The 144,179-nt window shown below is 43.6% G+C and overlaps 3 protein-coding genes across 5 annotated transcripts in view; 2 read left to right on the top strand and 1 right to left on the bottom strand.

Annotated features, from left to right (window-relative positions):
• The first annotated feature begins 52,871 nt into the window (after window positions 1-52,871).
• LOC114764923 (rho GTPase-activating protein 8-like) lies at window positions 52,872-63,221 on the top strand. The gene is made up of 13 exons (XM_028954902.1): window positions 52,872-53,007; window positions 53,302-53,373; window positions 54,777-54,905; window positions 55,532-55,619; window positions 56,006-56,137; window positions 56,394-56,480; window positions 56,553-56,651; window positions 58,876-58,986; window positions 59,868-59,941; window positions 60,047-60,124; window positions 60,570-60,698; window positions 61,237-61,340; window positions 62,303-63,221. The coding sequence occupies exons 2-13, from the start codon at window positions 53,337-53,339 to the stop codon at window positions 62,498-62,500; spliced, it is 1,266 nt and encodes a 421-aa protein (XP_028810735.1). The 5' UTR covers window positions 52,872-53,007; window positions 53,302-53,336; the 3' UTR covers window positions 62,501-63,221.
• A 2,353-nt stretch (window positions 63,222-65,574) lies between these two features.
• phf21b (PHD finger protein 21B) lies at window positions 65,575-129,304 on the bottom strand. Of its 3 annotated transcripts, none has more exons than XM_028955306.1 (14): window positions 128,814-129,304; window positions 127,976-128,044; window positions 83,319-83,576; window positions 73,970-74,062; window positions 71,931-72,293; window positions 70,414-70,551; window positions 70,211-70,262; window positions 69,857-69,933; window positions 69,505-69,559; window positions 68,664-68,686; window positions 67,415-67,573; window positions 67,206-67,272; window positions 67,019-67,122; window positions 65,575-66,819 (listed from the first exon to the last, which is right to left on the bottom strand). In XM_028955306.1, exons 1-14 carry the CDS (start codon window positions 128,865-128,867, stop codon window positions 66,550-66,552), a joined length of 1,782 nt encoding a protein of 593 aa, XP_028811139.1. In that variant the 5' UTR covers window positions 128,868-129,304; the 3' UTR covers window positions 65,575-66,549. The 3 variants fall into 3 exon arrangements, with proteins under 3 accessions (XP_028811139.1, XP_028811140.1, XP_028811141.1); XM_028955307.1 differs by lacking the exon at window positions 128,814-129,304 and adding an exon at window positions 128,296-128,371; XM_028955308.1 differs by lacking the exon at window positions 127,976-128,044.
• Window positions 129,305-137,588: 8,284 nt separating this feature from the next.
• Window positions 137,589-144,179, top strand: part of nup50 (nucleoporin 50) — a 6,652-nt gene continuing 61 nt past the window's right edge. Inside the window, 9 exon segments of the mRNA XM_028954594.1 lie at window positions 137,589-137,663; window positions 138,364-138,446; window positions 138,584-138,667; window positions 138,755-138,962; window positions 140,067-140,748; window positions 140,750-140,802; window positions 141,644-141,731; window positions 141,828-141,946; window positions 142,971-144,179. The exon segment at window positions 142,971-144,179 is cut by the window's right edge and continues 61 nt beyond it. Of these exon segments, the coding sequence (XP_028810427.1) occupies window positions 138,378-138,446; window positions 138,584-138,667; window positions 138,755-138,962; window positions 140,067-140,748; window positions 140,750-140,802; window positions 141,644-141,731; window positions 141,828-141,946; window positions 142,971-143,170 (1,503 nt within the window). The 5' untranslated portion in view covers window positions 137,589-137,663; window positions 138,364-138,377 and the 3' untranslated portion in view covers window positions 143,171-144,179.

Raw genomic sequence — 144,179 nt, 5'->3', positions numbered from 1 at the left:
GTGTGTGTTTGCTCAGCACATTGTGGATTTTTAAATAATCGAGCAGATTGCTTTGACCTGCATACTTCCATTAGCACACAACTGCAAAATTCAGCTTCTGCAAACCTACTCTCTATTTCCACTACCCCAGCACTGCCTCATAGCAGCGTTCACCCCATCAATAATCACATGCTCTCAAGCCCTTATGTAGAAATGCTCATAATTATATATTAGGCACTGTATTCATTATGACACTGTCTGCTCCATTGCAATATATCTCGTTCTGCGCTATTACCATTCTCTACTTATTCATGAGGGTAATTTTAAAAAGAAAATAAATGGTATAATAGCACAAGCCTTCTGTTACAGTGGTCCTTGATGATCGAGGAACTCCACTTGTTAAAATAGAATTGAATGAATTCTTTATTTCTTTCAATTTACACTTCCCGTTTCTGACAGATGACTTGTTCTGAGCAACGCACTGTCCCCACACACTGCTCCCCGGGCGCCTGTCATGGCTGCCCACTGCTCACCAAGGGTGATGGTTAAAAGCAGAGGACGCATTTCGTTGTGTCACCGTGTGATGTGCTGCAGTGTTTCACAATGACAATCACTTCACTTTCTTTTTCACTTTACCGTATACTGCAGGGTCAAATGTGATGTAAAGAGTTACACTTCTCAGAAGTAGGGGAGACAGTAATACATTCTTTTTTGGAATTATATTCCAATAAAAAAAGGGATTTTTTCAGTGCTTAATCATCACTAAAGTATTTTAGTGCTTTAGTAAAGTGAAGTAAAAGTGTTTGTTTTTGTAATTGTGATCCACAATACAGCACATGGTGCACACAACAAAATGCTCTCTGCACCCATGACCCTTAGTGAGCAGTGGGCAGCCATGAAAGGCACCCGGGGAGCAGTGTGTGGGGACAGTACCCTTGATCAAGGGGACACCAGTGACGCCTTGGTGGTTCAGGATTTGAACCCGGCAACAGTTTGGATACGAGTCTGCTTCCTTAGCCACAAGGCCATCACTGTTGTGTGCTAAAGTACTATACATTTTTAACATTACTGGTATTGTTATTAATAATATTATATTATTATATTATAATATGTTTGTTGTTATATGGTAATTTTAACAGAAACGCTGATTATTCCTGACTAGCTTGTATGGTGTGTTGTACTGTGTGTGAATGTGATAGCAAAGGACTGTTATCGCATTAAAAAGGGTATGGAGGCCCGCAGAGTTTAGGTCAGAACTAAAGAAAACAACGGCCACCAATGACCTGAAAAGTGACAGACAGTCCAAGAGAGAGAGAAAGCAAGAGAAAGGCAGAGTTAGTGAATTAATGACTCCCATGTGGTCAGGACACCAAATCTGTGTGTTTGTGTTCTTTAAAAACACACACTTTTCATCATTATTTCATCACATTGAGTAATCATCGTTTAATTGTAACTTAATCCTGAAAAGGCCCTGTGGGGCTGTTGTGAGAAAGTGCGGCTGGAGCCTGCCATGACTGATGGAGCTGCCTGGATTCTGCATCGCCTCAGCCACTTTATACACAAACAGCGTCCTGAAAAGCCCACTTGTATTTTTAGTGTCTGACTGCCTTTACATAATAACAGTGTAATTATAGCCTCATTGATCATGACTGCAGCATGACCAGAGAGTCTGGGAGAGCTGGGATCATGAGAATTAAAGGGGTGTGCTGCACTGGCCCAGCGAGGCCTGCCATGTGAGATAAATATCAGCATTTACTGCGTGCTATGAATGCCACTCATGCAGCCATTGGTAGAAGGCCTGCCGTTCTAAATGTACAGAGTTAGCCTGTTCCTGGACAGCTTTTCCTTTCAGGCTAATAGCTTAACATTCAGCTTTGCTCTTGCATCACCATTAGACAACTGGTTGTTTGATTTCAAAGGCAGTATTGATGATCAACAGCAGCTGCTAATATTCGCAACACATATGGTACTAGTCTGTAGCATGGAGAATACTACAGCAATAATGTTGCACAAATAGTCCTCCTCATTTGTTAAAATGCAAAAGAACAGCAATGTCATCCGTATTGAAAGTGCCAGGTTGTTTGGTAACTGCTGGCTGTCACCTTTGCCACCCATCGTAGCGCATCATTCGGGGAAGTGATTAGCGCTCACCTCACTGAGCACACTAGTGATGGACAGCATTGCAATGCCAGGCCATTTGGCCAGGCCAGTGGAAATTGGTGAGTCCAAGGTGCCATTTTTGCCAGCCAGGCGGTGTTGGTTGTAAATCAGGTTCGTTGAAGGATACCTCGAAGGGTGAAAGCCAAAGAGGTGTTCGGGTTGCAGGAGATTTCGGCCAGGAAGAGGTGCTTGGCCCAGGTGGATGGGCGGGCTAAGCAATAGCAATGCAGGTACTTCTCCACCTCTTGATTAATGCCTTCAGTCTGTCCATAGGTTTCTGGGGGGTCGCTGGAGGTCAAACTGACACAGACCCCTAGCTGTCACCAGAACTGCCGCCAGAACCAGACTATGAACCGTGCCACAGTCTGACAAAAGGTCCACTGGAGTGGTGCACTTTTCTCCTACTTTGCTCCTGACTTTGCTCCTGACTTTGCTTCCCAGTAAGAAGGCGGCGCAACGGTAGCTTGCATGGCCTCTACGGTTCCACAATGGTGTTTTTTGTATTCTTTTGTTTTTAAGCGCACCAAAAAAGAGGAGAGGCCTGATGCTGGTGCCTGAGGGAAATGCTGCCGCACACCGGAAGCGCAGGAAATGACCCTCACCCACTTGTACAATAAGGACACATACGCACGAATGCTGTTCATAGACTTCAGTTCAGCATTCAATACCATCAGCACCTGGTCAAGAAGCTGAGCTGGAGTACATTTACATTTACAGTTAAGCCATTTGGCAGACGCCCTTATCCAGAGCGACTTACAACGTGCTTCCATGTTACCATCGATGAAGTGATCAGTTCTGGTTCACTAGGACCCCCAACTATGAATACAATCTTTTTATTCACTCTGTTGTAATTTCTATACATAAGTCAGACAATATGAAGGTTACAAGTTAATCTAAATATTCTCTAAAGAGGAGGGTCTTAAGCTGCCGTTTGAAAATACTCAGTGACTGTTCTGACCTCAAGGGGAAGTTCATTCCACCATCGAGATCTGGATCTTGGACTTCCTGACTGAGAGCCCTCTGTCCAGATCAGGAACAGCATCTCCAGCACCACCACACTGAGCACTGGAGCTCCTCACGGCTGTGTGCTCAGTCCAATGCTGCTCAACCTGCTGGCACGAATGTGCAGTGATGCACAGCTCCAACCACATCATCAAGTTCGCTAATGACAGGACCGTGGTGGGTCCCATCAGCAAGAATGATGAGTCAGTGTACAGAGAGGAGGTGCAATGACTGACGGACTGGTGTAAGGTCAACAATCTATTTCTGAATGTGGACAACACAGAGGAGATGATTTTTGGTTTCAGAAGACAACGGAAGGACCACTCTCCACTGAACATCGACAGTTCTTGTGTGGAGATCATGAAGAACACAAAGTTCCTCTGGTGAGCACCAGGAAAGGATGAGCCGCAACCTCCAGCCAATGATGCCACTCCTCCAAAGCCAGTTTAACTGCCATCAGTTCTCTGTTACCAACGTCATAGTTCTGATTGGCAGAGGTGAGGAATCAGGAGAAAAAAGCACAGGTATGGAGCTTTTTGTCAGATGAGGTAAGTTGTGAAAACACATCACCTACTCCCCGGTCGGAGGCATTGACCTCCACTATGAACGGCTGTTGGGGTTGGGGTGAATGAGAATGGGGGCTGTGGTGAAGCACCGCTTGAGCTTGTTGAATGCCTGTTGGCCCTGGGAGCTCCAGGTGAGCCAAGAAGGTTTTCCCTTGAAGAGTTACATGAGCAGCTACGCCATCTGGCTGTAGCCCCTAATGAATCATTTGTAACTGGCGAATCCCCGAAACTGCTGCAATTGACAGATAAGGAAGGTGGTGACGGCTTGCCTGTCAGTGTCCGGGACTCAGACATGGTCTCAGTGTTTAAATCCAATCTGAAAACCTATCTGTTTTCTCTGGCTTTTTGTTAAAGTCCTAGACACTAATTTCACTTCACTTTGACGCAGTGTCAATTATAAAGTCCAGTTTGTCACAGAGTCCCCCTGTTAGACACAGACAAAGTTAAATTCACCCTAGTTAGGCTGTCCTAGTTAGGGTACCGGGCCACTCTAGCACCAATATACCACTATAACCACATTTCAGTATCGGTCGTACAGTGCAACCGTCTGCCGCTGCTTCTGTTTGTTTTCTCCGAGACACGGAATCAAGCGCCCAGACAACTGGCAGACCCCAGTGAAGAGACCAGCAAATAAATCCTGGTTCCTGACAACTGCTAAACAAGGACATACCATGAAACAAACCAGAGGGTCACCACAGCCACCACCACTGTTACAACTACTGCTTCAGGGATCTTCAAGTGGACCAGTAACATCATTATGGACACGTAATCTAGACCATGACACTGGACTACATTCTGGGCTTCTCCAACCCTACAACTGTAGGACTTATTATATCATCCCCAACCCTGCACTGACACCATTTGCAGGCTCACTCTACCCTGGAAGGGTTCTGTGTGGCTGGCTGTGTTTTTGTGAAGCCTACCAGCTCCACCTACCATCTGCCTATTGGTCTTCTCCACCTATATAAAGTGACTTCAGCCGCTGTTCGGGAGGTCCCCAGGGTCCATGGAGATCTGCAAGGAGCTGAGGATCTTATTAATGTTTGTTGTTGCTGTGGGTGATAGACCCCTTGTTGTTAGCCGGTTAGCTTTGCATTTGTTTATGTGCTCTTTTTTTTTTTAACTTTTGTGCGTGTTTGAGTTATCCCATCTGGAGACCTTTAGAGACCTTTTGGCTGTACTGATGTTGGTTAGGTGTTCTTAGTCTGCTGAGTCCGAGGTAATCCCGCAACATGTCATTTCCCATGGCTTGGAACGTGGCTTGACTATTGGAGAGACCAAAGGGAATCACTTTGTATTCATAATGTCTGTAAGTGTGATAAAGCCTGTCTTACTGATGAAGCCGTGGACATGGACGTTAAAAGTAAAATTGGATTGAAAAAAAAAAAGTCCCCCTCATACACACCAGGGCTTTTGGTTTCTTTCTAAATCCATCCCGAACAGTGCAGGGCTTATAAAACCATGCTGTGAAACTCACATGGTGCTTTATCGCTCTTTCTTCTCCTGACCATCATGAAATGAATTCTGCTTCCCCTTGGGAATTTCCTCATGTATGCTCCTCGCTGTAGCGGTAACCTTGGCAACTCCAGATTTGTGCTCTTTCTCAAGACATGGAGAGTAGATTGACCTGTCAGAGTTTATCTGCAAAGTAATGCATTCACGCACCGCGCTCAAGCATAAAATATATAATAACGTCCTTTCTACCAATTAGGATCGGGCTAACCTAGAATGATGAGCCTGGAGTCAAGGTGTTGTTGTGGCTGTGAGTACAGGCATTAGCAGTGGGGTGATGTAGAGGTTTGGATTTGTTTAGAGTAAAGGTCTTTAACTGAAAATGATGCCTGGCGTCAGGGTGGCACGATTTAAGCCATATCAAAACCACACAATCAATACCTGCCTCACCTGGAGTGGAAACGGCAGTTTAAGTTTAGCTTGCCCTTTTTTGAAAATCAGTAAAGTCATCGAGTTGAATTTGGGTCTTTGTTCAAAATGACTCTTAATGAAGCTAGCCACTTTTGTATATTTCATGTGGTCTGATTCCAGGGTCTTCATACACACAGGATAAATCTTTGAATAATTTGTCTAGGTCTTATGTTTGGAACTCTTTCCTGGAGTTCTGATATTTGTGCTTTCTGCTGTACATTGAATCACCAAAACGGGGCCCTTGTGGTCTTTCATCAGCTTTCATTGTTTGCTATTATTAATAACAACTGAGAACTCCCTTCTCATACTTTATGGCAGTTCAATGTTCAATATTTGTATTGTATGCTTTAGTATGAGGTCAGTGTTTGAAGTGGAACACCGACAAAAATATTTGAAAATAGAAAAATGTGCAGAATGTGCAGAGGTAAAAAATATATCGATTACAGCATGAAGCACAGAGGTGGGTCAAGAGTTGAGAGAGACATGGCAAAATACACCAGCAGACAATTTTTTTTTTTTTTCAATTTGTTGAACCCAGAAATCGAACTTTATAACAAAATATGGACAACTACAATAAACAAAATGGCTTCACGCTCTGGGTTTGTTCGATCATGCATACAAAACAAACTTTTTGCTTTTCTTCTTAAACCTGCTTCTCAAGCCTGCTAGAGCGCCGTTAACTACTTCCTGCCGCAAAAAAACAACGCTGTTTAAACATACTTTACATTACACTCTACAATAAACTCTCCATAAACTAATCTCTCATGTGACTACATTTACATTTACATTTAAGGCCTTTGGCAGACGCCCTTATCCAGAGTGATTTACCATAGATGAAGTGATCAGTTCTGGTATTAGGACTACAAAGCTGCTATTAATCTGGTATGCATAACAATGAACAACTAAACAGCTATAAAGTTACAACAATTCTGCTATTTCGGCATCAAAAAATCCATCAAGGTTCAATGAGGTGTGTGTGTGTGGGGGTCACGATTCATTCAAATGGAACTCCACCCCCCTTTAAATTGGGACGCGTTAATTCCTTTGCTCAAGCAATGATTATAGAGGAGGAGATGGACACTCACTAATGGACACACATTGTGCTGCAATGCTTCTTGGTCTTTAGCAATGTTACTTTTATGTGTACTCATGTATTAGCGGAAATTAATAAACTTAATGTCAATAATGAAGACATGGCTGCATTCACTGAAAATATTGATTACTTACACAAATGACATAATGAATCTGAATTTAACCTTGTTGAAATTATTACACCCCCCATCCCATATAAAAACAAAGAGGAAGATTAATGTATGCATGATTTCATGCATGAGAAATCTTTCATCCATGCATGTAATTTACCATGAGTTATGAAGATTTTGCAGACCGCAGGCAGGTATATCTTTAATGCATGATTGACACAATAATTAATACAATAGTTAAGCTCCCTGCACTTATCAGTTATCTTGAGTCAGTTGCATCACATTAACTGAGTTCATCTATTCTGTGGTGGGCCACACCAGCAGTGGGTGCCAAATTAGAATTTGCTAATTGTAATAGAGCAAAACGTCATTTATTAATGTTTGCATTAAACAAATATATGACTAGCTATTCGTAAGCAGAAAACAACATTATTATTATTAATAAATAGTAATACAGCACTGATCAGCTATAACCATTATTACCACAAACAGTTGAAGTGAATGACATTATTTATCTGGGCAATGGATCCTGTTAGTGGGTGGGATTTATTAGATAGCAAGTGAACATTTTGTTCTTGAATTTGATTAAATTGGTGAGCATAAGGATTTTTGAAAGGTCCAAACTATGACATCCAGACAATGATTCATAATTCAGACTTTATCATTAAAATTAAGATAATTCTTATTGATGAGCTTTACATGTTAACATGTATTTATTAAATTAATAACTTATATTATTTTATAATCCACCAAAAATGATTAAGCTTTATTTCATCATTGTTCATGCATTTATAATTTGATAATTTGTGCTTCTTAATGAATACTGAATATTGCCTCAAATGGTGTTCACTGGTAATCTGGTGTAAAACGGAGGAGACCTCACATCTCAGCACTCTGGCTGTGCAATAAAACAGATCTTAGCCATTTGACTGTTCCTGCTCTGAGACATCTGTGCAATTACAGGATTAATTAGCCTTGGCATGTGTAGTCCTGCTGGGGAATGAATACCAATACCAAGCCCTATTCAGCCCTATTATCACTGGATTTTAAGGTGGTACTAGCCTAGTGGGTAACACACTCGCCTATGAACCAGAAAACCCAGGTTCAAATCCCACTTACTACCATTGTGTCCCTGAGCAAGACACTTAACCCTAAGTTGCTCCAGGGAGACTGTCCCTGTAAATACTGATTGTAAGTCGCTCTGGATAAGGGCGTCTGATAAATTCCATAAATGTAAAAAATGTAAAGTAAATACAAGGTCATGATCCAAGGTTCGGCTTGTGGCTTGAATGACTGAACTTTGTGTGACACTTTCCTGGACAGGTTCCACTGCAAACGCACAGATCGCGGCTCCCCTAGGGACTCAAACCTTACTCAGCAACTCGTTCCTGGGAAACTACATCCATTTGAGATAAAAGATGTGTAGTAAACCCAAAATAGTCCAACCCACCATAAGCTTGGGTATAGGTCACAAATAGAGTATGTATAGAGAGTTTTCTGGGAAAAAGCTGAACAGTTACAGGGATGTCCTCCGTAAACAGATTCCTCAGAGAGGAGAATTATTAATTATTTTTATTATTTTATGTTAAAATGACCACCAATTTCCAAGATCCTCTTGAAATAAATGCAATACTCCAGGGTTGTGTGCAATTGCAGGAGACATCTGTGAATTGTTCAGGTAGATAGCACAGTATATATTTGTGAATACCCTTACTTTTTTCAAATTGTAGCAGATAAAATGTCTCCAAAGTTTATAGCCAATCACATCAACTGATGTTTGAGAGTTTGGTTTAATATTGACAATGTTGCACTACTTTTGCACATTGTTGTGATCACTTGGAAGGAATTGCAAAAACACAAGTTTCATAAAATGAATCGAGACAAAAGTCATAAATATAAGGCAAATCTTCCAGTGTTTTGTTGTAGTAGTAACTGTGTTTTGGCTGAATTTTAATGAAAGTTTCCCTGCTTGCTCATGTCAAGTAGTGTCCATCAGTCACATATCAACACAGACAGCCTGGGGTCTGGAGGTACCCTGGATAGAAGAATACCATCTGAAGATCTCTGGATGGGTCAACATCAAAATCTTTACGACCCAATGAAAAGGGAAGCTCAATGCAGCTCTCTGCTATAAATGTCCAGTACCATATATTGCAAGATTAACACACAAGTTAACACAGGCATGTCCCAATATACCATAACCAGCAGGAAAATGTTCAGCAGGAATCGCCCACATCATGCTGACTTGCTTGATTCCTGTTCGGCGGAGCGTCCTGAGTCCTGCTGGATTTTAGACCCTGTCTCATATATAAAATAGTTTCAATTGTATGTATAGATTTTCTTTTATTAGTTGTGAGCATGTTTGCACAAAACTAAAGTGGAATTTTCTAAAACATTTAGCAAAATGTTTGTTGTCATTCAGATATGTTATGCAATAAAAAATGTTTAATCACCTCTTGCAAGTTATTTTAGAGTTTCATATGAAACATTGAGAAATATTTTTAATACCACCATCTGCAATCAATTGGGAAGTCTCAAGGAGGCATGGCTCATAAAAAGAAGATTTAACAAATGTGACAGGGTACGGGGACTCTGAAACAGTGAAAACACGGACGTTTGATGAATCTAAATAGTTTTCACAAACAACGTATCATGTACTGCAAGGTCATTTGTGTTCCTGTGCCCTTGTTATAATTTCCTTGACTTTCATATTACATAATCTATAAGATCCAAAGCGAAATATAAAAGTCTTCCTGATCAAAAGGTCTTTAGAGCAGGCAGCCTTAACACTGGGCAATTTGCTAAAAATATTTCTTTTAGAGTTTTTGGGTTTAAATGTCAAGGGCCATAACTAAACCCAATGTAGGAAATAAGTATTGCTCATGTCTTCCAGTCTCTCACACCCCAAGGTGTGGAGTGGGAGAAAGGATGTGCAAGAGCAATTACAGTAATTACCCACAGTAATTGGAAAGGCAATTATGTAGAATTGTGATGCAGCACTGTGCTCCAGCCTTTGCAGTAAGGCCCTGTACTGTGCAAAGAAAGTGTGCCTGGCAGACTACATTAAATGTTTGCATTTTGTAATGGTGTCTGTGTCAGATTAGGCAGTTACTGACCCACCAGCACAACATGTTTGAACGGTCATCGTTTACTGACTTTCGAGGTTGAGGGAGCTAAGGAACAACATTGCGGGAGTCTTATGAAGCTATAATTTCAAGAGGCACTGAAACACCACATTGCTGTTCTTCGATTATGCTACAGGTCTTCATTCGTGACATTAATTTTATGGAAAAACCATGAAAACTTTTAATTTGGTCAGAAGTTATTTGCCAAGAGGTCATCAGAGACATTAGCTAATGCATAGTTTCTCAAATGTCTTCTGTCATGACTATTACCCCAAAAATCAAACACCCTCAAACCCAGTAATAATAATTTGCTGACATAAACTCACACTGTAAAAATATGCATTTAGAAAAGAAAAACTGCATACGGTCTTTAAATGCAATAAGAATGCAATATAATAAGATAATAAGAGCTAAATTATGTTTACTGGAATAGCTATTATTTTACAATTATTTTTACAAATAATTCAAATATAATTTTTTTTTTTATTAAAATCTGTATTAATGTGGAATAACATGGAATAACTTATTGATGATGAGACAGAAAATCATTTTGCAGATCTGATGCATGTTGTTATGTAGCTGTTTGTCCTCGGCTGAGCTTTATTTAGAGCTTCTCTTTGACCTTTGCCATTTTGGTGTCTCCCCCTGAAGGAACGTGCCGAGGCTTTCCTTGGTGTGGAGGGTATCCCCAGCTGCTTCCTATGTCTGAGTCTAAGATATCAGCGACAGGACACTGTGACGCCTGCCAGCTGAGTGTCAACTTTCCCTGATCTCGTTTGGGCCTTTTTTCATCACCTCAAAAGGTTCTGAGCATTTTGGTGAGTTCATGTAAGAAGAAGTCCTGAAATTTCAGATGATTTCACATATAGAACATGTCACTGTTCCTTAGGTAATCAATTGGCTGTGATGACACAGATAATGCTGGTAATTAAAGCGCTCCCCGCTGCACTCATAGCCGATTATTAGCTGGCTCGAGTTGTGAGAGCTTTCCCTCTGCATTCCAAACATTTCCATCTCAGTTTGCCAGAAGAGCAATCTCCACACAACGCTGAGCTGCCCATGATTGATGATGATAGAATTCTTTCTTGTTTTTTTGTTTTACTGTTTTTTTTTTCTGGTCTTTTGCCGCCAGGGGCTTTATGGGCTTATTTATTTTATTTTTTTTGTCTATTTTTTCCACAGCGTGCTGTATCCCCCTGAAAGTAATGTCATAAGTGAGTGGGGTTATTTCTCCGTGGCAGAACTATCAGCACCATTTTGGAACCTATCTGGTTTGGCCCAGCACTCCATCAGCCTGAGCACCGCATCATTTGGGAGTGATTTAGTCCAGAAGGGGGGCTGTTTCCTTACCTGTGAGAACCTTTGATTTAAGACAAGGTTCAGTTCTTAAACATTGATCCCATTGTACGGGGCAGGCCAGGCCGCTGCCAATCAATAACGATCCAAGAGCCCAGGGCTCGCTTGTACACTTCTCACTCCTATTGGCTGGTCCACAAAGACTCTTTTGTAAATGAGGGAAATGAAATGGTGATCATTTACTTGGCCGATGGGGAATCAATTCTGTGTGCTTAAGCCTTCGGCACAATTCAGCAGTGTTTACAAAGCGGCTCATTGTTTTACAGGCGCATCTTCACACAGAGGCTTTGTTCTTTGTCTCACATTCACAGATCATAGAAATGGCATTGATTATGATAAAAAAGGAAAGTGGAATCTAATTTAGCACGGCCAGATAGGGAATGTGACAATAACCATGGTGCCTTCATGCCTACGGGGCTGTGTGGGACTTTCAGCCAAGGACAATTCACAACACACAAACGTTTGCTGGCTTGTCCAAAAATAATTGTCCTTCTTGATTACAGGATATTGACTTGGCCAGTAACGGCCCCGGAGATAAGATATTGAATGGTCTCTTCTGCATCAAGTGTCTTGGCTGCATACAGGTGCACCGCAGGGGAAGCTCTCCTCTGACCTGCCGTTTGTTCCCTCAATCACCTTAGACCCGTCCTTACTGCAGGATGCTTCTTCTTCCACACATAGATGAAAAAGGGTAAATTTAGATGAAGTTCAACTGGAATATTGAATACGGTTTCTGTGGGAAATTTTGCAACATTTTTATTCAGGTCGGGTTAATTCATGTAATGAGCTTCATCAGCTGATCAGTCTGATAATGGATACCAATTAGACCAGCTGCTGTCCTCCATGGGCTGTCCACTGTCCACATGGTATATATTTTCCACCGTGTGATATGGTGTGGCCTGGTATGGTAACTTCAGCGCTGTCAACTGTACTGGATCTTATTTATACTGCAAAAAAAAATAGAAATCACTGCAAAATCAACTGCTGATTGCTCCCTGATGACTGCTCATTGCCTACATAGTGAATTTTACCGTATAATGAATCAGCCAAAATGCAACCTAACTATGGATGGTTCAATATGCTCTACAGTGAAAGAGTGACAAAGCATGGGAGTGTACTGCTACTATTCATATTTCATGATATATGGATACAGGCCTCCAAACCCTGCTCTATGGCTAGGCAGCTACAATGTGGAGCTGAAACTTTCATCTGCCCATATAAAGATTCCTGCATGATGTCTACTGAGCTGACCCATGTGACAATAGTGAGCCGAGAAGAAGAAGAAAGAGAAAAGCAAAACATGCTTCCATTCATATGACTAGGTCCAGTGATCTCAGATAGATCTGCCTCTTCTCTGCTGCTACAAAACAAAATGCTGCGACAAAGGCTGCGGATTAATGGTGCTCTTCCAATGGCTATAAAGGCTGAAGGATCTGTGTAGGTTGAGTAGGACGGGGTGTCCCAGCGGTGGCTGAAGGTCACCGCTGATGTAAAGAGCTGACTGTGCATGCCGGAGCTAGCCAGGCAGGTGTGTGCGTGGATACGTGGACTCTATTAATGGATAGCTGAGGTGTGTTGGCACTGCATCTGGGAGCAGAACACTTAAATACCCTCAAGGTGTCCTCGCCAAGTGCATTACGGGGACACCGCTGCAATCTGACACCACTGAAAGTTGATCGCAGGACACATGCAATAATTACTTTGATGACTTGTATGACCACTATGCCCAACAAAGTAAAAAGAAAACTCTTGAAATGCACAACAGTGAGGCCTAATCAGACAATATATCACTTTGTTGCACTGTAACAATTTTTTTCCGGATGAGAAAATGGTCGGAAAAAGTTTTAATCAATTTTTTTTAGTTTTGTAAATTTAGTGTAATTTAGCTTTGCGTATGCATCTTTTTATTTATTTGCATAAATGCACTACGGTGACCTGTGTGAAATGGTGTTGCAATGTGTTGTGTAATGTGTACATTGTTGCATTGACAATAAACCTCTCTTCAGTCTTCAAGAGACAAAGACTGTGTGACTGACTCCCGAGATTGTGATCGACACGCTGTGTCTTAGCATGCGATTGGAGAGGATTTAGGTTACTGAAACTCCACCTTGTCCGTTACACAACAGTTGCATCCCTGGACAACACTTCCCAAACTATAAATAGCCCACGGCCAGGAATGCTATGCCAGGCACCCTTGCCCCTCACCTTCCGCCGATGCAAAGCAAGTATTTTTATCCGTGTGGAGGGGAGGGCGGCCCAAGAGTTATAAATGATTTTTCAGCACATGCTAATTCAAGCAATCAACAGCCACAATCTATGGGTCATGCTGATTAGCCCAAGTTTGTTGTCAGCATGCCCATAACTTTCCTCAGAAACGAGATCTGCAGACACAACCCTTCTGTGCCACACCTTGACATTGCAGTGGACAGGCAGCATGGTCTTGCTACAGGAGGAGTGCCGTCATTTGCGGCTAACCTGGATAGCCATGTGGGATCTGAAATGGTTCCGGTGACTGCAGCCAAAAGAGAACGTCAGAGAGGGGGTGTGAGTTCCATTCTTGGGTGGCGCTGTAAATCAGAAGTTTCCACCGTGTGAAGCATTATTGTTCTAAAGCCTTATGTCTTATATAAACAAAGGCCCGTATCATCACTTGGCACAAAATAGCTTTCGGGAAAATAATGGTGGCATCAATTTGGATTTCCACTGACAGTGTGTTATTACCTTTGCATTATTCTCATCTGTCCATCCAACTATGGCTATGCAGTCCCTTGATATTAAATCCTGCCTTGAAGGCAAGGTGCTTGGTTAGATGTAATATTCTGACATTTAAGAAGACATAACTGTTAGTGATTTTGTCATGGGTACATTACCCGTCTGATGGAGTAATTATATATTTTTTTTAAATGCTGAAATAAAGTCAGCTTGTGCAACTTCTTCTGGCATTTGATTATGAGAGTAATGGAAATCCATAGATGGATATGTATATATCAGCCATTCTTTAAAATACATAAAAAATGTGTTGAATTACAGTGATGGAAAACAATGTAATGATTCTCGAAATTGCTGATATTTCATTGTTATTTTTTGGCTGTCAACTCAGCCAAAGGGTGGTAGTAGCCTAGTGGGTAACACACTCGCCTATGAACCAGAAGACCCGGGTTCGAATCCCACTTACTACCATTGTGTCCCTGAGCAAGACACTTAACCCTAAATTGCTCCAGGGAGACTGTCCCTGTAACTACTGATTGTAAGTCGCTCTGGATAAGGGCGTCTGATAAATGCTGTAAAAAATGTAAAAAAAAAATAAAAAAAAAACTCCATTATCAAGAAATCGCTTACATCAGATAGATTATTTTCCGGTTTATTAATGGTTTTATGTCATAAAAGGTTTCAATGGGACACATAATGGGACACATATTGCTAGCATTACATTTTTAATTATATGCTGTTTGGTACAAACATAAATAACTATCTACAAGAACTGGCAACACCAATACCCAGGTATACCAGGCACACTTCTATCTGAACATAATTAACCCTTTTTTCATTTTTCATTTCAAATGTTTAAATAATTTCAATGGATAAAATGCATTCCTCTCTTCCTTCAAAATGTTCCTTAATATATTACTATATTACTGAATCTGTCAATGTTTTTTTTCTTAAGTTTGTACTTTGTTCAAGGAGATTGTAGACAAGAGTCCCTTGTATCTTGTTCATTTTTTTCCCCGCTGGAATCACTTATTGAATGTAGTGTTGGATCGATATCAGGCCACTACACTCTAATATTAGTTCCTATTACTATTTGTCTATAATCCTCTTTTTCTCATTTATTTCGCCTTAATTTCTTAGTTAATAATCAGATTTAAAGTTATGGTGTAATGCCCAAAGATACCTGTTTTAAAACAGATGTTGTGCACTAATTGAATTAGATATTATAGGTGGTGTTGACCACTTGACCATTTTCTAGAATACACTTCCTTTCCAGGATTTATGGCCAAACTTTTGAAAAGTCCATTTTAAATTTAAATCTGAACATAACGAGCAGTGTAGCATGTATAAATATCTGTGGAACGCTACGCTACATGCCTTTCGTTAGCATGCCTGTTTCAATTAGAATACTGATATGTGGACCACCCCACTATAGTGTGTTGCAGGCCTTCAGCAAATGCCACTATAAATGCCAAAGAGCACACAGGGCAGACAAGTTATAGCCTTTATGAGGGGCTGTGGCCTCAAAGTATGGCCTGAAGTCTCGAGATTTCTGAAATTCCAAGAGTCAATTTTCATTCAATAAATTGTTAACAATGGTGTGGATTTTACAAGTGTCACAGCATATGTTCAATTACTTTAAAATGTCTAGTTACATTCATTACCATTTTTGAATTTGCCTACTCCTCATGTCCACTGTCAGCAGTGAGGGTCCTGGCTTGACATTGCAGCCAATAGTACTGACACTTTGTTCCCTCTTTGTTCCTTGGTTCCTCTGCCATGTTTAACACAACTTCACAGGGATTCCCCTCTAGATTTGCCACATGTACACCAGTTACTAAACCTCAGTGGAAAATCCTTCGACCCCAGAGATCACATTCTCTATAAGTCTTTAGACAGGCCTACATCTATGTTACTTGACCTCTGAAATCCAGGTCAACAGCAGCCCGTGTTGACAGGGGCCTCAGTAATCCCAAGAACCAACAGACTTTGATTTCGGGGCCTTCAGTAGCGAACCAACTAATGGCATCATCATTGATGGCGTGTACTTGAACTTACATTTACAGCATTTAACAGACGCCCTTATCCAGAGCGACTTACAATCAGTAGTTACAGGGACAGTCCCCCCCTGGAGACACCTGGGTCTTGAACCTGGGTCTTCTGGTTGATAGGCGAGTGTGTTACCCACTAGGCTACTACCACCCTGGCTACTACCACCCTGAACTTGGTTGGTACTGCATGTCGGTTCTGCAGTTGGTCATGGTATTTTGTTAATAAGACAGTAACCATTAAGATAAAAGCACGTGTCTACTGACTTGATCTAGACCTTAAGCTGAAGGCTTCCCGCTGAACAGTATTCCGAGACTGGTGGGCATGTGCTGACAGCCCAGCGACAGGTGCACATGCAGTCATTCCTCTAAGCATAGAATTGGCGAGCGAGAGCGTTCCCGCTGTGTCTTTCACTGTCAAAATAACAATACAGTGCCCACAAGTGGCTGACACCCAGAGGCTCCTCGGTGTCACACGCCCACCCACCCCCTCTGCCGCCCCCTTCCTGCTCACACTGCCATGTATGTAACAATCCATGGGGGCTGATGTAAAAGAGATCGGCTAGATGAATGGAGGTTTTCTCTACTATCAATACAGGATGCTGTCAAAACGACTGAATGATTGAACAAGACCCATCACATCCCTTGTGGCTTTCTCATGAGTGCTATTGATTAATGAACTGCACTTAACAGAACATGATTAATAGACTTGCATTTAATATTGGCCATTTATAAATCGGTGGCAATTATAAATGAGTGCTTTCCTTTTCTGGTCAAGCATGTTTTAATTTGCATTGACTATAACACAGATTACCTGCTTGGGTAATTGTTGTTCACACTGGAATCGAATTGGGATTTATTTTCAGGTACATGAGTATAATCAGCATTAAAGCCTGTAATTTAGTCAACTAAATACATTTTGGGCAGGTAACTCAATTTTAACCTTTAAGAACATGGCATTGGGAAGATTACATTAAACATGACTTCTTGTGTAGGAAGACAAACAGACTGCAGTTGAAAATGTAAAACTGCATTTAGTTCTCTCTGCTTTTAAGGCACAATTTTTGAGCTAGCACTAATTGCGGATTTATGTGCCAAGAATGGGGCTGGAGCCACCATAGAAGATTACTCCTGGTGTAGCCACCATCTTGTTTTCTTTATGTTTTGTGTATGGGGCTTCTCTGACCACCAGAGGGCAAAATGAAAGAAGGAAGCCAAAATATAATGTTCCCATATGAGGATGCAGGGTCTCAGGAGGGTGTGGGCATCAGGATTACTGTAAAAATTACTGTATAAAAAGTATACTGAAGAATTGTTGTTTTCGTCAATTAAATTTATGACTAAAAATCATGTAAAATTGTTGATGAATAAAAATAATAAATATGATTTACATGATCTACTAAAAAAAAATAAAAGCTACAAACAACTGAAATTTCTCTTCATTTTTGTTGTATTATATCACAATTTCTGTTTCCTGTTTCTCTGACATCATGTCCGCAATACACAATATGGAGTTTTTTAAAGTGAAGTGATTCTCAATGTGTCCTCTGCTTTTAACCCATCACCCTTAGTGAGTAGTGGGCAGCCATGAAAGGCCCCGGGGAGCAGTGTGTGGGGACAGTACCCTGCTCAGTGGCACCTCAGTAGCACCTTGGCAGTTTGGGATTTGAACCAGCAAACTCCAGATTATGGGTCTGCGTCCTTACCCCTTGAGCCATCCTGATGGGTGAGCAGAAAAGTGATCAACTTTCTTTACAATGAAGAGGAAGGATGTGTGAAAAAAGAATGTGTGGTCAAAAAACATAGAACAAATCAGAGCATCTTCCATGTCTGGAAAGGATGAATATTATTGAGTCTATAAGGTAATACAATAGTATAATAACAAGATTACATTTTTTATTATGAATTGGGTTTGACTAAAAGAAAATGCTGTTTATTCTGTTCTACTGGGTACTTGTATTAACTCGGTCAAATAGAATTGCATCACTAAAAAAAGAGAGTAAAATACAAATTTCAATGACTAAAATTAGACTTAAATGTCATCAGGTTTCATTGACTAAAACTAGACCAAATAATTAATGGATTATTCTTCCTGAAATATGACTAAAATGCTCAGACTTTAAGTTAACTGAGACTAGACTAAGATGAGGATGGATGTGATTAAGACTAATAAAGACTAAAATGACAGCTTCTTATAAAGACTAGACTAAACCTAAAATTAAGACAGGCCACCAAAACCATCAAGAAGGAAACACATTGTCAGGCATGGGTTTATATCACCCAGCAGGCTTACAAAAACATAATTAAAGACCATGATGACAGAAATAACTACGCAGCAACAAAAGTTCTCTTTTGGTCAATTTGCTTGACATCTAACTATGGGACACGCCCCTTGCGTGGCTATTCGCTGAAGCCCAATTCAGTCACACGTTCAGGCATGGCCGGATGTGGCAGCAGGAGGCCCCACCTCCTCTTAATAAAGCCATAGTGGGTGGGATGTCTCACTCATCTCCCTCAGAGAACTGGGGTTACAGTTAGTTTTTTTTCTTACTTTTGTTAATTTCTCTTCTTCTAGATACAGATACAGATTCTAGTTTCATCTATTTATGTTAATCCCAGGGCACTTTTTTGTTAAACTAATGCACAAACCCCACACTTTGCACATATCGCTGGTCTTACTGCAGCTCAAAAATAGCGCCATCATTGTTTGAAGTGTGAAAAATGAGCTGTTTGACATGAAGAGAAAAAAAAATAGGATGAGATGAGCAGAACCTCAATTTTCTTCATGACAAGCAGCAGAAACACATGGTTGCTGGCTGGCAAAGAGCTGCTTGTTTTCAGCGACAACCTCCTCTGCATAAATATCTCATTTGCCAGGCTGGGTGCAGTTCAGCCCATTAGCTCTCCATTAGTCTCATCGCAAAGAGGAGAAAAAGTGAAGCTACAGACCGTGTTATTTCACATTCACCTTTCTTTCATTCACGAAAGAAGCCCGGCGCAGTGGAGCAGAAATGTCCCGGCGCATCGTTCGTAAGCAGTACAAACGTCTCCTGCCACCCCCTGCTTTTCTCTGAGGAGATCTGGATGTCACTTCATTTTAGGGCGGCGCTGGGAAAGTTGACTCCCGCTGACAGAGCAGTGCCGCTTCCAAAAGTACAAGGTAACCAAGTTCCCTTCCCAAGTGCCCTGGTTTACAATTTCCATGCAAGTTTTTCTAAACTTTTAGCTTACCCCCAAGGTTGTGAGTTCGAATCCTGGCTCGGACCTTGTGTGTTTACATTCATTCCCCGTGTGTGTGACGGTTTCCTTCAGGTTCTCCAGTTTCCTTCCTCCATCCAAAGGCATGCACACCAGGTGAACCCTAAACTGTCTGTAGGTTTGAGTGTGTGAGTGAATGCATCCAATGGGAGTGAGTGAGTGAGTAAGTGAAGTTAAATGTATGTTAAAATGTTCAAGCAGAGACCCTATGTTCAAAAAGTGCTATATAACACAACAGTGGTCTCCAAACTGTGCCCCGCAGGTCGGAAACATTGCACCACATCATTCCTGGCAGCCGCCACAAAAAGCCTTTAGACGTTCCCCCTAAGGGAAAATTAATTTTCACAGACATTGTACATCACGAGTTACATTTAACGACTTCCAGGATGGAAGATATGCAGACTACCATGGCACAAAACAGCTACACACAATGGAAGTAGTACGAGAGGTTGGTTAAGAGATAATGTTTATAATTACATTCATTTTTGCACACTGGTGAGAGATCTGGCACTGTTTCCAGCTTGAACGCTTTATGCAATGACTGTATGGTTCACAATGCACATTTCTCACCAGCAGGTGAGAGAAGGTAAGACTGAGTGGTTCTGTCATTTCAGGTGAGTTTTTCTATGACACATTGCTGCAAAATGTTTGAATAAGACTTTTTTGTTGTAATGTTTATTAAAGTATAAGATTATATGATTATAATAAAAACTAAAAGGGGCCATTTTTATGGTTTGTTGATAGCTTGAACCACTCATACAAAGACTGCAGAGGTCAAACTGCACGGCTCTCATTAGGAGGCTAATTAATTAGGAGATACTAAAAAATGTGGAGATGTATAGATGCTTGGTATTTCTTTCATTCAGTCATACAATAAAGAATTGCATTTAAAAAAAATGTCAGGTGCTCTAAAATCAAACAAAGCATTTCAGCTTTCAGTCCCGACATACAACCCTGCATCAGTGGCTAATCTTGACCTACATAAACCCAAGGTGTATGATATTAGATTAAACCTTCAAGCTGTCACCAACCAATATGGCACCATCAGTCATCCTTTTAAAGCATCCATCCGCCTGTCCAGATGCTTTTCCCCCCGCAAGGTTTCTGTCTCTGCCATGGACTTCATTCATTGTTCCATGCTCCCCAGCTTGAGGTGTTGTGTCAGGCCTGACTCATGTTCACCTGTGGTTCTGGACCCTTTTTTATTAGTTCCGCAAACTCGCAGATGGAAAGAGTAAATTGCTGAGGAATGCGCAAGGCTTTTTTGTGTTTGATGTTAAAGGAACAGAAACCTATGATCATACAGGTTGGTCATCAGTGCAAACGTGTACTTCCTGAAGTAATAAAGCAAAATCCCAACCACAAGGTACAAATTACAACATAATTTACCATTGAGATATATGTGTGTGTGCGTGTGTGTGTATACAAAATATATATATATATCAATCAAAGAATGCTTTGGTTTGAGCTTTGACCTAAAATGAGTTTTGTTTAAACATTTGCTCCTTCTCAGCTGCCTCGCCTCCATGCATCCCTCCATTCAAACCTGAGAGAAATCTTATTTGGACATGGAGAGCTTTGTGGAGGGCCGCCGCTGCAGAGGGGGGATTGGACAGATTGACTCATGCACAGTGTTCAGAGCAGCTTTCAACGTTCACCTGCAGCGCTACAGGGAGAAACGTTGCCAGCGTTAAATAATCAGGCACACAAATAACATGTTCTGTGCTTATTCTACAAATCAGTGGGTTTTGTTACAGTTTAAAAAATAGCATATCCATTACATAGGCATTATTAATCAGATTTTTTGTGACAAATGTTTTTGTAAATCTGGTCTAATATGGTCTCCGAAACCTGAATATGATAGTTTTCTGTATTCTGTTCATTTTTTAGTCATCATGTAATGATAGAAAGTCTGTGAATGCACAGAACTGATAATATAATTTCTTCATTATTTTTGAGAACAGGTTTGGTGAGGTTACAGGTCCTGATCTCAGAGTGCTGATTCTGTAACTAACAACATTTTCTGCCTTTTCTCTCACAAAATATTTATAAATAAATATACATGCATATACTGTATTATAAATAAAAAATGAATTCACTCTAAGAAAATTCTACAGAGCCAACACCTGCATAAATTTTATGTTATTTACCTATGAATGATAGCAGATTTCAAAGCATTCCAAATATTGAATCAATTTGTTTAACAAATCAGTTAACAAATATATTAAACACTTAAAATCATTAGAAGGAATTAGCAAAGACAGTTGCAAAAAGAAAAATATTGTGACCTTTGATATAATACAATGTTTACTTTATTAAGTGATAGAGAGCCATGAAATAAATTGGTGATACCTTTCTGCACAGCACAACAGTGTGGATTTTTTGGCCAATGGATATAAGTATCTGATTAAGAAAAAAACATTTATAAAATAACACATAAAGGAAATTTGGCTCCCTCAAATTAAAGAGAGGGCAGGTTTTACTAGCAGAGCACATAAACAATTGATGAAAAAGAGCCGGTATTTTTACTGGGCCCCATTCATTTCCTAATATGGAATTTAATCAATTGCATGGGCGGAGTCATAAACTATATATCTGTCCAGGCCTATCAATCATTGAATCAATGGCATTTTATGACACTGGACACCTGCTGACTTTTATATATTTTCAACATCTTGTTATTGCCAGTCCTTAATCACTGTTGGTTTAGCAATATTCTCAGTGAGGGTTGTGAAAAGGGTTTTTTTATCTTAAATCCACAGCAGATTCCCTTTCGTTTTGATCTAGAAATTGCTATGCAGTGTTGTGGTGCATGCAAGATGGTGCCAGCGCCTATAGACTCTCTGATGAGCCACACTCAATTGGCCTGCTGAATTTATCTGGGCACTAACCTGAGAGTAGCCCTAGGCTGAGTCACCAGGGGGCACGTCCGGGCTGGCAGAATCGGGCCAGGGACCCCAGGGATAGGGAGAGCAGTGGGGGTTGAGGGGAGCCGCCTGTTTTTTGCCCAAGCTCTGTGAACGAACAGCAAACATTAGCAGACAGCTGAACATGCAACATTTGAAAATGTTAAATGTCATGGTGATTCGGAGTCCCCGTGCAGATTTGGTGGAAGGGCAGAGAGTGGATAGGGGAGGGCTGAGGAGGGGTTCAGAGCTGTCATTTGGCCTAGATTCACTCAAATATTCATTCATGATTACAATGGAGTCCCATCAGCATCACTACAGAATGAAAGGGATTTCTTAGGTAGAGTTTATATCAGTGCATTTCATTCATTAGATATACAGGACATGCTATGGCTGACATATTGGTCAAATTAATGTTTTGAAAATCCGGTAAATTCTTCAGCAAAAAGACTGTCAAAAGATGTCAAAGTGTGATTGAAGAGACTAGAGACATAAAAATAACTGCTTATATTAAAACTGTGGCCTGCCACCCCAACGTTTATACCTTCAACTTGATGCAGTTGGGAAATTTTGCAGCCAAATGACAAAATAACTCAATGGCATTTGTGGGCAAAATGGCCTGATGGAAAGGAACCCTGGGCTCCACTGTTTATCTGGGCAAACAGAATTTTGATAATCGCATCTGTGAAGCCACATCTCCATCTATATTGTTATTAACTCATGGGTGCCTGAGCTGCTTAGCCAAGCAATGGTGGGTGACTGTTATGATAATGCAGTCATCATTCTTCACAGCAGACATTTTGGACGTGAGATATAGACGCCACTGTTGAGGTGATGGGGACATCTATCTTGGAAATGGCTGCAGGTGGGCTTCACGATCAGCCGCTTGTTTTCTGGGCAATTGCGGCCTTAATTAGAGCATGGCTGGAGCTGAGCTGTCCATATGGAACTTCGGCGGCAATTTTCAATTCTCGTTCCGCGCCTGTGGGCTCTTCAGCCAAGCACATGGCGAAAGTGAAGGGAAAGGATCCACCTGTTTACTTTATCTTCATGCTGATGATATCTTTCGCCCAGGAAGCCGGAACTTGCCTTATTGCATCCTGCAGTTACTGCAGCTTTGTCCCCTCCTTCAGACAACATGACAACCCCTGGACTGTGCATGTAAGAATGTAAGAGCAGAGTTCTTGACTGAGATGTAAACATGTGGGACAGGTTTGCTCAGATAATCCTGTCAACGATCACATGGAAGGTTAAGTAGTCTTCTTGTGTGGAAAATACATGCCAATTACCAGATGGCCAAATGGGATATACATACATGTGCTTACAACTCGTCACCAGGAAATAAATGTAAAATGAAAATGTGTGTAGGGCTTATATCATTTGTTGTCTTATCTTCTTCTGTCTTTCCATTCAAAATAATAGGTTGATTTCAGGTGACATCACGCCAAGGCACAAAATTCAGGTGGAGGGCAGGAAGTGAAGTAGTGAGGATCTGCCACCTGAAAAGATGCCCATGTTTTGTATAGTTTAAAGCGACTCTAACTGATAAAAGTCATTACACCTCGCAATGTAAATGTCAAAAATTTCTCCTGTTGCAGCAAAAAATCAGCACAGAATTTCATGTTACAAGGCTGGTTGGAGGGTTTGGTTTTCTTTTTCACAAAAAGCAGGTTGGTATGCGATGGGATGGGTTCCCACCAAGAGCTCGCTAAACACTGAACACGGGCATTACTATGTAAATAATGAAAAACTAATAGAACACATTCAGCTAAATACCATGCATTCCAGTTGATGTTGCATATACTTATGCATATAGATCTATTCACATACTCTATATGTTTATTGTTTTTATAACACCACTCCAGCATGACAAGCTTTGCACACAAGAACTTCATATATGTGTATTGGTGTTTTATGATGTGACGATAAAAATGATTTGATTTGATTTGATAACACTTTTTTTATGTAGGCTTGTTAAAACCGTAACATAGAGGAGCAATGATTTCTAAACTGTGGTACTCATGACGCATTTGGTGAAAATATCATATTTATATATTTAATAAAGGACATATTTTACATTTACATGTAAAACACATTCAAATATCTGGAGAAAAAAATGTTTAATAAGAATATTCCATTAATTCAGATCTAGGATGTCTTATTTTTGTGTTCCCTTTATTTTGTTTGAGAAGCATACTGTATCTGAAGTCTTTCCGAAATTCAGTCGTGGTGAAGAATTTGCCATTTTTAGCCAGTCACAAAATGAGATTTTCCCACGATACCATTTTGATGTGTGTAGCTTTAGATGCAAATGAGGAGATGAGAGGCGGGACGAAGAGGAGAGCAGCCTATAGACATGAGAAAGAGGAAGTATACTTTCATATGAAGACATAAGGGAGACATTCCTGATCTGACCATCTGCCGCTCTCTGAACGGTGAAGCAGACAACCACTCTTTAGACATATCACCATTTCTAGCCACTGCAGGACCATAGACAGGCTAAGGGAACTCATAGTAATGTTAAATAATCTCACAAAGTGAATTTTTCATAATAGGGAACCTTTAACCAGCACATGTCCAAGCCCATCTAAAGTTTTCCAGAGTCCAATTTGCTCAGTGGCACCTCAGTGGCACCTTGGCGCTTCGGGATTTGAAACCGGCATTTGAATCCAGAGGAGAATTGGGAGAATGCCATGTGGTCAGATGAGACCAGAATAGAAACTCATGTTTGTAGGGGAAAGAATGCTGAGCTGCATCCCAAGAACAAAACTCCTTTTTTCAGTGAGAGCATTGAAGATGAAACATGGCTGTATCGTCCAGCATGACACTGATCCCAAACGCATGTTGCTGTATATACATGCTGCTGTATTTTGACCTTTAGGCCCAGCATAATTTTTGGCTCTTATTGCAGCATTGTTGTGATGCCTAGGCAGTCCTGGCCTAGCCAGTCACATACATGCATGGGTTCTAATCACCCACACCGAACGTGCAGCAGCTGGGGGTGATTAGAACCCATGCATGTATGAGACTGGCTAGGCCAGGACTGCCTTTATACTGTATACTGAACCCTTTACACTGTAAGCTAGTTTCGCCTTGCGAATGTGTTAACATTAATTCCATGTGCAACTTGGGGCAGTGGTGGCATAGCAGTTAAGGAGGCGGCCCCGTAATCAGAAGGTTGTCGGTTCAAATCCCAAAGCGCCAAGGTGCCACTGAGGTGCCACTGAGCAAAGCACCATCCCCACACACTGCTCCCTGGGCGCCTGTCATGGCTGCCCACTGCTCACCAAGGGTGATGGGTTCAATGCAGAGGCACATTTTGTTGTGTCACCATGTACTGTGCTGTGTATTAAAATGACAATCACTTCCCTTTTTTTTTTTCAGTTCGTTTGTGCCTCTCTCCTCTCACCACAACGTGGCATGACAATATCATATTTACGTATGATTCTGTTAATATACAGTATGTGTTAATCATTACAGAGGAGCATTAACATGCACTGTTAAAACACACATCACAGGTTGTGAGGGACAAACAAAAATTTTCTTTTGTTTGTCCCTCACAACCTGTGATGTGTGTTTTAACTGTGCATGTTAATGCTCCTCTGTAATGAATCAGCAAAAACACACAACATAAAAAAAAAGATCATTAAAGCTGATCATTTTAAGTCCTCGTTTTATGTTCATGTCAGTGACTCCATTTTAGGATGTTGCCCTTCAGTCATGCCTCGCTAGATTTTCCATTTGCCCACTCACATCCCTTCTCCCACTCCTGTCACTGTGAAATATGCGTCTCCTCCTCCTTCTTCCCTTGGGGAACAAGATGCAAACCAGCGGGTCCAGTCTGAAGCTTTAATTCCAGTGCTATCATGATTTCCTCATAGATAAAAGGTCATTTCAACCAAAGCAAAACTCAAAGAGCCAATAAAAATGAAGAGTCTGTGCAGCTGACAGTGACAGTGTACTTCCTCTAGGTAGCCACGGTGGAAGAGAACAAATGAACTGCAGTCGCAATGGAGATGAGCTGAGCCTCTGGAGGTGAATTTCTGAGGCGCTCAGCTGGAATCTTATAATCCACAGACACTAAGTTGCTGTGGCACGGCTCTGGCGGTGAATTTAGAAAGTTCAGCAAACGTGCCCAATTAAAGCACATGCAGACACACACACATACTTCACCACACAGCGAATGCCTGCTCTGTATTTTATTGAGCAGATAAATGCAGCACCGGCATACAAACAGGATTACATATGATAAACAAGTAGTTTATTGCTGCAATTAATCCATAAATATTTAACCCATAAAAATAAATGAGCGCAATTAGAGCTGCTGGTGTACAGTCTGACCTACTACATGGATTTGGAAGTCATCTCCACCAGAGACAATCCCTACATAAAGATGGTGACAAGCTGATTCTGACCTTTTGTTTGTGTATTTAAATTAATTTCAAATGGATACGCATGGCTGCCGTCGCGCCACATGCTTGGGGTTTGTTCACAGTGGATCTGGACGCATTTAATTTTCAGGTGCAACCAGATGAAAATATTCAACCTCACAGTACCATGTGGTTCACAGCATAGTTGGGAAAGTCATCTGAATCAGTCCTTACTTAAAAAAAAACACCAACACTGAACAATCCTAATTCAACGGTACTGGCAGACATGAAACCCCTAACCAACCCAGAGCTTCCACCATGCTATAGATGTTACAGCTGCTTGTAGTCACTTGATGTTGTAGCAGGATACCCAATCTGCTCTCTACATACTGATGATGGTTTGAAGATAGACCCGTTGCCACAGATTTTCAGCCTTTTCTTTTTCTTTCCCTTCTTCAAGAAGTCCACCCCACCCTCGCTCAAGCAATCTGCGGTATCTCAACCCCAAAATGTATTCACTCTGCTCCAGAGACCTGGATAAGTAGGGCTAATTACTAAAGTTTATGTTCAGCCAAAAAAATAAGGGAGTGTGCCTGTTATTACACCAGCACAGGGAGGATGCTGGTTCAACTATGCGGACAATAAGATGTAAATGCTTGTACACAGCAAAGGGTGATGCAGTTATCTGGAGATCCACTCCTTCTTATTACATAATCGGTTTGGAAATCCTCTTGTCTGGCCCAACTGCTGCCACATTCGCTGCAGCGTAAATGGTTATGCGCCACATACTGAAAAAAAACAGTTGTGCATTTACAAGCAGATTTTATGTCTTAACGATGCGGTTTTGCCTTTGAACGTCCATTAATTGCTGAGTTCTGCTGCAACATTAAACTGCCATCCATTTAATTGTGGAACATGTTGTGCTTCTCATGATTTCATACCATTGAACAATAAATGCAGCTGTAAAGTTTATTATTTATTTCTTGTGTTCGAGAGCATAATACTGCTCGTACCCCCAAACTGTATGTGCCGTATGCAAATATGTAGCACAACTTTTCCCTTTGTTGCAAATAAGTATAATGTCTTAAATTTTTTTCATACGAAAATTTAAATGAATCAGGAGCCGTAAGTGTCTGGAGCCGTAACTGAACTGAAGGCCAAATGCTGTGTATAAAGTGTTCCAACGGGGATAAATCAGACCATGGACTGACGTAGACATGGCACAGAGGACGTGGTGGCCTAGTGGTTAAGGAAGCGGCCCCGTAATCAGAAGGTTGCTGGTTCGAATCCCGATCTGCCAAGGTGCCACTGAGGTGCTACTGAGCAAAGCACCGTCCCCACACACTGCTCCCTGGGCACCTGTCATGGCTGCCCACTGCTCACTAAGGGTGATGGTTAAAATCCGAGGACACATTTCATTGTGTGCACCATGTGCTGTGCTGCAGTGTTTCACAATGACAATCACTTCACTTTGTTTAATGGCTGATGCGTAACAAATTCAGGGAACGTTAAATGTCAATTTAATAGCTCATATTAAAACAGTCGAAACAACAAAAACAGTTTACAGGTCGTTGCCGATTTTTCCAAATATGAGGCTCTGTGGCTGGATTCAGTCATTATTAAATATACCACAGGCTGAGGTTTGAAGAAGCCTGCTGTATGAGATCTGATTGCGCTGGAGATGTTATGTTTGGCCTTGAGGCCTTTTTTCCCCAGCATTTAACTGGAAGCATCCAACAGAAGAGGCTTTACTCTTGATCCTTAAAGTTTTAATGTCTGTGAGAGATTTCCACTTGTCTGGCTACAAACAATGTTGAGCACACGTGGAACTGAGGCGCCACAAAAACGACAGCTGTTGTCAAACTAATCCCAATTGTATCCCAATTTGTTTTTTGGTGGGGTTTCTTGACAATGATCATGTAGGATAAACTGAACAGTGCAACATCTATCAAGTTCATGTCTGACAAAAAAAAACAATAACTGTTAGGGTGTTTCATTAAAATGTCAGTCATTTCCCTTGAGGGTTAAATGGATCTAGATTGTGCCTTTTTACGAAGCATTGTTCCCTGTGAAAATATGTATACAATTCCGAAATTTGAATATAAAAAAATAAATATAAAATGGGTGAAATATCCAGCCCAAACATTGTTCATGTTGTAAATGGTTGCTGGAAATGGAATTCTGCACACATGACGAGAGGAACTATCAACAACTATTAGTCTGGACTTCCAATCCAATGTTGTGTTTGTCACTTCATTCATTATTAGAAAACTCTTTTCAATTGAATTGTTTTAGTAGAGCTTAAAACAGTTGCAGTTGAACTGTCTTTCAAACCCATTTCATGTTTTTTTTTGTGGAACAACAAGGACTTCTGTAAATGAACCTAAACTTTTGAACTGTAGTGTCCATTGATACCTTATGACATCACCATTTTCTATCGGCAGGATAATATATCCTTCCTGCAGTATTAAATTGTTCAGGACTGGTTTGAGGAACAATTTGTCCTAATACTTAGAGTTTGGTTTTCAGTGCCAGATACCACATGACACCCTCACAAGTCTTGTGGCGTCCATGTTTTGAAGTGACTTAATTTGGAAATGATAAGAAACGCAATTGAAACCAGAGAAACTGGTGTTTTCAGACAGAGCAGTGAAGTGAAGGACCCAGTAGTTTTTCATGTTTAAACAGGAACATGGCTACTTTTGCAATGGCTAATGCATTTGATATGATAATTCTGAAATGGCTGAATTGAAATACAACTCTTTGATATGATAATCAACATTTCTTGTGTTTGCTGCTTTGTTTGCTGTGGTGTGGGTCAAGATGAAAGAGATCCCTAATAATCCTGGTAATGTAATGTAGAGTAAACATGTACATCCTGATTTCAGATTCAGTGGTTCCAAGGCCAAGGGAGCGGTGAGTCTGCGTAACCCGAGCTTGGAGCGTTCCGGAAGGCTAAGCTCTTTGGAATATCAGCAGGACGCTCCTTCCCTTGGCCCACTTCGCAAGGGTTCGGTTTCACATCTTCTTGGAGCATTGCATCCATTTTTAGATGTTTTGACTTTTGTATCGTCTTGGGCACTTGTGACCTCGAAGCTTAGCAGCAGACGAGAGATGCGAGGAGTATTGCTTACCGAGGTCACCGCGGTGTAAATCTGAGACCGCCTCAAAGACATGTGGCTCTTTTATGGCAAGTTCAGAGAATAAAGATCAGCATGTGCCCTTTTCTAGCATCACTCATAATTAGAACAAGGAAACTGTAGTACAATTTGGCTTGAAAGGGTGGTAGTTGTTGGTTAGACACTTACGTATAAACCATAAAACTTCAAAGTCACAGGTTTAAACCCCACTTACTACCATTACGTCCCTGAGCAAGTCTGTCCCTGTAACTACTGGCTGTAATTTGCTCTGGATAAGGGCATCTGATAAATGCCGTAAATGTAAATTTATTGTGTTCATTTTCCTAACAACATATTTCATGAAGAGAGTGGTGAGGGGTTAGGCTGAGGCCTGCTATATTAAAACAGTCACCTTGACTGAGGAAGTCTGTAGAGGAAGTAACACCAAAACACACAAGCTGCCCACTGTGTGTCTGGCGCAGGGGAGTATTTTTGGAGCGTGTGGCGGCAGCCACCCTGTTCTGTGGCTCATTTATCTTCATCACTTTTTCCATCCAGATCCTGGCACTCTCCTCCCTTGACTAAACGTGTGTTTTGGGCGAGTCCCCAGACGCGGTTGGCAGTGTCTCCCGGTCTCCAGGCCCAGTATACACTATGCACCTGTCAGCCCTAATGGGGCAGGGCCGCTTGGTCGCTGACTGGGCTGGAAAACTGACCCAGAGCTGGACTTTGGGTAATGACAAATGAATCTCTCGCTCTCCGACCATGTCAGTGGAAACATTGCTGCGCTGCCGCTGTGTCACGGGTTGACTGGCTTTAGTGGTCAGGTCTGTTGTTTCATGGAGGGTGAGCCATGCATTAGTTAAGAATGCTGGCAACAGGCTCAACAGCATCAGTACTCCACAGTACTCCAGTGTAAACAACCAGGAAAAATACTCTACTCTAAAAATACTCGAGGATGCACCTACTCATATTTTGTTATTATATAACAAAACTAAAGACACAGGACCATGAAATAAACTGCATGTTATGTGATTAAAAAAAAACCAAACAAGGCAAAAAGTAGAATTTTTGAGTCTCTCCAAATCAGGGAGCTTTCGCTGTAATGACAGCATTTCACACTCTTGGCTTCTCTCCACCACGTTAAATTAGACAATGGCGATGCTGAACACTTTATCATTCTCTCTTGTTAATGAGCATCTCATGAAGCCGCGTTCAAACCGCGTTCAATATTCAAACCAGACCCATAAGGAACGGAAAAGAGGAGTTGCTGATTTACAGCCATGCCCATCCTAATGAAAGCTCTTAGAAGATCTACACCAACCAGCCACAACATTAAAAACCACCGGCCTAATATTAATATTGTGTTGATGAATCTTATACTGCCAATGCCATAGTTGACAGCAGATTTTTTTAATCAGATTAAAATTAAGTAATTGTCATTGTGAAACACTTCACCACAGCACACGGTGCACACAACAAATTGTGCGGGATGGCACTTTGTTCAGTGGCACCTTGGCAGTTCGGGATTTGAACCCACAACCTTTCGATTACAGGTCCTCTTCCTTACCCGCCAGACCACCACTGTTTAAGTCTGAGGATTATACTTGATTTCCAGCACATCTAACAGATGTGCTGGAAATTGGGTGGTAGTAGCCTAGTGGGTAACACACTCGCCTATGAACCAGAAGACCCGGGTTCGAATCCCACCTACTACCATTGTGTCCCTGAGCAAGACACTTAACCCTAAGTTGCCCCAGGGGGACTGTCCCTGTAACTACTGATTGTAAGTCGCTCTGGATAAGGGCGTCTGATAAATGCTGTAAATGTAAATGTAAATGTAAATGTAACAGAAGCTTGATCAGACAGAATTTTGAAGAAAATTTTGTAAGACAGTTGGTAAGTAACTTTTTCATGTTCCTCAAACATCCACTGACAGGTCCAGCCTTCAATTGTGTCAGTGCTTCTCCATCTTGGTTCTTCCTATGGCCACTTTTGGTACGCGCTAAATACCGCATTCTGAGAACATATCCCACACAACCTGGGTTTCGGGAACACAGTCTAACCACCCCAATCTGGTCAAGTAACATAGACGCTTACATTTCCACAAAATTCAAAGACCTTATCATCAGTGTCATTCCTTTCGCATGTCTGTAGTTTTAATGTTCTGGCTGACCGGTGTATGTACCGCTGCATGGTTAGTGTAAAATGAATTACGTCCAATCACAAAACTACAGCCATTACATTTGTGCCATGATACCAGATATTGCCGTGGAAAATCAATGTCATCCCCCATCCCCAGAGAACACCAAATGCAGAATTAACTGAATATGATGAGGCTGCTTAACTAGATGTGTGTCATCTTTATGCGTTGTGACCGGGAGCAGTTCCTCATGTAAAATTTTTATTCTGTTATTTAATAAGCCATTTCATATTCATTTTCAGTGAAAACTTCTTTCAGCACGGTAGTCAAGGTGATGGAATGTTAGACGGGGTTGCAAAGTCCCCACAAGACTCGTGAGGGGTGATAAATTGGCCCAGTGGGGGCCCTGGACAGAAGCCTTACGCTATCCGACCCAGTGTCCGCCTGCCAGCGTCTATCGCAGTGGATCTTCAGTGATCCAGGATGGATGACGGGTGTTCTGTCACTTTCTGCAGATGCCATATGATCACTTCCCTTTCGCTGCTGCATTTCTACTTTGTTATTACCTGACAGCAGAACTTTCCCCGTTGTGAAACACCTCCCATAATTCAAATTGCTGCAACCGCTCATTCAATTTTTTTTTTTATTGACCCCACACACTCCTGTGCACATTTATTTTAGGGAGGGAATTCCCACAGATTCACTTTGATCTGATGAGCATTTAAACTCCCTCAGGCCTTTTATGTATGACTGAACAGCCAATTTTGCTTCTCTCATTAATCTGCTGCCACATCCCCATTTAGCATTGACATCTGTGACAGTCTTGTTAATTGGGTTGATAGAAACAGTTTTCATTTTACTAAGAAAATCATCTTATATACACAGAATGCACACGCGTGCATTCTTTCAGCGTTAGTGCAACAGCTTATAACATTAATATATTATAACCCATCAGAGGATGAAAATGGTACAAGCGGAGGCGACCTGTACTGATGTGGCACATTTCAGGCATTTCAGATGCAGGGAATTATACACCGAACAAAAATACAATCGCAAACCCTCTACGTTCCTCTCAACCCTCCCGACATCATCCCTGGCACAACATTCCCTGGCAAACACTCTCACCAAAAAATAGCACCATCTGACCTAATTTACTCTGCATGTGACTGGTAGGACAAAAACGTACAGCAGGTACTGCAGCTGCATCTCCATCATCCTGACGTCGCCTGCCTAAAACGAGTTGTTCTGTGGATTATGTTGTGTGTTGGGTGCCACCTCACATTAATATACAGCGCAGACCCGGTTAGAGAAAGCTTTGTTGGGGTTGTTGTGGGTTTATAATAGCGGTGGAGGGCGGACATTCCGATAGTAGCTGCCATGTCCTCCTGTGTCCTTACTGCCACCAAAGGACATGGACAAGACTGCGAGCTCCGAGCTGTCTGAGCTGCTCAGCTCTATTCACTCTTTGTTCGCCTGGTTCAATTTCTTATGACTTTGGTTACAACTAATGCTGACACTAATATATTAATTGTATTAATGCATCAGTTTATTCGTGACATTATAAGCATGCTACATATTTCTGCCTTACGTATTATGTCCGCAGAACTCCTTACCAGATGTGTGTAGAGTTAAGAACAGCAGCTAATGAGCCGTACAATAAGCAGTTGGCATACATTTTTCATAAGGCATCAAAAAAAAAAACAACATGCCGTCATGAAATGGAATAAAATGAATGTGACACGTACCAAGAAGAGACTACGAAATATACAAGGGGAACACTGTGAGACAAGCTGGTGCAGAGATGTGACACCTGGCAACATGCCACAACAGAGCAACATGCAGTTAAACTGAATCTGAAATAAACTGAGGCAGCACGCTGAGACGGTATCGGCAGTCGAGGCAGTTGCAGTGGTGTTGGGTTACATCTGAAGATGCTGCTGGGGGTAAAAACAGATGCAGTGACAGATGCGGGAGGCCTGGAGTGTACACACAGATATAAAAATAAAAAATAATACATGTCACACATCGTTATTTTGATAAGTATATTCAGAGTACAGCCCTGTAACCTTGACATTATTTCATATATAAAATGCATTGATGAGGTTAATGCTGTTTCTCCTGTGACATTATGCCAGGCCTCCCATCACAATGATCTCCTTTTGATGGACTTTGTTGGCTTTCTAGATGAATCCTTCATTTCACGATGCCAGCTTCTGTTCGGCTTTTGCTTTCGTGTTCTCCAGTTACATGCGATTGATTCCAGAGCTCAACTGGTTCAATTGTTTGTCTATTTATAGCCAAGCATCCATAGGCAGACATCTGTTATGCAATGCATGACAAAATTAACCAATGGAAGCGTCCTTTAATATTAGACTGGCCTGTGGATTCAGTATCATCTTTTCATCAGCAACATTTTCACACCTCGGCACTGACAAACAAGACAACAATAGAACGAAAACACAAAACCATATTTAAACAATAATAATGTAATTACAAAATACCAAAATACACCATAAAACAACATCAGATCATAAACACCCTGTCATTGGCCCAAAAACTGACAGTAATATTATTTCAGAAATATTCTATGAAAAAAAAGATCTAAAATGCATTTAGCACAATTAAGATCAATCCATTAGATCAATTAAGTCAGTAAGATCAAACAGCTGAGTCGTAAAAAAACTCAATGGAGAGGTTTCACAGACAATTACTTTCTAAAAAAAATTTATAAAATAAAATGAAAAAATTATATTTACATAGAACTGATTGCCCACCATACCATGTTTTTGGACATTAAAAACTAATCTTTAAAAGTATTTTTTTCCATTTTTTTTCTTCAAAATTTCAATTAACTTGGCAATTCAAATTTTCAATTAAAACACAACAAAATCTAAAGTTACGTATCATAAGTTTATGGGCGATATAATCAACCTCCATCCTGCCAAGAGCCACCATTGTTAATCTGATCAAGCTCATATAATCTGTTTATAATCAAAACCAACAATGCCAAAGACAGCTTGATTTTCAAATGAATAATGGATGCAGTCATTTTGGTCGAATTTCACCATTCTGTGGTCAGTGGCTTAAAATTCAGTGGCCCCTGAGCCGATGATAGATGAATTGTGGTTACCGTGGCCTGGCCGCGGCCTTTGAGTGGTGTGGTCAGTCTGGCCCACCACTGGCTGAAACGCTCCCGGATTCTGCTGTGCGAGTGCATGTGTCACACAAGCTTTCTCCTGGCCACGAAGGAAAGTGCCTTGGTGACAGTGATACCCTCCATCACGCTCACTCACACACAAACACACACCACCTTTGATAAATTGGCCTCCTCACGGCATGTCGTCTGACCTTCACAGCCATTCAGTTCGTCTGGCGGATGAATACATATTTCCTTCTCCCGGAGCCGAAGCGTCCCGCACATTTAATCAAGCCAGCATGCCCCGCCGCCGATAAAGCAAATGGATTCGCTCCAATACATTAACCCTGCGGGAGGACACAGGTCATTTCCGTGATGTTGCCCCATGACCTGTGGATTCAGGGATCGAATCTCCGCGCCAGAGTAACCTCTCAACTCCAGGGCCATCAACCAGAGAGAGACTGCGGCACGCGCGGATTCGCACTAACAAATGAGCCCTGGGCCTGCGCATATATCAGCTTAATGCCGCAAGCAGGTCAAAAAGTATTTGTCGCTTGTTTAGCAGCAAATGGCCTGTGGCCGCAGCGTTCTGCTTCCCCCAAGCGCAGCAGTAACCTGTGCTCTGAGGACGGGTCTCTTTTCTTGAGCCATTGTTTCCCACAGAGTGACAAAATAAGAATTGTTTCTTTTTTTTTTGTGGGAAGGGGATGAGTCTCAGGAAGGTGACCTTAAACATCTCACACTACCAGAACCATTTCAGCAGAGCAAGGGATAATTCTCAGATGCTCGGCAAAGATCTTGATAGTATTGTTGTTTTGATCACAACAGAATGCTGCAAATGGCTGCAGTTTTTGGGAAGGCAGGGCCCACAGCTCTACATTTGCATTTATAAAAAAAAAAAAAAAACACACTGTAATCGTAAACACTTGTCATGGCACTCCAGGCCAGGTTTTCTGGATGTTCTGTGTCTTTCGTGTGCCTGAGAACCTTTAATCACCTGTAGTTTGTTAGAAATGCTTCTAATCTGCGCGCCAGTGTTCCTGTGTCTCAGGGACTGAAGCCTTGTTTTTGTGTCAGTCGTGCATGAGCGTCCTTTCTGCCCAACAAGGGCCGTGACAACACTAAATACACCGATCAGTAGACAGTAAGGCACTCCTTTTATCACTTTTTCCATCAGCGTGGACCTGCCCTGACAGTCATACCCAACACAGCTATGGCAAAAATTTGTGCATATTTACAGAGACCAATCTCCGACAATAGGTTTTTGTAAAGGGAATTTGAGGGGACTTCGATGCAGGCAATGTTCCGCATGAATGCGAGGAACATTGTTCAGAAGACAAAAAGCAAAAGAACAACAAATATATGAATACAACATGAACAAAAAAGAAAAATGCTAACTATGAAATATATGCAATGCTGACTTTTGACGTGCATTTGTTAGGTATGTTTTCTATTTTCTCATCATGTGCTTTTGTGCTAAAACTGATTAATGCAGAAATAGCTCCTTGATAATATCCACAGTGTTAGTGGTCTAATAATTGTTGCCTTGATTATGATGGCTGTCATCCAACATGTCACACAAGCGCTCATATTTTGAGAAATCTAGCTAAAATGACTCCCCCACTACCACTCTGTACTGGTTACATTCAGAATGTTAGTCAAATACAGTACAGGCCAAACGTTTGGACACACCTTCTCATTCAATGTATTTTCTTTATTTTCATGACCATTTACATTGGTATATTCTTACTGAAGGCATCAAAACTATGAATGAACACATGTGGGGTTACGTACTTAAAAAAAGGTGAAATAAGCAAAAACATGTTTTATATTCTAATTTCTTCAAAATAACCGCCCTTTGCTCTGATTACTGCTTTTCACACTCTTGGCATTCTCTCGATGAGCTTCAAGAGGTCGTCACCTGAAATGGTTTTCCAACAGTCTTGAAGGAGTTCCCAGAGGTGTTTAGCACTTGTTGGCCCCTTTGCCTTCACTCTGCGGTCCAGTTCACCCCAAACCATCTCGATTGGGTTCAGGTCCGGTGACTGTGGAGGTCAGGTCTCCACTTTTTGTTAAGTACATAACTCCACATGTGTTCATTCATAGTTTTGATGCCTTCAGTGAGAATCTACCAATGTAAATGGTCATGAAAATAAAGAAAACACATTGAATGAGAAGGTGTGTCCAAACTTTTGACCTGTACTGTATATGGTGAACTCTGCCATCCCACCCAACTGTTATGAGAATGTTTATGAGAATTCACGAATGGAAAATTGGCCTCGCAGTGAGGCAGTGGAAGCCTTGTGGTTACAACAGCAGGCTCAGAGTTGAAGAAGAAACTGGGGTTAAGGTAGTACACAAAAAAAAATCTACAAAAAAAGAAATTCTGGCTAAACTTGCTTGACATGTTCTATGTCACTTTGTTCTGTGTAACTGCATTTGTATAGCTTGTTATTTTGTCTCTATATGTAAAAGAACAAGGTGTCGTCTGTGGGCATCTATTCCAGGATTAGCATGAAAACAAAGAGACTGTGACTGTGGTGGCCAATCCATTACTGTCCACTGTTCTATGAGGTACATGTTCCCATTCACGGAATTTAAAAATATTTCCAACATCTGTCATGTTTCAATGTTGAATTGCAACCCTTCATACATTCAAAACTAAATGTGAAGATCCAAAAAAAGTCAAGCTTAGATTTAGGCATTTATCAGACACACTTAACCAGACTCACTTACAATCAGTAATGACAGGGACAGTCCCCCTGGAGACACTCAGGGTTAAGTGTCTTGCTCAGGGACACAATGGTAGTAAGTGGGGTTTGAACCTGTGATTCTGTAGTCTCCTGGTTCATATGCAAGTGTTTTACCCACTAGACTACTACCACCATACCGGCTCCAGTCCAACACTGTGGAGATCCATGTTGCACGTTTTCAGTGGCCCAGCATGCTGTCCACTGAGCTTTAGCCTGGATCTGTATTCTTAGACAACTATATCAGCACGGGCACGATTCCAAAGAAAAGACAACCCACACTGACCATTACAGATGGACATTTTCCTGCTGCACTAATGTAAGACATCTTCTGGGAATAAGTCCCCGTGGACAATTATTGTACAGCATGATCAGACATTTTTTAATTGCGTTGGTGGTTTTTATTAATTCTAAAAGTTTTCATTCATTCCTTATTCGAACCGAAGCCCAAGACTCATTTAATGTGTGCAAAAATATGAATAGTTTTTTTTTTTTGCTGTATGCTGAATCCTGCACAATGGGCTAAAAATTCGTGGCAATGAGAAAGCCAGGGTGGTGAAATAAGAAGTGTCCTATCAGACAATGAGAAAAACACAGCAAGAGGCAGAGGGAAAATACGCATTGTCTGCTTCCCATCAGCCAGACGTGGACAGGAGGGAGCGAAAGGAGAGAGAAAAATTGAGCGAGGGAGGGAAAGATTAGACAGAAGAGGAGGCTGGAAAAATGGACTTTCTCCCCCAAGGGCTAATCTGTCCCTTTCACCTTCACCAAATTTCTCATACGCACCTCAAACATCCTGTTACAGGGCAGGAACTGAGCGACAGCAGGAAATTATTCTGCATTTATTTGTGACACCATTAAATGTAAGAGGTATGGCTGTTCCGGCTGGGCTCGATGGGTCGGCCGCATTGTTCCTGTGATGTTTTTACTTGATACAGTCTCCGACCTTCACAGCGGGGGGAATAAAGAACACCTCCTCCCTGTACTGGGGGTCCCAAAGTGTTGATAGGATCTTCCTGTGCACTAATTAGCTCGAAGCCTCCTGATATAGGAGCGCGGTTTCATCCTTTTTTTTTTAAAGAGTGCATCACATGATTTTTAGCTATGCCAAGACAACATATCATTCAGCACACGGAACGCTACACAATTTACTTTACTTTACTTGGCAGACAATTTTATCTAAAGAATACACCAGCAATTCTCATTTGGTTTCCATAGATTTTGAGTTTAAAAACGAAGAGCCCTGATAAGGCCTAACTTGTCAAGAATAGAACATGCTCGGGAATTGTTAGACGAGTGTGTGTGCATGTGCGTGTGTTAGTGTTGGACTCGTTTGAAATACAAGTGTCACATTTCGGGTGTGTCAGTCATGTAAGACGGCATTTCATGGTGGACATGCAACAGTTTGCACAACAGTTTTTGTTCTTTGAATGACAGAAGATGCTCCACTAAGTCTGTTGACACAATTCAGATTCAGCTTCTCTGGCAGGCGAGGGCAGGTTTTAAACACCTCATTTTAGCTCTTCTTTTTTAAAGTATTTATAATTGTGATAATCATATTCAGTTATACCACCGTGTACTTCCAAAATGGCAACCCTTGCATTCTCTTGATGCATCATTTTAGGTGACCAAATGCCTCCAGAATGGCATTGCTAGACTGCAGATGGAACTAGTACAGCATGGAAGAAACATGTTAAGACTCTTTTATTAGCCACAACTCCATAATTAAGTATTGATTATGGGATTGTGTGGGTTTGTGATGGTTGATCCTCTGTGTCGACCTCTAAGGGGAGCAGCCAAAAATAAAAGAATTAAGTTTGAACCACAAACTATGGCATAAGTGAAAGATATTGATACCAGTGGATTTTGTGGTTATAGCCACAAAGCAGAATGGTTAGCAGGGCATGATTATTGCATATGGTTATTGGAAATTCTACTTTGCTGTCTATGATCTGCACAATTATCCAGCCATTCATTTAGGAAAGTGAGACATATGTGAGACACATACATTACAGGCCAAATGTTTGGACAAACCGTCCCATTCAATGTATTTTCTTTATTTTCATGACCATTTACATTGGTAGATTTTCACTGAAGGCATCAAAACTATGAATGAACACATGTGGACACACCATTGACAAATTGTTGAGGCATATGTATAGAAATCTTTACACACTAATATGCCAAAGCAAACAGCATGTTTACAGTCTGCACTATGCTCCTGTTTGAACCATCTGAAGTAAACATTGGCAATAAATCTTGTTAGGCAAACGACAGAATTATAAACTGCTTCCAGGAATTTTATTTTCTAGACAGAGAAAAAGCCACCAGCATTGTGAAGGACCCTACACACCCCTTCACATGCACACTTTGCCGTCCTACCATCCGGAAAAAGGTCAGAGGCAGTCGGGCCCTCACTGCCAGACTCTGCAACAGCTTCATCCCACAAGCCATCAGACACCTGAACACTCAGGGACTTTCCACTCTGGACACATACACACATACACACACACTTTTGTAGCCAAGTGTGTGTTTATGTAGCCAAGTTTGTCGATGTCGCACACGTGCACTTTATGTCAGTAACTTTGTTTAATCGTTCAAATTTTACACCAGGTTTTGGAGAAACGTTATTTCGTTTCGCTATGTACTGTCTAACGTATATAGCTGAAATGACAATAAAGCTCAACTTCAACTTCAAGTTTGATTTATTAAGATTAAATCCCAAAATAACAGGTTGCATCGTGGTGCGTATATAAGGCAGTGCTATGGTGCTGTCTAGCAACTCACAACACATTTCGCAGATAGAAACAGAATGCAAATGATATATTGAACTTACATATTTTAAATTATATATTTTGTGAAGAAGAATGTTCCATTCCTTCCCTCTTGTCAGTCTCACTCTCCTGCTGTCCTGTTGCTTTGGCATCAAACGAGAATTTGGTTGGGAGGATTTGTTGGGAGGTTTCTCATGGCGATTTATGATCTGTTTGAGTCCGACGTGCAGTGAGAAGCAATGCTGCACGCTGCTGGCCATGCTCTACCTTTCCCCCCTTGGCTGCGACCTCGCCTGCACCCAGTGACCCGCGCTCCACTGTCTTCAGCTCTGTCATTATACCTTCTGCCACCTTTTCTGCCCCTTTGAAATGGAGGCGGGTGCCCGGAGCTGGGTAAACAGTGCACCGTCCGGACTGCGGTTGGGGTGGCAACGTCTGAGAGGTGGAGGCGGTTGACGGCGGGGAATAAATGCTCCTTTCTTTATTTTTTTTCTGGATTCCAGGTCCAGCGGCAAATACAGTTTCATACAAATGCAGTTTCAGGAAGAAGAAAGAACCTTCTTTTTACTTGCAACTGCCCCTCTAATAACTACCTAATAGTACACCATTACTGTAATTGTGTAGATTAAGCTAAAACTGCTGTTTGGTCTCTGTTTGGGACACATGCTATACATTGTGAGGAAGTTTCTATCCAGAATGGCTTGTGGGTGGACATTTTCACCCTCTTTGCCCAGCAGTGATGTGTGCAGATTTACATTTACAACATTTGTCAGATGCCCTTATCCAGAGTGACTTACAATCAGTAGTTACAGGGACAGTCCCCCCTGGAGACACTCAGGGTTAAATGTCTTGCTCAGGGACACAATGGTAGCAAGTGGGATTTGAACCTGGGTCTTCTGGTTCATAGGCATGTGTGTTACCCGCTAGGCTACTACCACCCTGGATACTGTAGTAGGTGTGCACAGGAACTCAATGGAAACGCAAAGGACAATGTGACTAACTACTTGCCACGGGTGTAAGAAGTTGTCTCTGAAAATAGCATTTTATATACCTGTAGAAACCAAATGCACAAATGTCAACTGTAGATGAAGTTGCATGTCTAGCAGATTTGCACGCTGGATGCCGCCGTTATCTCAGGTCCCGTAATAAACATTGGTGCACCCCGGTTACACCCCGGTTCGCAGATGTCCCGCTTTTTTAATGGTGCGGAAATTGGTCTGCTGGTGGGATCGTTAGGCTTCGGGTGTCAAACCACAGCAAGACCAAGGAGTCTGGAAAACCTGGTGGCTGGTCGTGAGAGAGACTGCGCTCGGCGACCGCCAGAACAGCGGAATATATCCCGCGCCAGTGCAACGACCGCGGTCCGGTGGGTTGGTGGGATGTTTAGCCTTTTTCCTTTTTTTTCCTCAGTTAAAATCTGGGTTGCAGCGCAAAGAGAGCAAGGCTGAGAGAGTGAGATAAGCTGTCACAAATGCTCTCGCGTGCTCACGCATGCAGACACACACAAGCCCATAAACACTTTGCTGCATTCTTCCTTGGTATCGATGTCTTTATATATGCAAATGAAACTGACATTCTCTCTCTCTCACACACACACACACACACACACATATATATATATTTGGACACACTGAAGGGCCTTTATTCCTTCCTCATGTCTGCGCTATGCACCAACACACATGCCGTGATGCCAGATGCCGTGACCAGCCAGCGCGTTCGGCTTGTTCGTATTGATTTGGCCATCGTGCGGGATTAGTGTGAAGACACGGGGGAAGCGTCTGACTGACTCCCGGGTCTCGGAGGAGCTGGCACGTTGCTTCGGCACCGGCCAGACCCCATCGGTCCAGTCACATTCCCCTCCGCCTACGGGTCAACTGGCGCCACACATTCATCTAGACTTCACAGCTGTGCAAAAAGCAGCTGTCTACTTCAACCCACCATGTTCACTTGGCATAGATCCTTTTTATTTGATTGTACTTTGATTAGACTTTTGTGGTGGTGTAATGTCACATCAAGTGTGTCTTCAGGAATTACAGAAATAAGCAGATAGAAACAAGAATGTCCTGCCTGCTGATAATCTGGAATTAACTATCTGTTTGTACCTTTTTTGTTGTGCAATTATTTCTCACACCCAGAGGTGAACGTTAAAGATGTTTTTTATAAACTAAATGTAAATGGGAGGAGCCAATAGCAATGATCGACAGCTCTAACTCAACTTCCTAACTCAATACGATCAATACATCTCACATGCAAGTGCAGCGCAAGGTCAGAGGACCACTGTGATGTTCTCCTTAACACATATCTAGGAAAATCGCTGTCTTATTTCAATTTTTGACCAATTTCTGCTAATTATGCAAGCAGAGACTCTCAGAACAAGCCGATCTGGGCATTAATAAACCCAGCTGCACAATGCACTCCGTTCCCTCTCATAATGTTCCTGTTAGTCGGCTGGTCGTGCAGACTGTAAAGAAATTCAGTTAGGAGGTGTGGCCAGTTCTCACCTGCCACACCTGGTGTTGGCTGTCAGAACAGGGCATGAGACTGTTTTTTTTTTAGGAGGGACCGTTACGGAACTTGGGACCGTAAATGTAATCTTAGATTGTGTTAAATATGTTGTTTTTTTTTTTTTTTTTAATAGTTGCATGGCTCATGTGGCAACGCTGTGATCTTTATGGTCATTCATAATCCCATGTGCTCAGTTTTATGAGCCTAATTCTTTTTCACTAGGATCAGGGGCACAGTGGTAGCACCAAACTTTGAGCATATGACTATGATTTACTACAATTATTTACTACCACTCTACTCATGAGCTATTCCATACAAATAATCTAAACCCCTGAGTGGAATCTGATATGTTGTCATTGCTTGCTTGTGTGTGTTTCTGTATTTGGTTGGTGACCGCTGCAGGGTAAAAACACAGTTTACTTAGTTTAAGCTCTGAAGGGCACAACGGAGGCTGCATGCTAATAATTTTGCTTTGCTCTTGGGTCAGATTTTATCACCGTGATGACCTCTGAGATCAGATGCTATAACTCGTCCTTTTTCTGGAGTTACATTTCACGTCTTCTCATGGTAGGAAATTAATTCACTTAATTAATTCAATCTGTTCACTTTACTTTTTCCACTATTATGCTGTAATTCTGACATCCACCAATGAAATCGATATATTAATATGATTCTCTAATTAAAATACATAAACTCCAAAACTTCAACTACCATTGAATTCTATTGGGCAAAAAAAATTATAATGACAGCATGTAGAATCCATTTTTAAAAAGTCTATGGGGCATGAACACTGCCAGTGATATTGTGTTTCAGGGCCGGAGTATTTAATCATTCATCATACTGTAGTCCTGTGTCAAATTCAGCATTTGCCCCAAACAATAAGAGATTAAATTAAAGTCACTCATTGCCGAGAATGGCGGAACTCGCAAGATGAGGAGAAACTCATGTGAGTCATGTGAGGCGCCACGCCCATCACATAAAGGCTGCATATGGGCGAGAAGATTATTTATTATAATGAGGCGCATGCTAAATGCGTCTCATTCATGAAAAATAGCAACATGCTGGGCTTTCTGGATTCCCTGCTGCTTCTTCCCCGCGCACCACCCCCACGTCTCCAGTGTTGAATATGTAGAATTTTGTTCTGCTTTTTTTCCCTTTTCACCCCCTGCTTTGATGAAGGCTCGAGTGAAAGCCGCAGATAAACCGTGGAGCGTGTTTTTCCAGCCTTTTATACTTATCGAAGAATTTCATATGCACTGCTTTTCCTCCTTCCATTAACCACTGCAGCTTTCTTCCCTCCGAGAACTACAATTGCTGCCTTGCAGAAACAACAGCAGTTTCAGGTACCATAGCGCAGGACTGTAGGCAACCATCAGTGACCATGACCTCTAACCATCATAATGCCATCTGATCATCCATGACACGTGACTGAGCAGGGATTGCACGCACCAAATTTGCAGAAATTCCATAGATACATTCCTGCTCTACATACAATGCAATGAGGTCACAGTGACCTTGATCTTTTTTTATCTGATTGAACATTTGCATTTGAGGAAATTCCCTCAAGGTGTTCTTGGGAGATCGCATTCACAAGGTATGGGAATTACATCACTTTGACCTTGGCAATTCAACCCCAAAATTATATTGGTTTCGTCTTAGCGTCAAATTGAATCTTTGTATAAAATATGAGATATTCGAATATTTCCACAATAATTGTATCCACCAGAAAGGAATTCATAACTGGATGGACAGGAAAACTGATGGACAGGTGAATACACAGCAGACAAAGAGCAAAAAAATGCATTTTATCTCTGACAATGAACTTCATGTTGTGTGTTCTGGTACATTTAGTCATTAGAGAGTCAGCGTTGCCTTTTTTGTCTAGATCTTAAACCCAGGGGGTTGATACTCCTTATACACAATAACACATAAAAATGCCAATTTAGGTTTAGATGGACACATTAGGCATATTGCCTCAGTGAATGACAAGTGAACGGATGACGGGTGACAGATTTGCTACGTCAGCAAATCATTTCAGACCCATGATCCCTTCACCTATCCCACACAGGCCATGCATGTGCAGTGTCACATTCCAATCAATGGTCCTAAGCTGGCACTTTCTGAGGACGGCATTAAATATTTACACAGTGTGATTTTGCATGACGCTGGGTGAAGGATCCCTTCACTCGACCCCCAGCTCGTCTATTAAACCTAAACTGAAGGTGCCATTATTTGCTTCCGCTCAGCCCGGAATATGTTTTAGGGTTCCACAGGTGCCCACTTATCATCAGCATTAAAGCAGGGCCGACATCAGCCCGGGTGATAAGGGTGAAGGCTTGCTTTTAGACGGCATCCTTTATCCAGTGATCTGAGGGAGATGGGGACAACAGATGTGCGAGCTTTGTTCTTTTATCTGTGCTGGAAAATTAGGGCCAGGTTTATCAATTATTTCTAAAAAAAAATTTTTTTTCAGCCATTTTACCAGCTTTATAAAAAAAAATACCACAAAACACACTAAGCCTACGGTTTAGAGCTCTTAATAATTGTATTTATCATCTCAGTATTGTCTATAATTCTTAGCATATTTTAAATTTATCCAAATAGGTCATATTTCAAGTACCATGCACATGTACATTCACTCTTCACTCTCACCCAGCACGGTCTTGTGAAAATGGCCACCTGTGGAAGACGTTTGGCACTTCAGAGAAAGGACCAGGTTCACACAGCAATGGGACGGTGCTGGAGATGTTTGAACCATCTTATGCCCTTGTGTGTCTGTGGTTCCCAGACAGCCTCAAGAAACAACAACTGACCTCCACGTTACTACAGACCCCACATCCAACCTGGCTCTGCAGTCCCACTGCAGCGTGATCATATTGACAACGGTTTGTTGGTCTAAAGGAATAATTCTTGTTTCAGGAGCGAGAGGTATCAGGTTCAAATTCCTCTTTACTTTTCAGGGCAATGGTGGCCTAGTGGGTGAGGAATCAAACTCATAATCGTAGGGTTGAGGGTTCGAATCCTGAACCACCAAGGTGCCACTGAGGTCCCCTTGATCAAGGTACAGTCCCCACACACTGCTGTACATCGCAATGACGTTCACTTCACTTTGTCACTTTCATATTGGATATGTATATTAATAAATCTGTTTTCATAAAGAGTCAGTGTGATTATTTCTGATCCAGACATCTTAAAGGTCCCCTTTTTTATATAGGTCTTAGTGGTCCCCTAACACTGTACCTGTATTCTCTTTCCAAAATTCAGGCTTTGTACAGCCACTTTGAGCCAGTCCCACAATGTGATTTCCCCAGCTTTAAATGCTAAAGAGGAGGGAGAGAGGTGGGAGATCAGCCTATAGAAGTGAGGGGGCATTCCCGGAAATGACGGTCACAACATGGCTCATCAACACTGTTCACCAAAAACCAGGAAAACATGTCAGCGTTTTTCCAGGATGAAAAAAAAATCCCCTTGTGATGACATGTAGGGACAAATTCCAGATCCGGCCATCTGAGCTGGAACTTTCACAAAGTTACATTTATATGTCCGGGGACCTTTAAATAAACAAGTGTACATTCATTTATTTATTTCTCTTCTTGCTGTTTGATGGGTGGGTCCGAGGGTGGTGGGTGGATATTGGTCAACAGCTGTTATTTGTTTGTTGTTGAAAAATTGAAAATCACAAATAAAGCAAAATCAATAAATAAGTGTAAGTGAACATACAGGTAAAATTTGCCAAGTTAATGAAAACAATAAAATGTTTTTGTAGATGTCTGTAGACCTGTGTCACAAGTAACAGCCCCAATCAACAGCACAGGCTACAGTGAATCTATAATAATCATAATGATTAGATTATATATTAAAGCTTTGTTCATTTGTAGTTATGTATGAAAACTCATGCAGAAGTACTTGATAACGATGTTGGTGAATGCACCCTGAAAAAAATGATGTCCTAGAGCTCTTGAAAATTCTGACATAGATCGACACTAGCAGAGGCACATTTATTCAACGCAATACATACTGTAATTATTTGTCTGTGGGTGTAATATTATTCATATGAACTGGAGGTGAAGTTGTGACATAGTGATGAATTGCATTTGTCTCGTTGCGGGTGAAAAACATTTTTGGTATGTTTGTGTGCGCTTGGGAAAAAGAGCACCTCAACAGCAACCGGCAGAATGTCATCAAGACCTTGAAATTACAGAAGAAAATCAATTACCACCCCTTAATGGAGGTCTGCAATGGAGGGGACGCCTCTCTTCAGAAACCCCTCTGCTCCAAATCGTCTGCCAAAGACCAGTGGGGCAAATGGTTGACTTTTAACGCTGATTGCCACTGACAGAGGTCAGCCACGAATGTGAAGGTACCCGCCTTCCGCCAGTCCCGGACAATTCTGAGACCATAGGGCTGGTTAATTTGTTTATCGTGAGTAAGAGGAGCCTGCTTCAGGGGCAGATGCTGCAGGGATACGTGTTGAAGATCACGGCTTCTCTCCCTGGAGTCCTGCTGCGTCTGTTTTGCTCGCCGGGAAGAGAAACTAGCTGTGTCACAAGCGCAAAGCCCAGGCTCTCGGATTATGGAAAAACTAAATAAACGCACAGAAAGGTCCCCCTGCCTCCCCCAGTATCTCTGGAAGGTTGCAGTTGGCTCAAGGAGAGCTGGCTGCTGCCGTCGTTCTGCTGCAACACTGCCATCTGCTGGCCGAGGACAAGCAGCGCAGCCCAGTTGTCTTCCCCCTTCCCCCTGTACCCTCTTTGTCTCTGAAATGCCTGAACATTGCTTGGCTATGCCATGGAGACCGGCTCTTTGGAAGGAAGGGAGTCGGGGCACGCTCTTCCTCTTCTTACATGTATGCCACAAAAACACACACACACACACCCATGTTATTATGTCCTGCAAGGTCTGTGCAGTCCTTCTGTAGTCTTCAGATGAAAAGCTGTTCTGTAATTTCCTTCCTTCACCCACCCACTCTCATCTCGCCATCTATTCATAGTGGCCTATTGACATCAACAGGCAAAAATTAAGGTGCCTTTATGTATATGTGCAAAAAAAGGTAAAATATGTAAAATATAAAACATGGTTTGTATTCTAGTTTCTTCTAAATAGCCGCCCTTTGCTATGATTACTGCTTTGCACACTCTTGGCATTCTCTCGATGAGCTTCAAGAGGTCGTCAACTGAAATGCTTTTCCAACAGTCTTGAAGGAGTTCCCAGAGGTGTTTAGCACTTGTTGGCCCCTTTGCCTTCACTCTCGATTGGGTTCAGGTCCGGTGACTGTGGAGGCCAGGTCTCCACTTTTTGTTAAGTACATAACTCCACATGTGTTCATTCATAGTTTTTATGCCTTCAGTGAGAATCTACCAATGTAAATGGTCATGAAAAAAAAGAAAAAATATTTAATGAGAAGGTGTGTCCAAACCTTTGACCTGAACTGTACATCACCCATATTATTCATGCAGTGTTGCTTTTGGAAGCCCTATAGAAGACTGTCAGAAAATGAGGTGCCCATCTGTTGACACTACTTATCCGGACACCTTGTGAAGTCTCGGTTTTTCTTCCCGTTGTAAATATTCTCCTTAACCACCTTGCGGAAGAAGTCTAGCGATCTCTCTGCATAGACAAGCAGGACACCTCGGTACACGTTTTGGGGCATAACCATTAATAAGAGAGAATTCCTTCTGCCCCACAACACAGCAGGCCATGCACTTTTAACACACGAGCAGCACTGGCAGATGCATGACAACCAGTAAAATGGACAATATCCCATCTACTTTACAACCCATCTCGTGTTAAAGTGAAATTGTCCGGGGACCTTTAAATAAATAAGTGTACGTGAACATACAGGTAAAATTACTCATCTGGTCAAGCGGTGAGAACTGAATGAATAGTCTTCTTCTCAAAAAGTAGACTTTCCCTCCTGGACCATGCTAGATTCACCACTCAGCACCACCAGAGAAAGGTTCACCTCTTTTTTTTGTGTGTGTGGCCTTCATATGTAATCCTGGTGAAGAGGAGTATTCCATAAAAAACCGGGGAGAACTTTACTGGCTCGAGTGACACGAAACTGACACAATGCTGTATCAAGAAGGGAATAAAAACTCATTCATAGCTTCAGGGTCATTCATTGTATGAAAACACATTAATGGGACTTTGTATTGTGTTGGGAATTGAATGTACAGGTCCTTCTAAAAAAATGAGTCAACCTTCAAATAATCATGTTCAGTTATGCACTCAATACTTGGTTGGGAATCCTTTTGCAGAAATGACTGCTTCAATGCGGCGTGGCATGGAGGCAATCAGCCTGTGGCACTGCTGAGGTGTTATGGAGGCCCAGGATGCTTCGATAGTGGCCTTAAGCTCACCCAGAGTGTTGGGTCTTGCGTCTCTCAACTTTCTCTTCACAATATCCCACAGATTCTCTGTGGGGTTCAGGTCAGGAGAGTTGGCAGGCCAATGGAGCACAGTAATACCATGGTAATCCATTTACCAGTGGTTTTGGCAGTGTGAGCAGGTGCCAGGTCGTGCTGAAAAATGAAATCTTCATCTCCATAAAGCTTTTCAGCAGATAGAAGCATGAAGTGCTCCAAAATCTCCTGATAGCTAGCTGCATTGACCCTGCCCTTGATAAAACACAGCAGCTGACATGGCACCCCAGACCATCACTGACTGTGGGTACTTGACACTGGACTTCAGGCATTTTGGCATTTCCCTCTGCCCAGTCTCCCTCCAGACTCTGGCACCTTGATTTCCGAATGACATGCAAAATTTGCTTTCATTTCTCTGTAGCCCAGGTCAGGCGCTTCTGCTGCTGTTTCTGGTTCAAAAGTGGCTTGACCTGGGGAATGCGGCACCTGTAGCCCATTTCCTGCACACGCCTGTGCACGGTGGCTCTGGATGTTTCTACTCCAGACTCAGTCCACTGCTTCCGCAGGTCCCCCAAGGTCTGGAATCGGTCCTTCTCCACAACCTTCCTCAGGGTTCCTCACCTCTTCTCGTTGTGCAGTGTTTTCTGCCACACTTTTTCCTTCCCACAGACTTCCCACTGAAGTGCCTTGATACAGCACTCTGGGAACAGCCTATTCGTTCAGAAATTTCTTTCTGTGTCTTACATCTTGCTTGAGGGTGTCAATGATGGCCTTGTGGACAGCAGTCAGGTCAGCAGTCTTACCCATGATTGCGGTTTGGAGTAATGAACCAGGCTGGGATTTTTTAAAAGCCTCAGGAATCTTTAGCAGGTGTTTAGAGTTAATAAGTTGATTCAGATGATTCGGTTAAAAGCTCGTTTAAAGAACCTTTTCATGATATACTCATTTTTTGAGATAGGAACTTTGGGTTTTCATGAGCTGTATGCCAAAATCATCAATATTAAAACAATAAGAGGCTTGAATTACCTTCAGTTGTGTAATGAATCTAAAATATATGAAAGTCTAATGTTTATCTGTACATTACAGGAAATAATGAACTTTATCACAATATGCTAATTTTTTTAGACGGACCTGTAAATATTCATTCTCTTCTGAAGGGTTATTAACATACAGAGAGTACCATTGGCGAGATATAGAATCATGAGTACATATCAGATTTATCAGTCTCTTTACATAAAAGCATTTCCAAACAGCTGGACTGCAAAAGCAAATACTAAATACTAAAAGTGTTTGAATAAACATACGTTCACAATCTTAAAAAATATTAAAATATCATTGCAGTGCAATTGAATTCAATCAACAATACTGGTTGTTTTGATGGCTGTGTTGGTGTGCATTCTGTTTGAAGTAATCTCAGCCTACTACCAATATCTTGCGGCACACACTGGTTGCTAAGCTGCTTTCTAAATATAACAATTGTGATGCATTTTGACATAAATGTGAAGGAACAAAGGGCCTGGTGTTGTACCCTGCGGCACCTCACTGACTTTTTCACACCGAGCTGAGCTGCCTCCAAGCTTTGTTTCCTAGGCCAAAAATGGCTGAGGACCCACCAATTGTGATCTTAATATGTCTACCATTAAAATACTAGATATCTCAACCTAGTCTCATAATTTCCTTTGCCATTTTTACCATGACGAAGTATATCAAGAATACATCATGCCTCTTGAATATCTGTTTTCTATCCAGCTGTCTGGTATCCATTTCAGCTCAGCAGAAAGCAGCAGCAGCAGCTGTTGGAGCAGCAGCTGTTGGGCCCTGAACCTGACAGCCTTCACATGCAGTCATTCATCTCATCATTACAGCTGCACAACTGGAGCTCTGAAAAAGAGGATGGTGCATGAGAGTGCAGCGTCTGCTACATATCGCTCTCTTTGAGTTTCTGTATCAGTTAGATGCCTTGACTGTCTGGTGAGAGATTAGGGTTTGAACACTGCGTTTCAGACAGTCCTGATTCGTACTCTAAACCAAGCTAACCAAGAAATTATGTTTCGAAGTTTGTTTTCTACATGCACAATAATGAGAATAAAGACATACGTGAATAATAGGCGTGTTTCCTCCCCCTCTCTCTGATTGTGTGTGGGGTTTTAAATGCAATGTATTTGGAAATACTGAAATGTCACACATTCATATTAAATCGCATCTCTTTTACATTCAAATAAAAATATAGATTTGCATCCTCTTAGCATTTTTTAAAGATATTATTTCACATATGGAATACAATTTGCAAGCCAAAAGGAGCACAGAAAGGCCCAGGGGCAAATAATTGTACAACCATGTAATTCGTGTCATGAAAGAGGGCCATTTTTTGTTGCTCAGCCACCAGGTGTCAGGGCATTTCTAGATTTTGTAAACCCAGCCAGACTTCAGAGGCCATGCATGTTCGTAGAAGAAATCTTGGAATACCTTATCAAGCATCACTAATGCATGTAACACATGAATCATTGAAAATCTAGATTGGATTCTGTGCAAAACACTGAAGCATTTTCAAATATACATTTTGCCACAGATTTATTCTGATGAATGATTTAACCTTTACATCTGCATTCATTCAGTGACTGGAAATATTTTGATAGGAAATAGGAAACTTTTTTTCTGCTTTCGATTCGTGGGCTCATTAAATCTGCTAATCTGGTCGTTCTTGAGTGTAATTATCCTTTGCTGTGCCTCTGAAATTGCAGAGTTTCCAGTCCAGATGCTGCATCCAAGGCGCTTCCGTTCACATGCTTCATAAAACTGCTAGCTGCCGCCCATCATTAGAGGGTTCAGGGCTGACTGAGCGCTGGCATTTAGAGGAGCGGAGGGTCAGACTCCCTTCTCCCTTGACTGACACGTGAGGTCAATTAGCCACGGTTACACAGGCCTTCAGTGGAACACAGGGGAGCAAAGCGAGACAGTCTGACAAACTGGACTCTGGGTTCTGATGGCCCCACTAGGACAATGATGCAAAGCCATCAGGGGTGCAGGCCAAGGAGGGTACATAATTTCCGAATACTTAAAGGTGTATGTAAATGTAAAATGTCGCACATAATCTAGTAATTTACACTATCTGATCTTAGAAACTCTGGGAATTAAATTGACTGATCGGTTTACATTTACAGCATTTATCAGATGCACTTATCCAGAGCGACTAACAATCAGTAGTTACAGGGACAGTCCCCCCCTGGAGCAACTTAGGGTTACTGTCTTGCTCAGGGACACAATGGTAGTAAGTGGGGTTTGAACCCGGGTCTTCTGGTTCATAGGCGAGTGTTTCCCACTAGGCTACTACCACCCAGGTTATGTAACTAACCTTCTTCCCTGATGATAAATTAAAGCTGTCTAAAATCTAGATTCAATATGTTCGTGATCATGGCGACGCTCTCGCTCCACGTGTACTTCGCTTCTGCGCGGCTCGGGAATTTTCTTCCTGCTGGGAAGTGGGATGGTACCGCCAATGGCCGCGTCTGCGCATGCGCCGTAGCTCTGCGTTTAGGAAGTCTGGAATGGAGTTTGTTGCGTGACCGTCTACCTGGCGGCTGAACGATGTTTCGTGCTCTGTTCGTACGGATACGGTACGTTTCCGCACTCGTTGCGGCCGAAGTAAGACGCGAGGCGGATTGTTTCCTCCGCAGAATAACCTCAGGTGTTCTGGAGAACTAACTTTTTTATTTATTTATTTATTTATTCATTATTTCTGCTGCTGCTCGTGGAACTCTGTTATCTCATTTATTCAGCCTAAATAATAATGTCTGTAATTTATTTTCAGTGCTAGTATAGGTTAACGTCCAGTGGAACACGTGACTGACATTCCAGCTCTATATAGTTTGTAAAACTGTTTATTCTAGTTGCTGTTTTCCCCGTTTCAGTGCGTCAGCTCATCTGAAGATTGTAGAAGTGTGGAATGATGCTCTCTGATTTGGAGCATTTGGCGGAAATCGGTGGGTAAAATGTGAATACACATTTTCTTTTATTCAATTATTGATGGCCCGATGAGGAACCTATCAAATCAAACCGCTTTCGTGTTCACATCACATGGTACAGGGGTACAGTAAGAGTGAAGTTCCTGTATGCAGAAGTGACTGACAAAAGCAATGAGCAGATATGCAAATTACTAATAAATTGCACGTGCATTTCTGACCAGTGCCTTCAGGTTCTTTCGGTTTCTGGATAGTAACAGTAAAAGTGCTGCTCGCTCATTGTCCGTTTGCTTTGTCGGAGCGTTGCTCTGTGGTGACCCCGTTAAATACTCAGGTAGCCGCCCGGCTCGTTTGGCTGGATGGGGTTATTTAAAATGGCCACTGGTGTAGAGTAAAACGAATAGGAAACAGAACCGGTTTTATCTCCCATACAACCAGAGTGTAGTCAGAAATTCCCCCACCACACACACACACACACACACTCTCTCTCTCTCTTCTATTTTAAGCTGGGCCTTTCTAGTAAGTAGGGTGGGTCATTTTAGCAGATAAGACCATCCATGCCCATAATTGCATCTGGAGGGCTGATGGAGCATTGTTAATGATGTTCAGAGGAAACCAGAACATTCTTTTGTTTTTTTGTTTTTTTCTTTTTAAATCATGCCAGCTACTGGTTGTGCTGCCAGTGCTACCCACACACTGGTTTCTGTTTAACCTCTACACAGTTGCCCATAAGCAGCCATTGATGAATGCTGAAGATGATAATTGTGCCAAGCATACCTGTAATAGTAAATCTGCGTGCAGTGTTATTTGCAACTCTCTCCACGCTGTATGCTTGAATGCATGTATATGTACATGCAATAATGTACTGTTTTGGGACATATTAGGACCCAATAGGCAGGCCACTCTGCCTTACATTGCTTCACAAAACAATAAAGCACTGCCTGAAGTCTGGATGAATGGAGTGGGAACATTTTTCGGATATTTTTCCTGGAAGCCTGTAGGCCTTTTGCTACTGTAACAATTGTCCCCCCCAAATAAACAGTGAAGCCCACCAGGCTTTTCCTTCTCTGAACTGATTAAATATTTATGGCGGGTGTTTGAGTGAAGCCTGGCCAGACGAGGGTCTGTGAGTGTTTGAAAATAGTAGACTGGCATACTGAAATTGAATATATATGTTATCAGATATTTAGCAACGGTCTCTTTGATACGTGGAAAAGGGAAGATTTACTGTTGAATTTTTCAATTTAGCAATGTCTTGTTGAACTTTTTATTAAAATATCGTTTTGATTGAAAGTACGGTGTTTTTGCAAATCGTAAACCTTGATAGATTCAGAGTCACTGAGGATTTAAAGGTATTTAAACATGAACCCCTTTGCTAATTTAAAAGTGCTTATTTGAACTTGAGGCTCCATGGTTCTCCTCAGAGCTGAGGAAGGATGAGGAGGAAGAACAGGAAGAGCCACAGCCCCGAGCCGGTCGCTTCAGCAACTCCACAGTCGATGCCTCCCACCCTTACTATGATGTGGCACGACATGGGATCCTTCAAGTTACCGGTGAGGCTATTCACACAGCTGATCAAAGGATGAAATGGCATGTCCTCTTATTGTGATGGAAAACTGTGATCTTTGGCAAAAAGTCCAAATGAATCATAGATGAAAAGGCTCCCATGTGTCAAATGAGGCCTGTGGTACTCTTTTCTGCACTGGTTTGATGCAGGAGGTCATGTCATGGTGTCTGGTAGCTGATAAATAATTGAATAAGTTGGTGAAAACTGATTTTTTTTAAAAAAGCAGGTGGGAAAAAAAAAACTTTTTCTTTCAATGTGAATCTACCCTGGAATAATTACCTTTTTTTTTTTTTTTTTTTTTTCAATTCATTTTACGGGGTTTTCTTTCTAATTCATCACTGGTTTAAACACCAATTACTACCAGAATTCAAAACAAGATAAAATAGCAAAGTTAAGTCCACAGGAGTTGATCTGATAATCTGATCATGAAGTTCTAATTAGAATGGACATGGAGTGGCAGCCACAGAAATATGAGAAACCTGTAGATTTGAATATTGGGGAAACTGACGTCCGTAGTAATGGAGCAGCATTGTAAAATGTGCTGAAGCCATGCTAAAGATAGTGAACATTTTCTTAAAACCTTTTTTTGTGGTTCCTGTTTGCACCCACCAGGAGATGACAATTATGGCAGGAAGCTGATTATTTTCAGCAGCTGCTGCCTGCCCCCTTCCCACCAGCTCAACCATCAAAGGCTGCTGGAGTGAGTTACCTTGCGTTGTCTTCCATTCAGTAATGCCAAGTGTTGTGGGATCGAATCAAGACAGGTTAAGGGGGTGGTAGTGGCCTAGTGGGTAAGACACTCGCCTATGAAGCAGAAGACCAAGGAGTTACAGGTTCAAACCCCACTTACTACCATTGTGTCCCTGAGCAAGACACCCAACCCTGTGTTTCTCCAGGGGGGGATTGTCCCTTTAACTACTGATTGTAAGTTGCTCTTGATAAGGGGTGTCTGATAAATGCTGTAAATGTAATCACATTCTTTGAAAACTGTGATAAACTAACATGCCTCAGCGTTTGTGTGGAGAAATTAATTCAAAAACCACAAAGGTGCATATTTATCACCGCTTGGTTTCTATCTCCTGGCAGGTATCTGAAGTACACGCTTGACCAGTACGTGGAGAGCGACTACACAGTGGTGTACTTCCATTATGGCCTGCGCAGCATGAACAAGCCCTCCATGCGCTGGCTCAGAGACGCCTATAAGGAGTTCGACAGAAAGTGCGTCATGCTCCCGGTTTCTATTTAACTTGTCCCATGAGGCCTTGGCTTTTCCATTACTCCCTTTGCCTCGTCTCTGAAAGACATTTTGCCTTCTAGCCCAACTTCACACAGCATATCTAAACTTTGGTTAATAATTGAACTCTCTTAATGATGAGAATCCAAAATCTTTGTGTGTGTGTTGGGCATGTTCACGTTTTTAGACTTACACGAAAAGGATTTATTGATTTGTTGTGTGTCTGTGTGACTGTGACAGGTACAAGAAGAACCTGAAAGTGCTCTATGTGGTCCATCCCACTAATTTCATTCGAGCTATGTGGAACATATTCAAACCCCTTATCAGGTAAGTGGTGGCTGAAAGCCTCAGTTCAACATCTCCTCGTAGTATGACCCCTCTGTCCTTTTGCTATAACAGCCACAAGTTTGGGAAGAAGCTCACCTACGTCAACTACCTTGCCGAACTCCGAGAGCATCTCAACTACGAACAGCTCATCATCCCACCAGAAGTGTTGAGGTAAACACCCAAGCAATTGCAACTGTGTGATTTGGAACATGCCTAATATAGTCAGGCTCAGATCTTCAGTCAACACATTAAAACCCTCTTCCTAATAAATGTCTGACTGAGGTTATTTTGTCTGTTTGAAAACCCCCATTGTTTAATGTGGGGCAGTGGTGGCCTAGCGGTTAAGGAAGCGGCCCTGTAATCAGAAGGTTGTCGGTTCGAATCCCGATCCGCCAAGGTGCCACTGAGGTGCAACTGAGCAAAGCACCGTCCCCACACACTGCTCCCCGGGCGCCTGTCATGGCGGGCAGTGAGCAGTGGGCAGCCATGACAGGCGCCCGGGGAGCAGTGTGTGGGGACGGTGCTTTGCTCAGTTGCACCTCAGTGGCACCTTGGCGGATCGGGATTCGAACCGACAACCTTCTGATTACAGGCCACTGCCACATGTACTACATGCGTGTTATTTTTCAGTTTTGAGCATTCAGTTTGGTTCTGTGATATAAAAATTCAATGTGTATACACAATGAGGCATGAACTAGCCTAGTGGGTGACACACTCGCCTGTGAACCAGAAGACCCAGGTTCAAACCGCACTTACTACCATTGTGTCCCTGAGCAATTTCATGGCCTTAAAGTTTTGGATTCTGAAATAAACATAAGAAGTGATGGAAAAGTAACTGAAATCTAACACATGAATGTATAACATGAAGTACATAGTTCCTGTAAGGCTGCGTGAGAAACGTTTTTCCTCGTCACATGGTACTGCGTGTGTTGCTTCTCTATACCAGCACCTCCGCAGTCGTGTGTCTTTTTTTTTTTTTTTTAAGTCACTTAAATTACAGCTGAAGCTCTGAAGCCGAACCTGATTGGGCCCATTTTCCTCGGGAGGAAGAAACATTGTCATTTTAGTTAAGATCTTCGGGGTTGTCATAAGTTTAGTTTAACAATTTTCTTGTGAATTTGACATCCGGTCCATCTACGTGATTCAGATCAGTACACACTTCTGTTACTTCATGGTCCAGTTCTTGAAACAGGAATCTGTGCTTCACAGTGTGTTTTAACAGCCGTGTCAAGGTCTCCACCAATTTGTGGAATTAGACACGGCAGTGGTATCTGGACCCTTGTGATCCTGATTAGGCCGCTTTCTCCAACACACCACGAACATCCCACAGCACTGGGATCTACCCAGGCATCTTGAGTGCAGTGATTGTGATCATGATACACTGCAGCACATCACTTGGTGCCACAATGAAATGTGTCTTCTGCTTTTAACCATCACCCTTGGTGAGCAGTGGGCAGCCATGACAGGCGCCCGGGGAGCAGTGTGTGGGGACGGTGCTTTGCTCAGTTGCACCTTGGCGGACCTTTTTTTTTTTTTTTTTTTTAAAAGAAGTGATTGTCACATGTTATACACAGCAGCACAGCACACGGTGCACACAGTGAAATTTGTCCTCTGCATTTAACCCATCACCCTGAGTGAGCAGTGGGCAGCCATGACCAGCGCCCGGGGAGCAGTGTGTGGGGACGGTGCTTTGCTCAGTGGCACCTTGGTGGATCGGGATTCGAACCAGCAACCTTCTGATTACGAGGCCGCTTCCTTAACCGCTAGGCCACCACTGCCCGACCGGGATTTGAATCGGCAACCTTCTGTTTACGGGTCCACTTCCTTAAACGCTAGGCCACCACTGCCCCTTTTTATTTATTTTTAATTTGTTTCCTACAGCCAGGTTCAGATCTTAACACTTATATCTCCATGTGCCTACATCACTTGACCGTTAACAATGACAGTCTTGTTCACTTCAGCTGTGTGTGTGTGTGTGTGTCTGTGGTTAAAATGTTACATTAATAAGCTACGCTGTTTTTCTATCTATGGACACAACTGGCATCCATCAAGTTAACACTGACTCGCGTGAAATGAGCAGCAGTGTGTAATGCCACAGACGATTGATATTGACAGCTCTTGTGTGGCCTCTGGAGGCCTGCTGGAATGGACAATGAACGTATCCTGCTGAAGGAAGGGCCGTCAGATTTCATTTGTACTGATGTTTGCCTTTCTCTAACTCCAGTTATTCCGTAGCGAAGCATGCACTAGCACTGCTTCATTGTTAAATATGTATGAGGGGAGAGAAATGTGAGCACTCTCTGTGAAAGGTGTGGGTGGGGTGGGGTCAGGTCAGGGGGAGTTCAGCTTTTGGATAGAGGAGTATCCCCTTGTGACTCTTGGTTGCTGCCCACAGACATGATGAAAAGCTGCGGGCAGCTCAGAAAGGAGGACCGCCCCCATCTGTGAAGACTCCGCCTCCTCGGCCCCCTCTCCCAACCCAACAGTTTGGTGTTAGTCTGCAGTAGTGAGTATCAGACTAGCTCCTGTTCAACTTATAGCAAATAAAAGGGTACGCAACGAATTGCATAATCATCAGAATAAATTGTGATAAACTGAGATTATTATAATAGCTTGATAACATTTGGAATACATATATAAGTTATGTAAGTTGCAGAAAGTGAAAGAAAATTGACAAATTAGGGTTTACTGAACGCTACAGTGGTCTCTGTGAGATTCTGATTGCATTAAAATGGGAAACCAGTTCGGTTTTAAATTCAGATACTATTCCGTAGGGAGTAAAACTAAGGACTGTTTTTGACCTGGTGCTAAGCACAGCAGTACATGCTGGGCCTTGTTTAGTAGTTTAAGGCCAAATGCCTCCTCAAGGTCTCCACATATGGATGAATCAACAACGTACTGCTTAGTAATTGTTTGCATCTTGAAAAATAGAAACAAGACCCACTTTTTTACACCAGCTCCAACACTCCCGAAGTATCCATAGTAACATGCTGGAACAGTAGCTGCATTTCCATTCTAGAAGCTGCAGTTGCATATGCGAAATGGCTGTGTTTTTCCACACGGTGATGCTATGCAAGAAAAATGTGGTCTTGCAACTGAAATACCACCTCAAGCAAGTGTTTGGTGTGATATAGGGAAATGTAACTAGTGTTTGGTGTGATATAGGGAAATGTAACTAGTAACCTGTTATTGTTTTATTATTATTCAGATATTTTTATTTTATAAAGTCCAATAAAGTACATCTTATTGTCATTCATTCATGTTTGTTTAGCATTTGTTTGTGCGTATATATAAAAATAATTTATTGTACCTTTTCACTGGCAGTCTCTGTTTTACCATACCTACTGTTCAGGGTTCCGTGTACCAAGTCTGACCTTTTCCCCACAGCATACAGGACAAGAATAACGGTGCCGTGATCCCGCCAGTGGTTAAGCAAACAGTTTCATACCTCAAAGAAAAGGGTAAGAAATGATCAGGATGAAGTGTAGCTTCAGTAGCAACAGGGTAATTATTAGTTGTGCTTTTATTACTGATTCCTGCTCTCAGTCTGCCACCTCCTCCGCCAGGGCTTCACACAGAGGGCATCTTCAGAAGGTCAGCTCGAGTTCAGCTCATCAAGGACATCCAGAAACTCTTTAACCTGGGTGAGCTGCATCATTTCTCCTCCCCTTCCCTTCCTGGGACCTCCCAGGGACGGCTGCAGGGCTTTTATCTCCCAAGTGCCAGGAAAGCGAATCAATAAAACTCAATCTTTCATGGGCTCTGATGCCATCGCAGCACATGGTGTGTCGCCTGTGAGCCTGCAGATTAAGATAGGGTCTCTTTCAGTCAGACCTCCTCCTCATTACCCCTAGAGGTATTCAATCTAAATTGGCTTGCTCTCATCATGAGCTTTCTTTATTGAAAGCGTTCATTGAATAGGTGCACTGGCCTGTGCGCACCTCAGGGGATAGACTTCCCACGTTATTATTCTCAGTCAATAAGTCATAAAAGTGTTGCACACGTGAACGTAGGCAGCAAACCAATATATTGTTTTTTATAAAAATGGTGACTGACGTGGAGTCTCTTCCCCCACCGCCATTTCCACAGGAAAGCCGGTGAGCTTTGATCAGTATGGCGATATCCACGTCCCTGCGGTCATCCTAAAGACCTTCCTCAGGGAGTTGCCTGAGCCACTGCTCACCTTTGACCTTTACGAGCCAATCCTGGAGATCACCAGTGTGTATATCCTCACACCACAGACACCTGCCTGTATTTATATACAAATATATATCATCATCACACACATATATATATATATATATATATATATATATATATATATATATATATATATATATATATATATATATATATATATATATATATATATATATATATATATATATATATATATATATATATATATATATATATATATATATATATATATATATAGGACATCAGTACAAAGCATTGGCCTGAATATAACATGACTCTACTCGATACTAAAAATGTATTATTATTTAATTACAAAAACAAATGACTTTTTAAATCTCATTCCTGTGTTTTTTGTTTTTCCTCGAATGCACTTGTACTTAAAAGACCAATAATAGTGAAATAATATTCACAGGAAATAAATGTGGTGTAGCTGATTACTATAAAGTCCCTAAGATCACTTTAGTTGAAATGTAATCTTTGTGCTGTTATTATTATTATTATTATCTGTGCTTTTTTTATTTTAAATAAATAAATAAATAGATTTCCCCACACTCAGAGGTTGAAAGCAGCCTGCGGGTTTCAAGATGTAAGAGGATCGCAGAGTCCCTGCCGGAGCCCAACTACATCGTGCTCAAGTACCTACTCTGTTTCCTGCACATGGTGAGAGCCCAGCATGTGAAATTTGCCGGGGTTTCGCTCTCATTTTCTGAGACCGCAGGCCTTTTCATGCTGTCGAACACGACTGCTCTCAGCGTGATGGGCAGCTTCCTTAGGGACTCACAACCCTGGATTTATCAGTCTTGTGCCCTCAGCTTTCAGCTTGGTCTCATAAAAACAACCTTTTAATTCTGTTGGTTTATTAAACTTGTAGTCTTCATGTTCACTGCTGCTTGAACCCCTGAAAGAAAATTAATGTAGTGAATCAGAGTAATCTTCACCAGATAATCCCTTGGGCATCATTAGTAACGTCACCATGTCGAGTGACTGTTTAATTAAGGAGAACGTGGCTTAATTACCCCCTAATTGGCCTCTCGGCAGTGCCCAGGAAGCTCTGAAGCCGGTTTAGATACGATGCTGCATATTGTGGGGTGACCAGAACAGTTGTAGTTTCATGCTATGAACCTGGCTCTAGTAAAGCGTTTAGAAGCCTGCCAATGTTTTTCTTTTGCTAGTGTTATTGTCGGAAATGGCATCTTTTGAGGGCTTGACTTGGTGAGGTCATCTTCGCCCCGGCTGTAAATACATGGAATGCCACAGAGTGCACTTTTCTTACATTCCTCAGAATTGCTGTATCTGACAGATTTCAGCAGTAATACTGAAATTTGTTATACCCTGAAGTCCCTGAGCACCTCAGGTCTACATTTTTGGGGCAAGATCCCTAGAAATGGACTTTCACAATATTGGTGGTTTTAATGTTGTGCTCATCGGCTTGTGAAGGAGAAGGAAACAGCGAGGCATTTTCACCGGTGTGCACATTTTATTCGGGGTTGTCTTCTTTCATTTCCTTAGGTCAACAGAAGTAAGGAGACGTTTTGATTCATTTACTTCCCGTGTAGATTCATAATCGCACGATCTGTTGATCTTCCTTCCTTCCTTCCTTCCTGTCTGTATGTGTTTGACAGGTCTCCCAGGACAGCATCATTAATAAGATGGGTCCATCCAACCTGGCCTGTGTGTTTGGGGTGAACCTGGCAAGGCCCCGGCAGGGCTCGGTGTCGCTGGATGCCCTCACGCCCCTGAACATCTTCACCGAATTGCTGATTGAGTTTTATCACACCGTCTTCGGCTCCCGATGCCCAGTCGCGCAGCAGCTGCCATGATGATGACCCGAGTTGCCGCCTCCGGTCAGGTGACGACCCTCACCGCGTCAGCCACCTTTGCTGTAATATTTATACGCGTAGCTCACGCTGGGGCTTCATGATGCAACAATGATGGACAAGCCGTGGTGCCGTTTTTCCCGTTTCACGTATATTTATAACAGTAAGGCTAAAAGTGTATATTTTGTTCTGTGAATGTAATGTGAAGTCCATATGTCAAATATGTAACAGATTGGTTTAAAATGAACTATGGTCCACCTTGACTGAATGGTGTGAACCTAAGCACCTCTCCTCAAAATAACAGCGGCCCCGCTGATTGTCATGACAACCCAAGACTGATAGCAACTCCGGCGATAACCTTGACGATGCTGATCTCTGGAGCACTTGTGTGATACGGATATGAAATTCTAACAAGCACTGCTGGAGTGCTGGTCCTCACCGCCCTTTTAATCTGGATGTTCTCAAACCGGTCAGCGAAGCGCCCGTTGGACTGCATTGAGAGCTGCTTTTACTGCTGTCTCAGTAAGTGGCGAGAAAATGCACCCTGGCCTCTGAAGAACGAGACTTCGTCTGTTTGGGAACTGGGAGGGGAGGGGCTTAAACAGCACCCTTCCCCTGCATGGCTTCAGCTGGACGGAAGGGAGCTACTGCGATGACCTGTCTGAGGGCATTAGGTGGGGGGCTGGTGGGCGGCCTGCTGTTCCGGCTGTCTGAGCTGTGGAGTGGGTGGGAGGGAGAGGAATAAAAGCGTAGGGGCTGCCTGCTGGTTTACCCATGTGCCGTCCGGACCTGCTTTGGCAGAAGTGAAAGGAGGTGGGGTTTTTTTTTTTTGGTTTTTTTTATATGTATCATGGGTTTCTTTTGAGAATAATTAACTTCATTGGTGACATGCAGGAAATTATGAAACGTGGGTCATTTAACAATTTAAACAGAAATATTGTGCTGGTAGCAAATGTCAGGAACCATAATGCATTTACTTTTCTGTTATCTGAAGATAATTATCTCAGAATAATTCTCAGAATTCCATTTGTATTTTTAAAAAATCCGCTCAGCAAGAGTTCACATGAAAGTTATGAGAGTTATAAGAAATCAGCACTCCTATAATACTTCAGATTGTTGTATTTTTTAAAAGATAAACTTTGTTACTGTATCAGATTTTTTTTTATAGCTCCTTCAACTATCTATCCTGATATTCCAGGATGTTTAGCATTTTGCAATAAATGATCTTTTATTAAAATGATCTCCTCTAAATGTATTCTTATGGAAGAACCACACATTTTACACGAAGACCCCGATAGCTTTGCAGTGAAAAGATTTTATTTCTCATACTTTGTTTATTAATGATTCTGCCATAAGAACTTGGTACAAAAAAGTGAGACTACTCTTTTACCATTCCACCAACTTCAATCAATCAACTTTTAATGCATCATATTAAAGGAAAAAAAACTACATTGGCATATGTAAGACAAACACTTTCCTATACATACTATCCACTGGACAGTTCCCTTATTTTAATGACAATGAAGAAAAATAAGATAAAACAAACACTACTCCAACAGTCCAAAGACATTTCCATCTAAACATCAGTGGCGTCTTATCTTTGTCTCCTGTCTCTGCTTCTTCATGGCAAAAAGGACACATCAATTATTTGCAAGCTAAGTCAGAATGCATAATTGGCAAACAATAAAAATGTTTTTTTTTTATTATTATTTTTGTCTCCCTTTTATCTTTTGTTCCTTGATAAAATAATATAAAAAGACTTTATTTTTTTTTTTTGTTCAACTTTGTGTTGAATGTATTAAAATAGATCTGTATAAGCACTGCACAGTTTCTCCCGGAAAAGATTCGGGGAAATGCAGGGACTGTGAAGGAGGCTGGGACATGCCTCAGGGGGGAAATGATGGGTGAAGGGTGGTCTCTCTCTCTCGCTCGCTCGCTCACTACTTCTCTCCCTCTCTTTCTTTATCTTTTAGCCTTGCCCTTATTCTCACTGAGCTTCGGTATGGTCTCGTTCCGTCGCCGTTCGCCCGCTGCACTCTGACTGTTCGGTGGGCTTCACCATGGCGATATTATGATGCAGCAGATGATATGCATGAAGGGAGCATACATTCAGTCAGCGTTTCACCATTTCCTTATTCCTCTGTTCCACAACATGGGTCAACAGTTCAGAAATGAAATATGTAAAACACAAAGATATAATTTTAAGTTTTTTGTTCATTTGAAACATTGTCATAATAAAAGGCAAATGTTAAATGATATGACAAGAATGTTTCAGAGCCCTTGTGTGAGTTTGATGGATCGGTCGGCTACAGTGGCACTTTTCCCCCCTCCCGTCATCTTTGTGCTTTTTTTTTGGGGGGGGGACAAAACTTTATGCGGGATGGGTAGGAGATGGGCTTGTTGATTCAAATGAAATTCTTTAAAATTTATATGATCTGTCCTTCTCAATTCTGGGTCTCAGTTAAGGTCTTAGATGGACATTTTAGCAACTGATTCCAGTAAAGATTGGTCAGAGGGGAGAGAAAAAAAAAAAACTGAATTGTGACTGTGGCCTGATATTTGTACTAGATGCTATAACCTCTGTACTTTGATATGAAGTGATATATTTATTCTAAATCGGCAGGTGCTAATATTAACAGATATTAATGAGCGAATAAACACCTAAACTCTAAAGCGCAGCCGGAAGACTGACCAAAGATGCCGACGCACAAATCTGTCCACCCAAAAGTATTTTTTTTCCTGTTAATGTGTATGTATTTTTTTTTAAAAATGTCATAAGAAAGAAAACCCTGGATTTCTGTACGTTTGATCTTGAGGCAGTGTTCATTTGTATTGTCTAGCAGAATTAATAAAAAAAAAAAGAGGGAAATAAGCTGCATACTTGCAATATAATGTCAAGTTGTACAAAATGTCACATAAAAAAAGTAACAGCATTAAAGTGAAAAAGAGGAACACAGGTAGGAGAGCTTGAAGACAGAAAGGCTGAAAATGGGAGCTCACAGTATAAAACATTTTTTGGCATATTTTCCATACTGGTGGAAAGGAAGGGGGAGGGTTCATCATGATAGGATCACACACCCACAACAACTCATCAACGAGCCTTCAAAATGACTTTTTTTTTTTCAGTGCAATGGGGAAAACAGGAATATTGGAGAATGGAGGTGTGTGAGGCTGGGGGAGGGGGAATGGAATATAGAATTTGGAAGAGAATTAAAATAAAAAAACAAATAAACCTGCATTAACATGAAAACATTATATACACGAACCTCCCCTCCAATACAACTCGCATCATCAGGCATCGGCATGAAAATACTAAATTCTCCACTAAAAATGCTAAATTCTGTAGTCTTCTTAAATACTTTGTTCTTTTTTTATTTCGACTATATTAATACTGAAAAAAGTTATGCTCTGTTTTTTTTGTTTGTTTTATGTTTTTCTATTTATGTTTGAAGGCTTGTATGCTTATAAGTACATACACAATGAAAACATTTCCCTCATCCACGTTCCCCTGAATTTTTATGGCGAATATTGTTCAAAGGAGGATGAGAAATACAAATATCTACGCAGATATAGCAATGTACACTCCTCCCTGTCTCATATGTCTGTGTTTTTTTATTAGTAATACTACTCTAATATTCCCTCCCACTATATGTAGAAGAATTTCCCTTAAAAAAATTAACAAACAAAAAAAAGTCTCTGGCCACAAAAAAATACTTATTGAACATATTCCTCTTGTGGCAGCACTGTGATGAACTTTTTCCTCATAAATTCATTAAGGCCAAGAACTATAATAAATTACCAAATAATAGGTTAAGAAAAATCTCATAAGCACTGAAGGTGTTGGGTTTAAAATACTTGTCATAAATTGAGTGAAGGATATGATTTTTTGAGTTGAACTTTTTTCATCATTACACATAACATCCTCTTTAAATAATAAAAAAATTCCACCCACATTAAATATCAGTCTCGTCCTCATCATCATCATCATCATCATCATCAATATACTTCAATGGTGTGTGTGTGTGTATGTGTGTGTCGTAACTTGCATGTGGTCAGTTGTTGCCCTGTGACTGAGGCAGACTCTGCATAAGCACAGAGGGGCCTGTAGGGGGTGATGTAGTGGTGGACGGGGACGTGCTGCTGGTGGGTTTGATCCAGGGCAGAGTCAACAAAGAGGCTCCGGTGGTGGTGGTGGTCGCCGTCATGGTGACCTGGATCATCTGGTCTCCCTGGATGAGGCGGATCAGGGCCTTTAGGCGCTCCAGCGATGCCTGGGTGTCCCTTTGTTGGCCCAAAAGCCTGTCCTTCAGATCCATGCATTTCTGTCGGACAAGGATGCAAATCAGATCATGCTACCACAGCACACACACAAAAAAAGTAATCCCACAGCAGAACATTTTCTACAACTAAAAAATAAATAAATTGGCACTATAGACTCAGAACTCAGTAACAACATTTCATTAAAGCAGTAGCTACATTAAACAAAGGAATATGGTCCTAGATCATGATGAGTCAAAGTACCATGAGTGATTTGCTGAGTCTCTGGTCTTGCTCCTGAAGGTGGACACACTCTGTCTTTAGCTCACTGTTTCGTCGTTGCAGCTTCCTCTTCTCTTCCTCCCTCACTAAAAAAAGAACAGTGTCACACACTGACACCTGTGGCACACATGGTTATACAGGGAAGTTCTGTGTGGTTTCAGCCTCTTACCTGCTTTGTGTGTGATGTATGACTGGACAAAGTTCTGAGGCCAAGACATGTTCTCTTTGTTCAGTACCTTGAGGAGCAAATTAGAAATATGTATGTCAAGTTTTCTCTAACTATCAAAGCTAACATTACAGCTAATAATCATTTTAATCAATTGACTTGAGTATGTTGCACTTGTTTCCTGTGATCAAATGTCCTGGCTAGTATTGTACCTTCTTCTGGCACTTGGGACACACCCACATGCCCTTGGGCGGAGTTTTGAGTGGCGGGTGGAGGCAGTCGGGGTGGTAAGCGCGGGTGCAGGTGTGACACGGCTGCAGCTCTCCCTCCTCCTTACACACGGCGCAGTGTTCATCATGCTCCAGCTCCTCCTGTTGCACAAACACACACTTAAACCATCTTCTCTTCATGAGTCACAAAGCATGCAGCATTTTGTTTCAGCGTTCACTGATTCACGTGAAGGCATAATCAGAAGGCTGTGATAAACTTGTATTATCTTGATATCATTGACCAAAACTGCTGCAGTACTAATGCGCCGTGCACTAATGAACTTGTCCTCCAGGTGCCCTTCCATAGCGATAAAGGAGCAGATAGTGATGCACACACACACACACACACACACACACACACACACACATACATACCTACATGTATTTATATGTTAATGAAAGGAGTATTGGCCTGCATGGCAGTAGACAGAGGTATTAAAACACAATGTGAGTTGCCGCTAACGACTTCTGTCACACAATGTTTATAGAAATGAATATCTAGGGGGATATTTCAGAGGCGCCATATATGACATAGGACTTTCATAGTGGTTGTGAAATAAAGAACTGAACATCTATTTTCAGTTTTTTAATGACAGGAGCAGGTGCATTATGATGCTTAATTCCAGATGTCACAATTAATTAAAAAAACACCAGCAAAGGTATTGTAGCTACATATAACTAGCAATAGGCCGTTTCTTTTGCAAATTACGAAACTTTATGTGAAAACAATCCCCATGCAGGCCAATACTCCTTTCATTAATATGTAAATATATGTGTGTATGTGTATATAGACTGACAGACTATTAATGTCAATAAATATGAAACAATTGTCGGACTGTGATTAGAACAGACTTAGAAGAAAATCACTTAAAGCAATTCACCTTACATTAAAACAGAGTTAATTTTTTCTAGTCATAGTTTAAACACCATAGTTTTATAGTTCTGGGAAGGTGAGTCAGATCTTCCATCCCTCTGGAGCTGCATTACATCGCTCGCTCGCTGATGGCGGGCCTACTGCACAAAGTGTGAGCATCAAAAAAAAAAGGAATCAAGGGTACAGCCATTTTGCTGCAGGCCACCTCGAGTTCTGAGCAGTTTTGTCTCTTCTATCAAAAAGTGTTGAAACGCGAAAGACAAACCACAGTTCTAGATACGTCTAACCACAAAAGCAAAAGCACATGCAACTACGTACCTTCCAGCACAGGTCCTTGACATCTGGTGTGCAAATATTGAGCAGAAAACATGTTAGTCGCTTGCATGAGGTTCACACAGTGTAGTTACAGGGGATGTAGGGTCTGTACTGTATGTGTATGTGTGCTGGTGGAGGGCAGGTTAGGGGAAAAAAGCCATGCAGAAGACAAGAGGCTCAGCTTAAGCAGCAGGTTATGACACTTAAATCCTCGCTGTCCCCTTTCACACCTTGAATTAACCAGTTTTCAGTATCTGGATACCATTAAGTACCATTTTGCAATTGGATAATAGTATGCATCCTTACGCAAAAAATAGGCATCTCTCCTCCTCATTAGTATTTAAACCTAAAGACACCGAAAAGGCATGTCCTGGAGCAATCTCATTGTGGGACAGGCTCAAAGTGGCTGCAATTCTGCACCAGTTCAGAAAGAGACTTCAGATACACTATTTGGGGACCACTAAGGCCTATATAAAAGCAAAAAAAAATTCTTGCTACAAGACAGATTCAATGTGAATGAGTTATGTTCCAATGTTTTTGTGAGCATTTACATCTCGCATTAACATGCATTCTCGCTGGTCCACATACGTTATCCAACAACGGCTCGGATTACAGCTCAGGATATATGGAGGTCACAGACTCCAGCATCAAGCTGGCGCCTGCACTACATGGATACATTAACTGTACTAGGAAGTGGAGAACGTTGGACGTCCGTATGTTCTTATCTCTTGTTTGACGCCAGAGTTCAAATAGTCTCTCTCTCTCTCTCTGTCTGTATGGCTCATGCATAATTTGCAGCCTCTATGCCAGCTGTGTTGTACGGATGGAGCGGGGAATGTATTACCTCTTGCCGACAGGAAGAGAGGGTTATTCAGGTAATTCGACGCAAGGCGTTTGCGCTGGAGGGCAAAGAAATGGGGAGGGGGGGAGATAAAGAGAGAGTTTAACTCTGCCACTTCAACACAAAACACAAATGCACAGCCTGTAACGTCTTTCACTGGCACTGCCTGTGCCGACAGCTCAACCCTCAACATCACGGCTTGTTCTTGTTTGTTGCTTCCATTGTTCTTTTCCTTTAGGCACACAGAGTGCTGGCAGTGTCCTGGCCCAGAGAGCAGTAAATGCAGGGTAAAGATAAGGCTGCCGAACGCAAGTCTGTCACTCTTCCTTCTGCTGTCTGGAGGACTCCCACTCACCTCCGGCTCGAACAGGCCACTGTAAGCCGGGTTGGCTGTGCTTCTCCTCTTCCTCTCCTGTCTCTTGGTCTGGATCTCTGCGAACAGCAAGCGGGAAAAGTTAAGATATTGCTTTTAAGAACAAATTAAAAATGTGATGTAGTTATGTTCTGTTGGTGTGTGGCCAAACTGGTATGGTAAAAGGTAAAACCCAGATCTTTTTTTTCTGTGCCAGGATGTTCTGTACTTTGTAGACATCATATCATTAGAAAGAATTATATTTTTTATTGCCACAAGTATAAGTAATAGGAACTAAACTAACCAACCACAGCCACAGTGGCCTTGATATCATCACAAATGATGGTTTCAACTCACCTTCCAAGTGCTCTGTGGTGACCAGGCCAAGAGCAACCATGAAGGCAATTTTCTGGCAAAAGTGAGATAATACAGGATCAGAGAGGGTTACACAGCATCCAAACATTGTTCTTTTCCATCTCCTTTTATGAGTGTTCTGGTTAATATGATTCTAAATATACTTGAACTATTTTTTCCACATCCTTTTGGTGGGGCGACCTCACCTCTGGATCCTCCTCCTCCTTCTTCTTCTTCTTAGCTGGTGATGAGGGGGTGAGGCTGGACTCCTGCGATGGGCTGTTGGTCTGAGGTGCAGGGCTTTCCTGGGAGCTACTGGGCACCTGGGGCTGGATTATGATGACCTGCAAACAAATACAAAGCCTGCAGTCAGCTAATTGCTGTAATTATGTATTTTATATATGTCTACATCTAAAAATAGCTATATCACTTCAATAGAGAATTGTATTTAGATATTTTAGATACATTGATATGTCACTATAGGTCATTATAGTTTATGGATTTGGATACACCTTCTCATTCAATGTGTTTTCTTTATTTTCATGACTATTTACATTGGTAGATTCTCACTGAAGGCATCAAAACTATGAGTGAACACATGTGGAGTTATGTACTTAACAAAAAGTGGAGACCTGGATGGCAAAGGGGCCAACAAGTGCTAAACACCTCTGGGAACTCCTTCAAGACTGTTGGAAAAGCATTTCAGGTGACGACCTCTTGAAGCTCATCGAGAGAATGGCAAGAGTGTACAAAGCAGTAATCAGAGCAAAGAAACTAGAATATAAAACATGTTTTCAGTTATTTCACCTTTTTTTGTTAAGTACATAACTCCACATGTGTTCATTCATAGTTTTGATGCCTTCAGTGAGAATCTGCCAATGTAAATAGTCATGAAAATAAAGAATACACATTGAATAAGAAGGTGTGTCCAAACTTTTGGCCTGTACTGTATTTTTTTTTGCAACTTCCTATACAGACCTAAGGCATAAGGATGAATCGTTTGTACAGCATTAAATTAAGATTAATAGTGTGCCACATTTTAATAGTTTTCATGTCAACGCGTCATGTGGGATCTGACCCATGATGAGAAATGAATGAGTTGAATGAGTCCTGAAAAACCACTGGCCTTCCCACAATGACTGAATAATGAGCCTCGCAAATCTTCAAAGTCAATTTTTTTCCCATATCTTTCCTATATGAATTACTCCTTCTTAACCTCTGGGCATGCCTCACCTATAGCCAGATGAGACAAAAAAACATCAGATGGAAATGGGACCTACCAAGGTCAAACCATCCAATCTTTTGCAAGAATGGCCAATGGGGTGCAGTTCAGAATTTTCCCCACAAACAGTAGTGTAGTTTTCTTCAGATCAATGCATCATCAATTTTAATCTAGCCATTCTTGAGCCTCCGTTATTAGCATGAACATACTAAATTTATGAGGTTCATTCCACTACCTAGGGGCCAAGACAGAGAAGAGTCTATGTCAGCATCGTCCTTGTACCTTCATAGGTAGTTTGGGGGGGGTACTGGAGGGTTGGAGAACACGAGGTGCAATGTGAGGTATAATAAAACTGTGAGGTAGAATGGTAAAACCCCATGTTTGGCTCTGTTTGGCCAGCATCAGTATTTTGAATCAGCTACTAGGAGCCAGTGGAGGGAGCGTAGCAGTGGGGTGGTGTGAGGGAATTTGGGAAGGTTCTAATCGTAACTTTACTCTCACCTTACTATCAGCACTGAACAACAACGGTTGCACTTTAACGGCTTCACTGACACCAGGCATGATCCCGTTTCCGGCCGGTGAGGCAGCAGAGATGATGGCGTAGGCCACGCCCGGGCCAGCACTGGATGCCGAAACCGTTATAGGGGCTGGAGCTGGGGGCTGCTGAGGGGATGATCCATCGCCCTGCCCACCATTGGACAGCCTCTCCGGGCTGAAGGTGCTGTTGGCAGTGGGCAGCGCCGGGCCGTGGCTCTGGGGGCTCACCACAGCTGTGCCTCTGGACAAGCTGAGAGGCTGGCTGGACTGCTGCTCCTGACATGGACTGAGAGGAAGGCTGTCTGGGATCAGGGTCTTTGGCCTAACCTGTGGAGCAGAGTACAAAGATTATGACACAAAGTCGGTAAGTTTGTCTTTTTGCTAAAAAACAAATGATTGGGATTTGGCCTGTACTTTCTGACCAGTGGATGACATATACATTTACAGCATTTATCAGACGCCCTCCAGAGCGACTTACAATCAGTAGTTACGGGGACAGTCCCCCCCTGGAGCAACTTAGGGTTAAGTGTCTTGCTCAGGGACACAATGGTAGTAAGTGGGATTTGAACCTGGGTCTTCTGGTTCATAGGTGAGTGTGTTACCCACTAGACTACCACCCTATGTACATATACATTTTGGTCCATAAAATATAATTCTGTTAAATAATACATAAATAAATGTATTCAATAAATGAATAAAAAAACAGAAATACAGCAGAAATATTACTCTGCAAGGCCTGATTCAAGGCCTGAGTGGGAAAGAGGAAAAGGGGAAATCTAGAAGTGACATTACTGGGCTGTGAATTGAAAAATCATTAATCACAAAGGCACAGGATAAGGTTTACAGGAACACTGATATGTAAGACATCCGGCAACACAAAATGAAAGTATTATCTTTTAGAACAGAGTCCCTCCCTCTAGTAACAGTAACAGAGACTGGCATTTGTAAGAAGAACAGAATTTCTGAAAATCCATCTTAAAGTTTTACTTTTTTTTACAATTAAATAAGTGAATTTACACATGAGCACACGGGACAACATTAACTATAATTAGCTATAGTCAGACCATGATTCCTATTGGTCCATCTGAGGAATTTTCTTCCTGAGCCCTCCACCAATTATTCCTATGAGATACACTGAGAGTGTTCTGGTGTGAATATTGGTTTGCTATATATTTATTCTTTTTTTTTTTTTCTAATTTCACATATCACATGCATTGCAAAGAGCTGTGGCCTAATGGATGACTCAGGTCTTCAGCACATTGCATCATTTGCACAAACACAAGTCATCCCATTTGCTTAATAATGTATTGCTGTGTTTCTGATGCCAGGGTGAAACGTCTGTTTGGTCTGTGACTCATTGTTGTGTCTCGCCTCGGGGAGCCTGCGTCCTATGCATTTTTTTCAGGGTCTCTGCTGCTACCTGGTGGTCGTGTAAAATCCCTGCATGCAACACAGCCAGGCAACCAGCGGTACACTCCAAAAACAAACTCTTCCTTGATCCAATGAGTCCCATGAAAGGACAAGAGCTCAAGTGGGCAAAGGGATTAATTGAGTCCAAAGCCCAAATGAAGCGGCACAGCCTCTGGACCAAAGTCTTAAAGAATTATTAGCTGGGTGATCTGTCGGATAATCTGCCCGCTTTGGCAGTGGCACGACTCTCTGAATCTCCCTTGTTGCTGTGATGTGATGGTCAGCAACCATGTTTATCCAATTTAAGCCACAGGGCACTCGCTGAGCTCACCGCCCACCCTAGAATTCTCCACTCCTCAAAAAGATATTCTGTGTTTTGATGCTGGTGATGAACACTAAAATCTCATATTTTCATACTCATTCAGTGACCACTCCCGTTACTTCCCAACAATTTTTCAAAAAACTGTTTTATTCAATCTGAATACTTCTTTATTTTTATGCATAGAGCAGTAAGCCTGGGATTTATTAACTTCTTGTTTGGGGATTGGTTCATTTCAGACCTTTGTGCGCATAGAGGATATATGGGTGTATACCTGAGGTAGCACAGTGGGTGCCTGCCCTGCCAGCCGGTGTAGAGAGCTGACCTGAGGCACCTTGATGGGCACAGCAGTGAGGGTTCCCAGCATCTGAGACACAAAGAGAGAGAAACACAGTGGATTTAGCATATATGTATGGAGATTCAAAATTCACAAATAAATATCACCATTAACACCATTCACAAATATATTTCTTGATTCAGCAACAAATGTAACAAGATTCACAAATATAATTTATGACTCACAAATAAATGTAATACCATTCACAACATTATCCACAAACCAATAAACCTGATTTCAAACTACCATACATATTTGTGAATTGTGAATATATTTGTGGTAGTCTAGTGGGTAACACACTCGCCTATGAACCAGAAGACCCAGGATCAAATCCCACTTACTACCATCGTGTACCTGAGCAAGACACTTAACCCAAAGTTGCTCCAGGGGGACTGTCCCTGTAACTACTGGTTGTAAGTCGCTCTGGATAAGGGCGTCTGATAAATGCTGTAAATGTAAAAATGCTAATGAATTGTGCTCGATTCACAAATGTGTTTTTTCAAAAGGTAACCAATCAAATGTCCCCAGAGTTTACAGCCAATCACATCAACTGATGTTCGAGAGTTTGATTTAACAACATTGCGCTACTTTTGAGCATTGTCAGGGTCTCTTGGAAGGAATTGCAAAAGAAGTTTCATAAAATTGAAAAAAGTCGTATATATATGGTTTTGCAAATGCAGGTTTATCGGTTTGTAAATGAATATATGAACTCGAATACACATCACTGAAATGCGTCATTGGGTGATCATCACATCTGAATTATAATGAAAAACCGTTTTACTGCTCGACCCGCGCACACCTTCGCCTTCCATCATCTGCAGGGTGAGAAAGGCCGGCCCGGTGACGCTACACTGAAGTTAATGCATCCGGCATCAGCAGGCGCTGATGACAGGAGGAAAGCCGAGGCTCGAGCGGAAACGTTAAACTCTAACCTCCGGGTTTATTTGTTGCCGGCAAACATTTAGGCACTGCTCTGACTGCAGCGATTTGTTGCCTGTTTTGTGTAGTTGGGTCAGGCAAAATCTATATCAGTAGGCAGAACACTTCAATTAAAAAAATGAAAGTATAAACAGGGCCTGATCCATAGCTGCATAGACCTTATGCTTATTGGGGGGCTTTCAAATGTTCTTTTGAAGACACAGCATCCTTTTATCTTCGGATCTTGTGGCAGCCAGACTGATTTTACAGTCTGCGAGCGAAGCAGCGGTGCTCTGCCATCTGATATTAACCTTTTGGTTGTTTTCATTTCCATCCAGAGCCACCTAGGGGGTTGAAACACGATATAATTAGCATGCCCGCATAGACTTAAGGACACTGCTTGTTATTTGGTTTGGTTTGGAAAGATTTAGAACAGTGCTTTTGTGCTAATAAGTAATGTCTCTGCTCTCCCCGGTTACAGTTATTATCCCGCAGTTTATTCAGGATCTAATGCTAAAGTGGGATAATTATGGGGTAGGTAGTAGTGCTACAGAGACTTTTACAGCACAGGGTGGGGCCGGAGGAGGTATGCCCCGATAAAACACTCAGTAAGTGGCAGACCTGGCACTGACTCAGCGTACTCGCAAATTTTTGGCTGGCAGAGCGATTCGGAAACATCTCACCAACTCTGACACAGTTTTCTCTGTCACTCTGTCACTAATGGGTTCCCCTGCACTGTGAGTAATGATCTATGGAAACTCGAAAGTAGGTCCCAGTGGAGTACGAACGGGAGACGGTGAGAAATGAATCAGGAACATAGGAGCCCCGTCCCCCCTCCCTCCATTTTACACCGATACATATCTATTAATGAGCCAGGCGTTTATTCATTAGCATATTCATATTCCTATTTTATTCACTAATCACAGGTCACTCACCCTCGAGCAACACAGAGTAAAGTGCCTTATTCTGAGATACAATAACTTCTCCTAATATTATATCTTACGAAGCCTGGTTTTAAATGTGATATAACTGGCATTATGCATGGGGTTTGTTCGCTAATATACAGTCAAGTATGTCCTCAGTATTTACATTAATAAGAACCGCAAAGTGTCACGTAACCCTGGTTGTGGGCAGAAACCCGGAAGTGGGTGACGTTAAATTAAATCAGCGTGGAACAGGTCATTGATCAGTCATTGAAGCTGTTTTTATACATGCTCCACTCGGCTCCCATCTCACCACACCTCACCTCACCTCAACCTCCAAAAAAGTAAGCCTGACCCCTTTCACCTCACTTCCTCATTCCTTTCAACGCGTTCTGTGCGCACGTGACCATATACACCGGTGGTGTTTGGCTTCGGCTGATATACGGTCATAGAGTAAAGAGCGTTATACTCACCCACTCTTTGATTCTCCCGTATACCGCTACACCTCTCCCTGCTCCGCAGCCCCAGCACGAGTGGTGTAGCGAATCTCACATTCATGAACACATTTAATGTGCAAAGTCTTAACTCAGGCCTCCGAAATAGCGTCCATGGTGCCTTTTGTCTTTAGAGTGCAAAACTGTGCACCAATCAAAAGCACCTACATCTGCTTCGTGGGTTAACACTTTCTTTCACATACTATTCCATCTGCAGAGATCACAGTGTTTTTTATTGTTCAGCACGGTGCTCTTCTCCCAAAAGAAAAAAAGAGAAGAGGAAAAAAAAAGACAGAACAGCATGTTTTTCACCACCAACAGTGTCTCATATAACTGCGGTAAAGCTTTGATGTTTGTGGTAATCCCCCCCACCCCCTCCCCCCCGATTAAAACAACACTAATCAACAGGATCTGGTTTTGATTGGAAGAAGGTCTTCAAAAAGAAAAAAAAGCACCTATGCAAGATGCGAGATGCGCACCAGCCCCAGCAGGATGAAGTGGGACTGCTGCAAATAGCCCGCCCCGCCCCCCAGAAGGCAACTGGATACGTGCCTGAGACGCTGTGACACTCCATTTCATAAAGAATACTTATTTCATAGCGCGCCACTGTCAGGCTGACAGTCGCTCTGAACAGCCCAGCTGGAGGTGAAGTATGAATGGCTTTTTCATACAGACACTGGTGAGGAGCGATACCCGACCTATAAATGCCAAGGTCGAACAAGAGCCCCCCCCCTCTTCGCTCGCACCGGGGCATTTATTTATGGTGTAACTGCAGCACAATGTGACAGCTTATGCTTCATGTACGGTGTAATATAATGCACTGTTCATATTACTAGCAGCATAACACTGTAAGACATTACAGGTCAGTGGACGTCCTATTGAATGACCATAAAGAAACTGAAACAGTCTACAGACAATGTGGGAAAATGGTTATAATTATATATGTTGAGTATGTATAGCCGTGGTGGAGGTGACATTGCCGCTGTATATTGTTCCCGTTGTCTGAGACGTGTTTTTGCTCAAGATTTGTGAGAAACCTGGGGTGAAGTTTTGAGCCCCCTTGCTTTCAAAGCCAAGCCCAATCAGCCTTTTATTCCTGCCATAAAAATCCCTTCGTTCCGTTGTGCTACCGAGAGCTGAGGACGGCGGGCTGGGTGAGTGGGGAGTGGGAGATTGAGGACTGTTCCCATGGCAACAGCCGAGATGAAAATTTTCACACCACGAGGGCATTCATTTTCGTAATTGCTGCCCCTTCTTCCCCCAAAAAACCAAGTACGGACGCACACAACAACCTCTGCTCTCCTTTCCCCCTTTCATTTCTTCAACAAAATGAGATGCAAAGAGAAAGGAAGACAAAGGGAAGACAAAAAAAAAGAAAAACCAGTGAGCAGATTATCCTCTGTGAGCATGTCCTCTAAAAGACATGAAACCCCTCCCCGCAACTTTGTCTCCGACCCACAGAGACATGCTGCTGCTTTAGCTCTACAGCAAAAGTGGGCACTGCAGACAAATCCAGGCTCTCCCACAAACACAAACACCTGGCACGACCCAGAGGCCTGCTGTAAAGCTGACAGGAGAAGGAAAAGGGAACAACAGAACACGCTTCAATTATCCCTCGCCGTGTGCGGGTGGGGTTTTTTTTTTCCAATGCTGTCAGAACCGAGCTGAGCGGACTGGGCTTGTTTTTCTACTTTTCTTTACTTTGCTTCAAAAGGCAGCTGTTTATGTAAAAGCCCCTTGCAACATGAAGTAACTAACCTGGTCTGAATCACATTCACACACCCATAATCCCCCATAATCACATTCACACACCCAGAAGATTTTTTCTGTCTTCCTTTCTGCTGCTGCAGACACTAGGTAATAAATAATATTTGGTGTTAATATTTGGTGCGCCCAGGCTTCCCTTTTGTGTAATTCCCTTTTTTACAAATCCCACTTTGAGACTCCCGTGTGGGAGACTGTACAGCTGCGCGTTTGCTCACAAGCGAAAACAATCACAACTAAATTGTTTTACACAAAGAAATGACAAGTAAGCCGTGCAAGGCATTGTGGGTAATGTAGTCCTGGATGGTCAGTGTGCCCTTAGTGGTTTTGAAAGGGATATTTTAAGGCACATAGCACTTACACAGTACTGTTTTAAATCAACCACTGATTGCATCAATGGCCTTAGCCAAAGCAACTTGTGTTTTTTATATTTTATTCAATGGCCCTATAATAACTGTTAAAGCCTCTGGATCACAAAGCAGGTCTGGCCTAAATGGAAGTCTAACGTCGGAACAAAATGATAAGGTTCAGGCCCACTGTTTAAGTTAAAATCTTTCTTCATATAAAAAAAGAGAGAGAGAAGAGTAGGGTTCGATGTTGAAGCAGATGGTTTTCCTTTTGGTTTCTGAAGGCATAAATGTTGTGGCGCATTGGGCGCAGCGTACAGTCAGCAGACGGGACTAAATGGGCGCCGCGATCGGCCCGGGGAGAGCAGCGCAGCCTGCTGTTTGTCCCCGGCCGTGTTGCTGTGTTTGTTATTATTTGGCATGTCATCACTGTTACTCACTGGAGGAGGGAGGTGCGCACACAGCAGGGGGAGAGCGGGATCTGCAACAGACACACATAACCCCCCCCCCCACACACACACACACACACACACACACACACACACACACGCACACTTGTTTATTTGTAGAACTGTAGAAAGACTCAGTGTGACGTCCTCGATCGGAATGACAATGGTGGCGTGCCGACACATCATCAGAGGAAGGCTGTGAAAATACACCTGTCACACACCCGTGTGAAAAAATTGTGACAAAGAGCAGAGCGAGTGATCTAAGATGACGTTCAAATTCCATCAGTCAAAATATGCGTCAGTCAGAATCGGTTCATTTTCACTTTCAGACCAAATTTTCGACTGATGCCTCCTGCTGATGTGCACAGGAACAGGTATGACAGTGTACGTTATCGGCACACGCCGCCAGGCTGCCATGACAACCTTCGGCTAAGTTCACGACTCCTGTTTACACACCAGCGGACGCCCTTGCGTGTTTGGAGGAAAGGTTCGTTCGCTCGCAGTGTGCACCTCGGCACTCTCTGCCCCCTTCTGAGCCTGTGCCCGAGTGGCGTCTTACAGAAATGGCCAGTGCAGGGAGGAGGCTTGTTCACACGCGCAGCCGGGGCATTGCTTCCTGGGCACGCTCTAATTGCAGGGCATGACGGGGGCATTGTTTGTGCTAATCGCGGCCTTTGGGCAGTTGCCCACTTTAATTGTGTTTTTGTCCCTGGCCCAGCACACTGAAAACCTCTCTGCATGTGACAAGGCTTCAAAGCGGTACAATGTACAGCCAAGGGACAGATCTATGGCTCATATTAAAAACTGCTATTACTTACTTACTGGTGTGAGTAAGCAAATAAATGAATCCATAAATAATTTTGTTTTCTCCTACAGGACTCTTACAGGTCTTTTCCAGCCACTCTCCACCAGGGGGCGATATAAGCGACCATTTATTACTAAGCACATGTTTATTTAAACCTCATCCTCTCCTGGTTTTATTCAAAAGGAATTAACTTTTTAAAGTGACATTAGGGGCAAAGCACCAAACCATTAAAATACTGGCTTCAATTTAATGTGGTGATGCAAATACACTCTCTTGTCTCGGTGTGTCTGGCTGTGGTAATGGCCAAATCATGTCTTACGAGGCCTTTTTGTTTATGTGGTGGTGAAACCCCCAGTCGCCACATAAAATGGGCTCTGAACTTATCTTATACGTTACAGGGTTTGGTAAACACTCCAATTAGGTTCATGTTGAACAAGGCACTATGCGCCGTTGGTCGGCCCCTTCACCTCCACGCCGGTTGCAGTTTTTCGGTACATGCCCGCCAGCCATTTGCCGTATGAGAATATAAAAAGAGCCGTCAGGGGACAAGTCCCTTTGGCACGCACGTTGGCGCTATGCAATTCAATTAGCCTCTGCGCTACCCGTCTAGTGCGTGCCTGTTGAGTCGTGGTATGTGTGTGTCACAGGGTCTGTAGCACCCATTTTCATCTACTTTCTCAAGAGAGCTCCCCATACCTCTCCATAGGACGCACTGATGTTGCACTCCATGCTGTCAGGGGATCAAGGTATACGTCCAATTAACGTCCAAACGCTCAGATATTCCCATGCCCACTCCGCTATATTTTTAATAGGCAAGATGACAGTGAGCCAATCAGCTCCATCAATTAGAGAAGTGATATGAATTAAAAGGCAATCCAAATTAAAAGAAGACTTTAATACTCGTCACCTAAGCACAGCTTGACCTTTCCGAGTTAACTTACTGCACGTGATTCTTCTTCTCCTGACGAGGCTGACAGGCAGTATAAAGCGATAACCTTCGTCGTACTTTGGAGAGGATGAAGATGACTGCAGAAAGAGTCAGGATAAGGATAGAAACTTTCCAAGGTAGGACTGCTATTAAAGGCGGCGCACCGTGTGTCTCCAGGAGTCCTTCGCGTTCCATACAGAAAGTTATCATTGCCACTTACATTTGGAGAAAATAGTGCTGCAGTGGCTCTGAACTCCATTTCTAAAAGCACAAATTGAATATAATCTAAGATTAAATCAAAGGCACGAGGATTAAATTCAGACTCAATCACTCTAGCTTCATTTTGCTACAGGCTTAATCCCAATTTGGGTCAGAATATCTTTCCATTTGACTTTAACAATCCCATCCGTGCTTCACATTACGGATTTGGGTTTAGAACATAATGGGAAACATTCTGCCATTTTTCTACCTGGCATATGTGTTGTAACCTGAGCATGACCCCTAACTATTTTAAACTAGTCTTAATCAGGTGAAATTAAAGCCTCTATAGTAAGGCCCTGGAAAGCTGGAAATCACGTCTTCAGGCATAATTACCTCAGGCAAAGGATCTTTTGAACAGCACTTCTGCAGTCAAGCGCTGTGTAGACATTACTCATCTTCCTTTGCACACAAGCTAGCGTTTGTTAACTTGGCAAATGTGATCCAGAGACTAATTTAATTCAATAAAAAAATATTGAATATTAAAAAGTGACTTGATTAGAGAAACTATACATGGACGTCTGTGATTGAAATCTGCTACTGAGAGAAGATATTTCGAGTTATTGTTATGAAATCTCACGTCTTCTCCTGAAGGGCTGCAGGCTGGGAAGGTGGAATTGTTTATGTGCAGACATGTTGCAGGATGTGTAGTCTTCCTTTCAGCTTCAAGACATTCAAGACATATCAATGGAATCTACAGTCATATTTCCATCTACTCTCTCAAACCAGGTTCGACCATATATAATCATACGGTAATAATTTATTACATGTCCTGGTTACAATACATCTATAAATCCAGAACATACCAACATACCATGTAATACACATATTTAATTTTTTCTCTCTATTTTTGTTGTTTATGGCCTGAACTGCTTCACGCACAGTGTCCAACTGCACTGAAACAATGCTGCAAAAGCGTTCAGCCCATACAGCACCAAAATCCAATTACTCTTCATTATCGATCCTTAAATTAGTGGCCAGGTGGTCCGGACAACCTGCCGATTTACTCGCTAGCCCACCCGAAATACTCTCTTACAGACAAACAAAATGGCCTCCCACTGCTCTCCCCGTTCCGGCCCTGCTGTTTCATTGGCCAGCAAAGCAATTGCTCTGGTTTGGAAAACAATGCAGACCTCTCTTCTAGACCCTTTTTTTATGAACTAACAATGAGTCCGGGCAGCTGGGGAGAGAAGATGGTGTAAAAGGAGCACACCCACCCCCCCCAAACCGCTACCCCACCCACCCCTCCTCTTTCAGCCCTCGTGACAAAACAATGCAGTCATAAAGAGCACTAAAACAATCCCGCTGCCTGACCCTGTGTCCCTCTCACACACACACACACACACACACACACACACAAAACGCAGGGCTCCTTGCGAAAAGCAGGAGTCTGAAAAGACTTGCGAGAGGGAGGCAGTGGGGGTTTGGAGTGTGAAGAGGCCAAACCACAGCCTCCAGTGACACAATGATAAGACTTTCCTACATCAACTTGTTTTTTTTCTGCTTTCGTTCTCAGAAGTAACAAGTCAACCACTGATGGGCCATCTTCTGAATCGAAAATAAATAAGGCAGCGGTTTCTGCTGCAACGTCCTCTCTGTGTGTCGGCCGGCAATTACACTAATCGAACACTGGCTATGCATTGTGACAGGCGAGAATCTCAACCCCTGCTTTCCAGTTCAAAAGTAAAGGATGTTTCCTAGAAAAATGTAAAGTGAATGCAGAGGCAATTATGCTCAGCGAACGTCTTTTCAGGAAATTTGATTTGCAATTTTCAACATTATTCGTATAATGTGGAGCTTTAAGGTGTGCCCATTTAATCCCTCCCCCTTGTGAACATGTCACACTCCTGTCAACACTTCTGCCTACTTAACAGTATTGTTCAAAATTTTGTGTAAGGATCTTTGTAGCTAAATAACATATATAACACCAAGCATGTTAGTGGTAAATTTAATGATTACGGAGTTCCAAGATTTTGTTTCTAAACCAACAAACCCACGGAGACAATGCTACCATTATTAATACTATTAGTGCAATTCACTAATATATATCAACTGTAGGTACCCTTTTCAGAGTTTGTTTATATATGTGTGTGTATATACACACACACACACACACACCCTAAAAGGAACATATATATAAAAAAAAAATACAATTAAGTGCACCAGTGACATGCCGGTATTCCCCTAAAATGACAAGAATGCATATTTTCTGCAAGTTTAGCATCAGGTGTATTTCTGGTACAGCTGTAGGGAGGCACCTCCGGGTGGCTGACAGGCTCCAGCAGAGGACTTTTTTTTGTGTCACCAGTATAGTCACAGTGTTGTGTAGGTGGGGACGCGCCGCATCTGAAGAGTTGCGTAGTTGTGTTACAGCGTGTCCTTTAGCTTTGTAATTCCTACCTGTGAGTGCGGCAGATCTCCTACTCTCCGGCTGAACGGGTGGATGCCGCTCCCCGTCACTCTGTTTGCAGTTTGGAGGTTGATGGGGGACGTCTGCAGTGACTCTGAGCCCGCCACCTTTTGTCCATTAATGTGCGCGGTCACCATAGAAACGGGTGCCTTTGCCGGCACCACGGAGATGGCTATGGTCTGACTGGTAGGCTTGATGAGGGAGAGAGGCTTGGCCGGCCCCACAGGACAACTTCTTACAGCCAGCTTCTGTAACAGAAAGAAAGAGCAAATTAAACAGCTATACATTTACATTAAAAAAAACATATAACGTACTATATTGCATAATGAACTTTTTTGGTGAGTGTTTACGGTGTTTGTGTTTACAATTCAATGTTTTATGATAAGGACAATACCATTTACTATCCGTCCATCTTTGATGTATTATGAAAATGTGAATGCTTCATGTTCTCTAAAAAGCAATTTCACAGCACATGCGATGTGAGCGAATGCACGTTCTTGTGAAGAGTGGTAATCAACATCCAGAGGATGCCTGGGTGGTTTTTTTCATGCTGTTCATGTTTCCTTGCACCCCCCAGCCTGCTCGTTCACTTGAAATGTGAAGGTTGTAGGCTGATAGTGACTCTGGATGAAAGAAAACATGGAATGCTTGTGACCGTTTGTTCACCAACTGTGTAGTTGGCCAGGTTGTAATATTGACTGTGAAGCTAGCCTTATCCCATTTGCTACAGAACAGCACAGCTGTCTTCACTGTGTTACACTCCCTCTGTCTCTCTCTCTCTCTCTCTCTCTCTCACACACACAGTCCAGCCTCCCTACTCCCTCCCTTCCTCGCTTGCTGCAAAAAAAAAGCCAAAGCAGAGATAAGTACAGTTCACACTCGCACTACTGAAAGAGGAGGCGCTCTAAATATTTTATATTCCATTCCACGGCCCAACTCCGATTTCTGCTCCTACCCCTTTTATCGTTCTTCTATGAGTACATGGTGTGGGTGGGGGGATGGGTTGGGGGTTGGGGGGGGTTTCATTTTCAGCTTGGCTCTGACAAGGGAGGCGATTTCTCTCACTCTCTGTGTCCTCTGTAAGATGCGAGGCGAGGCGGTGGTGGTGGTGGGGAAGGAGGGGGTGGTGCTCTAAAGCGAAGGGTGATTTTTACAGAGCGCGTCCTTCAGCTGTTCTTCCATGCTATGCCTAAAAATACAGATTGGAAGCTCCGGCAAAAAAGTACTCCGGGAGCTGCCAGTGATGAGAACATGGAAAATGAAGGAACACAAAATATGCTGTAATGATCCAGACAGGGCATATAAAAAAAAAACAAAAAACGGAATCTTAAAAACGGTCCATTTAGGGAGAGGGAAAAAAAAAACAGCACATTTCCAATTTAGCGTGAAACAGTGCAGTGTTTGTCCCAGGGATAGAAGTGGAGAAATGGTACTCTGCTCACACCGCAGCGGCAGGGAAATAAATAAATAAATAAATAAATAAAGGTGCCAAAATTGATTAGGTTCAGGCAGTGTTTTTCAGTTTTCTCAGAGCGTGTGTGTGTGTGTGTGTGTGTGTGACTTAAGTGGGTGTAGAGCCTGGGATGTTGCTGCCTCCGCTCGATCCCTTCACAGCTTGGTGAACTCACAATTACCTGGGCTGGGAACAGAGGCCTGCCGCACACACACACACACACACACACACACATTGTTGAAAGTAGATGGGTGAGAGCTGAAGAGTGTTTGAGATTAGCCCCTGCATCCTTAATCGGGTGGGCTCTTTTTTGGTCTTCTGAGGAGATGTGTGTGAGTGTGTAGTTGGGACAGCAAAAAGGAGCGAGAGGCTCGGTTAAAGAGGGGAGGACCGGCGATCTCCGTGGAAACCGAATTCTCGCTTTTTGTCAGGATCCGCTCTAATCAGCGTGTGGAACAAGAAGAGCGTAGCAGGCGCTCGCTGGGGTGCTCTCCTGCTTCTCCCGCTTGTGTGCCAAATAGGTGCGGGTGCAGAAATGATGAGAATGATGAAAGCGATAAAAAAAAAAAACAGATTTAATTACGTCCCAAGAACCGACAAGACTTTAAAGATCAAGCATCTCTTGTCGGCGCCGAAATGAGCCTTCATTTTCACGCCGCCCTGTGACACTGCGGCCGCACAGCCCCCCCCAGCGCCGCACTCCTCAGCCTTATCTAAACTACTCCAGTAAGGGAGGCCTTTGCACATAATCCCGTCACTCTGAATAATCAAAAGGAACAAAAAAAAAAAACGTATCGACTCCTTTTCTCCCCGCTTCTCTATGGGATTATCATCCCTCGCTGCTCTCGTGCGCGTTGCTTGTTCTCGATAAACCTTAACGGGCGTGAGGGTGCATTAGCGGGCTCCCGCCGCCAACGCGGGCTGTGTTTTAAAAGCTGTCGAAAGAGGCAGGAGAAAAGCGACGGGTGTTTATGGCCGGGTGTATATTTGCTGACAGGCAGGGTTGGTGAAGTAACCAGCATTTGCTGTTGTGGCACAGGTGAGTACAGAGTGTGAAAGGAGTCCAAAAAAAAAAAAAAGTGGGGCCAAAGAAAACTGAGTCTAAGACTATTAAAACTGTGCAAATAAACCTCCATTGTGGCTGATTACAAAGGAGCCCTAAAAGCCACACGGAATCCGCGAGTCTCCGCCCCCCCGCCCCTCACTTTTCCACGCTGGTGTGAATGGCCGACTTCATTCGCATGGTGTTATTTATTAATTCCCCCACAATGTGTGCGGTGTGGCCTCATTGTTTCAGGGGATCAATGTAATCCACAGGCAGCCCCGGCACCAGTCGGCGTCCGCGGCTTCAACAGGCCGCCGTTTGTTCAACCAAGGGCACTTGTGATTATCTGAAAGGTCACTGATTTCTACGCCCCACCCCCACGTAACATGTGAACACACACGTACACACACACACACATGAGTAATGTAATGGGCTAGTAGTGTAATATTACCAAAAACACACAGTTATAGCACAATATGATTTTAAATACCACAGAATGTTATTTAATACTAGTTTTTTTTTTTGACAGCTAACATATTTAGTGTTTGATTTTAATAGTTTTATGGTCCAGTTTTAATGTGCACTATGTGTAAAGGTTGCGGGATTGCTGTGAAAAACTGATAGAATAGTGTATAAAGCGCATCGTTGTGTTATTTGTGTCCAGTTTATTTCATTTGATCACCGTAAACAACATCGGCATGGCTATTTCTCTGCTTGTTAGGGGTAGCTTCTAGCCTCCGAAAAGCAACTTCACTTCACTCTTTCTTGCATGACATGTCCATTATGGGACGAGTACATGACCAGTTAGTGTGATTAGTAATGATCAAATGATGACACTAGAGAAACAAACATGTAATAGTTACAATGATAATGCCATCACAAACCTACAACAGTATTAAGACCATATTCAATATACATTTATATCTAGGGCCCTAGGAAAGCCATTTTTTTACTAAAGTCCATTTAATCTTTTACTAAATTCCATTTTTCCATTTTAATTCTTCTAAATTCCATTATAAACATATTTTTTTACCCAAAAAAAATGTTTTATGGAGTGGATGTGAAAAAAGGAACTGCAAAATGACAAATCACATTTAATCACTGTTCATCAAAGTGCTTGGGAATTTACTGTAAAAGTGCTTCAAATTTGAAATCAACATTAAAAACTTATCAAATAAAAAAAGATTGGGGAGACCTGGAATGCAAAAGAAAGATATGCCTACTTGCAACATGAACTTGAACCATGATAATAAAACCACGATGCTGATTTGTTTACACGAGTCATGACCGTGAGTGGCGTTCGCTTGTTATTGACATAAGTGGTACGTATAGTAGGGTGGTATTAGCCTAGTGGGTAACAATCTCGCCTATGAACCAGAAGACCCAGGTTCAACACCCACTTATCACCATGGGTAAGACACTTCACCCTAAGTTGCTCCAGGGAGGGACTGTCCCTGTAACTACTGATTGTAAGTCGCTCTGGATAAGTGCGTCTGATAAATGCCATAAATGTAAATGTAATGTAAATGTACAGATTTCGCACTGAAATCTCAAACAGCACGCGCAAACAGCACGTTTACAATGCGTTGGTGTGTGTGCCTCAACAGCCTCAACATCATTGGTATCCGGTGTAGAAGACCCCTCCCATAAAAGTATTAAGAAGGCCCCCATCAAATGACATTAAAGCAAACCAACTGCCTTTTAGGGATGCAGATGAGGAGCACATTTACGAAACTCCTCAAAAGTAGATACAGTAAGTACCGTACATTCCGGGGGGCCTTGCAAGGCCTGATGCTCTTTAGTGTCGCACAGGTTGCAGGCGGGCTGCCAAAGTGCGCTGTCCCCCTCGCCTGAGATCAGAGAAGCATCTCTAAAAGGAAGACTTAATTGCCCATATTACGCCATTAGAGGCCGTTAGGTATGGATTTTCAGACAGAGAGCGACCCACGCTAATGTACACAAAGTGTGAAGGGAAACACCAGGAGACAGAAAGCGTCTCAGTGGCTGTAATTGCCCCACGTTGCTGTCATCTTTTATGCCGAGTGCAGAATAATGAGTAAATTGCAGATGCTGTTGCTGTGCCCATTATTGTGTGTGTGTGTGTGTGTGTGTGTGTGTGTGTGTGTGTGTGTGTGTGTGTGTGTGTGTGTGTGTGTGTGTTTTTTTTAAGGGCAAATAACTGACACTTTATTCTCCGCTGCGTGTTGCTCAAACCTCCTGCAGCTTTGCAGTTGCTCGTACCCGCGTACATGACAATTTTTTTTTCTACAAAAGAAGGCCACGTCTATTGAACCGAAAGCACCAGCATGTATGTGTTTATGAAATAACGATGGATTATGTGATTATGAATGTTTGACAAGCCCATTTTCCAACCATCACAGCTTAAACGTGGTCTCCAATCAAAAGGCTCTATAGACAGGTGCTAGAAAAGGGATGATGACCAGATGCAGCCATTTGTACACAGGGCAAGACTTTTAAAAAGTCTTGGCCATTACTGGTCCTCCATGACGGCAAATGATAGTGAGGGACCTCCGCCAATACCTGCAATCGTAGCGTGTCAGCAATGTATCAGAGCAACATTAACATGAGACACTGCCAGCCAATCAACATGCCAGATCATAACTAAATTGTACAATAATAAATGTTACTAATTCTCAGATAAAGGCAGCCATTTTCCCATCTCCTTATCTCTTATCTCCCTGCCAACACCCACTAGTTACTTTTTTTTTTTTTTATTTGACCAGCACAACCACTAAAGTTTTTTATTGATTTGCCCATTTTAACTTGACACAGCAGCTGAACAATCAGCCAAAGAGGACACGAAGCATCTGTATGACGTGTGTGTGTCCATCAATAAAGTGTGTGGATCAATAAAAAAAATAACACTCAGAATGACCTCTTGTACAGGGGGGGTGAGGAAAGGACAGCTGATTGGCTTCCTGCTCCAGAGGAGCTGTCACCGAGGTCACGGCGGCAGCTAGCAAAGCCCCAGAGACGCGCCATGACACCCAGACAGGTGAGCACGCCACGAGCCAGTTAAGAGCACCATCTTAACGAACCATTTTCACTCAAAAGCCGCCCACGCCCGACACACAAACACTCACACTCTTCCTTTCATCACCATCCTCGCTCACTGCCTAATGATTATCTGGCGGTAAAAAGAAAAAAGCCACCAAAACAACGGAGACGCTCCCGTTCTCATTGCGCGCTGATGAATCGCTTCTAAAAACCATGAAAGCTTCGCCGGTACAAACAGCAGCGGCTCTGCCGGCCTCCGGGGGCTCGGCTGTAATCTGTGCCGCAAGAGGCCGTGGACTCCCGCAAGATGGAAGGTGTTGGATCCGGGCGGGGCAGGTGATGATTGTGAGCGTCCGTGGAGAGGCTCTTACTGGGAATATGCCGAGGACCCAGGAGCTGCCCATCATGATGCCTGCTGCAGCTCCTTGTGCCCCACTGGCACTGACACTGGCACCGCTTGAAGTAATGCATAAAAGAGTGAAAACCTCAGCTCTGGGTGCTGTTGAAATCCACCAATATGGCCTTCAATCCCCTAGAGGGAGGAATCCAGCAGACCTGTCAAAAAAAAGGCCATTATCTCGATGTCCCTGAGCTTCATCAGTTTGGGCTGCTCCGTCACATCCTCAGCGGCATCCTTTCTGAGCCCGGATGTGAGGTGCTGAGGCATATGGCAGAGCGCTTCAAGAAGAGGAGGAGGACTTCTTTATCACCTGCGGCAGACCCTCCGTGTGCTGCAGGCAGGTGGGAGCTCCTCCCGAGAGCAAATGTGCATGAAGGTGTGTCACTCGGGACGCGTCACCACCTCAGGCTCTTTGAAACTGGGGTCCTTCTGCAGAGAGCGTGGATTGTTCTGGCAGGGCCTTCCAATCGGGCACCAGCACCCTGCCACCAAAGACTGGGCCAAGGGCCAGGCTCCCATGCGCTCTGTTGATAAGAGGCACACTGTGCCACTGCCAAGGGTATCTTCTGGTAGAAATCAATCAACACATGGGCACAATGAGACCCCTTCCAGCCCCCACTGCCTCCCCAAAAGAGAGAACAAGTGTTTGTGTCCTTCTCAGCCTTTGCATGGCCTTTCAAGGCTCAAGGACCATATTGGACAATCCCTGAGAAGGGCAGAGTGCATTTCGATTGGGATCACAGATCCTCTGCATTTCATTTCCAGGAACCCTTATCATGTCTTGTGCAATCAAAACAGCATGCATTAAAGGGGACTGTCCCATTTGCTCCACTTGTGAACAATAGACAGAAGAAACCGGATAGGTGACCTCTATCGGCTCTTGTCGTTTCAGGCCTGCGTGACTGCAGTTCATTTCTGCCAGTTGCTCAGAAGACCAAAGAACCGTATTAAAAAGACACTTCACTTAATAACTACTTAAAAGAAATTGTGCATTTCCATATAAAATATCAAAAAAGCAAAAAGGGTTTCCGTGTAGAACAGCTTGAAATCTTACTGTAGGATATTATAATGCCCAGATTAAAGCGATGTCTCAGAGCAATAATACGCCAAACCAGCATCATGAATGGCTCATCTGTGGCTTTATAAGAAGACACAGCAGTTGATTATTAATATTGCTTCTTAGGCCTGGTCTAACAAAGGGATGGAGCGCCACGTAAAACCCTTCATTACTTTGCTCCAGAAACAACAAACATCAAACCGACTCACAAAGCCTTTTTAATGTGACAATATATGGAGGGAACAAAATTAAATGCCGACTCCCAATTTCCTCCCAGAGAAAACAATTTGGTCATGTGGCCACTGCCTGTCGTGCCATCTGTAGACAATAAACCCATTTAAATGCAAATCATACATGCCCACAGACTAATTTCCCCTCATCTGAAAATTCTCGTTGGAATGCGTCAGCCAAGGCGACAGACCTCACTCAGAACCTCGGACAGGAACATGGGACCCCGGTCTTGGAAGTGCAACATTAGTTCTAAAATTCTACTTCAGGTCATTCTGTCACTGCTTTTCAAGAATTGACCAATACCTTTGTTCTAAGATGAGATCCATCTAATTACAAGGAATACGTTACAATTTTGTATCATATTGTGAACAGATATGCCGCAGAAGTTAATTAAAAGTTTGTAGGTAAGGTTTTAGTCCCATGCTTTTACTAATATAAAACGGTACAAGTATAAGATTGAGTGCATTGTTGTTATTAGTCAGAATTAGTGAGAAACATCCCTGGTGAGAACTAAATTCTGTGATGTCAGTAATAGTGCTTTTCATGTAACTCCCTACTACTTTATAAAAAAAAATTTGTGAGTAAAGCCTACCTATTAGCATTGATGCTAATGAGTCGACATTCAAGCAAATAACAAAAAATCTGTAAATTCCTTGACCACTGATTTAGCTGTTAGCATTGGGAATTGAGTATTTTTATGTCATTAAATAAGGCTTTTAGGCAACTGTGGTCCACATTTGACGTAGACTCAAAATCTGTACAGATGTGGCCCATGAACTGAGACACATCCACTGTGACAGCAGAAATAAGAGAAATGCAAAGAGATGCAGTCTAATCCCTACACAGCACAGTCACAAATTGAGGATGACAGTTTACCTTTAGTTCAGTTTAGTTTAGTAAGTATTTGCCAGTCGTTTTATGGATAAATAAAAATAAACCCTGTGAACTGCAATTGTTTTATCGCGGAAAATAATCCAACACGTTCGTGATATGTATTCCGCCTCTTCCTACGACAAGCCGGAGTTTCTATTTTCAATGGTCAGAAATCACACCGCCTCCCACCATGTCTCCTGTCCACCGACGGGTTTATTTAAAAAGTAGATTTTCGCCGCGACGTATTTTCCGTCTCGCAGCCTGATTCGGAGAAGTGGGAGACAGATAGCCCGTTGTGACACGTTGACATCGCCCGCTGCTCCACAGCACGGCCTCTCTCAAATAAGAATGATGGACTCTCGCGCCGCCAATTCTCCACCGCCCCTGAATGAGAGCGGCTGCCCCCCCCCCCCCCCCCCCCCCCCCCCCCCCCTCATCCCTATCGAAAAAAAAAAAAAAAAAAAAAACTCCCCTCCTGCTGGCTTTATTAGAAGTCAAATACCCAACGTGTCTTGAGTCTGTCTGGCTGTCTCTCTGCTGTGCCGAGCTCATTAAAAATGCTCACTTCTGCTCGCGCCGTGACAGCGGCGGGAGGAGCGGCGCTGTAATTATAAACATGCATACAGTGGGTCGATCGTGCTGAATAATGTATGCCGGGCGTAGACATGACTAAAGTCTCGGCGAGAGTTAAAGCACAACGTCAGGCCGTAACTGGCCTGGTATTTATGCGTGCGGTGCGCCGCAGAGTGCTGATGACTGGGGCACAGGAACCTCCTGTTTGCCCTTACATGTTTTTTTTATTTAAAAAAAAAATATATATATATATATATATATATATAAAAAGCCTCCCGTGGTTCTGCGAGCACTTCGCCGCCTCTCCCGTGTTTATGACAGAGCTTTTAAATAAGGGCCCAGTCGGCTTATGAGAGGACTGCCCCCATCCTGCGCCGCCGCCGCTTCATTACCAGAGACCCTGCTTGCTTCCTGTCACTTCCCATCATCCTCAGGGAGAGGGAGTGCTCGTACTCCACGCTGTAGATGTGGGGGAGAAACACCAGGTGTTACAGGGCCCTCTACCCTTCAAACACCGGCGTCGCTATTCTCGCTTCTAGAAGAAAAAAAAGAAATACTTGCACGCTCGCACTGATCGCTCACTGTATTTCATAAACAGATATATCTCGATTAATATGTGCAGTTCGAATTCAGCGTCATAAAATGTGCTGGCAGAGCTTTCCCTGAAATCTATACATGTAATATAGAAGTGTTTTTTGTAAGTCTAAGGGCAAAATTCCCAACATAATTTTGTCAGTGTAGCTTAAAAACTAAATTTGACAACACATATTCAGTAGATTTGCCTGTAGTAGGGTCAGATATACACTACTTTTCATAAGTCATTTTGAAACGCCCTTTAATAATCCACATAAATGCATAGGCCCATAAAATGCTGCATTCACTAATGCAACCCTGATATTTTAAAAGGTTTGTTGATCATTAAAATGACTTAATTTTGAAATAAATATAATATATTTACATGTACACACACATGAAAGTTTCATGAAGAGCGACGACATTCGTATACGCCCCTATGCTTTTGAAGGGTAGGTGTCAGTAATGGGAAATAGAAAGAGTAGCGTGTTACACTCGGTTTCATCAGTTAAAGCCCCCCCACAAACTCCAAAACCCCAGGAAAGGCCTGCTGGAGGTAGATTCGATTACAGACGCGCGTCTGAGCATATGCTCAGCTGTCAGCACGGGACGAGAAGGAAACATTCCTCTGTCGGTAGAAAAAACGATGAAGAAAAGAGCAACAATGTGCGCGCACGCTAAACTCGCATGTCCCTCCAGGGCTCAGAGCTACGTTGGGCGTCTCAGATTTACCGTATACGATAATTAGCAATCATTCCACGTGGCCAGCAGAACGCTCTGCCATGGAGGGCTGTCCATGAGCCGGGCCTTCCGCCCCCCAAGAAGGGCTCGTGGGCATCTGGAGCCCTACACCGATGCCCACGAAAAAAAAAAAAACAAAACATAATATGTGCTTCACTTAACTCCAGTCAGTCCTTCGGTGGGGTCAAGGCTCTCTGTGGCACATGAAATGAAACCGCGGCGCGCTGAGTTTAGACTCCGCCACTGTAATGCATGCAAACAAGCCCTGGAGGGCCCTTCGCTACAGCACAGCGCCATCAAACATTCAACAGCTCGATTGTGACGTGTCCTCCCCGTCCTCCTTCTTTTATTTCGCTCTGTCTTGCTCACCCCCCACCCTACACTTCTGCTGTTTCTTCTGCTTTGTTAAGAGCTCATTAGGCTAAGAGAGAATGCGGCGAGAACAAAATAAGCCAAAGCCAAGGCTCCGTGAACGTATTGTAAGACGTGTATGGAAATAATGTTCTTGCTGCCTCGTGCTGCTTTTTTCTTTTCTTGTCTGCCCCATTCTGCTTAAGCTACGCCGTCGACGCTAAACTGGCTCACTCCTCTGGCCGGCGTTCATACAGGCCACCGTCCCTGGAGCTTCTTGAAAACCTTCTTTATATTCTCCCTTTCTTCCTCTCTTCCTTTGTTCCGCGCTCCCCTTTCGCTCTCATTTCATCTTCCCCGGGCTGCAAGTCTCAATGTGTAACTCGGGCAAATGTGCGGCGGGGCAGCCTGGATGGAGGCTGATGATCTCGGCGCTGCTGGGATGGCGGCCGTCCTCTTTATTGTTCCCAGAGAGAAAAGAAAAAATGAAATTAAAAACTGCGTGCTCTGCCGCATCCCGCCACCGCTCATTAGGTCTGCTGAACAACTTCAAGAAGTGCATTTATTATTATGGGGTTAGCGCCAAAGCCGGCATAAAGCCTGTGCTCTCCAAAGGCCCAGGGAGATCAGCGGTATCCGTTTGGTCTGCTGATTTGGTGCCTTAACCAAAATACAATAAAAAGAATCTATGAATTTGTTAGATTCATAAATCAGGCCAACAACTAACGCAGATGTTGAAAAATGAAACGAAAACCTTGTATAAATGAGCATAGAAGTTCATTTTTCGGTTCGGGTCCGCTTGTTACGATATACGGATGGATGGAGCGATTTCCTTCATACTATAAGGAGAGATTTCTATCCTGATCAGAGAGGCGTCTTCCATGATGAAGTCATTGGAAATCACCAAATCTCACCAAATCCCAAAACACCGACCGAGGGGATATCTTCTGTCCATCCCTCCATCCCATGGCAGAGACTGGAGAAGCACCGAAGCAGTTCTTCTGAACTTGTACAGCAGGGAGGATTACGCGACATCCCTGAATTACGGCTTTTACAGCAGGGCCCACGCAAAATCGTTCGCCATTACGGGGACTGCGGCGAATCTCTGACCTGTGACATAATGACAGCGTTTATTTGTCCACCCTTGTCCCAACCTGGGGAAGAGTCTATTGACACGTCGTGGTGACAGCCGTGCCGCAGGGAAAGGTCAGGGTCCGCACGGAGTCGACGGTAAAAGAGCGAGGAGCGATGGCGACCGATCATCTTAACTGTTGTCTGATAATAGGAGGCAATAATGAGATGAGAGATGGCGGTGGCACCGGGCCACCGCGCCGCGGCCGTTACCAGCGCCATTAATTACGCTCTGGCCAACGTCTGCCATCGGCAGCCGCCCGCAACAGCTCCCTGCCTCCTCCGTCCATCTCAGAGCCGAGCTCCTCGGTGTCGCTTACGGCCCTGCATATGGCGGGAGAAATGGCCGCTTTATTAATTTAACAGACATTATCCGCTTGGCAGCGGCGAGGCACCGGCGGCGCCGGGGGCGCCAGACTCTGGGTTCCGCGTGGGCCGGGGTGCCCGGAGCCGAGCGCGCCGTGCCCACGTCGGCCCGCGCGGGCAACTTCATTAACATGTTTGATTTGCGAACACGAAGGACATCTGCTGAGCAAAAATTAGACGCCGCGCTTGTACATTTTGTTGTCACCATGGCGATGGAGAGCGAAGACACTCGGCGGGACATTTTATTTATAAATCAAAGTGAAGGGAGTACAGCGTGCCCGCCCATGCCGCCATTAAGGCTGACGTTGAAGATGCCCTCGGGGTAACATAATAGACACTCGCGACTGTCACGTTGACATAGCGAACGGGACGTGGGCCGTTAATTCAAAGCCCCGCGCCGCATCGGAGGGGTTACCGCGTTTAAAAAGTGCTTCCTACATCAAGGCGGAGACCCCCCTTCCCCGCAGCCCGCGATCAGAGGAGGAACACCGAGGGCCTTCAGCGCTTCGTTTTGTGTGACTTGAATGTGTTCTTAAACCTTGTCAAGAGAATTACGTGCGTGCCGCCACCAGCGGCCCGAGACCTGGCATATTTCTCCCAGTTGTCCGCCGTAATTCACGTTTCAGCATCGCCACTTCCACAGCAGGCCGTGCGGGGGGGTTGGACGCTGGGGCGGAGGGTTCGGGCGTGGAGTGCGGGAGGAGGGGAGGATGAGAGAGGGAACGGGGACAGCTGGCACTTTCAGAGAGGGAAGGGGGTGGCTGCGTGTGTTTGTGGTGGAGAGGTAGATGGGGGAGGGGACACACAGCGTGCTGGGACTCTGGGGCTCGGGTTGTCTTGTCTTGAGTTCTGATTATGGATGGGACAAGTCTCAATCATAAATCATAGGTTTAAAGCCTACAGTCAGACCATTTATTCATCTTAATAATGGTCTTGTATACACATTTATGAATATGAATATATGCATTCTTTTCTCCATTCCACTATTACCGCAAAGCATGTCTACAAATAAATATGCAAATTTAACGGTATAACGCATTACTAGAGCTGAATTACTGCACATTAAGTTGGGTTGTATAGTATAATTAACTCCTTGCTATATAAACATATTTATTCTGCCCTCATACGCAAAAAAAAATCATACTGTCATTTAACATTTCTCATCGTAATCCACAACTTATTACATATATATTTATTTGCTGCAGAGATTTATTTCCTTTGTATAGTGATATGTATGGTATCATGAAGAAGCTGCCAATGTCCAGCTATACTTTATTGTGTGAGAGTTGGAATGTGAAAGTTTTAATACAGAACCTGTATGGATGCTTCTGACTAGAACATACAACCTATTTCTATGAATAATATACTGAAATCCATGTCAAAATACTATTTAATACCCTTCCATATGATTACATTTTGACAGATGCATACAATGCGCTGCGTTGTGCCGTGTTTCTGTGTTGGTGGTGTGCGTGGGCCAGCAGATGGACTCCCACAAACAATAGGCCTGGGACAGATGCAGTCACAAAGAGCGACAGCCGCCACAGTCGCGCAGCAACGCGCAGAACCCAGCAGCCGCTGACCAAACACAACGGCGAACTGGCAGAGGGAACGTGATGCACCGGCAGCCTGTCTTCCCGACACCGTTTACTAAGGGGCGCCGAGAGAAAGTTTCCAAAGCTAGAAAGTTATATAAATGTTCTGTTTTGAAGCGCTCCCTGAACAAGCCTGGGGAATAGGAGACACAAAGGGACACCCCCAGTGTACCAGGTACCTGGGGGCATGAGGTGGTGCCTCTTTTAGGTAATGGGACAGCCAGGGAGGGGTTAGCCATGGGGGTGGGGGGCGGATGAGATTTGTAGCAGAAAGCGACAAATCAAGAGGGGCGACAAAGCCACGCTCGGTATGGAGGGGCCGTCCCCTCAGCAGGCAGCAGATTGCTTTGTGGGTAATTTGTGCACTTGAGTGCGTCTGGCCCACCTGCCACGGGGAGCTATTATTCCGCCGGTCGCAGAAACTCAACTTTTGCAGCGTTGCTTAATGAACATTATGTGTGTTTGGCACATTCTGCGAAGTCCTGAGGTGTCCCACTTCCTCGAAATCGATTCGAGGGGATCGCAGCAGGAATATGCCACAGAGGAGTTTATCGATCCCACTTTAAATAATATTTACCCTACCAGATGGTTTTTTTTTATGTATTTGTTTGTTTGTAACGCGCACAAAATTAAAAAAAGAATGAAATCTTCTCCTTGCGGACTTTGTCTCAGTCGGCAACCATTACAGATTTTTTTCTACTTGATGCCTTAGCTTTTTTATTAAAAACTGTCTACACATAAAATAAGCTATAAATAACCTACCTATAAAGGAAGTGAAAGTGAAGCGATCGTCCTAAACAGCACAGCACACGGTGACACAACGAAATGTGTCCTCTGCTTTTAACCATCACCCGTGGTGAGCAGCGGGGACGATTGTGGGGCTGCTTCCTTAAATGCCACCACTGCCCTCTAACCATCTAGAGATCTGTTATCACGTTTAGATCCACTTTTCAGGTGGATTTAAATCTTGCCCTTTATTTATATCGTTTATCGAGCATAAAACCATTATTTTTCTTTTTCTCTGTAGGTCTTTGTATACGAAGACATTTACTGTCCACTTATGGATCTGAGTTGAGTAGAGAAGCAGAGCGTGAGCAGAGGAGAGTTTTGCCGCCGTTCAGTAAAGCCCCGTGACCTGCTGAAGGTAGAATCGGAGAGATCAGATCGAACACATTAGCCAGGCGATTGGACGCTCCGTCTTAATCAGTCGCCAGGGCCCTGGATCTCGTCCTCCCCAACTCCTGTCCACACTGGCCCGGTCCCAGTGTGGGCCTAGACAGTGTAACTGGGTGACACTCGGTCCAACAGCAGCAGGCCATATTTCAATCCGAACCCGGGCGCTTTGCAACAGAAAAGAAACAAATCAGCAGCGGACTTTTCACGTCAGCATTTTCAGACAGTCCATTACTTTAGTGCACTAGCAATTGGTCTGCAACAGTCCATTTACTCTGGCAGAGACGGGGGTGAAAGAGAAGCGACAGCTTTAGAACGCAAAGCCAAAATAAGCCTTTCCACTTGTGACCCTTAGCTCTGTGGCCGCACAAGTTTTAATTCTCTAACAATCTGCATGCGCCAAGATTGCGGAGAGCAGGCAGAAAATTGCGTCTTCGCAATCACGCTGTTAGTGGTGTGCATCGATATTATACACAGTATGCCAGTGTTTGTCAAAAACAGCAGGCTGGCTTTAACGCAAATGTTAAATAGCCTAAGTGATGCGAATATCAAAGCCGTGTCAATCATGTTCTTCATTATATATTTAGTTATGCCGTGTAACAATGTCCCACATAGACTCAGAGTAAAGCCCAATCTGGTCTGCATTCAGCAGTTCTGCTTCTTAAAAGTACTGAGCTTGATCCAACCAAAAGCCTCGCTTTTAAACAGCATCATGTATAGAAACACAATTTAACCAATCATTTCGTCATTTCATTTTTACAGATTTCTAAAGCGAGACCGCACTGTGGACAACCGTATTAGATCAAAAAAACGTGAAGCCCGGTAGCGCAGAGCAAACCCTGCTTCCACCAACCAGGAAGCTGAAATGATCAGCCTTTGCCCCCTCCTGGTCCTGCTGCATCCTTTATTAATGTCAGCCTCCCCGTTCCTCAGCTCCCCGCGCGCGACAGCTTTCAATATCAGCACTCCGGTCTGAGCCCACAGGCAAATATTGACACAGAGGATTTGATTTGGGGCGGCCCGTACTTGCAGAGCGGCTAAATGCAGATAGTCGGGGAGAGGACTGCCTGGGAGGGGACCGCGGCGCGTTATTAAACATGAAGACGGAGCCTCTTCTCCGACCGCTGTACAGTTTCTCATCCATTTATGCATTGCTGCTGAAACCATAGATGTATCACTTCCGTGCCAATTATTCGTTCTTTCCCATCGCTCACCCTCTCCCTGTTAAACGCACACACACTGTACCTCTAGTACAATATGTACATTCAAAATCGGTAAAAACGTCTCACGCAACAACAATGACCAATTTCACGGCAACTTTTTTTGCTCATTTCCCATCAGCCATCAGAGGGCTTAGCATCCGGAGGAGAGCGGACCACTCCTGTCTCCATCTCAGCCAATCAAGTAGCCCCGAACAGAGCCCAGCGCACCACTGGCAAACACCCCGACACTTTTTTTTCTGCCCCATTATTTCTCATCTGCAATCACTTCAAATTAGATCTACGAGTCAATAGCAGAAGTCAATATTTAATTTGCTCATAGCAGGTGGGGATTTATTGAGAGACGCGGTGGATCGCTCGCGCCGGGGTCGTCGGATCCTACGTGTCGAGACCCAACCGCCGCCTGGCGACAGCAACAGTGGCGTCCAGGCGAGAGCGCGGGGGACGCTCAATACAGAGCGAGAGCGACCTAAAGATTACCAGGAGGAGGGTTAATAATTGTTGTTGGCAAACAGGGAAAGCGCGGAAGTCGGCCGGGCGGAGGTGGGGTGGGGGGGGGGTGCTGCTGAATCGACACGTGGGCCCGAGATCCCGCATATCGACTGGGTAGCATGGCTCGGTGTTCAGAGCATTAGAGAGACAGGGCTCCAGAGTATCGTTTAACAAGTTCACTCTGTGTCTTCAGTCCACGCTCAGCATTTAGCCGTCTCTTTAGCTGGGCCTAATGATGCCTCAGGGAGAAAACAAAGCTGCTTGTTACACACATCAAACGGTCATTACGAGGCTCGTGAAAGACCTCAATAACACCCCGCCATGTCCTTCATCACAGCTTTCAGTTGGCTGCTGTAAAAAAAAATTGGGGAATATGCATTGCGCTCTTTCACTTATTCGTTTTTTCTATCTCGCGCCCTGGTCAGTCATATTGTCAGGATGCTTTAAGGCCCGAGGAGTCAGCTGACTTGTTGTAACACTGAGAAATGTCAATGAGCAGGTTTCTTGCCTTCAGTGTGGATAATATTTCATTCCAGTGCTGGTTGTTTACTCGACCCAGGCCCGCGCTTCAACGCGGAGGACGAAATTCTAATGCTAACATTGCCAATTTCACTCCCGATTTAGCGGCATTGGCTAACATCGATCAGCTCTTGCTGGAAGTGCAGTGATTTGGGTGGTGATGGCTGGTTAATTGCGCAAACGACCTATTGAGCTGTAGGATGACTTAAGTCAGTTTTCCAAGATGTCTAGGAAACATGGAGCCACAGCTGAAACAAAAAAAGAGCATAGCTTCGGTTTCACTTTAAACAGCAAATTAGATCTCAAAACCTTCAATCAAGTCTTCGTCTGTTCTGTGCCGGTCGGCCACCTTTTCTCTCACGGCAATGAACAAATCCGGTAGCACTTTCTCAGCAAGACGTCACAAGCAGGCAGTTGATGCCTCGGGTCAACTGTCCTTACGAGATTATAATAATCCACTATAATAACCAGGGCCATATCTTCAGCGATCTCTTTTTTTTTTTCTTTTGATCATTTTGCACTTTGTGGGGATTGATCATTTTTGTCTGACAAATATATAACAGAGCCAAGCTGACCAGATTTGAGCTTGGGAAAAAGAGGTGCGAGAGCAAGTGAACAGGCGTGTAGGATGCCCATGATGTGTCGAATGTTTAGGCAGCTCAAAAACCCAGAAAATGATAAAAGCCTGGCCAGGCGCAATTTCCAAGTCTCCAAAAGTGGACGTCTGGTCACCCTAGATTTTTCCAAAAAATGTGCATTGCGTCATAGGCAGGGGAGCGAACCTTGAAAGTGATGTACAATGCCATTAGGATTTATACTTGATGTTCACATTACTGTCATTTACTACATCACACATGGAACAAACCACGATACATCGGGTTTGTTGAATATATTGTCAACCACTATCCTGGTTGGGTAGATCTGCGGCAAAAAAAAAATCTTTCCAAGCGTTACTGGCCTCACTGTAGCAACTCATGACACCAGTGGCTTGATGCAACGCTTGATTGACATTTGAGACGAAACTGTCAACGACAAGGCGCGCGTCAAAAAAATGCAAATACACCCATTTACAAGGTAAACCGGCACAGCGAAATAGAAAACAAATTCAGCATCAATTACACACGCGAATGCTTTGCCACAATTATCCACCCATCACGGAGTGCAAAGTTAATCTTAATTAGGTTTTTTTTTTTCCCCCGTCCTCTCCGAAACTCCTTGTGCTCGTCAACTAGAAAATATACAGGGTTTGGAAATGAAAATAATCGACCAGCGCCACATAATGAATCACACCTCTGAAATTACACTGACAGCTAATGAATCTGAGCGTTTCCTCCGTTCTTCCATCTCTCGCGTTTTTTTTTTCTCGTAGTCGTTTACATTCTCAGCATTTTTCCTCCGTCATTAACGCCCTCCGTCACTTTAAATACGGACAGAGACAAAGCGGTCTGCTGAAAGGAGTCCGTCATGGGATGTCTTAGCCGAGTATATTCGTCCTCGGTATAGATAAATAGCAGCGTGGCTGGCACACACACACACACACACACACACACACACACACACACACACACACACACGTCAACACACACAAGGTCTGGCATTTTAATGGAATCTTCAACAGCTCCCTGTACTCCTTTGTCACTGTGAATGGAGTAGCGGTTACCAGCCAATTTCACATTGGATCTAAACCCATTTCGTCCCTGAGTGACATTTGTCACGCCGCAATAACTCTCTCATCCTTCAGAATTCATAAACACATCTTTCACAAAAAAAAAAAAAAAAAACCAGAGAGAAAGGAACCGCTGGGGAGGAGAGCGGCTGCTGTTTTTTATAAAAGCGCACAGACGTCTTTATAGGACTACTCACATCCATTTGTCATCTGTAATCTCGTGCATACGGGACATGGCGCATACATGGCGATGTACAGGGATCCGCGAGTTAAACTCTAACGCCGAGTTCACTGTCACTTTTATCGATATTTTTTCTCTCTCTCTCTGTTCTGCGTAATGGGACGTGGGTAAGTGGGAGCGGACGGGAAAGGAGATAGCCGAGCAGATAAATTCGGGCTGGGCTTCATTTTGTATGCATTGCTTCTTTTCACACTGGGGAAATTTATAAGCAGAGCGCTGATAGTTTCCAAATCAGTTTGACTGGGGGGAAACAGAGAGACGCGGCAGCAGAGAGATTACCTTTTCCTCCCCAAGCCTACACCATTTTACAATGTCTACATTGTCGGCATCATTTCTCCGCGCCGCCACGTTACAGTTCATTTTCTCCACCGCACGTCCCCGCCCTCTCTCTCTCTCTCTCTCTCTCTCTCTCTCTCTCTCTCTCTCGCTCTCCCTCGATGGTGCACTGTGGTCCATACAGAGCCCGCCTGTTACTTCATCCCCCTCACCTCGGAACAAGGTGAGATTATGTAAGAGCAGAGCTCAGGCAGGGGTGACTCAGACAGGGCCAACCCCTCCCCGTCACCCAAACTGAACCTGCAGCCCCAAAGAAGGAGGGTCACTCCCCGGGCAAGAACGTGGGGTTTTAACTTCTTCTCTTTTTCTTTTTTAGCCAGTTGTTTAGCTATTCATCGCAGCGCCTGCACCAGACCTTTACATGTGTTTATGGTCCCCACGTTCTGTAATAAACAAACAGACCTCCCCCAGCCCCCCAGCTCAGGTGTTCAGTGTGTGTGTGTGTGTGTGTGTGTGTGTGTGTGTGTGCTCTTAACATGATTACACGGGCATCTGTCAGAGATGGAGCACATTTGTTACATTGCGGTAGGTCCACTGAGACTCCCTCCACGCTCCTCCAAACTGTATCTGGGGCGACCCCAGTGTGTTGCAGCACACAGTAAATTTAAAATAAAATATATGCATTTTTTTTATACTTTAACAGCCCATCATTACTTTAAAGGTCCCCTATCATGAAAATTTCACTTTGTGGGATTATGTAAGATTAATACAAGCTGCCCTAGTCTGTCTATTGTCCTGCAGTGGCTAGAAATGGTGATATGTATAAAGAGTGCTTTGGCCATTCTGCTTAGCTGATCAGAGAGCAGCAGTTCAGATGGTTGGATCTGGAATTTGTCCCCTTTTGTCATCATAAGGGGAAAGGTTACCTCCCCTTTCTCATGCTTTTTCCACCCAGAGAATTTCCCACCCCTCCCCTAAAAAAGGAACGCCACTGATCGCGATGGTTTGAAAACAAAGTTGCTCTGTGATTGGATGAAAAAATGAGAACAAATTTATTTTTTGGTTCCATCATGCAAGAATCTGAAGAAACAATAGGTTAATTTTATTTTTTTCTGGAAAAATGGCGGTTGGTTAATGGTGTTAATGATGTAATTTCCGCGAATGCCCCCTCTCTACACACATCGAAATGGTGCATCCTGGAAAAATCTGAATTTTGGAAAGAGACTATAGGACCACCAAGACCTATAAAAAAAGCAAAAAATATTTATTTTTATCATTAAAGTGAAGCGATTGTCATTGTGATACACAGCAGCACAGCACACAGTGCACACAGCGAAATGTGTCCTCTGCATTTAACCATCACCCTTGGTGAGCAGTGGGCAGCCATGACAGGTTCCCGGGGAGCAGTGTGTATGGACGGTGCTTTGCTCAGTGGCACCTCAGTGGCAGCAACCATCTGATTACAGGGCCGCTTCCTTAACCGCTAGGCCACCACTGCCCCATTATAGCTTTATACCTTTAATAGGACAAAAATATATGCCATTTTTACCTGAGATAGCAGAAAGTCTAGCAAATAATCATTTTGCTGTGAAATTTCAGTATTTATGAAACAGTTTGAAAGTCTGAGGCTTATAGCCTGGGGTCATCCCCATGTGATAGCTACACAACACCTAGTGAGTGTGACCCCGAGTAGGCCGAGGACAGCATACCAAAGTTTCTTCTCGGAATTTTGCCATGCAGATCAGGCTACACATGGAGCGAGCGCCTTCTCTCACACCCCTCGGTGGCCAGCGAGACGAGACGAGACGAGTCTGTCTCCAGGTCCAGCCGCCTCACTCCATCTTCCTGCGTTAGCGCAGTGGCTAAATTGGCATTTCATTAGATGTGAGCAAATGAAATTTTCGGTTTGCAGATGTGTGCTTGCGCACGAGGCTTCCGCTTGTGTCTCTCTCGCTCGCTCTCTTACTTGACAGATAAACAATTTCGGGCTCACACATGCCGGCCATCCACATCTTCTCATCGGGGAGGGTGGGAATGCTCCGAGAGCAGAAGAAACGGTTTTCGCAGTCTGAAGAGCAACGGCGTGTTTTTCCCGATAGCCCGTACGAAGGGCCTGTGTTGCAGCCACGCCTTCGCAGACATTGTTCAGCATTTCAAATGCCAATGACTTGCCAGCTTTTCCAAGCACAGCTCTGTAACAACACACACTACCGGTCTCCGAATTTTCCCTGTGCATTTCTAAAACATGTCTCTGGGATTTCCCTCCCCAGAAAGGAAGCTTTCTGGAAATTCTTTCTTGAAAAGCAAATTCACAAAAATCCATATACAGAATCTATGCCTCCCGGGTGACGCTAAGAATTATGGATGTTTCTGTGGCGTCCGCTCACCCACGCCGGTCCATTATGTCCTCCATGGGATCTGGTGTTGATTTCCGCTGCCAAAAGTAATGTCAGGAATATTACTATTGACACATTTATTGAAGGTGATGACAAAAAGCCTACATGACAAAAAAAAAAAAAAAAAGCCAGCGGGCGATTAATTAATTCGGTGTTTTGTTCTGATTAAAATATTGCACGGCACATTTTCTTGAAAATAAATTGCAATTGCACTGTGTGCACTTTTTTTTTTAAAGCTTAGAAAGAAAAAACTGTCCACATTGGTCTGTGTTTGATTTTTGTTGTTTATCTATTTATTTATGAAAAATCATATAGAGGTCTCTTTGCCAAGCACAAGAATAAAAGCTTTTTTGAAGCCCTATTTCTTAAGTCCGGCCATACTCGCTGCTTCCCCCGCTTTTGGTATGATCCAGCTGCAGGGACCTCAGGAGCCGGGTGGTATCTTGACCCCCCTCCCCTGTTCTTATTTCATGCAGGTCACGCATAGCACAGCAAGGTCAGCCTCTCGCAGAAACGAGGTGGCTTGCCTCTACTCCTGCAGCATCACAACTTGGGCCGGCTCACGGGGACGGCCCGCCAGCAGAGGGTGCATGTGTGGATGTGAGGTGCACACGCTCCGAAATATTACAGTGATTCTGCAGTGTGAGCTGCAGGTATTAATTACTCAGGATTTCCTTCTCCTCTCTGTGTGCAGAGCAGAGAGTTTACTGCATACTAATACTAATAGCCTAAAATAAAGCATTATTACATACTCGTACAGTGTAATCCAGAATAAAATAGCATCTGGCAAACTTCTTACACTACTATCTACATATTTATGTGTCTTTCATCATTTGTTACGTTGCCTATTTTTGCTCAAACCTAATGTAACACTGACACGCCACCACTCGACCACTGTTTAGTGTAAAAATGCCATTCATGCAATTCATTGTCTGTGTCCCCTCTTACTGGCCGACAGCTCCAGGCCACAGGGAGCCATGCAGGCAGCTTCGTGCCCTCCAATAAAAAGGCTGCGAACACATGCCCAACCATTACCTGCCAAACACAGCTCGGTAGAGCAGTGGAAACTGTAAAAGTGAGTTCTGAAAGTATAACTTTCCTTTGCTTGATGTCACACGATTTCTGATCTGTTTTGGATCATCGGTTTTTCCAAAAAAAAAAAACCCACCGAAGCCCTGCCCTCACTTTACTACACACCAAAGAGCAGCGAGGCCTCAACATTCTACGTCCCGCGAGTCCTCGTGACGCCATATGGCACGGCCGGGCAGACATCGTCACCGTGCAGTGAGCAGTTCTCCTTCCCCGTCACGGTGACAAATGCAAAGAAGCCAACAGAGGCAAACGCGAGGCAGGGAAACCACCACTATGATGAATGCCTTCAACTTTATTTAGTCGTGATTGGGCAAACAGTAGGCGGAACCCGCCCCCGCCCCCGTCCCAATGCCCTTCCCCCCCAACTCATTTCTTTGGCATGCTTTAGCAGGCAAGGCCAGTTCAACTGTTCCTCCAGGTTGCACAGAACCGCAACAACGGCCAATTAAATTTATATGGCACTTTTTCATTAGGGGGGTGGGGGGGGGGGGGGGGGGGGGGTGAAGAAAGGTGCAGACGGAACTGTGCCCTGGAGAGAGCGGGAGTGGAGAGGGGAGGGGTGGAGAGGCCAGTCAGCCATTTTGTGGCCATGCAGCCCCACATGTGAGGGTTTCTGAAAGGCACCTTGAGGTCCGTATTGTAATTACTGTAAAAGTGGAGAAAAAAAAGATTGAGCTGAAATGCTGCGCTATCAGCCTTTTTCTTTCCCTGCAACCAGATCAATGTTTTCACTCTTTATTTGCTATTTTATTATTTTATTATTGTTGGTATTTATACGTAAGACCTCGTCTGATGGGTTTATTTTAATATATGTTATGAATGCAAATTCACATATGACTAAATGTAGATTAGATTTAGACTAAAATGTAGAATAACATTGTATAACATACATGATCTTGAAACTATAAAAAAAAATCAGTTCAGAGTGGCGGAGCACCGGGGCGTGCATGTCGAGCTTTAATGTGGCTGTAATGTTGTTGTCCTGCTCTGCCCTGTGGGGTTAGGTTTGAGCGCACGGCGTGCCGTTTCACTGGACTCAGCTTTAGAAGGAGAGAAAAACTCCTCTCTGAGCTGATGTGGTGTGCCTTATTTCAGGTGGGTTGCTGTGAGGTAGGTACCACCCCCCCAACCTACACACACACACACACACACACACACAGTCTGGCCGAATGTGTGCCGCGTGTCACTGAGGGTACCGCTGGTCTTCTGGGCTTAGACAGCATTCCTCAGCAGGGTGGTGTGAACAAGGTTAATTCTGCCGTTTAGTCTAATGATGCCCAAAGACAATATCCACGACAATAACAATGACGACGGCAACAAGCAGCAGTCGCTGCGGAAACAGCGGTGTGTCTCTTTATCTCATTCTCATGGGCACTTCTGTCCAAAAGCCATTTATTTTTAATTGCTTTTTGGTGTTGGGCTGTTTACGTTGCTGCTGGTGCAGATAAGGCCGGCAATAATGGGAAATTAATTTGAATGCGTTTACAGTTGTAAAATGTCAGCCTTTGAGAAAGTTATCATCACAGCAAGAAATGCAAACACATGACCAGATTTTAATTTATCAAAACGAGGAAGGGGAATGCAGAGTTTGTTTGATTATTTATTTATTTAATCCTCTCTCTTTTCTTTTTTTTTGGGTTGTAATTGAGTGATCACTTAATCATTCGTCTCTGTAGAATATTCCATGTTCATCATTCAAACTAACCGATTGCTTGGGAGAAATTATTTTGAACCAAATCCACATTTACAGATCAGATTATAAACACTAGAACATAAAGGATCTTAGTCGTTCGATGACCTTTGGAGCACCTTTGACCCCCTAACACACTTCTATCTCCAGATAGAAAAGGCTGGAGTACAAGAGACATTAACTGCGTGAACATTGTCCAATGCAGGATGACTATTGGACGTAATGGAGTATTCGTGTTAATGCAGGTAGGAAGTAATAACTGTTCTGAGACGAAAAGCTATTGTGTCCAGGGACGCACCTCACATATTTTTTCAAACACATGCAAATGACCAACCGCAGATATTTGCAACTAGCCGCATTCAAAACCCTCAGTAGTGGTTAATCTTTCCCCATCAACCATGATTCAGGATTCCATTCTTTATTTATTCCTTGTGTCAGGATTAAAGCACACACACATCCACGTGTTCACTGGGTGTGAAGATGACCTCAATTTCGGTTCTAAATGCATGTTGCAATAAAAAAAAGAGCAATATGTAACCAAATAATTTGTTTAAACAGCCAATGTAGTGCTAATGCTAATGTAAACATGGCAAACGTTGCTTTGCCATTCCAGACAAGCTCTCTTAGAATAAGGTAGAAAAGAAAATACATGCAAATGTATCAGCAAGAATGCAAATTAATACCAGACAGTCACACTGAGGTCATAATTATATGTTAACGCAAAATACAATTTGGTCCAAAATGATATGATCAGTGAAAAGTCAAGGAATGCTGCATTATTGGTGGTTCTGGTTACTATGACAGCGTCTAGGTTACACACATAATGGGAGTTTAGGAGTGCTAATTAGCAACAAGTTGACCTCACTCGCAACAGTGTTTCAGCATCGCCTAATACAGAAAGCCATTCAGTTTGCTTCAGGTCAACCCGCCAGGCATTTCGAGCCTTTAACGCTACAGTAATTAGCCGTGTGCGTTCGCTCGTTCCACTCTTCAGGCATACGCTGCAAGTCGGTGAATTTAAGCGAGCCCCTCTGTAAGCAGATCACTTGGATCAGCCAGTGAGAGTGATCTGACCAGTCATCCACTTAACAGATTTTAGTAATCCTCAGATGAGGCTGGCCTAGAGGACCCTGGCCGGGCTGCGCTCCCCATCCCGACGCTGAGGAAATCGTAAAAGTGCCAGCTGCATCGAGCTGCAGACCTTAAATCACGTGTGCCGACCTCGACGGGCCCATCAGCACCGCTAAGGAATAATAAAGAGGGTAAAGGGGGCTGTCGCGAACAAGAGACGCATGGGCTTTTGTGCGACTATGCAAAGGTGAACACTCAGCCTGCTTTCGGCATTTCATCCTGCTCCCATTCTTTTGACGCTCGCTTTCTTTCCAATGTTGGCGCCTTTCACCCATCACTCACGGTGACCTTGCCACCAAAAACAAAAAAACGAAACAAAAAAAAACAAATTAAAGGCCTATTCATTACCCTGCATGCTTCTTTGTTAGTGCATGTGAGTGACAACACAAGGACATGACCACCACCCACCCCACCACCACCAACGCCAGCTTCTCGCTCCGTCGGTCAGGCTGCCTCTACCTCTCACCTTCACCGGGGTCTCTGGAGCAGGGAAGACAAACAGACGTGTCCAGTGGACATATAGCTTTCGCTCAAACCCTCCAGCGCTCAAAGGATACCCTTCACTCAAGGTGATGACACACCAGGCGACTGAGCAAAGTTGCCCGGCAGTCACATGACTGGTTCTTATTGTCCCGATTGGATTGTTGCCCCAAGGCCATATCATCACCCTTAAACACACAGTAACACACACACACACACCAATTCAATTCCCATGAAAATCAAAATAGTGTTGATAATGGCATCATTTCTACTGTGCAGCGGAAGTCATTTGCTGCCGTTTATTTTTACATTCATTCATTTTCTCATACTTGGCCAGGTCGGGGTTACGGGAGAATACGGTCTGTAGCGGGGTGTAAAAACACACCAAGCATCAACGAGGCCAATCGAACGATCACATAAAAAAAAAAAAAACAGTGTTTCTTGGGACATCATCAACCACTCCACCTCCTCAGCAAACGAAATGGGTGGTAGTAGCTTAGTGGGTAACACACTCGCCTATGAACCAGAAGACCCGGGTTCGAATCCCACTTACTACCATTGTGTCCCTGAGCAAGACACTTAACCCTAAATTGCTCCAGGGAGACTGTCCCTGTAATACTGATTGTAAGTCGCTCTGGATAAGGGCGTCTGATAAATGCTGTAAATGTAAATGTAAATGTAAATGAAATGAAGCCCCCTCAACGTCACCTAAAGGCCCTCTCTGAACCTCTGTTCCCTAAACTTTCCCTTTCTGGCCCTGGGACGCTCATTCTTAGAACATCCCAAGGACATAGCAGGGAACCACATAGGAAGGTTTGGTTTGCCAAGTGGAATACAGGCACCTTTCCATCACAGACAAGAAAGTCCTTTGAATGCTCAGAAAGCCTTTTAATTTGAAACGCCCCTGGCTGTGTTCTTGTGACTGTTTGCATAAGGAGTGGAAACACTGATGCCCACAGAGAGAAGATGGACTGGCACTACCTTCAGAAGATGAGTAATGAAAACGATCACACAGCCCTTTCTTTTTCTTTTTTTTTGACACGTTCCCCATTGTAAAACACAGAGATGTGTTATTGCAATATCGGGATGAATAAATCAAAGGGTCATTTCTCAGTCATGCATCTTTAATCGGAAATTACTCACAGCTAAAAGGCAGTCTCTTCCTCTGACTTGGGATGGCCGAGGAATCATCCCTTTCTGTCACTTTATGAAAATGTATACTGAACAGAGAAGGGACTCCACAACTGTAAAAGGCTGAATATGATGAGACTTTTATGATTCTCTCATTTTTTCCTGTCAGTCTGCGATACAAGTTAAAAAATGATAGACTGTATAAATTATCCATATAAAATTTGGGGAAATTCCATGACATGTTATTGGACGAGGAAGGACCGGTCCAAATCCGGAGAGTACGGAGAGTTCTTGTTTTATGTTAAACAAGCTTTTCTGAGCTTCTGTCACTTGACGATGCAAAAAGACATGTGGTGACATGCACAGAGGGACGCCACGCTTGTTGTCCTGAGTGCATCTATTCGCAAGACTAGTAATGAATATGGAATGTTTCAATTGAGCGTTCAAGCATATTCTTAAAAAAAAAAAAAAAACACTGAATCACTTCCTAGAATCTGACCTGCTCTCTTTATAAACTTGTTTTTTTTGTAGACTTAACCCTAATCATCACCATCAGGGTATTTATATCTGTCGTTTCTATTCTAATTCGGCCATAAAACCACGTAGACACACGTAATTTGATTTCTGAAACTGTACTGCAAGACTGGAAAATATATGCAAATACTCTCTGAGTTTGGTGGAAACCTATGCGTCATCTCTATCTGAGAATTATAAAGAGTGCAGCACTGTTGTCTTTTTAAAATAGACTTCCTGTCCACATTTTCATCTCTTCTTTCTTTCTCCTCCACTTGATACGGCCCTGTCATGTCGGTCTACATTCCCTTCCTCTCTGGCCCTTCACCCGGAGTGACGCTATCCAAAAGACCATGTTACACTCCAATAAAATCCTTACCTAAAACCAATCTTGACAGGGGCCTTAGGCAGTAAAAAAAAAAAAAAAACGAAAAGGCAAGAAAACACGGCCCTGCTTGGGTAAGGGAAATAAACGCTTTGTGTGTCTGTGCAGGAGTGCGCCCACACTTCTCCGCTGCTGTGTGCTCCGTGTCACGCAGGATTTTTTTTCCTTTCCCTTCCAGCTCACGTGTCGCCCCATATGCGTGAGACTACACACACACACACACACACACTGGCAGATCGCTGATGTGTGTGTGTGTGTGTGTGTGTATGCCTTTAAGAGCTGCTGAAGCACACTCCTGGCAGCCCGCAGTTTATTTACAGTGAGTCATTTTACCTCTCTGTCTTCTTCTTCTTCTTCTTTCCCTCTCTCTCTCTCTCTCTCTCTCTCTTTTTTCAGGGAGCGGCGTTTAAAACCATAGCGGAGCTATTAATAGCACAGCCGCCCGATCCCCCGGTTAGAGGAGAGACTGCATACGAACCATGCCATCTTCTGGCTACTACGCTGCAATATCAAGCCATCAGGTCAACGATCCCGTCTCCAGCCTCTCCCGAGGCTCGGCTCCTTTTTAAAAACGTGGTGCGGTGGCACCTCAGGGGCGTGACGAAGAGAGAGCCTGGAGATGAGGCCTTTTCCGCAGCAGCGACAGCTCAAGGTTCAGACACAGAGATTTGGTGGAAGGGTTCCTAAACAGATCTGCTGCCCAACATGGCGCCAGTTTGGTTTTCTGTCCTTTTATTCCTTTCCCACCCAGCGCTGCTCTTATTTCTGCCGAGCGTATGAGGCCGATGTAAGAAAGCCTGCTGCCTATGTCGTCTTCCAACCTTTTCGCAAGCCGTGTGACTCACAGGTCATCACAACCCAGAAGTGGCATATGAATAGGAGCACAGGAATGGGTGTATTTAGAGACGAGTGAGTCACGGAAGAAGGCACGTCTTTCCACAACCTCCTGCTTCTCGCTCGATTTATCTTAGCAGGACGGCATCGAGAATAACGGCCTAATGTGCAGGATTTAGAAAGCGCTACAAAAAAAAAAATGTTTTCCGTACATCTCTGTTGTGAAACAGGATTCTGAAACAGAGACTGAAGTTGAGGGAACCTTTGCGCACCTGTTGCCACGGTAATAAACAGCGAAGTGCTCCAAAAACCTCATCGTTGATCATATGTAAAATAAAAGCTATTAGTATTAAGAGGTTTTAACAACCCCTTAAAAGTTCGATACAAACGACTAATCACAAACATCGGATTGGTTCGTACCAACCTTTTCGTACATTACCCACTGGTTCCCATGTGAGAATTTGGGAAATGCAGGCCAGGATGATTCTCTGGAACACGTTACTGAGGTTGAGGGGCCCGACATGTCTTGACTCATGTAAGAGAAACCACAACCGAGCAAATAAAAGAAAGCACGTTGTTAAGTCACTCACTGGATAAGTCTACGTGTAAATCTAAGTGTAAATGATAGTGTGAAAGTGATTGTTGTGTAGTGCCTGTGTTATGGTCAGGAGTGAATCCTGAGTCGAACCTCTACAAGTATATTGGTGGCACATTTGGTGATATTTTACAGCCTTATTTAAACACAATTTGCCACTACTGGTTGCACGGAGAGCTGTGTCAAATGGCGCAGTTCATTTTACCCTTCCATAATATACACATTCCTTCAGCCAGACTTCAAAGCCGCGCTTATTCCACCGCTGGCAAAGATGTGGGCGAACTTTGAAGTTCATAACGAAATGAAGGAAGCCTGCCATTACCCGACAGTTCATCTTTATCACTGCTGATCCACTTCAAAGGAGAAGAAAGAGAAAACACACGGTGGCGGTGTGATTCAGTCGCGTCTCCTTAAAGCTACTGTACACTTGACAAAGGCGAAAAAGCAGCGACTCATGAAGGCACATTTCATCTTACTTAGGTAAGTGCATCGGCGCTTTTCACTCTGCCACCTGGCAAAAGCACACAAATAATCTGTCGCAATACCTCAGTATTATTGGGGCCATTTGTCCTCTTTTTGAGTGTAACTGGAGGCTGAATTCTCATATACTTTTCCTGTGCATTTCATCTAGCCACACGTTCCATGGAACTCTGATCTTATTTATGTGATCATGTTGCTATACATAATCATTTCATGCATTATTTACATTTGCTCTAGTTTGAAGCCACTTGTCTTATTGCTGTGTCTCATTTCTTTTCAAGTGCTATGAATGACCTTTGTTTTTGAATATATGTTAAATCAAATAGTCAAGTTATTACATTTTTAATTATGTCTTCAAAGTAGCACATATTTTTCTCTGGTGAGACTTGTCAGTGCTAGGTTTAAAAGTAGTTTGTCCTTATGCAACCAAATTAAATAAAAAAGCGTATTTAACTTATTTACCTTCCTCTTCCTACCTACTTTTCTCATGCAGATGTTGCTTTTACACATATTTTAGTCCGATGTTTGCGATTATAACAGAATTCCTCAGTCCTTCCTGCACCCAAACAGAAAAAAAGAGCTCAACCACATGCAACCAGGCCAAGTGAAGTGCGGCATCTGCAATTCACATCAGCACATCCTCACATCAGGCCCTCCAACAGCTGTTCACAGATGTCCTGGATAGATACTCCGAATGTGTCGCAGATAGTGATAATTGTTCGACACCTTATCACATCCCGGCCAGAAATAATCTGCATCATGGAAACACGTTGAGAGGAAGGGCGAAGACGGAAAAAACCACAGCTGAGCAGGCGGAGCAGGGTGCAGTGAAGTCAGCCTGTACAAGGTTTTACGCTCCTCATCCGGCCATTTTCCAATGCAATGTTTGTGTCACCGGCGCTTTGATTAAGAAGGATTCTGAAAGATTATATTTGGCGCCAAGCTAGAAAGGCATTATCTGCATTAAAGCAGCGATGCCTTGAGCTACGGGAAAGATCTGTGGGTAAAATCAGATTTCAGAGGCAAGCCGGGATTAGACGAACAGAGGCGTAGACCTGACAGCTCATCACAGCTTAACGACGACCCGATCCCTGCTAACGTCGACTGCAGCCGTCAATCCACGAAATGGTTCAGATCCAGAATCAAAAATCTTCAGCTTGCCCGGGCACGTGCTACGGAATTTCATCGAATCGTGTGCCAAGGTCAAAGGTTTCAAATGAGGGCTTCTCTGTGTATTGTGTAAGCATTGCATGGCGGACCCTTCACATGCAGTTACAAACACAAAAGGCCACGGGCCATTAAAAACCATACGCCAAAAAACATCACTGTTGTACGGTTTCTTCCATGGGCACCAAAAAGGAACCAGGTAGACGTTTCTACATTTACATTTACAGCATTTATCAGACGCCCTTATCCAGAGCGACTTACAATCAGTATTACAGGGACAGTCCCCCCCTGGAGCAATTTAGGGTTAAGTGTCTTGCTCAGGGACACAATGCTAGTAAGTGGGATTCGAACCCGGGTCTTCTGGTTCATAGGCGAGTATGTTACCCACTAGGCTACTACCACCCGTGTTCTATTATATCTCCACGTGCACTCACCATAGTAATTGCTGGTGAATTGACTAATACTATTACTGGCAACAAAAACTGTGTCGGAATTTTGGATTTCGTAAGTGAAGGTATTCGTACAAGTTGGTAGGAATGTCAGACGAAGATGAATGGGAAAACATAGAAGCTACAAAAAAGGTTTTTCGGCACTTTGTACCATGATGTCACGGGCTACGCCGCATCGAGAAAAGCAGATTTTGCCCCCCACCCACGGACGCCTCGCAGCACGAAGCGTGCTAGGCCGCCAGGTAACGATTTACAGGCTACCTGGGTCCCTGTCACGTAACGCGCTCGTCCGTCTCCTTGTGGCGGGCGCCACGCCTCTGCTCCATTGTGCCGGGAGCTTTAGTAAACCAGGACATCTCCCCCGGGCCACCGAGTAAACAAGGCCACGGTGCCAACGCGAGCCCTGCTGCGATCCCGGGACAATGCCTCCAACGCCGCGTTCGGTTTCCTTCGCACCAGCGAATAGTCATGGTGCCCTTTTCCTGCTAAATACAGATCGGCTGACACCGGATATGGAGGCAACTCAAGCATGTAAGCGAGCTCTTATTTTCTAGTCCAAAGCACCAGGCTTTTAATAAAGCTCAGAGACTTTCGCCATCCTTAGACATGATATCATTTTTGTCAATATGCCTCGCCGACGCCGTAAAAGGACACTCCCTTTACTGCAGGGCCGGGAGGAGTTATGGCCTCGCCGTTTTTCCGCGGCCCAACTGTACCAAAAGGCCAAAGGCCCCATCAAAGAGAGTGGCACCAGCGAACGATACTGAGCCAGGATCCTGCGAGAACTGTGGTGCCGCCGACGAGCGGCGACATTAGAAGGACGCGTGAATCATGATGGGAGTTACTGCCGTGAATTAAATGGACGCGGACTTGGAATCTTGCAGAAGACGCTTTAGGAAAAAAAAAAAAAAACAAACACGACGGCACCCCAGAGCTCCTCTTCCCGAGCATCCCATAAACCATCTGACAACCACGCGCGCCGCCGTGCGCTTCTGTGCTTCCAAGTCTGGCTGTAAGGAGGTGCTTTCTTCACGTAGGACGCTCACTGAATCAGCTCTTTTTTTTTTCCGGCAGCAAAATGACCTCAGCGAGCTGTCAAGAATGGTATTATTTAGCCCCGGGGGCCGTAAGCATTGGTTTTAACGGCCGTGGCAGTGTGGAATTACACGACTGCGTGCTGCCCTTGCACATTGGGATCTGAATCGAAATCAAGTTTCTAGTTCTGCTTTTAATCTGTTTCCTGCCCTTGTATCTCCGCTCTGCGCAACGGAAGGCTTCGCGACTCGAGGAAAAAGAAAAGAGCCACCAGTACGGACGTGCCGACGCTAGAGGCAGCATTAACATACTTTGTGGATCAACATAAATCATTTCGGTTTAACGTCAGGCGAGTGAAAATAACCTTGGCTTTAAGAAAAAAAAAATGCTTGAGGTACCGAACAAGCGCGCCCGATAAATTTTTTAAGAACGCTTTGAAGTTATCCATGTTGCACACGCGGAGCCCTCCCAATATCTTCCCCAAATCCTGGCCTTTTCCCTTTTAAGGTCGGCTCTCCCGATGTCAATAATGCATTAACGCCAGAGTATTGTGGGAAGTCGGCCTAGAAGAATATGCAAATGAGATGGGGAAGGAGTGGGTGTGTCTAGGGATAGCCCCCCCCCCACCCCGCTCGTACGAGCAGGATGTACCACGATCCTGTTAAACATCTTCTTTTTTTATGGCAAGGATGTAAAAAGCAAAGAAAAAACAACATAAAATGAGAGTACTACTGCTCCTGCCGGGAAATTACTGGCTGATTTCCGAGTCTGTCTGTTACGCTGCACGTCACATGGGCGGAGCGTGTCACGGCACGCATTTTCCCTATTTCCCGGGGTGACACCTACATACCACCGCAAATCCATTGTTCAAAGATGAGGAGAGAAAATCCTTGACGACCCACACACACTTTCCAGCATCGGAAGGAGGAAGCTGGGGGGACTGAACAGCACAACAATGGCGGCTTAAGGTGCTCTCTGAGAAGCTCCTTGCTCTCTGGGTTCATTAGTCCTTGTTCACGACTAAACGAATACGTTTGCTAATGAAACGTTAAACAAAAAAAACCCACCTTAAACAAATAGTGTGTCCCGATGCGTTTTCTCATCCCCCAAGCACGTTTTGCAACTTTGAGTGCATGCAGCACGTCTCCGCTGTACAAAGCTGCCATTTGGAGGTGGTGTAAATTGTGGTCTAATGGACTAACATTTTGGCAGCTGTTCAAAGCACTATAATGCAAGAGCTTAAAGCCCCCTTTCCGCTGTTTTAAAATGGAAATGTGGCCTGATCTTCGTTTGGAAGCAGGTACAACATCGTGCAGTGCATGGTTTCCCATGCACTGCGCCATCAACAACGCGTTTTTAGCCGCAGTGATTATATAATTACAGTATTTAGTCGTTAGGTGACCAAGCCACTGGCGATGCACATGACAGTGGTTTTCTTGGTGACAGGAAAGGCATCCGGCGTAAAAATTTTGCAAGGTCAACTGCGCAGCCAACCAGATGAGGCGATCCGCTGTGGCGACCCCTAACGGGAGCAGCCAATGGATGAAGAAGAAGAAGAAGAAGTCTTTTGGTAAAAAACATCACTTGCTAACATCACTACAGAGATGTTAGCAAGTCGACCCAATTTAACGGGGAAACTGCTGACTCTGGGGAACGCACCACATGCCCCTCCGCCATCGCAGGACACACCTTGGTTTAGAACACGAAGATAATAAGTGCGAGCTGGCACAGAGGGCAGGAAGGCAGCGCTCCTTTTAATCACAGCGCCGAGACTCTCCTACCCATGGCGACTGTTTCTGTTTCAAGCGTCACCCGCATCCCGAATTCTCAGCAGATCATCGAATCCCAGAAAAGCATGGCAGTTCAACTGGTGATTATTTTTCAATTCAATTGTGCAAGAAATGGATTCCTCAGAGTGTGTGTGTGTGTGTGTGTGTGTGTGTGCATGTGAGAGATGGTTGGAGCTTAGGGAAAAAGACAGCAGAGGCTGCAGGAGGGATGAGTATGATGCTGACTGATGAAGTCATCTTTGTAAGTGTGGGTCTGTTCTAATAAACCAAGCCTACTTCTCAAGTAATGTGACCTAATCTTGTTATTTTCTGACTGATGAAAAAACGTTTGCCCAAAGGATGGGGCTGCTTGAGGGAACTGAGTCTTTTTTTAAGCATCTGCATGATGTTGATTGTATGATTAAGCATCAAAAGTTAAAAAAAAAGAAAAAAATTCTGCAGTGGCGAAATTCAGAATGTAAGTGTTAGGAACCAACAGAGAAACAATGCTTAGAACATTATTTAGGAAAAAACTAATGATTTCACACTTAAATGTTTGTGTGTTTTGCATATACTAAATACAAATGCAAATGTAAATATAAAGAATGCCTGCAGTTAAATTAACAGATAAGATTAGGACTAGCATAGAAAAGTCTTGTTACATAGAGGTATTAAATATGTCATTAGAGACCTATTATACATTTATTACCCTAGGCGGCGCACAAAGATGTTATTTAAATAATAATTTCATAATTATGTGCATAATATTGATATAATAGGTGACCTCTACATTCATACAAACAATTGATTTGTTTGATAGTAGAAAAACGATAAGTCAGTTTCCCCAGTTCAGCAAATGAACAATTTGACATTTCATCTGCTTAATTTGTCCCTTTTTTGTCTTAGTGATTGTCATTGTGAAACACTGCAGCACAGCACACGGTGACACAACAAAATGTGTCCTCTGCTTTTATCCATCACCCTTGGTGAGCAGTGGGCAGCCATGACAGGCGCCCGGGGAGCAGTGTGTGGGAGCAGATGCTCAGTGGCACCTTGACGGTTGGGGATTCGAACCCGCAGCCTTCTAATAAACGGACCCACTTCCCTACCCACTAAGCCAACCACTTCCCCTTCTGAGAGACAAGCTGTGTACACCGCAACCATGTCACCAAATGATCTGCCGACACAAGTCCTGTCTGTGGCCCAGACAGCTGTGGCTGAACTGGCTCACCAGCACAGGATATCCCTTAAACAAATCAGATGCAGCGTGGCGCTGTAAACAGATCCCTTTAATTAAAAACCCTGACACAGGCGCTTTCATATCCGAGGCCATCGCTGCCAGACTCACTTCCTGCAGTATAAATGCTGCTCTAATGAGTCGACTGAATGTATTTGCAGGCATTTCAGTCCCCATTAGGCCAGAAAACAACTGCGGTGAAATAAGATGGAGGAAAAGGCAGGAGGAGTGAGAAAAATACATACTGAATTGTAAATGAAGGCAGAGTCACCTCCGGCTCGATTTGTTTTAAAGATTAAGTCGGAGCCGGTTAAGGCCTTGCTCACGTCTTCCAGAGAGAAAGATTTCAAACTCACAGCGCTGGCACACAAAGCTGTTTTTCAAATGCTGTTGCCTTGGTTACTGTCAACACAATCTAGCGCGAACGCTAAGAAAACAGGGCGTGCGGAATGAAAGGCTCAGCGTTTGATGATAAAGTGTCTCCTTTGGCCGGGGCCCTCGGTGCTGACGGTGCTCGCCGTTCCTGTCGGCCCACTAATCTGCTGACCACAGACGTCCCGCTCTGGGGTCAGCGCGCTGTGGGTGAAGTAGGTTATCAGCGCAGCGAGACACCCTGAAACATTATCAAGGAAAAGTCAATATGGCCTGCTTAATCCAAACACGGCGCCCTTTACCCGCCGAACGAGCCAAAGAGCAGATTCTCATCTCTGCGCTGGTTTGACTTTTACACCATTTCAGCGACGTCCTTCAAGATTCCCCCGATCCGCAAACTTCCCTCGCGTCTTGCGCCTTTCCAGTTCTGATACGGCCCTCTAGAGAGAACAGGTTTCGGTTCTACAGAAAGGTCACCTCCGGCGACAGCACAATGCGTTGCTTCCTGCGGACAGGCTGATAAGGAAGTGGTACGCGAAAGCCGTCCCCGAGCCACTTCTGGACACTTCCACGCGGATGGGTAGCCCGTGTATGCGGCAATGTGCTAATGCGCTGCAGCCTTAAAAAGAAAGCATCATTCATTTGAGTCTGTCAAGCTCAGCAACTGGGTTCAGAGTCAACCGCTGCTAATGGGCTAAAGCCGGCGTGCACGGCAGAGGCAGGAGAATGAATGACATTGACCCACTCGCCACACAAGTCACTCGGGTGACAGAAAGCACTGCACAGCAAAAAAAAAAAAAAAAAAAAAAAAGTGAAAGACCCCCTTCATGAGGAACGTTCCTAAAAGATCCGACCGGGGCCGCGTTTCCTTGAGCCACAAGTAAAGGCCTGGTAGTTTTTAGCTACATATGCACTCTCGTTTGCCAGTGTCTGGCTGGCGGCAATGTTGTCATAAGATTATTTGTGAACTTTAAGCCTCAGTGAATTTTTGCTATTGATATTCATGCTATTAGCTTCTGTTGCCATAGGATACAGGCAGTCCGGCTAATGAAATCCGGATGAACTTTGCAAATATCAATTTTCCCGACACCATTGATCACATGAGTTGAGCCATATTTGACAGCTGGGAATGGTTGATATTTTTAACATTTATTCTTAATGACTTGAGTGCGTTTAATAGATTTCTGTGTTCAGCTCAGCCGAAGCCTTGCCTGATGAAACATGTTTAAACGCAAAATGTATGTATAAATTGTGTATGTTCTGTACGACGCCCAATCCATATAACCAACACAACAATGTTCGCTAGAAACTGAAAGGTTTAAACACTTTCAGCTAGTGGAGACAAATCTAAAATTATTATGGCAATTAGAATAGGCCTTTGAATATGAAAATCAGAGCTGTGTCCTCAGCTCCCCGAAGGGAGTACATAGGGTGGTAGCCTAGTGGGTACTACCATTGTGTCCCTGAGCAAGACACTTAACCCTAAGTTGCTCCAGGGAGACTGTCCCTGTAACTACTGATTGTAAGTCGCTCTGGATAAGGGCGTCTGATAAATGCCATAAATGTAAATGTAAATATCTGACTATTGAGGGATATGCTTACCCTGGGTTAGCTTATGCTAATCATGTAGAATTTTCCACAAAAATCACTTTTTATTATTCTTAAACTTGGGAAACTGCCTTCAGCTTTGTCGTCGGCCACCCGGTGCTCATCGGGATGGAAGTGTTTACATCAATTACCAGAACGGCGGCTCTCACTTGGTGTAAGTAAATGCAGGAGCTTTTAAAATGCCATGGATAATTAAAAGCCCTTGCCCAACCCCCGTTTTGGTCAGTTTTTGTCAATGTTTTTAACATTTTAATGAAGCCACACCATGGTTTATTTCCTTCAGACTTATTATGCTGCTTTCCAATCTAAACCAAGCTGAAGCAGATTTATGCTAAGCTATGTTTGAACTAATGCTAAGCTCAAACAGTTGAGGTATTTAATTGTTGTGGTATTATATACGGCTAAGCCAAAAACGTGAAATGTTGTTCCTGCACAGCTACTGAGGAATCAAAAAATTATCGGAATGATTCCTCGGAAAACTAAAACGACTGGACGTAACATGTGCACGGCTGCAAAACAACATGGCTGGCATCTGCAGAAATAAAAAAATGGATGCCAATATGCAAACATGCAGAAACTCCAATTTCCCTCCTTTTCCCCCCACTTCAGCCCAAGTACAGAGGGTTAACTGTGCTGAGCGCTGCCGCAATCATTTGAAGTGACAAAAATGAGTGAAGAGGAGCTGAAGTGCAGTCAATTACACACCGGAGAAGAGCAGCTCGCTGTGGCACGTTTCTTGTGGGTAATTATGAGAACTTGGGAGAAAAAGTTGGCCATGTTCCCCCCCACCACCACCACCACATCTTTCTTTCTGTTACACAAGCAAGTAGTTCAGACTGAGCTAAACCATTTTTCTCTTGCAAATGTGCCAATTAAAAATCTAGGGTTTCACGCTCAACCACTCCACAGTCTTCACTTAGGCTCAGGCAGGCCTTTAATAATCCTATTTACTATAAGACTTCTAATAGGATGATTACAATAGTCTTTTGCAGCTCACTTCTTTTTTTATGTGCACTTGCATAAGGCCAGTCTGCCAGCCTGGAAGATCGGGAATTCAAACCTCTTCCTTTCCAAGTTTCATCGCGCTGCCACAATTTGCTGTTCAGACTTTTGTTTGCGAGGAGCGCGTCTGAGTGTGTAGGTGTGTTGAAGGAGCGAGCGAGCGAGTCAACGCGGGTTAATTCGCGGTAGCCCTTCTCTCTCCCTTTGCCCGGCAGCTCCGCCACATCAGCACTTTTATACGACTCCCCTGGAAATGACTAAAGCACAATAATAACCAGCCGCTCCCACACTCCAGAAGGACAGACTCTATCTGCCGTCGTTACGACATAAGTGCGGCGTACAGAGCATCTCCTTGCAACCTGTTTACACGAATTTCCTGCAATCTGGGACAACTGAGGTCCTCATGACTATCCGCTGCGGGTATTTTGGCACGTCTTCACCCTGTAATTTGCAGCAGGAATGACCTGCGGATCGTAGGTTAAGACATCTCAGGGCTGCAACTTTTCTGACAGAAAAAAAAAATGGCGCGGTTTAGAGGGATGTGTACGCTACAGAGTGCACTCGGCCATTAAGGGGAGCAGACAATCCACCCCTCCCTTTCCGAACGCCGCCCACCCCTCCTCTCGCTCAGGAACTGTGTGCTCTCTCCCCGAGGAAGTGTCGTGCCAGAGCTCTGACACAGCACTCTTAATTAAGCTCTGTAACTTTTTCCTTGTCTTTTTTTTTTTTTTGGTTTTAATCCCATCACAGAGGCCTTTCCAACGGCGTGATTAAAGACAAACTGCAAACAAAGGGTGATCCGCGCAGCCTGAAATGCACAGTAACAAAAGCAGGGCAGACGTACACCCCCCCCAAGACCTACAGAGGGATCTGCCACAACTCTCAGGTGACATTTGGATGCCCTTTATCACCCACCCCACCACCCCCGCCTTCCAAAAACATATTTTCCACCTCCAGTAAACTCCAGTGAGCTTCTTCACAACATCTGGAGCCTAGAAGCTTCCTGTTAGATCCAGAGGAACAATATTAAAGCTACTGAACACCAACAAGTCTATGATGCTGGAGAATCACCCCCCTCTAGGCAAGATGTACATACATTGGCACACCGTGTCATAATTGTTCAGGTTCATCACATTTTGACAAAAGAAATGGCTTGTTAAACAATAGCACAAATCATATGGTAAAGCATAATAGTATCCATGTAAGGGCGCAAATGAGAATCTGTAGAACAGTGTCCAATATTAAATGCTCCTAGTCAGCTTTTCTATGAAAGCATCCCAGGATTACCAGGGTTTCACTCAGAGTTTGCCGGGGAACAAAGCCTCCACTCCAAAATGCACTACTTACAGCTGAAGCAGTTAATAGCAGAAATCCCTTCCCCTGACCCCATATCCCTTCCCCAGCAAGGATGGGGACACATGTAGGAGGGATGTGAAAGCAATATCACCGCGTCCCACAGGGAAGAGACACAATTCCCTTTTCCTTCTCAAATGTCAAATTACTGAGCACAGCCTGCGTATCTCTGGATCCGGCTCACCAAGAACAAGAGGATCGCCCACCCCAGGTAACATGCAGCCGGGATTTCGACAAATGGCTCTGTGCTCAACACGTTCCAGAAATATGAAAGGTTATGTTTTTAGCCCTCGAGGAAGTGACAATGTTTCAGGTGCATGGCGCTGTCGTGTTCACAATACCTGTTTATTATACAGACAGGACAAAAATATATTACCCAATAACGTCTAAATTAGTTGAACCGTCCCCTGGCCCTCCCATTATCTCCCTCCCTACACGGGGACCCGGTTGTAAATGGTGTCATAAAGCAGCCCAGGCCCAGGCCTGTTAATGTCGCACCCTTTCACCTCCCTCAAGCTGCCACGCAAGAGCCAGAGGGCCCCGAACCCCAGAGGACCTCAGACCATATTACTCACAACAGTAGCTTCCGCCACTCTCACCCACCAGCAATGAGTAAGAAATGGAACATAATCTTACATAACGTAGGTACTTTAGCACTGTTTACTTGCTAGGCACTTTTGCACGAAAAACATGTTCATCCAAAGCACCAAGGAATCTTAAAACAGTTTTCTTATAGTTTAAGAGCTACTTTTATTAAGTGCTAGGGTTCAATAACATCCATAACTAACTTATAATCACAAACAGTTTAGACAACTGCATTTCAAAAGAACAAAGCACTTTCATTTTTAAATAGAAGTAATATTATTACATTTGCAGCTCACGCTGGGCCATAAAGTTTCCTCTCCACAATGCATTTTGAAGTTAACAGCTAAATCCCTTCCCTGACCCCATACCATTGCCCAGCAAGGAGAGATCTGAAAAGCAATATTACTGCATCCCGCAGGGAACAAAAGCTTGGGGTTTTTTTTTAAATATTGGAAAAATGATTACTTTTGCAGCTTACTCACCACTCTCTTACAACAAGCATACAGCACTGAGAAATATATTTCAGCAGAAACCCTTTTGAAACCCTTTCCCTTAATAAAAGCATCTTTAACTCAAAGTGACAAAAAAAACCCTGAAACCAGATCCCTGAAAAGCATTACTTTAAATATGAAGTACTTTACATTGGTGCTTTGTATAAGTACTGTGCTGCTATTTTAAAACGACCACCAAGTCTTCCCCTATTCCCTAGCTTTGTGTGTTACTGGTGTGTCCCCATGCTGGAAATCCCCCACACACACAAACACACACAGACAATCTGGGATTTATTATTCTGCACCTTCGTCCATTGTCTGCTTCAGCAGAAGAGGTCGACGTTCGGTCCATCCATTGACTGTAGTTTCTCCCAGTTATTTTTGCAGCATGAAAAACATCATTACCGAAAGCGTAGATGAGGTATGGACAGCGATAATGTGTACACATATAGTCTTATTACAATATGCCTTTAGAAATATACAGAGCAGCACAAAAGTCGGACTATAGTCAAGAGTCTGAGGTACTCCTGTCCTGTCTTCGCCCCCATTTCCTCGTCTTCATGCCGCAATCAGCAACTCTGCGGCACAGACTGCCACAGGTGAAGCGGGCCAATCAAAAGCCTGCTCAGCTCAGCCAACAAATCCAGGCTAACCCTTCCTGACAAGATGCTGAATTGCACCGAAAGAACAACAAAAGATGAAGCAAACTCTGACGTGCTCAGAATAGGTCTCCTTTTGCATTTTTTTACTCGTCTTTAACTCCGGGAACTCAAAAACGCCGTGTACGGTTTATGTTCCCAGGTCCTGTCTGTCAGGTCCTGGTACTGCTGGGTGGTGCGTTGGTGTCCTCTCCCCCTTAAACTCACCATCTCTCCACTTCTCGTGTCTCACCGAACCCCCCAATTCCACTCCCTCGCTCCCATCTTGCTACCTTTCAATAAAATTCGCAAGCGGAGCTTCCTCTACACCCACCACGACGCCAGATATCCTCCCAAACAGCACTCAACAAGCAAGCCTTGTTATTCTCGTATTAGTAAGTAAATGTTTATTTACACTAGTATCGCCCACTCGTCCTTACCCATCGCCTCTTATCTCCGGAGCAGCTGTATTAATTAATTCGAACGGGAGCGTGGGTTAAAAAAAAAAAAAAAGAGCAGAATCCAAATAAATAAGTGATGCAAGTAATCCCCTTACAGCACAGCAAAGGAACTCTAGAAAAGGGGGCTTTAATGAGGAAGCCATGTGAACATCGGGGAGAGAAAAAGAAAAGAAACAAAAGAAACTTTAAAAACAAGACCAAAAGAATGCGACATGGCGACGTTCTAAAACACGATTCTCTGATGACGATTTCATGACACCAATCGCAATCACCAAACCACTCAACAAGGTTTTCAATCTCCTTGCTTCCAACACAAAAAAAAGCTACATGGCACCAGGAAAAGATTGCAAGGAGTATAGTCTGAGCAAATTATCTACAGCAAACGAGAAGGCAACCCACAGGCATAAAAAGCAGTTTTTTTTTTTTCCCAAGGAGTACAAGACGGTTCCAGTGATGCAATGAGCTGCAAGTATACAGACTAAATATATATGTATAACCACATTACATGTTAATCAAGGTTGCGTTTGCTTCTGCACCAAGTTCTGAACAAGTGTGATGTTTCCGCTGACAGATAAGGACACAAAGTGCAAGAAAAACGGCTACGGTAGGCCCGCCCTGAGGGAAGCGCAAGGTTGCTTAGACAGGACTGTTCAATGAGATTTTGTCTCTTAATGAGTTTCTTTGCCACAGGGTAGAGCATATCTGCAGCTGAAATTCCCCAACTTCCCAGTCGGGTTCTGGCGTCTAACAGCACGCCTCCACAACAACAAACTCGGTCGTCTACCTGATGCACGCACATGGGACCGCCGGTGAAGGAGGCGTGAGGACAGTGCTGTGTTAGATGTAAGTGTCGTGGGGTGGACATGTTGACCACTTCCAGTGGGAATGCTTAATCAAAAAAAATTTTTAAGGGGTTCTGTAACTGCTACATACATGGAACTACTTGCTAGAATAGCTTTCAGACCAATGTAGTTTTGTTCCCTATGAAAACTGATCTTTTATTAATAATCTTTAACCACTTTAGCTAATTTAATTGTTTTTAAATGTGTTCAACAATAACCACAATAGTCTATTTTTAGATCTCAACATCGACTAATTTAGCTAAATGTAACATTAGCCAATGTTGTTCTCTAAAAATAGATTATTACGGTTATTGTAGTCATATTGTGATCTATACATGTGGCCAGTGTGCAGTGTTGCACAATAGCGTTGCGCTTCAGACGAGTGCATTGTGGGATCGGGTGCAAGCGGGCCGTATTTCGCTTCGCACTCTTCACGGACCGGACAGCAACTTGCAGGCTTGCGGGAGGGCGGAAGAGTGGAGGTCATGTTCGCGCGTTGCAAAATCCAGAAAGAAATAAACGCAGGGCCCGAATCTGCTCGGCGCGGTGATTACCCGTCGCCGGCTGCGCGGTGCTGTGCTGACTCGGGCTTTCTCTCGCCCCTGCCCCCTCCTCCAAAAACAGCATCAAAGCAATCAAAATGGTAATGTTCGGCATGAATGAGGTCCCATCCCCCACCGCGAAACTCTGCAGACTTTTTTTTTTTCTTCCCGCCCCCCCTCTCCGCTCCATGTTAGGCAGGAACCAACACCCCTTTTTCTCGCTCAAAATGGAAGCTTCCACTATCAAAACTGGTACCTTTACCAGAAACAGCGCAAATGTCGGCCTGTCTTTACTCGGCCGCGCACAAACTTTCACTCCGCAAAAGATCCGCGCAGATAGTTAAGCATTTGAAACACGTTTAACTGCAGGGGTGTGTGGGCAAAAAAAAAGAAAAGAAAAGAACACCGAGGCGCTGTTCCAAGTGCTGAAAACTGCATTCCGAAGGGGAAAAAACGCGATCGATCTAACTTAAAGAGAAGGAAAAATGCGACGAGGGCTCCCAGCTAAATAAAACAACCCTTAAAAAGACACACTTAAAAAAAAACGTCGGATTTGCGTCGTTCCGGCTCATTTTTCCGAACAACTTGGACGGAGCGCCGTGTGACTTTAAGCGTTTTGCATTTCATGGCATCTGTTCGTGGTGCTGAAAATACAGTCCCTCCTGTTTTAGGCGGCCATGCGCATTTCAAACACACACGCCATAAACACACACACACACACACACATATATATATATATATATATATATATATATACATAGAGCGTAATTATGATAATAAAAGAAAAAACTGTTTGATTGTAAAAAAAAGTGAAAGTGCACCGCGCGACGCCGAATCAGATGCAACCACGTCGTCATGTGACCGAAGGAGGGGGGGGGGGGGTTAAAGCACCGAGAGCTCGATTAAAAAGTCGCCAATAAGTGCGTTTGGTGGAATGGGAAACTTATTACATTGTACACACGCGCGCACATTTTTATATAAATTGCTAAGCGTGCACGGCCTCCACGCTTTGACGGGAAGGGACCGTCTGAAAAGTGCACGCCGGCCACTACTTGAAAGCGTCGCCGTTTATCACTCTCCAGAAACATGTCGACCTACTCAAAATGGACGCTAACAACATTTCCAACATTCTCGGGCCGGAGTTCGGCCGACCGCGCGAAATCCGCGCCGCGACGAATTCCGACACTTTATACTTCTTCTAGTCGTCTTGAGAAGACAAAAAAAAAAAAAAAAAGAAAGCCAGGTCGAAGAGGAGGAGGAGGGGTAGAGAAAATGTCTTTAAGCACCCTGTTCCAACACAATACACGGCCGAAGCCGTGACGCGAACGCAACTCGACACATCGGCGCAAGGCGACATTGGAAAAGGAAATCTTACTTGTTTCTCGCTTAGGGCTGTTATTCTCGTTTGCCTTGTTTCGTGCAGTTGTTTCTTAAGCTCTCCGTCCTACAATTGAAGAGAACAACATTCGGTTAAGTGGAGTCAGCGGGGGGGGGCAGGGGGGTCTGAGCCGAAATAGCGAAGGAAACTTCAACGCAATTCGAGCCAAAGTCACGTCGAGGACAAAGCGGCGCGGAGGGGGGGGGGGACGTCGCGGAGAGTCTAAATGCGACCTGGGGGGGGTGAAGATTTATGCCGATAAAGTTTTCCCCCGTCACGCACACTCCGCCATGCTCCGGCGAATAAAAGCGTTTTACCTGCGGGTCCCGCTTCATCTGTGCAACTAGTTTCTACGCGGAGGACGAGAAGGGGAAGGCGGACGGAGAGAGGGGTGGATTTCGCGGGGACGGAGAGGGGGGAAAAGTGCCTCAAGTTAGTGCGTTGGGGAGGAACAAAGCGGCGGGCAAACGCACGGCACCTCATAAATATTCAAGTCTCGTCCCGATCGCTACACACACAGACGCACACGGACACACACACAAAAAAAAAGCCCCATCGCGTTATTACTCCGAATCCGAGTTGCTCTTAAAAACAAATGAAAAACGGTACTGTTAAAAAGTGCATCAACAGTCCCCGTGCAAAGTGACGTTGAGGCGTCACCAGACGCGGAATTAAGGGGGGGGAGGAAGATGGGGAAAAAAAATAATAATACTGCACTTATTTTTCGCCCTCGCACGGCTAAACCCTCACGCTCGATCCCGATTCCTCTCCTCCGGTTCGCACTCGTCCAAAAGCCCGGAAAAGGGTGAGATAATAACGCGATGTCTCCGCTTACCTGATGACATTGGATTTCTACTTTCAACGCCTCTTGCAGGCCCTGTAGTTCCATGTTCCGACTTCAAAAGCACTTTTCTCCCACTTCCGACGCGATCGACGGCAAGTTTCCGTAAAAAGAAGGGGTTTCCTTGCAAAAAAAGCGACAACAACAACCGAAAGAAGAAGTACTCGGGCTGCAGAGCAAGTTCTCGCTTCTTCGCTGGGCACAGGACTTATCACTCACTTTACGCCAGTGAGCAAAGTGCTCCCAAGACGACGCGATGGTTTCAGCACCCGGACAGATCCACTCCGAAAATCACGCCGGAGAGGGCCGCGCGGTCGTGGGGCTCGGCGACTTTTCCCGTCGCCAAATTCGAGTTTGAAAACGCGCGGACTATATTTTGTCCGAGCGCGCGGCTTGATTTCACTTTGCCCGGGGAAAAGTTGCGCTGCGGCTGTCAATGCTAATTCGAAAGTTCCCGGATGGAGCGGTGGAAGAACAGAACTCTCCCCTCGTCCGTCCTCCTCTCGGTCCCCCCTCCCGCTCCGTCACACGAGCATACGCTCCGGTCATGCGCACTCCCGGAAACGCGAGCGGGCGGGGGGGAGAGCCGCCGGACCCGCAAGGGCGATAATCGAGGAGAAGTCCGGGCGGCCTGCGCGAGTGGCGGCGGCTTCCGCAAACAAAAGACGGTGACTTTTCTCGCCACTGATTCTCTGCAGGCACATTCAAAAAAACAAGAATAGTGTTTTTATTTGCATTTGCTTAAAATCGTATTAAATTAAACTTCATCCATCTATCATTGCCCATAATAAATATAGTCTCTCAATATATTGCTAGTGTAGTCTGATTTAATACGGATTTAATTGTGACTTTCTGAAGTTTGTGTTGTTTTATTTTATATATTTTTTAGAAAAGTATGCATTTTCACGTCACTAAACCTTCCAAATCGTAAGGAAAATATATGGCTGCCTGCAGCACTGGCAAGACATAAAAAAGGAGTGTAAACAATGGGCTGTCAGGGCGTTTTGAGGAGGGATTAGATTTTTTAAAGGGCCTCCCTCGCCCTGCCAGGATCCCTCCCTCTTTCACCTCATTACTTTTGTCCTCTGTCTCACCCACATGTAAATGAACGTTCAGTCCCCTCCAGTCACCAGGACGCAAATTCACCATCCATACTGCTAAACTTTATCAGAGCACACAAACACGACTCGGCTATTTAAATACAGATGAAATATTAGAATGCTCTTTGTATGGATCAGTTCTGCGTTGTCAGCAACCTTTTTAACTAAAAGGTGTATATAATAAACAAGATGTATACAATTTGAGTTTAGAACATATTCTAAAACGTATCTAAATAAAAGTTAGCTTTGTTTCAGCTAACATCTGAAGAAATCGGGCCATGTGACGTGGTACCTCCGCTCCGTCTCCACGTCGACACCAGGCCACCCACCCCCCGCGAGATCGAACCGCGGCGCGCCCCTCCCCCTCCGAACCTCCCGCCCCCCGCGGCGCAGATCGGTTCGCGATTGGACGGCTTCGGATCTGGCAGCGCGAGGCCCGCGCGGCGTCCAATCGGGAGTTGCGGGTGAGACACGTGACCCCCGGAGCGAGGCTGGCGGGGGCCAATAAGAGGGCCGCAGAGGGCTGGCCTGGGCGCGGATGCGAGAGGCTGGGATGTGATGGCTGGGAGGAACCGTGTGCCCGTGGGCTGTTTTTTTTCTCCATCTTTTTAGTCAAAACTGCCTGAAGGTTCACTAAAGTTCACCAAAAAACGCCTCAGTGAAAATGCACTTCACGTATGAACGTAAGCCGCCATTATTTAAAGGAGAGAAGAAGTAAGAGGCCGGTACCATGGACAGCGACGCCGGCCTGCTATCAGTGCCGTTTCCCGCTGACCTGCGCCTGGTGCCTGTAAAAAGCCCCAGAATGTCTCCGGGGACGCTCCCTGCCCCCACCCCCGGCCACGGAGGCGGAATCCCGGAGGCGGCCTGCCCTTCTCTCCATCTCCCGTTCGCGGCACCAGTGTCGTCCGAGTTGCGGCGCGGTTACAGTTGGAAAAACAGCAGCCCTTCGGCCCGAATCGGGATGATAAATTATCCGGCAATAGCTCAGCTGGAGGAATTTAATTGGGCTTTGTATTTGGGTTTGAATATTGATATGCCCATTAATCAAATTAATTTGCTCCTCTTGCTCAGTCAAAGAACACAGGGGTGTTGTAACAGTAAATTAAAACATTTGTTTACTGGCGGCAGTTCGAAAAACCTTCGCGAAGCTGCTTGTAACTTTTTTTTTTTTTTTTGTCTTCACAAAGTAAAGTTCTATCCCTTAATTGTTCTGGAAATTCGGCTGCTGGTGGCTGTGGCTGAATCACTAATGCAATTACTCATGTACTGTACGAACTCAGGAAACGCAAACCGTTCTTGCGTAATTAAAAAATGTTCCAGAACTGAATGCAATGCGAAACTAGCAACGTAACATTTTCATTTTAGGTGTGTTGGCGTCTTAGCCCCAAAATCCCCAAAAGCATTGTAGCAAGATTGTATCGTCTGACAGGGAGTTTAGATCAGTAATGCGTTTGGGAAACCTGGCCAGATGCTCTGCATTAATACAAGATGCATCACTGCACCCTGCTTTGCATCCATCGTGTGCAAGACGCACCTGCTGAAGAGAGAGACGCTGACACCAGTTGTGCTGGTTTGCACGCCGAGTGCTTTAATAAGACATAAACTGGGGTTCTTGAAGCATTTGGGGGGGCCTGCATATTGAATGACGACAAGCTCTTAGACTAAATAATCAGCTATTGCATGTGGCTCTCTTTGAGCTTATCTCTTCACTCGCTCTGGTTTTGAGCACTCTCACTGCTGGTGCCTTTTACGATTTGTCGTTGCTTTTTGTTGTGGAAATGTGACATTTAAGTACATTTTACATTTAACTAACATCAGATAACACAAGTCTTCCTTTGCAATGATGGGGTTCCTGAGAAACATTGATTGGTCCTGCTCGGTCACACATTGTCTTCCTCCTGAAGGTCGCCTTCTCAAAGGACCCTCATCAGATGTGCTTTCGTCCGTTTAATTGTGCAAATTCCTCTGACTGTACACATTTCACGTAGCTGGGTGTTCAGACAGCCGATGTTCGTAGTTCGTAGGTTGGTAGGAAGATGTGGTAGATGTGTATAACACACTACCCTGGAATAGAGCCGGGTCTGTCACTTGTGCTGTGCTGCTCCGCTAAGAGTCATCCGTGGAGAGCTGGGCTGAAGGGCCCTGGGCTGTGCTTAGCGTACATCATAATCTGCCAAGCGTTCTCCACGATCTTCCCTCAGGCCCCATCGTGAGTAAGCATGCCAAGCAGCCGAGCAGAAAACACATAAAGGGAGGGACAGAACAAAAAGGAAAGAGAGACAGACAGAAAAACAGCAACGCTGATGTGGTTGTCCAACCAGAATTCTTCCAATAGTGTCTATGAACAGTCCCCTTCGGTCTCAGAACATAACCTCTCATTCATGGGTCAGAAGTGACACTGCACTTGGCGGGGGAGGGACAATTAAATATGCACGATTATGCGAATAGTTTTTTAATGGCTCATTATGTCCCCATCGGGCATCATGGGAATGTTATGGGGAGATTGTCCTTATGGATAAGAAGCACTGGAACGATGACGATGCAGGCTAGGAAAGCAGAGGGCTCCATGCAGCTTTGCGTGCCGTTATTTGTCGCTGTGAAGCTTGACTGAGATGTAAGTGGTTAAGTGAAGCACGCAGCCCAAGAGCGAAATAATTATGGAATCAAAATGTGACCTGGGTAGTCAAGCCCATTCATGCAGAAACGGCTCCATTAATTCACAAGAGCGAATCATTATGCTGGCCTTGTTAGTAATTATTATTGTTTACTAAAAATAATAATGATGATGAACCTGCTTCATTATGCCGGAGCGGGCTTGCCTGAGACTGCAGGCAGACAGCCATGCGGCATCCATACCGCGAAACTGTCTCAAACAGCATCATAACGAATCCGACTGCCGGGGCACTCTGGGTTTTGTGGTGAAATTGTTGTCTGTATATAAGTAGTCGTTTTGTATCTAGTCCTTGCCAGGTCATTGTATGTCTCCTTGTTTTTTCGATGTTGTGTGTGGTCCTGTACGCCTCTTCTCCGCGAAGCCGTGCATATGAGTCCTGTGTTCCTGTGTGTCACGTCGAATGCCGTTCCCCGTGACAGAAACGGTTACACAACACATGGAATCAAACCACGTGCCACTGCAATGGTTACCATTTAGGGCCACATTTAAATGGCACTGTGCACACTGTCAAACAAATCTTTGCATGGAGGGCACCTGCTCCCACGGCATAGCAAGAAGACGCTGTCTGCTGCAATGCATGAAAATGCTCGTTTCCATCACGCGTACTGTCATTAAATGCTGCCCATACTCTATAGTAGAACAATGCACTGCCTATTGTGTATACGCAGTCATTGTGTTGCATTACAAACTGAGACTCTCAGGTGGTACCGTCAGCCTTCCCCAATTCTTCTAGCTTTCACATTTTAGTCACTTTGGAAACGAAAGGTGTTTCCTTTAATGGCTGGCCAGGGCTAATCTATATACTTTAAATTTGTGCTCATCTGGGCAGAAATTGAGGGAAGGGAAAGGAACTCACTGTTTATCCTGGCGCAATTGTGGAGAGAATGATTCACTCACCCAGAACTGAGCTTGCCATTAATAGACCCTGCACCACATTTCGCGCCTCTGTTTAAAGCCTGCCTTGATAAGAAGGAAGCCATTTACTAGACAGTAGCCAACTGAGCCATTGCTTTTTAATTCAGTTCACGTGTGTGTGTGTGTGTGTGTGTGTGTGTGTACGTTATATTATGTTCATTGTTCATTCCACTGTAATGGACTTAACTTGGTGAATTGGGCACCCCTATTTGCAATGAGACCTTTAGGGTGACTCTCCTTAGTAAACAAATATATTTATGTATTTATAAAATGTTCTATGATATTAAAAATTAAGTTTTAATACACTTCCTGCTGTGGTATAGCATCTCGGCCAGAATCCTTTACACATTTTCCCACTTCTTCCCCTTCTGGTGTTTCAATTCAAACTCAATTCAATGTACTATGGATCCTGAGACCCGATACCATTGTCCCCTGTTCTACATGGTAGAAAGGGACTCGCTGCAGGCTCTTTCTTCAGAACAGCTCCCTGCCATTTGTTTTGGTGCGAATGCTGACAGAGCTCACATTTACATCCACCGTGCGTTTCGCTCTGCCGGAAATGATGGCGGTGTTTTGTCTCGTGCACAAAGGGGAGAATTAAACCCTTATCGGCAAGACCAACTCCAGGCGTTAAGCAGTTGCGTGATTAACATTTTGCCTCGTCGAGTTAGAGGAACGCATTCCCATTGAATTGATCGGTGCTCGTGCTGTATTAGTCATCAGCAGATGGGGAGAGAGCGCGCTCTCGCCTGAAATCCCGTAAAAAGTTGCAGGTGGCTCTCGTTTTTACTGGCTGAGGGTGGCTTTTGTCATGAGCACCACCTGGATTTCAAACTTCCCCACAGGGCCCTCCGTGCCCCTGGGGCAATGCCTGTTTCTGCTGTGTGCAGATACTCGAAAGTCTATGATGAGCGGAGAGTTGGCTCTGGGAGTCAAGCCACGCAATGTTGCTGTCTGTAGACTTGTCCTGTCGCCCAACTGTTCGGATGCCCTTGGGTGCTTCGCCCGTCTGAAGCGCTGCGTTGCCCGTGGAGTGTTTTCATCACGCTGATGGCTCAAGGCACTACATTGGCAGGCAGACACAGAAGATACAACACTACGCTGAAACACAGAGCAGAAAGTCAGACGGTGCACCGCCAAAGTACACATTTAAAGGTTATTCTCTACATTAAGCGACTGGGTAATAGTTTAGTCATTAATGTAGCCATCATGTACATGTGCCTCAAAGAAAATACTGATATGTCACTGTTATGGTGCACAATGCCTTTTTGTAATCTTACTTACTGTAATCTTAGAGGGGCAGTGGTGGCCTAGCGGTTAAGGAAGCGGCCCTGTAATCAGAAGGTTGCCGGTTCGAATCCCGATCCGCCAAGGTGCCACTGAGGTGCCACTGAGCAAAGCACCGTCCCCACACACTGCTCCCCGGGCGCCTGTCATGGCCGCCCACTGCTCACTCAGGGTGATGGGTTAAATGCAGAGGACAAATTTCACTGTGTGCTCCGTGTGCTGTGCTGCTGTGTATCACAAGTGACAATCACTTCACTTTCACTTCATTTCACTTCTCAATGTTGAAACACTGAAGCTAAAACACACAGTAAGGGCACAGATTTTGGCACCTCCAGAAATGGTTGTGATGTGACTTTTTTTTGGCAACAACGCTTTTACACTGGCAGATATAACATGAATGAATTATTAATTGCCATAATTCAATGATTTCAGTAGAACGGTTCCAGCTCCTCTCCTGTTTGCCAAGGCACTTGGTACAGAACAGATTAAACCATCTTGTTTAGATCGATTTGATGGGAAAACCCCATGCACAGGATGATACATCTTAAGTTGTGTAAAATGAACAGAAAAACAAAGCCTAACACTTACTGTGTAAAAACAACTTATTAAATAATAAAATGTGTTAAATAAGAATACATGTAATTGATGAATTAATTGAGGCAATTTATATTGTACATTGTGATACAACTATTGTCATGAAAAAATAGCCAACTGTGACTGTCAGGCCTTCAAGATAACTGGTGCGTAATTAAAGAAGTAGTAGAATCCTGTTTCAGTGCCACAATCCAAGGCTGAAAATCATCCTTAAAAAGATGCTTGTTTGGTAGAAAAGCCTTTAAAGTGTTGATGACTTTAAATAGATCTTAAAAAGGGGGTCATATTTTGACTGCCCACTGTACATGATTATCCAACATGCTTCCATAAATCCTTGGAGAATATTGATTAATCTTGGGTGTGGATCCAGTACCTTTTATAGCCACTAGAAGGCATTACCGTGATTGGCCCTATTCAACGACATTTAACAATAGCAGGGAGGTCAAACACATCTGAACAATGTGAAATTCTCTACAGTATAAATGTAGAGTATAAAATATTTAGTCTAGTAATCAATTTCATGCAAATCATTTGAGTTATTTCTTTGAAATCTCTGAGTACTTTGTCTAAATTGGTCAGTATGAAAAACATTTATGAGTATCACAGTTAATATTTTTGATATGTGTATTTAATTTCATGCTAAATGAAATGGAAAAGAGATTACATATTTCTTGCACCATTTACAGTAAGCCGTAATATTTCCCCTTAATTTGTCTGTTCCCTTCAATAATTACTGCATATGACAGTTAACTAATTGTGCATAATTACAGCTCCACTGATCTGTGGTGCCTGATTGACATTTAAATGTGTCATTTGAGCAGATCAGCAATTACAAATGCATGCATAAAAATTAGAATCAGGGCCCCCTGATTTAATTATGAAGCCTTACAAGGATGAAGATGTTTTCGATATTTAAGAGCAGAAGAGGGCAGCCAAAAGCTATTTCAAAATATTCCATAACATAATTCATAAATAACAGAGTGCAAAATGTAATAGATTTCTAGCAAGATCTCTAGAGGCCTGCTGCTATGTTGGAATAAATGCACTTATTCACAGTAATCACTGGTGTTAACCACCCTCTTACAGATAGTGATCAATAGCACCCGAGACCCCTATGGGGAAACAGGCTGGGTTTCAATCACCAGTTCACTCTGAGAAGTTTAATTCGGCCCAAAAAATCTAAATCGATTGATTACCTCCACTAGCCCAGGCACTGAAGTCTGAGCAGGCGTCTTTGCTGATTGGATGTGCAAGCAGCTCAGTCCTGCCTGCTAAGAACCTGTCCCTGTAGTGCGCGGTGGGGCCCCATCATTTTATCAACCGTGTAATCTTCAACACTCCATGTGAGATGGGTCCATAGCTCCTCTTTGCTCTTTGTGAAACTGAAATTCCCCCTCCTCCGCCCAGGGTGGTGTCACAGGCTCATGTGGCCCGGCAGATGTCCCTAGATCACAGAGCATGTTAACATATGGACATTCTGACTATTATTACAAAGTAGAATACAATATATATCCCATTGTATTATGTAGAATTTTTGCTATTAATTTAATAAATTCACAAATTTATTTTGTAGGATATGAAAGATCAAGTAAATAGTATAATTTAGCTTGGTTTTACTCCAAATGCTCCTGGCTTTTGTACACCAACCACCAAGATGACCTTTTGCCTCATTCACAGGCCTCACTTTCTCTTGCTGTTGGTGAGGTTCCTTTTTTGATGATGCCAAACCTCCCAGTCTCTCTTGGCCAGCTGGTCAGGGGTCTCCTGCTGCCATTAAGACTCCCAGCTAACTTCCTACTTTCTCCAGCACCTGTTCCTATCTTGGCAAGCCTACGCAGGATCCCGAGAGCTTGGAGCGTAGCCATCTGCTCTCCAGCTCCACCATTTATATTTTAATCCCACTTAAGGTTCTGAGATGTATTGCAGTGTTAGGGTTACAAAATAGAAAATACCATTGGACTGTTCTGCAAGCCTTCATGAAAAGGCCAACTGACCAAAGTCAGAAATCCTTTTTTTATTTGTGTCTTTATTGAAAAAATATATACCAATATTCAAAGACTAAAGTGATCAATAAAATACAAACAAAAACGTGCAATACTAGTTGTCGTTGTAAACACTACATTTCCCATAAAGCACGGCGGACAGATGATTCCTTGTGCGCATGCGTGTTTTAGTTTCAGGACGCGCGAATATTCCGTTTTTTGTAAAATGGCGGCGTGAGACGGGGCCGGTTTCGATTTCCAGAAAAGACTGATCGTAGCTGTGTATAGTGTAAGTTGACGAGGTTTTATTTTGCCTTCGCCGACATTTTTGTCCCCGATTCGCATATAGTACAAGATGTGCGTCCTCAGCTCCTGCTAAGTTTCTTTAAGCAACTGGATCAATCGTTATTTTCCCACGTTGTTGGGCTAATTGACACGAGGCTAACGTTAGCCGCTAACTGTTCCAGTCATGTGCTAACTTTGTGCCGTTCGCAGCTCACGGTATGGGTGATAAATTAAAACTCGTTTCATTCTCGTTATTAGCCATTACTTGCTTTTTGCCCGTTGTCTTTTGTGTTGTCAAACCATTCGGCTAACTGGTCACGCCGTGCGGCTTGTTCTATAGACTTGATTTAGCTCACCTGGCCATCGCCCCGTTGGAGAGGTTGTCTCATAAAAATATAACGAAATAAGTCTTATAAAAATGATAATTTAAGATTTTTTTTTTCACAGATCTGCAAATTGCTGGATATTTGACTAGTCTCTACCATTGTTGTTTTTCAGCTAGTTTGTTACTACTCTATAGAACTCCCTGTATAGGTTATGGTGTGTGTGGCAGGTGTCTTCTTGCCTATATTTTAACTAATAAATTATCAAGTGGATTTATTATTAGTTTACTGCAACTTAAATATGTTTGATATTTAATGAGACCTGTAAATGTAATTTTGGAAAGTTATCTGAAGTTATTTTTATACAAATGTTATTTATAGAAGTCACGATTGTAATGGCGAAGAGGATTGCAGACAAGGAGCTGACAGACCGGAACTGGGATCAGGAAGATGAAGGAGAGGAGGTAAGGGTCTTTATTTCTCCTAGTTATTTTTTGTATAATCCTTAAAAGTCTCATTAAAATAGTTTATTCTTAGTTTAATTATCTTGAGGGGGATGTTTCCATCGCACACTTTTTAACGTAAGTACATTTATTTCAAGGCAGGGACATTTTCATTGGCCAGTGAAGATGTTATGAAGACCCGTGCCATCAAGAAGGCCCGACGTCGCAATGCAGGCGCAGAGGTGCTGTCATACATCGTTTCCTTCCTTGTAGATCTCAGTTCTGATGTGTTAACCATTTTACTTTTGTGGGTGTGGATTTGCACTCAGGGTGAAGGCGGAGGTGCGTTTAACGCATTCAAAGGCTTTTCGCTGATGACTCCTCCGTCAGAAGGGAGCGCGCCCTTCCCTGGGTTTGGCAACAGTGCTGGCTTCAAGCCTCTATCAAGCCTCACTAATGGCAACAGCGCAGCCCCCGTCACTTCTGCTTTTGGCGGCTTCACCACATCTGCCACCACCAAGACCTCCACAGGCCTTGGTGAGATTCTAATCATCATAAAAATATCTTTTGCATGCTGCAGATACATAAAAAAAGTAATTTTTGCCTAGGCAGTGTTAATCTGTGCAGTGTCTTTTCTGTCGAGGTGGGCACATTAGTTGTTGCATTCCCAGAGTGCTCTCCTTGTCCCAGTTTTGCTGGTAAACTGTTATATAATCTTTCATGTTCAGAAATTACTATATTGAACGCGTGGATGTGGATGGCGAATCAAAATACTGTTTGAGGATATATAAAATATGCTTCCTCCAGACTCCTGGTTGCTTAACCTCATATTATCATATATTCAAATTTCAGCTCAGATGTAGGTTGATTTCCTTAATTGTTTAAATAATGAATATCAGACATCTCAAGTCTCCCGGAAGTTCCGGAAATCTCCCGCATGTTGGTAGCGGCTCCCTGATTCACTCAATTGGAATGAAATATCCCAGAAGCTAGAGCAAGCGCATTGCGCACTAGAGAGAATGTGAGCGAGAGAGAGGGCATGTGTACTTGTGGATCACTGCGTGTTTTGCCTGTTTATGTAGCTCGTGCTAGACAAAGAGCATCTTGACTGGTCAATTTAGCAAAATAAGCTAATTTGATTTTGATGTTGGCGTGTCTGAAATATATAGGAAGCAATGCTGGCGGTATTCTGGAAAAAATTCTGTTGTAGAGCCCTGATAATTGGCACCGAGAACCAGTCGAGCTGAATCAGCTGCGTGTGTGTGTGTGTGTGTGTGTGTGTGTGTGTGTGTGTGTGTGTGTGTTTTTATCGGGCAGCTGTGACTGTAATGTGTTTCTGAGCAGGGTGCTGGCATGGGCTGCAGTGGGCTGCTTGCTCATACATGTATGCATTCACACTCGCTGACTCGCTCCTCGAAGGGGGGAGGGGCTATTTGGGCCGCTGCACAGCAATCCTTTATCCCAGCCAGCCCCCCCACTGCACCAGACAAGAGAGAGAGAGCTTGAGAAATATCACTGCTGTCACATTCACTTTTTTTTTTTTTTTTTTTTTAAACCCTCTCTCTCTCTCTCTCTCTCTCTCTCTCTCTCTCTCCATCCCTCCCTCTCCCTTTGTGTCTTCATTGCATGCATCCTTCCCAGGCTCCGCAGGATCGTTAACGTTTAATGGCCCCACCTCCTCGAAGCCCTCACTGGCCGAGGTTGGTGACAAGCAGTGGAATGGCTCCTCCCCCAGCTCGGCCGCAAGCGTGGGCAGCAGTAAAGGCAGTGGCGGTGGCGGCAGCTCAGAATACACGCGGCAGCTCACCGCGCTCAACTGCTCCGTGCGTGACTGGATCACCAAGCATGTCAACGACAACCCACTGTGCGACCTTAACCCCATCTTCCGGGACTACGAGCGACACCTGGCCAGCATCGAGAGGAAATACGGCGGCGGAGCAGGCGCCACGGAAACCGGGCCCCTATCGAATGCCGCCAAGACCTCGAACAGCGAGGGTCCGGCCGAAGGGGCAAAGCCAGGGGGTATCCCGCCTGCCAAGCCAACCCCGCTCCCCTCGTCCTCCTCCAGCCTGACCACCACCGCCCCCGCCGGCACCTCTGCCCCCGCCGCCTTCTCCTTTGGCAAGGACAGCGCTGCTCCAGGGAAGAGCGGCACGCCCGCTCCTGCCCCGGCTCCCTCAGGGGTCACATTCAATTTCGGGCAGAAAGTGGACAGCTCAGTGCTGAGCTCCCTAGGATCAGGAGGGGCGCCCAGCTTCTCCTTCTCCACCTCCACCTCCTCCACCGCCTCCTTATTTGGAACCCAGGGCTCCGGCACAGCCGCCTTTCTCCTTTGGTGGGGCCAAGTCAGAGCAGCCCAGGAACACCCAGACCACAGGTACGTCCCTGATATGCCATCCCTCGACTACTGTACTCTACTGTACTGCACTCACCTGTGCTGAAAAGGCTTTTTCCTGGCACACATTTTCGCCTTTATTTTCTTTTTAATCCAGAAAATGTATGAATTAATATGAACATGCTTTTTTTGTGTGCTTCTCATTTTTCTTTTAATACTGTACATTTTTTGTGGCTTTGAGACAAAATCTTAGTCTCCTGGAAAACAGCGAGGTATTTTTAGGTTGTGGCAAACAAATATTGGGTATTTAATCTTCTACAAGTTAAGATGGGGCTAAATATATAATTGTATTTAATCATCATATTTATTGTACACAATAGTATTAATTATTCAGCATTACATTTTAAATGGCTTTAAATTTCACAGCTCCTTTTAAAACAAGCAGCAGCTAAATTCATTTATTTGGGAATAATTCCTGTTATTTCTAGTGACCATCTAAAGTCTGTTTACGACAAATTGTAGACTTGATTTGTGGACTTGTTTGGAATTGATCTGGTTAGCCGTAGCCTGTAAACTGGTGTTATAATGTTGATGCAGGAGTCTAGCGTGTGTGTTGTTTTGCAGGAATGGTGCAGCAGGAGGTGTGTGTGTGTGTGTGTGTGTGTGTGTGGGGTGGCTTATGGTGCTGATGCAGTAAGGGGTGTTTAGTACTGTTTAGTGTGGTATGTGTATAGGCTGTGCTGTAGGCTTGTACTGATTCTGTAATATCTGCTTTTGGGGTGATTTTAATGTTTTATGGGTATTATACTGTTTGTTGGTGTGTGTGTGTGTGGTGTTTGCTGCGTGGTTCTCAGGCACACTCTGTTTTTCTGTCTGCCTGCAGATGAGAATGGAGAGGAGGCAGAGTCAGAGGAGCCGCCCGTCCCTGTGGTGAAGGAGATTAAAGAGAAGGATGCCTTCTATTCTAAAAAGTGTGCTGCTTTTGTTCAATAAAGTACTTCAGCTGTGCTTAACTAAATCAATATGTACATCAATATTACATATCAATATATAAAACTATTTTTTAGGTGCAAATTGTTCTATAAAAAGGAGACCGAGTTCAAGGAGAAAGGGGTCGGAACGCTGCACCTCAAAATGGTGGCTGAGAACAAGCTCCAGCTGCTGATCCGTGCGGACACCAACCTGGGTAAGACTGGACCTACTGCACTCACCCACTTTACCTCTCGTTTCTGATGGTTTTTATGGCCCATGGATTAGATTACTGCTCCAGATCTGGTGTTGGATTGGTGTTTCCACTTCCATCTTCACTGATAATGTTATTGTACATCATGGCAGCCATGTTACTGTAATATGTTCTGATTGAATTAAGCTTTTAGACTTGAAAGCTGAGAGGATTTTCAAGTCATGCACTCAACAAAATTAGTCATGTATATAGTAATATGTGAAATAGGAGTGTGCATTGGCAAGGATCTGACAATACGATACGTATCACAATACACAGATCATGATATGATAATCACAATATATTGTACATATTGCTATATTCTACAGTTCACTGAATTTTAAAACCGAAGTACAAGATGCTGTGATTGGTCTGTCGGAATTTAAAGTACCCAGCTGTATTGCGGCATCTACAGGAGTGGAGGTTGTAATCGCATGCTGATTCTCATCTCTGCTGATCTCACTAAAGAAAACACCACTACAGATTAAGTTTTCAGGGTTCTAGTAGGCTGCTTCAGTTTATATATATATAAATACACACACACACACACACACACACACACACACACACACACACACACACACACACACACTGAAGCAGCTTACTAGTTAATGAACCCTGAAATCTTAATCTTTATTGTACAATTGGGTGCCTAAGACACTCAACTCTATTTATGAATATGGAATTTAGAAAATAGAAATTGCAGTTGTGCCATAAAATAAGAACATTTGTGGTGTGCTGGTGGTTTGTTGATGTGTGGGTTTTTCAGTGGTTTGGAAAGGGGTGTGTGCATGTTTGTTTCATTGAGGTGTGTGATGTTGTAGCACTAAATGGCCCCCTGGTGGCTACAGCTGATGTTACACCAATTTACTGCAGTTTTTTTTATTTTGGTCAAGGGCTCTTTAAATAAATATGATTTGACAATCCTCTGAAACTAAATGAACACCCATGGAAAAATAAGCAATAATTAAAATTTGCTTTGCTCTAGGAAACATTCTGTTGAACATCATGGTGTCCAGCTCCCTGCCTTGCTCGCGCACAGGCAAAAACAATGTAATGGTGGTCTGCGTACCAAACCCGGCAGTAGACGAGAAGAGTCCAACCACGCCTGTGCCCATGCTCATCCGTGTCAAAACCACTGAGGACGCCGAAGAACTGTTCAAACTCCTGCAAGAAAAGAAGGCCTGAACCCCCCCCACCCAAACCTCCCACACAGACTGCTGCATTTTAACAGTGCTCGTCCTACCCATCAATCAGTAACAGAATGTGGCCCTGCCTGTCTGTCTGTGATGTCAAACTTCTTTCCTCTCTCTCACACACACACACACACACACACACACACTGACACCAAACACTTACCTGTCCACTGAGATGAGAATATGTTTTACCTGCATGCCTACAAATTTTTTTTGTTTTTTTTTTCTAGTGAGCATTTGGGGAAAAATATGGTGGCGATACTGTGAATGTGAGTGCTTGTCCAGTCAGGCTGCACAGTTGGCTTCTGTCATACATACAGCTTCAGCTTGTGCAGAAATTTAAAACATTAAATAGAGACTAGATTTTTTTTTTTTTTTTTAAATTGAATATGAAATTTTGATTTAAATGCTGGCTAAATGATGTACAGGCTCTTTCAGTGACAGAAGCCTGCTTTCATAAACATTCCTTAAAAGGTTTAATTTTGCTGCTATCACTTAATTTAAGAATTTAAAGGACAATTTTTTTATGTCTGCGGAGGTGTTTTTAATTGGTTGCAAATGTGTGACGTTAATAAATGACATTTGCAGTTTCTGGAGTTTTTTCCATGAAAGTGAGAAGCGAGAATTAGATGTACAGCCAAATCTGCTTGGTTTTTAACACACTTACATGTCTGACCATGTTTTGCAGCTCGTATCCATTTTGTAAAAAAAAAAGTCCAAAAGCTCAAGTTTTGCCAACACAAACTTTGAAATGGAGAATGCGTTTGGATGTTTTGTTCAAATGCTGTACCCTGTGTGTGTGTGTGTGTGTGTACGTATGTATGTCTGGGCACCTGTTTAATCGTACTATTTAATGATCGGTGGATGTACCGACCGAAATTTAACTGGGGATAAATGGACTCGTTATTGTATCTATAAATGGTATTAATACCCCACACTGTTTTGCCACCAGATTGAAGTGGATCTTGAACTACATTTCCAAGTGACCTTTGTAAGGCCTG

The sequence above is a fragment of the Denticeps clupeoides genome, chromosome 15, assembly GCF_900700375.1.
Source record: "Denticeps clupeoides chromosome 15, fDenClu1.1, whole genome shotgun sequence".
NCBI classification, from domain to species: Eukaryota; Metazoa; Chordata; class Actinopteri; order Clupeiformes; family Denticipitidae; genus Denticeps; species Denticeps clupeoides.
The sequence above is the reverse complement of the archived record's forward strand: the minus strand, read 5'-3'. Positions and strand labels throughout refer to the sequence as shown.

Excerpts from the sequence above, each read along its gene's own strand:
- LOC114764923 (XM_028954902.1), top strand. The coding sequence starts at position 53,337 with ATGATGCTCTCTGATTTGGAGCATTTGGCGGAAATCG. Across the intron at positions 53,374-54,776 it reads GGAGCATTTGGCGGAAATCG|AGCTGAGGAAGGATGAGGAG; the intron begins GTGGGTAAAATG and ends GGTTCTCCTCAG. Across the intron at positions 61,341-62,302 it reads TACTCTGTTTCCTGCACATG|GTCTCCCAGGACAGCATCAT; the intron begins GTGAGAGCCCAG and ends TGTGTTTGACAG.
- phf21b (XM_028955306.1), bottom strand. The coding sequence starts at position 128,867 with ATGGAACTACAGGGCCTGCAAGAGGCGTTGAAAGTAGAAATCCAATGT. Across the intron at positions 69,934-70,210 it reads CACCACAGAGCACTTGGAAG|AGATCCAGACCAAGAGACAG; the intron begins GTGAGTTGAAAC and ends TGCTGTTCGCAG. Across the intron at positions 69,560-69,856 it reads GTGGCCTGTTCGAGCCGGAG|CGCAAACGCCTTGCGTCGAA; the intron begins GTGAGTGGGAGT and ends TTTGCCCTCCAG.